Source organism: Mytilus californianus, unplaced genomic scaffold (assembly GCF_021869535.1).
Source record: "Mytilus californianus isolate M0D057914Y unplaced genomic scaffold, xbMytCali1.0.p SCAF_1, whole genome shotgun sequence".
Lineage (NCBI taxonomy): Eukaryota > Metazoa > Mollusca > Bivalvia > Mytilida > Mytilidae > Mytilus > Mytilus californianus.
This window is the reverse complement of record NW_026262581.1, coordinates 132114246-132258424: the sequence shown is the minus strand read 5'-3', so window position 1 is coordinate 132258424 and position 144179 is coordinate 132114246. Positions and strand designations below refer to the sequence as shown.

General features: G+C 32.8%; 3 protein-coding genes and 1 long non-coding RNA gene across 5 annotated transcripts; 3 read left to right on the top strand and 1 right to left on the bottom strand.

Annotated features, from left to right (window-relative positions):
- The first annotated feature begins 37047 nt into the window (after positions 1 to 37047).
- On the top strand, positions 37048 to 39704 carry LOC127734720 (uncharacterized protein DDB_G0283697-like). Its single transcript, XM_052244744.1, has 2 exons — positions 37048 to 37164; positions 38040 to 39704. The coding sequence occupies exons 1-2, from the start codon at positions 37085 to 37087 to the stop codon at positions 38626 to 38628; spliced, it is 669 nt and encodes a 222-aa protein (XP_052100704.1). The 5' UTR covers positions 37048 to 37084; the 3' UTR covers positions 38629 to 39704.
- A 26561-nt stretch (positions 39705 to 66265) lies between these two features.
- Positions 66266 to 128160, top strand: LOC127734712 (non-structural maintenance of chromosomes element 1 homolog). 2 transcript variants are annotated; one of them, XM_052244735.1, is made up of 8 exons: positions 66266 to 66322; positions 105318 to 105448; positions 107694 to 107833; positions 109993 to 110070; positions 110551 to 110703; positions 113164 to 113280; positions 127035 to 127173; positions 127775 to 128160. In XM_052244735.1, exons 2-8 carry the CDS (start codon positions 105337 to 105339, stop codon positions 127828 to 127830), a joined length of 795 nt encoding a protein of 264 aa, XP_052100695.1. In that variant the 5' UTR covers positions 66266 to 66322; positions 105318 to 105336; the 3' UTR covers positions 127831 to 128160. The 2 variants fall into 2 exon arrangements, with proteins under 2 accessions (XP_052100695.1, XP_052100686.1); XM_052244726.1 differs by lacking the exon at positions 66266 to 66322 and adding an exon at positions 94877 to 94985.
- On the bottom strand, positions 121185 to 121954 carry LOC127734732 (ATP-dependent helicase wrn-1-like). Its single transcript, XM_052244746.1, has one exon. It carries the CDS (start codon positions 121789 to 121791, stop codon positions 121204 to 121206), a length of 588 nt encoding a protein of 195 aa, XP_052100706.1. The 5' UTR covers positions 121792 to 121954; the 3' UTR covers positions 121185 to 121203.
- Positions 128161 to 129681: 1521 nt separating the features above from the next.
- LOC127734751 (uncharacterized) lies at positions 129682 to 131038 on the top strand. Its single transcript, XR_007997741.1, has 2 exons — positions 129682 to 129898; positions 130712 to 131038. It is a non-coding gene; the product is annotated as an uncharacterized LOC127734751 (long non-coding RNA).
- The last annotated feature ends 13141 nt before the right edge of the window (positions 131039 to 144179 follow it).

Genomic DNA, 144179 nt, shown 5'->3' with positions numbered 1-144179 from the left:
ACGTTATATAATAAAATACACGGACCGACGAGCGATACTGATAAAAGACTTTCATATGCTTTGGACGCATAAAATTTACAGAGTATTTTTTATAACACTCAGTCGATACCACTGCTGGTGGACTAATAGTCCCCGAGTTTATCATCAACTCAGTAGTCGGTGTCTGCTGGTGGACTAATAGTCCCCGAGGGTATCATCAGCTCAGTAGTCGGTGTCTGCTGGTGGACTTATAGTCCCCGAGGGTATCATCAACTCAGTAGTCAGTGTTGTGGTACTCACATCAGTTTTAACTAACATTCTTTTTTAATTGTCCGTTTTTAGATTTAAGATACATGGCATATTTTACAAATGTGAATATCACTCTATTGAAGACGATTGCCGTTCCATTAGTATACTACCGTCATATATTCTATATGTGAACACCTTAGTAATTTTGGAGAGGGATTGCCTTCCAATTAATTATCGTTATATATTCTATTTTTGAACATCTCTGTATGGACAAGGATTGCCGACCAATCAGTATGCTACCGTCATGGTTTTCGTATATATGTGAACATCTTTGTATGGACAATGATTGCCGTTCAATTAGTAAACTACCGTCATGTATTCTACATGCGAACATCACTATATGGAAAAGAATTGCCGTCCAATTCGTATGCTACCGTCATGTTTTAAGTATGCGAACATCACTGCATGAATAAGTATTGCCGTCCACTTAGTATACTAGCGTCATGTTTTACGTATGTGAACATCACTGCATGAATAAGTATTGCCGTCCACTTAGTATACTAGCGTCATGTTTTACGTATGTGAACATCACTGCATGAATAAGTATTGCCGTCCACTTAGTATACTAGCGTCATGTTTTACGTATGTGAACATCACTGCATGAATAAGTATTGCCGTCCACTTAGTATACTACCGTTATGTATTCTATATATAAACATCTCTGTATGGAAAAGGATTGCCGTCCGCTTATTATACTACCGTCATGTTTTATGCATGTGCACATCTATGTTCGCAGAACACCTCTGTATAGATGATCGGCGTCCAATCAGTATACTAGGCGTAACATTTCATACACTTGAAATATCTCTGTAAGAGAAACGTTTGTCACCCAATAATGTATAATAGAGCTACTTATCACCAGATACTATGCAAAGTCAGAGTTCATGTTTATCAAGCCTCTTATCTTAGCTTTATAATTTCAACATGGAATGTCTACAATGTCTACTGACTTCCTTGTATCTCTATTCACTTACCATTTTAATGACACGTGGTATATATTGTATAAGAGCAGAACAATATGGACAATCTCTGGAGAAAAGAGGACCAATGTCATACGTGGTTAACAGAGGCTGTCCTTTTTTAACTCAGTACGTACTGTCTGTCATTACAGCTAACAACTTAAAAAAAAGCGCTTTAAGGTAGACGAGGTCTAAACTTAAATAAAAATATAGAACTATTTTTTTAATATTTTGCCATCTAAGGTTAACTCATGATATTTACAATTAAAAAGGTATTGGTCACGGAGCTTTTTTTAAAGCTCGATGTTGTTAAAATTGTCAGATTTTGTACAAAATTATACATGGAAAAACCTATTTCGTGTGCATAGAAAAAACCTAAATGATATAACTTTCAAACAGAATATGAGAGATAGTTCTTATAATTTGCTTTCAGAAAATAAAAGAAAAAATGGGAGTCACGCAACACTATTTCTTTTAAAATAGGTAACTTTACTGTATAATCCTTTAAAAAATAAGACTATCTGATTTATCTAAATTGGAATTTAATCAAACAAAAAACATTCTCTTATTGTAAAAAACTGTCATAGTAATAAGATGAAATAAATATTTTTCGAAAAAAAAGTCTGACAAATGAATTGCATTTCATCTCAAAATTTGCATATCCATCGTAAGTTGAATCTATAGAAATTATAATCAATTATGTACAATTCATCAAAACCAATTTAGTATTATGAAGCTACTTTTACGTGTGTGAGTGTAATGACTATTAAAACAATGAATCATAATTATCAGGGCAGATCAAAGATTTTTGAAAGGTGGGGGCGTAATTACAGAAAATGAATTATATACAGCCGAGCGGAGCGAGTCGAAATAAAAATTTGGCGATTTATGGTACAAAATTATATATTTTTCAACCAAAGAGACGTACGCCCTCAACACTTCCTGCATCTGCAACTGATTATGTAAATGACTACATATAAGATGATGATAGATGTTAATGCGAAAGGAATACTAAACCCGCTTTGTACTAGACCGACACTCTTAGTCGAGCCGACCAGTCTTTGCCCTAACTCCTTAATGCCGCATGCTTAGCTGAGAAGCAGCAAATACAAATATCAAAATATTTGGTTCGAACCAACCGGGGTTCGAATCGCGCTCGAGACGAACACTCTACAAAAAGAAGACCGTTGCGGTGACAATAGTTTTTATAACTTCACAGTTAGAATTTATTTCATTTTCGATTCTCCCTTCAAATGTCCAGGAAAATATTCCAATTTTCAAATGCGTTTTATTAATACGGAAACATATAGCAGATACGTCGACAATACAGATTTCGTAAAACGTCACGTGTGTTATAACCAATGACCTATCTGGCTTGAATATTCAGTTTGTCGAACACTGCAATCTGTTTCCTATGCCTTAATGTGGTTAAATGCAGAAGATTTTGTGATTTTCGTCAGATCGAGCTCGAACCGCTGTCTTAACCATCGCGTGGACTGCCACTGCCTTAATTTTTCTGTGGCTCTGGTTGTCGCTAATTTTGTCCGACAACTAACAGCCAACTTAGAACTGGTACGGACCAGGGGAATCCGACTGTCTTATTAAAACTTCACCAACATTTCGTCTTTTTTCATTAATTTAGGATGTAAAAGTCAAGGCTCGACAAAAATAGTTATATCCAATTTCTCACACGGATATGCATAAACTAGAAACTCTTCTTAGAGAAAATATACTAAGTATTAGGAGACAGGGTGTTCACTTACCGCGCCTACTTTCTTTGTCCTTGAAAATTTAGTTAAATAAAGTCAACATGAATTATTTTGCTGTTACACATTTCTTTATACTTCATTCTTTTTACTGTACTGTACACACAACTGTATTCTATCATTTGTAAGTGTTTGATATATCTTTGTTACTTGATATCTTTGCAGATTTTTCTTTTGATTTTCTAATGATTTTATAGATTTAAAGACGTATGCTGACCAAAACAATAATAAACATGCATCATATCTCAATTTCTCTGGCATATTCAGGGTAAAGGGCAATGAATGAATCCGACAGAAGTTTTAACAGAAAATTATAATATAAGGGACAATAGTATTTTGTGAAATTTAGGAATTTTGAAAATCTGCTCGCCTTTACTGATTGAATTATTGTTGGATGATCAACGTCCAGTCGTCTTTACTGATTGTAAAAGACTATTTGTATCCCTAAATAATAATAAAAAGTTGATAATTAGTTTGAAAAATTGTCATTAATATAATATAAAGTTTTCTACTAAATTCATGAACACCGTTGTTCTGAAATAACTTTCATCAAATACGCTCAAAATTTTAAGTTAGATCCGAAACAGAACAACCATACTAAACTTAGATTGCGGGAGTTTAACCTTTTTTCAAATTACAATCACACGAATTTTAATTGAAAATTAAAAATTATAAAGAAGGTACCCTTGCGGAATGACAATCAATGTACAGATACATTGTAACATACATTTATGATACCGACTTCATGCTCAAGAAACGAATTTTAGTCTAGTGTGTGTTCCAGTGTGTTCTATTTTTAAAAGATTGACCACAAAGTACAGTGGACTTAAAAAAAGAAAGAAACTACATAACAAAGAATGAAAAATTATGAATTTCAAAAAAGCATAAACTGTAAGGTAACTCCAGCCTTGCCCTCAGTTACTTATTTTCAGCTTTGGTTGATTTCTGCTGTCACGTAGGCCAGTGATGGACTAACTTTAAGGTGTAAAAAGAAAGAATGAATATGTCATTACTAGTTTTTTGTCTAGAAATAATGAAAATATACTGCGCATAATCCGATTGATTGTCTCTTTAATATTTGTGTATTTACTAGTAGTTAGTTTGAAGTGTAAACAGTTTTCAAAACTTTACTTGTATCAACTGATTTAAGCTCAAACTCTCACTTCGGTAATGGGTTTTAAGCTCAAACTCTCGCTTCGGTAATGGGTTTTAAAGACTAGAAACACAATAAATCTCTATTTCAGTTATGTGCATGACAACTACTTTCGAGACGCGAAGACAATTAGCCCAACAGTCACAACCTATTCAAACTGGGTACAACTAGTGTACCAGACATTTATCGACAACTACGTACCTCTGGAATTATTCCATGGACTTGTCACCTGTGGTAAAGAGTTCTCTGTGTATGCTATCAATCCATCAGAGAAAATCGTCAATGTCTTGAAGACCAACTTTACAAACATTCCGGGCGTAGGAAAATAATATGAATGTATTTGCAATATTAAAAAAAAAATCATTTATCACATTGTGTTTTTTTTACAATAATAATGCCTCAGGTTTAATCACATAAGGACGACACAAATCATACTTCGTCAATATTCAAAGACACACATGTTGCAAAACACCTGTTTTCTCTCCACAACAAACATGCTGTTGTCTCGTAGAAAAGGTCACAAACATTCGTTATTGCTTTTGAACATATACATGAACTGTTTGGTCAGAGAAACTGGTATTGACAAATAACTTTGAAAGTGTTTAAGAATCCTGTTTCATTCTCCAAAAAGGAAACCCCGAACAATCATAGGTCTTCTTGTATGTCATGTTGAATTTCAACCAAAGATGAAGATCACTATTACCATCAGTGTCCTTACAAATAACGTATATACTGGATCCGAAAAGCTTCAACGAAACCCCTCTTCTATTTCTGAACTTCAATTAGATTATCAATAACACCTCGCTTCAGAGTTGATGTGAATGATCGTCTCCCACGTAAATCTTATTTGGAACCTAAAACATTCCAAAGACCAGTAAGATAATATACAACCGGAGTCCCTCTGTGCAAAATGAAAATACTTTTTTTTCGTCAGACGCGCTTTCCTAGATTTATCTTCTTCAAGAAATACTTAAACATGTTATCGCCAAGGATATAAGAGTATAAGACCTTCGACCTATATATTCTGACACTAGTATTCCTCTTTATAGCATTACTGATATATTAAAAGAATTAGTCAAACTTGATTTCTTAAAAGAGAATTGCAATATATGATACAAATGTCTTGTTTTAGTAATGGACAAATCATACTTTGTAATGAATCACTCTGAATTTAAAAAAAAAAGTATTCTGATAGTGATATCACCAAGATCATTGATTTCTTGATTAACATATGTGTCACGTTTGATATGTGCGTTTTTTTCAAAATGAAAATACAACTTTACAAAATTCGATGCGGCCAAAGCGATTTTCTGTATTTACATTCTTCAGGAACACTCAAAACAAAACAAAAAGAAAATACAAGACAAGGATGTATAAATACAAGGCAAGGATGTATAAATACAAGACAAGGATGTATAAATACTAGGCAAGGATGTATAAATACAAGCCAAGGATGTATAAATACAAGGCAAGGATGAATAAATACAAGGCAAGGATGTATAAATACAAGGAAAGGATGTATAAATACAAGGCAAGGATGTATAAATATAGGCAAGGATGTATAAATACAAGGCAAGGATGTATAAATCCTAGGCAAGGATGTATAAATACAAGGCAAGGATGTATAAATACAAAAAGAGCTATATGACCAAAATGAAACTTAAAACGAATAGTCAAAATTAACTTACAACAGCCATTTTTGCCTGATGTGTTAGAATCTTCATTTTTTAACAGATATTCGACATTCAAGTTAGAAATTGTACTTGTCATGGGCAACACAATTAACGGATACCACTAAAAGAAATGAGGTACCTTAGCTTTCTGTATGGTGTTCGTGAAATGCTTCTTGCCTTTTTGCGTTTTTTCTTTAGTTATTGGCTGGTTTTCTCAGACCTTTTGTTTTTTATATCATTCTTGGCGATCTCTCTCATTTTAATTTGACCTTTTGTTTTGCTCATAACCCATGAAATTAGACATTTGGTCAGAACTTAATTGTTGATTCACATGAAAACAAAAATTATGCAAATATTAATTATAGTCCACAAAGTCTCTTAATGACAACATTTCCATGAAATGGTAATAGAGAGTTTTTTTTTTTACAATATCTACTTACCCTTCCTGGACAACTGAGATCAGTCAGATTCTGGTAGAGTTCGTGTTGCTCTGTCTTTAGTTTTGTATGTTGTGTATTGTAGACTGCTGTATCTGTTTTGCTTCTTGCCGTGACGTTTGGAGTTTTTCTTTGACTTATGAGTTTTTATTTCTCCGCCTCTTTTTTCAAAAATGGATGATAAGCAGTGGGGAACATTATAGTACGACGTGGAAATTTTATTCAAGTTTTTTTATGTAAGCAAAATGCGATGTTCATATATATTTATCGTTAAAGAAATAATGGGTTGCAAAATTGATCAATGATACGTGAGTGAGTGCATATATATTGCGATGTTGGAGATTAATAAGAAATAAAGAAATAATATCGTTTTATTTCTACATCTGTAATAATTCCACGCCACTACATATGTCCTGTAGCAAGTCTGGAATATATGGCAAGCCGTTTTTATTTTTATTCACTTTCAAGATATCTTATTAAGTTAACTCAGATATCTTTATAATTAAATAAGATATCTTATAAATGAATTGAGATATCTTGATAATTAAATAAGATATCTTATTAAACTGGTTATAAAGATATCTTATTTAGTTAATAAGATATCTTATTTAGTTTAAAAGAAATCTTATTAAGTTTATAAGATATCTTATAAAGTTTATAAGATATCTTATAAACTATATAAGATATCTTTTATATAGTTTCTTATAAAGATATCTTATAAACTTAATAAGATATATTTTAAACTAAATAAGATATCTTATTAACTAAATAAGATATCTTCCTTTCTTTTTTAGACTTGAAATAAAGTATCCCTTTATGTTCGAAAAAAGATTGACCAATCATAAAATCAATAGCAAATTCAGATCGAGATTGCTAATTTGTATCTGTATCTGAATTATAGATTCTGCCAGTGTAGGCCCACCTCAAATGGAGTAGAATAAAAAATTAAGTGTCCTCCACCACTCACTAGACAATAATATATCAATAAAAATGACTTCTGTTTCCACCGTTATGTAAAATTAATATTTAATTTCACAATAAAAAGAGAGAATTATCTATCATTTTAATTCGCATGCACCCATATAATATAGTATGTGCATTTCCACGGAGGTTGTAAATGATCATTTAACGATAAAGGAATTCCTTGCTCCCTATCAATATGAGTGAAATTTGTTTAATGTGCTTCAAGCAGGAAAAATTGCAATGATATGAAAATAACAGTTTACTAACAGCAAAGAAAATATCAAAAAGAGTTAATTATAATTGTTTATTGTTTTGTAGATTCTTATTTAATATATGAAATATATATAAGATATCTTATTTAGTTTATCAGATATCTTATTTAATATATAAGATATCTTATTTAATATATAAAATATCTTATTTGATATATTAGATATCTTATTTGTTAAATAAGATATCTTATTTAATATATTAGATATCTTATTTAATAATTAAGATATCTTATTTAATAATTAAGATATCTAGATATCTTATTTAATAAATGAAATATCTTATTTAATATATAAGATACCTTATTTAATATATAAGATATCTTATTTAATAATTAAGATATCTTATTTAAAAATTAAGATATCTTATTTAATATATAATATATCTTATTTAATAATTAAGATATCATATTTAATAATTAAGATATCTTATCTAATAAATGAGATATCTTATTTAATAATTAAGAAATCTTATTTAATGAATGAGATATCTTATTTAATATATAAGATATCTTAATTATTGCAAAAGATATTTTATTTAAAATGAAATATATCTATATTAGTCTTACTTAAAATGTATTGCCAATCTCATTTCAATCTGTTTTCTGTTTATCTAGAAATAAGAATTTACGAAATTATTATCAAGAATTAAAATATTTTTTGGGGGGGGGGGGGATTTCTTTGTTAAATTCAAAATGTTCTTCCTTTCAGAATTCGGCAGCCAGAAATAGTAACAGGAATGAGACTTAGTTCACAAACTGACATGATACAAAAACTACGGGATGTTTCAAATTCTTTAAAGCAGTCACTTGTGCTGGCATAGTCCAATTTGATCTATATTTTTTATGAACATACTTTATACACTTTTAACCATACCTCTCTTTTATTCTATCCAAATATGACAAAAACGTTTTGTAAGCTTACGGTTATTATATTTTGATGGTGTTTTTCATCACGATCTTTCCTTGATTATCACTTGCATCAAAGTCAACAGATTTTATATACAGTAACTGGTTTTTTTTTTAGATAATATGTCATATTTCAAATAGCTTGAAAAAAAAAACAAATCACAAAAATACCGAACTCCGAGGAAAATTCAAAACGGAAAGTCCCTAATCAAATGGCAAAATCAAAAGCTCAAACACATCAAACATAAACTATACAAGAGAGCTCAAGAACCATACTTTAGGACGCCAAAAAAATCGTTTTTATTCTGATTGCAAAAGTTAATATACACATTTTGAAACAGCTAACGTGTCTGTAGCGCGATTAATCTCAAGACCAAGAATTTATTCAGGTCGCAGTTTGTCATTTCTAATACACCCATATGCTTTCTGGATATTAACATCTCGAATATCTATTAATAACCGACTCTTCTCAACTGCCATTTTGAAAGTGCGATCACATGATCTATTTACTGCCTCATTGTTCAAGAGGGAGCGTTTATTGTTGAATTTATTTAATAATGCTATTTTAAATAAGATATCTTATATAGTTAATAAGATATCTGATAAACTAAATAAGATATCTTTTAACTAAAAAGATATCTGATAAATCAATCATATAAGATATCTTGTATAACTAATAAGATATCTTATATAGTTAATAAGATATCTTATAAAGTAAATAAGATATCTTATATACCTTTAAAGATATCTTATATACTTTTAAAGATATCTTATAAACTATACAAGATATCTCATTAAGTATTTGTTTAAAAGATATCTTATAAACTATACAAGATATCTGTAAAAGTTAATAAGATATCTTATAGAATAAATAAGATATCTTATTAGATTCAAATTAAATAAGATATGTTATAAACATTAGAAGATATCTTATAAAATAAATAAAATATCTTATTAGATTCAAATTAAATAATATATCTTATAAACATTAGAAGATATCTTATATACTTTATAAGATATCTTATTTACTTTATAAGATATCTTGAAATTGAATAAATATAAAAACGGCTTGCCATAGGAATATGTCAGTTGTTATCTACAGTCCGTTTCTATGTATTTTGGCGTTTGCTTTTGTTGTAGTTCAGTGTTTCTGTTGTTCCGTTGTTTTCCTCTTATAGGTGATGTGTTTCCCTCGTTTTAAGTTTGTTACCCGGATTTGTTTTTTTGCTTAATCGAATTATGACTATTGAACAGCGGTATACTACTGTTGCCTTTATCTATTTCAATTTCTACATTTTAGTTATATTGCGGTTCAATATTAGGATGTAGTAATAGTGAATTTACACTGTAAAGAATACGTTCATGGTGGGGATGGTACTTTGTGCTTAGATCTCCGTCCTCTGTCATCATAACGGGAACTTAATTACATCGCTATTCCATTTGGCTTTAAAATTTTGCACAATACGAATTGTTATATACATGTTAAATCATTGTTTGATACCGCTGGATCAGAGTAGATCACCGGTTTAGTAGTAAGCGTGACGGTACTTGCATGATTTATAGCAAAGCTTTATTTAATTCTCCGTTGATAAGTTTTCGAAATTATTAAGTAACACATGATCCAACATCTCCAGGTACGTTGACATTAGATTTAGCTATTTTAAAGATTCTTTGTAGATACCAAAATAGTCGTCTAATCTAATCTGTAATTTAATCAACTGTGTTATAATTCCAATTGTGACAATTGGACTGAGTTTGGGTTCGCATGGCGGGTGATGCATGTATAGAAAGACACGCTCACCCTGTCGACGCACCTGGTCGGGCTTTGTTCGTGTTTATGCGATTCCCTCAGTCTTTGTTTGTTGTCTTGCTTTGTCTTCTTAATCAAGATCTTATGAAAAAAAGGTATAATAAAAATACCGAACTCCGAGGCAAATACAAAAACGGGAAGTCCATAAAAACTGACAAAATTAAACGCTATCAATCAACGGAACAATTGAAAAACAATTGCCATATTCCTAGCTTGGTGAAGCAAAATGAACATAACAACTGTTTTAATATGAAAAAGGTAAAACAGAAATGTTGTTTAAATTGTTTTACATTATATCTGTTTGTTTTCAATCGTTTGTGTTTCCGTACTCTCCTGTGATTCCAAAAAGAAGAAATGTATATTAGGGACCATAACTCCATTTCTAGCTAATGAAACACAACCTTGAGAAATATTGTAAGAAAATATATAGTTTATTGTTTAAAGCACAAATTGTGGCAGATATATTTAGATAACGTTATTTATATGCAGTTAACTGTTTGGGATTGTTTTGGGTTTTTTTTTTTGGAAGGGGTGGTTCATCTTTAGAAATTATAATCAACAATCTGGCATATGAATCTGGTTCTAAAAATTTTCTGAACGTTGCAATTGTTACTGGATATACTCATTTCTGTCACCTGGTCTTTTGGGGATCATGATATTTATGTAAAAAATAATTGCTGATGTCGAAAGATTAACAAAAGGCTGGATCAAACCCTTGGGGACAAATGAATGGTCATCAAGTACTTACTGCATTTATCGAAAAATAATGAAGCCCACACTTTTATACAAAATTTCAATCCTGGTATCTATGATGAGTTTATTTAGTATATATTCAACATAAATGATTGAAACAAATTTTCAACTTTGTTTCAACATTCTAAAAATATGAAATTGTTAATTCGTCGATAAAATCTGGGTATTTTGAAAGTATTGTAATTGTTGATTAAAACAAAAACAAAAGGAAAAACAATACATTTAATTGAGATAATACAATTTATTTATAGTAAATGAAATTTTCCCATCTAAATTTAAAAGTGTTATCATACTAGTAATACAATGTCGACTAGTGGAACATCGGAGCTCGAGTTTGTGATAAATACAAATAACAAAACTGACCCTTAGAAATAAAAATGATCTTTGAAAATAAAACTTTTATAAATATCTTTTAAAACATAAAATTTATAATTATTACCATATCAATGATGATTATAAAATTGAAATTATAAAGCTTTACAAACAAATCTGGAAACAGAAAATATAAAAAAAAAGTTACTTATGGCCCATTCGCCTGTAGTTATTTCTATAATAGCTACTCTTTTCTTGATATAGAGTCAATACTTCAAAATTTGGAAGACAATTCTAAGGAAATAGGAGTCTAGATTCACCTTAAATTCCAAACTTAGAGACAACTTGAGAGACAACTTGAAAGAGTTTGTCCTGCTTTGTTTCTTGCAAAAAAATGGCCAACGTAGACACTAGTATCTTGTCTTAGGAATGGATAAATCGTACCTTCGAAAAATCACTCTTATTCAAACAAGAAATTTCTCCATTTTTGTTATCAATTAAGCCTTAAATTTTATTGGCAAACATTTATTCACGGCTGTATTAAATGGAAGTGCTTGTTGTTGACATACAAATTACTAAAAATAAATGGGGGGAGGGGTATGTGCATTTCCACGGAGGTTGTAAATGATCATTTCACGATAAACGAAAGAAAACAAAGCAATTCCTTGCTCCCTATCAATATGAATGAATTTTGTTTAATGTGCTTCAAGCAGGAAAAATTGCAATGATATGAAAATAACAGTTTACTACCAGCAAAGAAAATTTTAATATCAAAAAGAGTTAATTATAATTGTTTATTGTTTTGTAGATTCTTATTTAATATATGAAATATATATAAGATATCTTATTTGATATATTAGATATCTTATTTGTTAAATAAGATATCTTATTTAATAATTAAGATATCTTATTTAATAATTAAGACATCTTTATTTAATAAATGAAATATCTTATTTGATATATAAGGTACCTTATTTAATATATAAGATATCTTATTTAATAATTAAGATATCTTATTTAAAAAATAAGATATCTTATTTAATATATAATATATCTTATTTAATAATTAAGATATCTTATTTGATAAATGAGATATCTTATTTAATAATTAAGATATCTTATTTAAAGAATGAGATATCTTATTTAATATACAAGATATCTTAATTATTGCAAAAGATATTTTATTTAAAATGAAATATATCTATATAAGTCTTACTTAAAATGAATTGCCAATCTCATTTCAATCTGTTTTCTGTTTATCTAGAAATAAGAATTTACGAAAATATTATCTAGAATTAAAATATTTTATGAAATTCCAGTTGTTTTTTTTTGTTTTTTTATGGGGGGGGATTTCATTGATAAATTCAAAATGTTCTTCCTTTCAGAATTCGGCAGCCAGAAATAGTAACAGGAATGAGACTTAGTTCATTAACTGACATGAAACAAAAACTACGGGATGTTTCAAATTCTTTAAAGCAGTCACTTGTGCTGGCATGGTCATATTTGATCTACATTTTTTCTGAACATACTTTATATACTTTTAACCATACCTCCCTTTTATTCTATCCAAATATGACAAAAACGTTTTGTAAGCTTATGGTTATTATTTTGATGGTGTTTTTCATCACGATCGTTCCTTGATGATCACTTGCATCAAAGTCAATAGATTTTATATACAGTAACTGGTTTTTTTTTAGATAATATGTCATATTTCAAATAGCTTGAAAAAAAAACAAATCACAAAAATACCGAACTCCGAGGAAAATTCAAAACGGAAAGTCCCTAATCAAATGGCAAAATCAAAAGCTTAAACACATCAAACACAAACTATACAAGAGAGCCCAAGAACCATACTTTAGGACTCCAAAAAATCGTTTTTATTCTAATTGCAAAAGTTAATATACACATTTTGAAACAGCTAACGTGTCTGTAGCGCGATTAATCTCAAGACCAAGAATTAATTCAGGTCGCAGTTTGTCATTTCTAATACACCCATATGCTTTCTGGATATTAACATCTCGAATATCTATTAATAACCGACTCTTCTCAACTGCCGTTTTGAAAGTGCGATCACGTGATCTATTTACTACCTCATTGTTCAAGAGGGAGCGTTCATTGTTGAATTTATTTAATAATGCTATTTTAAATAAGATATCTTGTATAGTTAATAAGATATCTTATATAGTTAATAAGATATCTGTTAAACTAAATAAGATATCTTATTCACTAAAAAAGATATCTGATAAATCAATCATATAAGATATCTTGTATAACTAATAAGATATCTTATATAGTTAATAAGATATCTTATAAAGTAAATAAGATATCTTATATACTTTTAAAGATATCTTATAAACTATACAAGATATATTATAAAGTATTTGTTTAAAAGATATCTTAAAAAAGATATAAGATATCTTATAAACTATACAAGATATCTTATAAACTATACAAGATATCTTTAAAAGTTAATAAGATATCTTATAAGATAAATAAGATATCTTATTAGATTCAAATTAAATAAGATATCTTATAAACATTAGAATATATCTTATATACTTTATAAGATATCTTATTTACTTATTAAGATATCTTGAAATTGAATAAATATAAAAACGGCTTGCCATAGGAATATGTTAGTTGTTATCTACAGTCCGTTTCTATGTATGTTGGCGTTTGCTTTTGTTGTAGTTTAGTGTTTCTGTTGTTGCTTAATCGAATTATGACTATTGAACAGCGGTATACTACTGTTGCCTTTATCTATTTCAATTTCTACATTTTAGTTATATTACGGTTCAAGATTAGGATGTAGAAATAGTAAATTTACACTGTAAAGAATACGTTCATGGTGGGGATGGTACTTTGTGTTTAGATCTCCGTCCTCTGTCATCATAACGGGAACTTAATTACTTCGCTATTCCATTTGGCTTTACAATTTTGCACAATACGAATTGTTATATACATGTTAAATCATTGTTTGATACCGCTGGATCAGAGTAGATCACCGGTTTAGTAGTAAGCGTGACGGTACTTGCATGATTTATAGCAAAGCTTTATTTAATTCTCCGTTGATAAGTTTTCGAAATTATTAAGAAACACATGATCCAACATCTCCAGGTACGTTGACATTAGATTTAGCTATTTTTAAGATTCTTTGTAGATACCAAAATAGTCGTCTAATTTAATCTGTAATTTAATCAATTGTGTTATAATTCCAATTGTGACCATTGGACTGAGTGTGGGTTCGCATGGCGGGTGATGCATGTATAGAAAGACACGCTCACCCTGTCGACGCACCTGGTCGGGCTTTGTTCGTGTTTATGCGATTCCCTCAGTCTTTGTTTGTTGTCTTGCTTTGTCTTCTTAATCAAGATCTTATGAAAAAAAGGTATAATAAAAATAATGAAAATAATGAAGCCCACACTTTTATATAAAATGTCAATCCTGGTATCTATGATGAGTTTATTTAGTATATATTCATCATAAATGATTGAAACAAATTTTCAACTTTGTTTCAACATTCTAAAAATATGAAATTGTTAATTCGTCGATAAAATCTGGGTATTTTGAAAGTATTGTAATTGTTGATTAAAACAAAAACAAAAGGAAAAACAATACATTTAATTGAGATAATACAATTTATTTATAGTAAATGAAATTTTCCCATCTAAATTTAAAAGTGTTATCATACTAGTAATATAATGTCGACTAGTGGAACATCGGAGCTCGAGTTTGTGATAAATACAAATAACAAAACTGACCCTTAGAAATAAAAATGATCTTTGAAAATAAAACTTTTATAAATATCTTTTAAAACATATTATTTATAATTATTACCATATCAATGATGATTATAAAATTGAAATTATAAAGCTTTACAAACAAATCTGGAAACAGAAAATATAAAAAAAAAGTTACTTATGGCCCATTCGCCTGTAGTTATTTCTATAATAGCTACTCTTTTCTTGATATAGAGTCAATACTTCAAAATTTGGAAGACAATTCTAAGGAAATAGGAGTCTAGATTCACCTTAAATTCCAAACTTAGAGACAACTTGAGAGACAACTTGAAAGAGTTTGTCCTGCTTTGTTTCTTGCAAAAAAATGGCCAACGTAGACACTAGTATCTTGTCTTAGTAATGGATAAATCGTACCTTCGAAAAATCACTCTTATTCAAACAAGAAATTTCTCCATTTTTGTTATCAATTAAGCCTTAAATTTTATTGGCAAACATTTATTCACGCCTGTATTAAATGGAAGTGCTTGTTGTTGACATACAAATTACTAAAAATAAATGGGGGGAGGGGTATGTGCATTTCCACGGAGGTTGTAAATGATCATTTCACGATAAACGAAAGAAAACAAAGCAATTCCTTGCTCCCTATCAATATGAATGAATTTTGTTTAATGTGCTTCAAGCAGGAAAAATTGCAATGATATGAAAATAACAGTTTACTACCAGCAAAGAAAATTTTAATATCAAAAAGAGTTAATTATAATTGTTTATTGTTTTGTAGATTCTTATTTAATATATGAAATATATATAAGATATCTTATTTAGTTTATCAGATATCTTATTTGATATATTAGATATCTTATTTGTTAAATAAGATATCTTATTTAATAATTAAAATATCTTATTTAATAATTAAGATATCTTATTTAATAATTAAGACATCTTTATTTAATAAATGAAATATCTTATTTGATATATAAGGTACCTTATTTAATATATAAGATATCTTATTTAATAATTAAGATATCTTATTTAAAAAATAAGATATCTTATTTAATATATAATATATCTTATTTAATAATTAAGACATCTTATTTGATAAATGAGATATCTTATTTAATAATTAAGATATCTTATTTAAAGAATGAGATATCTTATTTAATATACAAGATATCTTAATTATTGTAAAAGATATTTTATTTAAAATGAAATATATCTATATAAGTCTTACTTAAAATGTATTGCCAATCTCATTTCAATCTGTTTTCTGTTTATCTAGAAATAAGAATTTACGAAATTATTATCTAGAATTAAAATATTTTATGAAATTGCAGTTGTTTTTTTTTGTTTTTTTTTGGGGGGGGGATTTCTTTGATAAATTCAAAATGTTCTTCCTTTCAGAATTCGGCAGCCAGAAATAGTAACAGGAATGAGACTTAGTTCATTAACTGACATGATACAAAAACTACGGGATGTTTCAAATTCTTTAAAGCAGTCACTTGTGCTGGCATGGTCATATTTGATCTACATTTTTTCTGAACATACTTTATATACTTTTAACCATACCTCCCTTTTATTCTATCCAAATATGACAAAAACGTTTTGTAAGCTTATGGTTATTATTTTGATGGTGTTTTTCATCACGATCGTTCCTTGATTATCACTTGCATCAAAGTCAATAGATTTTATATACAGTAACTGTTTTTTTTTTTAGATAATATGTCATATTTCAAATAGCTTGAAAAAAAAAACAAATCACAAAAATACCAAACTCCGAGGAAAATTCAAAACGGAAAGTCCCTAATCAAATGGCAAAATCAAAAGCTTAAACACATCAAACACAAACTATACAAGAGAGCCCAAGAACCATACTTTAGGACTCCAAAAAATCGTTTTTATTCTAATTGCAAAAGTTAATATACACATTTTGAAACAGCTAACGTGTCTGTAGCGCGATTAATCTCAAGACCAAGAATTAATTCAGGTCGCAGTTTGTCATTTCTAATACACCCATATGCTTTCTGGATATTAACATCTCGAATATCTATTAATAACCGACTCTTCTCAACTGCCGTTTTGAAAGTGCGATCACGTGATCTATTTACTACCTCATTGTTCAAGAGGGAGCGTTCATTGTTGAATTTATTTAATAATGCTATTTTAGATAAGATATCTTGTATAGTTAATAAGATATCTTATATAGTTAATAAGATATCTGTTAAACTAAATAAGATATCTTATTAACTAAAAAAGATATCTGATAAATCAATCATATAAGATATCTTGTATAACTAATAAGATATCTTATATAGTTAATAAGATATCTAAGATATCTTATATAGTTAATAAGATATCTTATAAAGTAAATAAGATATCTTATATACTTTTAAAGCTATCTTATAAACTATACAAGATATCTCATAAAGTATTTGTTTAAAAAATATCTTAAAAAAGATATAAGATATCTTATAAACTATACAAGATATCTTTAAAAGTTAATAAGATATCTTATAAAATAAATAAGATATCTTATTAGATTCAAATTAAATAAGATATCTTATAAACATTAGAATATATCTTATATACTTTATAAGATATCTTATTTACTTATTAAGATATCTTGAAATTGAATAAATATAAAAACAGCTTGCCATAGGAATATGTCAGTTGTTATCTACAGTCCGTTTCTTTGTATGTTGGCGTTTGCTTTTGTTGTAGTTTAGTGTTTCTGTTGTTGCTTAATCGAATTATGACTATTGAACAGCGGTATACTACTGTTGCCTTTATCTATTTCAATTTCTACATTTTAGTTATATTACGGTTCAAGATAAGGATGTAGAAATAGTAAATTTACACTGTAAAGAATACGTTCATGGTGGGGATGGTACTTTGTGTTTAGATCTCCGTCCTCTGTCATCATAACGGGAACTTAATTACTTCGCTATTCCATTTGGCTTTACAATTTTGCACAATACGAATTGTTATATACATGTTAAATCATTGTTTGATACCGCTGGATCAGAGTAGATCACCGGTTTAGTAGTAAGCGTGACGGTACTTGCATGATTTATAGCAAAGCTTTATTTAATTCTCCGTTGATAAGTTTTCGAAATTATTAAGAAACACATGATCCAACATCTCCAGGTACGTTGACATTAGATTTAGCTATTTTTAAGATTCTTTGTAGATACCAAAATAGTCGTCTAATTTAATCTGTAATTTAATCAATTGTGTTATAATTCCAATTGTGACCATTGGACTGAGTGTGGGTTCGCATGGCGGGTGATGCATGTATAGAAAGACACGCTCACCCTGTCGACGCTCCTGGTCGGGCTTTGTTCGTGTTTATGCGATTCCCTCAGTCTTTGTTTGTTGTCTTGCTTTGTCTTCTTAATCAAGATCTTATGAAAAAAAGGTATAATAAAAATACTGAAAATAATGAAGCCCAAACTTTTATATAAAATGTCAATCCTGGTATCTATGATGAGTTTATTTAGTATATATTCAACATAAATGATTGAAACAAATTTTCAACTTTGTTTCAACATTCTAAAAATATGAAATTGTTAATTCGTCGATAAAATCTGGGTATTTTGAAAGTATTGTAATTGTTGATTAAAACAAAAACAAAAGGAAAAACAATACATTTAATTGAGATAATACAATTTATTTATAGTAAATGAAATTTTCCCATCTAAATTTAAAAGTGTTATCATACTAGTAATACAATGTCGACTAGTGGAACATCGGAGCTCGAGTTTGTGATAAATACAAATAACAAAACTGACCCTTAGAAATAAAAATGATCTTTGAAAATAAAACTTTTATAAATATCTTTTAAAACATAAAATTTATAATTATTACCATATCAATGATGATTATAAAATTGAAATTATAAAGCTTTACAAACAAATCTGGAAACAGAAAATATAAAAAAAAAGTTACTTATGGCCCATTCGCCTGTAGTTATTTCTATAATAGCTACTCTTTTCTTGATATAGGTTCAATACTTCAAAATTTGGAAGACAATTCTAAGGAAATAGGAGTCTAGATTCACCTTAAATTCCAAACTTAGAGACAACTTGAGAGACAACTTGAAAAAGTTTGTCCTGCTTTGTTTCTTGAAAAATAATGGCCAACGTAGACACTAGTATCTTGTCTTAGGAAGGAATAAATCGTACCTTCGAAAAATCACTCTTATTCAAACAAGAAATTGATTGAAACTGACATTATCAAGATGCTTGATTTCTTGATTGAAAGCATATTTGTTACGTTTTGGGAGGTGTTTTTCAACAAACAATCATAATTCCAACTGAAACCAACTGCGCTCCTCTTCTTGCCGACTTGTTCCTTTATTCATATGAGGCTGACTTCATACAGGAGCTTCTTGTGCAGAATAAAAAAAGTTAGCATTATCCTTTAACTTCACCTTCCGCTATATAGATGATGTTCTCTCACTAAATAATTCAAAGTTTGATGACTATGTTGAACGCATCTATCCCATCGAACTTGAAATAACGGATACAACAGATACAGTTAAATCTAGCTCATATTTTGATTTACATCAAAAAATTGACAGTGAGGGTCGGTTGAAAACATTTCAGCAGCGCCTTCATAGGGAGTATATATCATTCAGTTGATACAGTATTCCAGTACTTTCTTTTCCGATCATGATTTTCTTGATAGAGGGCTGCTGCTCACTAGGAAGCTATTAAAACAAAAAGTTCCATATTGAAATCACACCTTTGGAAATGTTACGGATGCCATCACGAGTTGGTAGACCGCTATGGAATATCTGTTTCACAGATCACAACGGATATGTTCCAATCGTCGTAGCCACAATCCCAATCCTTCTTCCTTTTCCCCGAATGTGACCTACCGAATAAGACTTATCACCGGATTTGTAATTACACGAGCAACACGACGGGTGCCACATGTGGAGCAATATCTGCTTACCCTTCCGGAGCACCTGAGATCACCCCCGGTTTTTTGTGGCTTTCGTGTTGCTCAGTCTTTAGTTTTCTATATAGTGTTTTGTATATTGTTGTTTGTCTTTTGGTCTTTTTCTATTTTTTGCCATCTCGTTGTCAGTTTATTTTCGACTTTCGTTCCTTTTTTTAGACTAGTAAAATGCGTCCTTGTATATTCACTGTATTAATGATGTTACCAATTTGTTAAAATATCAAAGAAGAACTAAATTACAAAAATTCAAAAAACAAAATCAGAACGTTTAAATAAATTTATCAAATATTAAGCAGCTCGGCTACTTGGCGTTTTGGTAGATGTTTTGCGAAATTGTCTTTTGAAAACAATTTGTCTTAACGATAATAAAAATATGAATAAGTCCTAGCGAACCAGCGAAGTGTATTGCGAATTGTGTTCAGAAGATACAAAAAAGTCGGTGATTTAAAGAGCAATAATCTAGGAACTAATAGAGATAATTTTTTCATAAATATATTTAACTACGAGACATAATACACAATAAATACATTTTACAATAAAAAGTGTGATTCATTTGCAAAAAAGGGTCTCGGTGGCCGTGTGGTCTAAGTAGCCAAACTACTGTATAACTAGCCTGTCAACACTGAGGTTGTGAGTTCGAAATAAGCACGCTCGACTCGAATCTTAATCCACTAGGATTGTCAGTTTTCTACAATTTTCCGCAACGAAATTGCACAATAGTGCTGTGAAAGTGGCGTTAAACACAAATCAAACAATTAATCGTTTGCAAAAGGTAAGAAGAGTCGATACTTAAATCTATAACCCTTACTTTTGTTTAATGCAGATCAATCAAACTCACAAAATGTACTCGTGAAAGATAACCTATAATTACAAGATCATAGATTCTACAATATATATATTTTTATTTGTTTATATGTAAATATATATAGTAATATCTCACATCATCTCCTTTTATGCACACTTCTAATTAAATTTCATCGATTGAGTTCTGATTTTTTTTATTTTAAAAATTAAACAATCAAGCAATACTTTCCATGACTTCAAAGTCATTTTTATAAAACTAGATAAATATAAAGTATTCACTAAAGTATTTTTTAGATCTATGTAGTCTTATAATTCGATAAGCAGTTTTGAACAAGAATCTAAAAAAAAGTGATGTTGAATCTATTAGTTTGGTATAATCGATTAAAACAAAATATATTCTTTCAATATTTTACTTTCAGACAATAGCAATCAACGGATGCGTCATATTTAAATATCCCACCATTCATTGTGATTACTATATATAGCATGTAATCAAAACAAATATACAAAGGGTTATAAGTGTTTATTCAACTATTTTTAACAAGAAAATTTCCATTTTTTTTTATAAAAGGTTTGTTTAGATTTTTCGAGCAACGCCACATTTTTGACACGAGAAATATTGTGTATTCTATTCAAGAAGATAAAAAAGTATTCGTTGAGAATGTTCAAATTTACAATTTTTGTTTTGATGATCGCAGGACTTCAAACTAAAACATTTGCAGCTCCGTTTCTGTAAGTACACTATGAAATTTAAGGTCACGCCAATCTGAAACTCCTCTCTTGCCTATTATACTTACTGAAAAAAACATATGTGTGTAATTCTGAATCGTATTTCAAAGCCCCTAGACCCCTCACACCCATAAAGAAGAAAAGAAAAAAAGAAAAGTGTTTTATTAAGACACAATATCGCTTGATTGCCCAAAAATCAAAACTAGTTCAAAGGGATTTTGACAGAAGTATGAAAACAAATGATCTGATGAATAAGTCAATGAGATATAAAACAAGTTGCCATTTTGGAAATTCTTTGCATTGATATTTTTTACCAACATATTATCATAGTATGCTCATTTGTTTTCTTCGTTGCTTGTTCAAACATTGTTATATAACTTAATTTTTACATGCAGGCAATCCGATAAAAAAGTAGTAGAAAATAAAGAAAGATCCCAGCATATAATTGAATCCCAGAAAGATAATGATGAGTATGTACCTCAGACTAATATTCAAAATATTTCAACGGATTTTGAAGAACAAAGTAGTGTGCGAAAACCACATCGTGTTCATAAGAGGGATATGACACAACTGCAAACAATGATACAGTCAAATGACATACCGCTTTCACCGAAACAATCACACGTTTTAGATATCATACTGGACAAAACAAAATTTGTTAAAACTCTGAAAAGCAACATTATCAACTTCAAAAGTTTTGATATTCCGTTTTACAGAACTACCAAATTAAATGAATTCAAATTCTCATACAGTCTGCAATCAGATTAATGATACCAATGTAACTGCACCAAATGCGCATTTAGCCAAAGCTAAAAATCAGAGCTGTTCAAAAGTATTTGAAATTGTAATGCTAGCATAAGGTGTTACATGACTTTCCAAGTAAGAGTTAAATATCAAACTATAAAAATCTACAAGTGAATTTTATCATCAAAGTTTAAAATCTCTTGGAAACACATGAACACCAGTAAATTCAAGATATCACTCATATGAAGACTTTAAAACATTGAATATATCTACTTGTGAAAAGTGAGGATAAACCATGAATATATTCTGTGAAAAATGAGGATAAACCATGAATATATTCTGTGAAAAATGAGGATAAACCATGAATATATTCTGTGAAAAGTGAGGATAAACCATGAATATATTCTGTGAAAAAAGGAAAATAGTTGTTTAAGTTAAGAGTTATAACTTGTAAAACTTGAATACAAGTATCTGGGACATTCAAGATTCATGCTTTGAAACTTTTGGGATAACGCAAAACCAAAACATAGACTAAAAGTGTCAGGTTATGATGAACCAGTGTGGTATCATGATCTATTCAACAATCAAAATCAAGTATTAGTGGGGTATAATGAAAAGTCTAAATGTACTACTTGTGCGTCAAGCAGAAGTCAAAATTTACGGACATTAACATATGGCTTTATGGAGTGTATTCGATACAAAATCTGGACAGAATTAAGATGCCATGAGATTGAGAAGCATAAGTTAGTAATAAACTTCAAAGACGATCAAAGATTACTGAAATATATATGACAACAAAATTTGGGGAAATGATTTTATTAATACCGATCTGAGATAAGGACAAGACATTTTATGATGTAAAGAACTATTTGTTTGCCACATTTTTATGGAAACAGTAGCATACTTTTAAACATATCGTATATTTTAACAAATTCATGTGATTAGACGTTTTGTGCAATATTTTATCATATATTTATATTTGAAATATAGAGACAATTTGTCATATTGAATTTTCCATCAAATAAAATTGAGAATGGAAACGAGTAATGTGTCAAAGAGACAACAACTCGATCAAGAGCAGAAAACAGCCCAGGCCACAAATGGGTTTTCAACACAGCGAGAAAAATCCCGCACCTGGATTCGGGCTTTACCTGGCCCCTAAAAAATAATGTACACTAGTTCAGCGAAAATGGACGTCTTACTAAAATCCGAAACGTATTAATGAACCAAAATAAAAAAGCATACAAGACTAATAGGCCAGATATTTCTGACTTGGGACAGGCGCAAAAATAATTGCGGGGTTAAACATGTTTTGTGAGATCTCAACCCTCTCCTATACCTCTAGCCAATGTAAAATAAACAAACAGCAATAAGCACAGTAAAACTCAGTTTAAAAGAAGTCCAAGTCCGATGTTAGAATAGGTAACAGAAGAAAGTAAACCAAATGACAAAGATCAACATAAATTAGCAAAGGACTACTAGCAGTTACTGACATGCCAACTCTAGACCTCAATTAAATTGATCGAAATATTGTCTTCATCATATAAAATTTAAGCACTAATGTATGATGGAATAATTACATAAGAATAATTAAATCTAATAAAAAGTAAATTATTAATATTTTGTGAGTATATATGAAAAAAGTAAAATAACAAAAATACCGAACTCCAAGAAAAATTCAAAACGGAAAGTCCCTTATCAAATGGCAAAATCAAAGGCTCACACATCAAACGAATGGAAAACAACTGTCATATTCCTGACTTTGTAAATGCATTTCCTTATGTAGAAAATGCTGGATAAAACCTAGTTTTATAGCTAGGTTAACCTCTCATTTTTATTACAGCATAAAATTCCATTATATTGACAACAATGTGTGAACAACAGAGGTGCAGTTTTTACTTTATATATACACTGGTTATAATCTTTGCGTATCGGTAGGGTGTTAAATTGACTGATTTCACCACTATGCATGTATTGCTGCTGGTGAACTGTCAGTCTTGGAGAGTTCCACTTGCCTCATAGCAAGCTTTTCGGTACTTGCATGATATAAAGAATATGTTTTGTTGTAAAATTTCAGTTTATCATTACTCATTATGTCTAAAATTTGACTTATTACCAGGTTTGTACTTACATTGGCAACACGATGGGTGTCACATTTCGAGCTGAATCTACTTACCCTTCCAAAGTATCTTCGATCACCCCGATGTTTGGTGGGATTAGTGTTGCTCAGTCTTTAGTTATATGTTGTTTTGTATACACTGTTGTTTGTCTTTTGATCTTTTTTTTTTATCCATGGCGTTGTCAATTTACTTTCAACTTTTGAATGTCCCTTGGGTATCTTTCGCCTCCCTTTTGAAATGGTTCAAAAATACGGTGGTAAACTCAAATAGTATTACAAAGCTTGGATCTGGTACTAATTTTTCAATATAATCATTCATGTCAGATTGACATATTGATGAATTAAGTAAAAAAAATATCAGAGGTCAAGGGCAAAAGTTTAGAGATTATTTTAAATTATGGAATGTATTTTCTTCAAACATAGTTCTGATACCTTGTCCTGGTTTGTTTTTACTTTTTGGCCTTTTTTATTTTATTAGCTCTTATGAGTTTTTCTAATTTTGTCTTAATGATAATAAAAGGATGAATGTTGTCTTAGCGAACCAGCGAAGTGTATTGCGAATTGTGTTCAGAGAATACAAAAAAGTCGGTGATTTAAAGAGAAATCATCTAGGAACCAATAGAGGTTGCACTTTGTAAATACAGCTGTTTCACAAGCCACGCCTCTTTTGGGGAGATATATAATATTCATAGATATTCAATTTTGTTTACGTACTGGTTTCCAGATACGATCTCTATGTTTCATCTCATAGAGAAATAACTTGGGAATGTTACCAGTATAAAAACAGATGGTAGCGGCGATAATTGAATTCTGAGGGACACCCAAAGTGGAGGTACGGATAGTACAGAATTTTAGTATAAGTTTAAACTCTTAGAAGTTCGGGGCATATACATGTTAAAAATATGCCTAACATCATATGTATTTGACCTTTGAATAAAAAAGTAGTGCATATCAACTTTCCGTTCTAGGATATAATTTTTTACGAAACTTCATAGTAAAAGTGGCACAGCTTTAGCCGCAAAGGGAGTTCCTATGGGAAATTGCATTGTCTATATTTACAGAAGTGCAACCTATATTGGGTGAAAAAAGAGAACCTATAGAAATTCACCAAATCTGGTTTATCTCAGAGATTTTAATGATATTAACTCAAATATTAAGTTTTATAAATATTTCATGAAGATTGAGAAAATCCTGGGCCTCAATTATGATGACTCAGCATAACTTCACAGTTTACAGTATGCATAATGTACTTAAAGCCCTGAATGCAAAATAAATTCATGATATATGCATATTTGTAATTCAAATTGTTTAGAAGTGCTTATATTTACTCTTCGCAGTCATTGAAACTCATAGATCCTTGGTGAATATTGTTGTTGAGGTGTTTTTGTCCAGTCGATAACCAAAAAGTAAGCCTTAACACCTGAATTTGCTTTTTTGTGACCGCAGCAAAAAAAAATACAGCTAGAAATACAAAAATACCTCAATAAAACTAACAATAGTGTGTTCTATCCTAAATATGTACTAAATATTCCATATTCACAGCAACAGCAGAATAATTTAGCAAATTTGAGGCCCCAGTGGCAAAAAACAGAGAAAAATGCCTACCCCTGGGCCATAAAACAGATAATTTAACCTGTAAATGCTATGATTTTATTATTTTAAAGGTTTTTTTGTATAGAAAATAATAACTGTGCTTGGAAGTTATGCAAAAAACAGATGTTAGCAGTCAGTTCTAAAACGTTTAGTGAATTCATACATCAGACTGGTAACTTCATACATATAACTTTTGCAAATATAGCTTTGTTTAAACACTTCTAGTTCATATATTAGCTAAGTTATGTTAGATATATGGTTGGATATGATATTGTTGTGACAAGATTTCTAGACTGACCATTTGAGGCAGAAATTGTGATTTTTATTGACAAATAGGCATACAGTAAGATGTGGACTGGACACAGAGGCAGGATTGGATACTTTATATAATCTTGAATGTTGGAATGATAAACTACGAAACTTTACATTTATAGTATTCTAAAATACTTTTAATTTGTTATCAGAATAATTTCAAACAGCTTCTAGTTTCATGTCAGCAAACATGCACATAGGGTAAGCTGACAATAATTAAAGTCTTGTTTTCAAATTCTTTAAAAATTGAAACAATGGTGGAGTTATAAAATGTACTGTTAAAGAAAAGTTAGAGTATATGCAGTGATTTCTTTTAGGCTATACTTCTGATAAATAAGTATTGTTGTGAGAAAAAGTGTTTTTCAAGAGTTTGTATAGGTTGCACTTTGTAAATACAGCTGTTTCACAAGCCACGCATCTTTTGGGGAGATATATAATATTCATAGATATTTAATTTTGTTTACGTACTGGTTCCCAGATATGATCTCTATGTTTCATCTCATAGAGAAATAACTTGGAAATGTTACCAGTACAAAAACAGATGTTAGTGGCGATAATTGAATTCTGAGGGACACCCAAAGTTGAGGTAGCGATAGTACATAATTTTAAACTCTTAGAAGTTCGGGGCATATAAATGTTGAAAATATGCCGCACAGCCCTATGTTTTGACTTTGAATAAAAAAGTAGTGCATATCAACTTTCCGTTCTAGGATATAATTTTTTACGAAACTTCATAGTAAAAGTGGCACAGCTTTAGCCGCAAAGGGAGTTACTATGGGAAATTGCATTGTCTATATTTACAGAAGTGCAACCATTATAGAGATAAGTTTCCATAAATATCTTTAACTGTGAGAAATAATATACAGTAATTACATTTAACAATTAAAAGCGTGACTCATTTGCAAACAAGGGTCTCGGTGGCCGAGTGGTCTAAGTAGTCGAACAACTGTATAACTAGCCTGTCAACACTAAGGTTGTGAGTTCGAATTCCTCTCGATCGTTTCCAATCTTAATTGACTAGGATTGTCAGTTTTCCTACAATTTTCCGCCACTAAATTGCACAATAATGCTAAAAGTGGCGTTTTACACTAATCAACCAAGCAATCAATTAATCATTTGCAAAAAGTACAAAGAGTCGATACTTAAATCTATAACCCTTACTTTTGTTTAATGCAGATCAATTAAACTCACAAAATGTACCCATGAAAGATAACCTATAATTACAAGATCATAGATTCTACAATTTATATATTTATTTGTTACTATATATATATAAAAATATTAATTTTCGCGAACCATTTAGGTTACGGAAATTCCATTTTTTGCCATCAGTAAGGAGAGTTGTACAAATAATGTGAATACACAGAACCCCGATCCAATTCATCTTTTGCTAAAAATATTTTTCATTTTCGGTTTTATATCTCCTAACATCATTCCATTTTTCTCTAATTTCGATTAAAATATGCCAAAACCTGCAGTAAAAATAGATGTATGCCCCAAATAAACATTCCCCGATTGGTTGAACTACTATGGCGTCGATGTAAAGCAACGAAAGCCTCGATGTAAAGCAACGCAAGCCTCGATGTAAAGCACACGCTTCCCAAGAGTAAGGAGAGTTGTACAAATAATGTGAATTCACAGACCCCCGATCCAATTTATCTTTTGCTAAAAGTGTTCATCATTTTCTGTTCTGTATCTACCAACAACATTCCATTTTTCTATAATCCCGATTTAAACATGTCGAAATCTGCAGTAAAAATAGATGTATGCCCCAAGTAAACATTCCCCGATTGGTTGAAAAGCTGTGGCCTCGATCTAAAGCAACGCAAGCACACGCAAAAAAAGATTTGTCTATGTTAGATGCCGATTTGTCTAGGTGCCGATTTGTCTGGGTGCCGAAGTGTCTTTCTCGGGTGCCGATTTGTCCGGATGCCGATTTGTCTGGGTACCGAACTGTCTAGTTTATATATAAATATATATAGTAATATCTCACATCATCTCCTTTTATTCACAATTCGAACAAAATTACATCGATTGAGTTTTGATTCTTTACATTTTGAAAATTAATCAATCAAGCAATGCTTTCCATGGTGAAAACATGACTTCAAAGTCTTTGTTATAAAACTATATCAATATAAAGTATTCACTAAATTTTTTTTTAGATCTATGTAACCTTATAATTCGAAAAGCAGTTTTAAACAAAAATCTCAGAAAAAGTGAGATCGAATCAATTAATTTGATATAATCGATTAAAACAAACCTTTTTTTTATTATTTTATTATCAGACAATAGCAATCAACGGTTGCGTCATTTTTAAATATCCCACCATTTATTGTGATTACTGTAGCGTGTTATCATTACAAATATACAAAGGGTTACCAATTTTAATTTAACTATTTTTAACAAGAAAATTTCCATTTTTTTTATAAAGGTATGTTTTGATTTTACGAACAACGCAAAATTTTTGACACGAGAAGTATTGTATTCAAGAAGATGAAAAGGTGGTCTTTGAGAGTGTTCAAATTTACAACTTTTATTTTGATTGTCGCAGGATTTCAAACTAAAACATTTGCAGCTCCGTTTCTGTAAGTACACTATGAAAGGAGTAAGTTCACCAATGTTAACATTGTCCCTAAGAATCTGATATTTTTTTAATCTGGCCAAAATTTTACAAATTTAACATACAAATAGTTGTGATATAACTGTTAATATAAAACAACTTCTTTTTGGCACATCACATTAAAAATGACAAAGAAATGACCACTCAAGTGTACAGTATTTGTGTTGTAACGTCAGTTTTGGTCAAATTTTCAATAATTCTTAACAGTTTTTAACATAATTTACTTTGGCCATCACCCCTTATCCAGAAAGTTTTGTGTCTAGGGCTTCAATATCATCATTAGCAACTTTTGGCTACAGAAGATTTTGGATCCTTTGTTGTAGCCAAGGGGTTCCTCAAGCTTTCATGTCAGAAAAAAGGCACAAAATTGTCTTTTTTGACAATATATGAGCCGAATTTTAAGGCAAGATTGTACTCAAATGAAGAAATTTGTTTAACCTAGAAGTAAGGATTTTGAAAAAAATCCATTTAAGATCCAAATTATGGCCATTTTGATATTTTAAAGTTGTGTTTCAATGCCATATTTGACCTGAAGTGAACCTTGTCCTTTAAGGTCACGCCAATCTGAAAGCACCTCTCTTGCCTATTGGACTTACTAGAAAAAACATATGTGTGTAATTCTAAATTGCATTTTCCCCATTCCAATGCCCCCTAAACCTCTCGCACCCTAAAAAAAAAAGAAAAAAAGAAAAGTGTTTCATTAGCAAACAATATCACTTGATTGCCCAAAAATCAAAACTAGTTTTGAGGGATTTTGACAGAAGTAAGAAAACAAATGATCTGATGTTTAAGTCAAGGAGATATAAAACAAGTTGCCATTTTGGAAGTTCTTTGCATTGATATTTTTTCCCAATTTATTGTCATAGCATGCTGATTTGTTTTCTCTATTGATTGTTCAAAAATTGTAATAAAACTTAATCTTTACTTGCAGGCAACCTGATAAAAAAAAGTATTGGAAAGCAAATGATTGAATCTCAGAAAGAAAATGAGTATGTTCCTCAGTCTTATATTCAAAATATTTTTACGGATTTTGAAGATCAAAGTAGTCAAGAAAATCACATCTTGTTCATAAGAGGGATATGACACAACTGCAAACGATGTTACAGTCAAATGATATACCGCTTTCACAGAAAAAATCGCGCACTGCTTGTAGACGTTTCGTCCCCGAGGGTATCACCAGCCCAGTAGTCAGCACTTCGGTGTTGACATGAATATCAATTATGTGGTCATTATCATAAATTTACTGTTTGCAAAAGTATAAATTATTCGAAATACTAAGGATTTTCCTATCCCAGGCATTGATTACCTTAGCCGTGTTTGGCACAACTTTTTGGAATTTTGGGTCCTCAGTGCTCTTCAACTTTGTACTTGTTTTGGGTTTCTTACTATTTTGATATAAGCGTCACTGATGAGTCTTATAGTAGACAAAACGCGCGTCTGGCGTATCAAATTATAAGCCTGGTACCTTTGATAACTAATTAGATATCATACTGGACAAAATAATGAAATTTTGGAAACTTGTTAATACTCTGAAAAGCAACATTATCAACTCTTAAGTTTTGATATTCCGTTTTACAGAACTACCAAATGAAATGAATTCGAATTATCATACAGTCTGTAATAAGATTAATGGTACCAATGTAACTGCACCAAATGCGCATTTAGACAACTATAAAATGTCTCTTCAGTGATGCTTCAAGCCAAATCATTTGAAATTGTTTTAAAACATTATTCAAAATTGAAGAGCTGATAAGATTAAAAATGGACAAAAAGTATAGCCAAAGCCAGGCAATGAATCAAAACTGTTCAAAAGTATTTGATATCGTAATGCTAGTATTAGGTGTTACAGGGGTTAATTCAGTAAATAAATGGGGGTCAGTATAGGAATTAAGTGCGAATCTACAGTGTTTGTAAACAAGGCCATGTAAATGCCCAAAAATGCCGCATGACCCTATGTTTTTATTGTTGCAAACGATGGGGCTACATTTGTACTTTAATGAATGATATATCAAAGCTTCTGATTTCTAAAGGTAAATCATGACTTTCCAAGTACATGTTGAGTATCAAAATATAAAAATCTACAAGTGATCTTATCATCAAAGTTTAAAATCTCTTGGAAACACTAGAAAACCAGAAATTTCAAGATATCACTCACATAAAGACTTTAAAACAGTGAATATATCGACTTGTGAAAAATGAGGATAAAACAATGAATATTACTGTGTAAGAAAAAAATGAAAGTAGATGTTTGAATCAAGAACTATAACTTGTAAAACTTGTGCACTTGTATCCAGGACATTCAAGACTCATGCTTTGAAACTTTTGGGATAACGCAAAACCAAAACATAGACTAAAAGTGTCAGGTTATGATGAACCAGTGTGGTATCATGATCTATTCAAAATCAAAATCAAGTATTAGTGGGGTATAATGAAAAGTCTAAAAGTACTACTTGTGCCTCCAGCAGAAGTCAAAATTTACGGACATCAACAGATGGCTCTATTAAGTGTATTCGATACAAAATCTGGACAGAATTAAGATGCCGTGAGATGGAGAAGCATAAGTTGGTAATACAATTCAAAGCCGATCAAAGACTACTTAACTATATTTGACAACAAAATTTGGGGATTATACGATTACTAATTACAAACTGAGCTAAGGACAAGACATTTTATGATGTAAAGAACTATTTGTGCACCATATATTTTTGGAAAACAGTACCTTGCCTACATTTAAACATATCGTATATTTCAAAAATTGCATGTTATTTGACGTTTCGTGCAATGTTTTGTTCTAAGTATATTTGAAGGTGACGATTTGTCATATTAGATTTTCCATCAAATGTATGGTGTAGTTATTTCTTACGATGAATTAAATTTAATAAAAAAGTAAAGTATGTTTTAGTCCTCTGTGAGTATATGTGAGTGGGCAGTTTTTACTTTACTATGCATACACTGGTTATAATCTTGGTGTATCGGTAGCGTGTTAAATTGACTGATTTTCACCACTACGTATGTAATCTGCTTGTAAACTATCAGTCTTGTTGATTCACCAGCCCAATCCATTTATACTAAAAACTTGTCCACTGATATACTTCAGTTGTTAGAAAAGGACATATTACATTTTAAATCTAAGGGAGATGTCGTACTTTGTGGGGATTTTAATGCACGTTGTGGAAATCTATTAGACTTTGTGTCCTCGGACGGTGCAGATCATCTTCCAATTAGTAATGACGATTGTCCAGTTGATTTCAGCTTGAATGTTAGAAACAGCAGGAATACAACAGTTGATACTAGAGGTAAAGAACTGATTGAATAATGCCTGAGTAACCAAATTCGTTTTTTAAACGGTAGAACTTTGGTTTATTCTTTAGGAAAATATACATGCTATAATCACATGGGTACCAGTGTCGTCGATTATTTCCTGGCTTCAGATAGTTTGTTGAAAAACATTTTGTATTTGAATGTTTTAACTTTTAATCCAACTTTAAGTGACTGTCACTGTAAATTATCATGGAAAATTCTTAACCATCATTTCCTTGACATAAATCCACAGCAGGATTCTAAAGTTATGAGTAGTAAATTCAAGTGGCAATAAGCAGGGTAAACGTACCAACGAAAAATTTACTCTACAGCAAGTTGAACTGGAATGTGTACAGGACTATTAAGTATTTAGGTCTTATTTTTTTTGCTTCAGGGGTCTTCTCTCATACAAGACGAATTGTACAAAAAGAGTCTAAAAGGCTATTATAAACTATGCAAAGATGTTATTCGTTCACATCCAAAAATTACAACCAGTCTACATCTATTTGATCATATGATCAAACCTATTTCTTTATACTCCTCTGAAATTTGGGGTACGTTTAACCCAAAGAGTAGTAAATTTAGAAATCGTATACACCTAGATAAAATTTATTGAGATCTTGAACCAGATAATTTACACATGAAAATAACAAAATTTATTTTGGGTGTTAATAGAAAGAGCAGCAATTTTGCTGTTCTATCTGACCTGGGTAGATTTCCTATTTATATAAGTCTTATGAAAAACTTATTGAATTATCATTTTAGAATTGAAAATACGCCTGAGGACTCTTTATTGTATAAAACCTTACAGACCTCAAAATATTTAGATAATAATAATCACAATAATTGGTATAGCAGTGTCAGACACCTATGTAAAATTATTGATCTGCCTTGTAACTTTATTAATTTTAGTAAATACAAATTCAGAAAAGTTTACTTAGTTGTTTAAAAGTATCCTATGTTAAATCTTGGGAGAATGCTTATAACCTAAATAGCCAAGGAAAAATAAGAACATATTGTCAATTTAAAACATCATTTTATAAAGAAAATTATTCAAATATCTTGAATAATTTTGATCTGAGAAAAGCTATTACAATGTTCAGGATTTCATCTCATCGACTCAAAATTGAAACTGGGAGATACTCCAAATTAGAAGTACATCAAAGAATTTGTACTAAATGCGATTTCAATAAAATGGAAGATGAACTTCATTTTCTTATAGAATGTCCTGCATACTCTAAGGATAGAGATTAGTTATTTGATCTGATCTTCAAAGAATGTAAAAACTTTCACTCCTTAGATATGGTTAATAAATTTATCTGGTTATTAAACTGCGAGTCTATTAATATTTTGAAACAATTTGGCTATTTCTTATCAAAACACCTGCCTTGAGTAAACATGTATTTTGTAACACTGTGACACTTTTAGCAATATTTATAATATCTAACTTTAGTATACTGTTTTGCTGTTCTCCTTTATTGTATTTGTAATTGTAACTATATAATGTCATATATGTATATGCACTTTGCCCCTTGAGGAAATTTATTCTATTCTATTCTATTCTATTCTATTCTATTCTATTCTATTCTAGTCTAGTCTAGTCTAGTCTATTCTAGTCTAGTCTAGTCTAGTCTAGTCTAGTCTATTCTATTCTATTCTATTCTAGTCTATTCTATTCTAGTCTATTCTAGTCTATTCTAGTCTATTCTAGTCTATTCTAGTCTAGTCTATTCTATTCTATTCTAGTCTAGTCTAGTCTAGTCTAGTTACTTGGTTCTTGCATGATATAGAAAAAAATATGTTTTACTGTAAATTTTCATCTAAATGATAATGTACTTTAGCACATTATGAGACTCCCTTTTAGCAAAATTGACCTGAAACGATTTTTACGTTTAAGTTTTTGCTCATTCAACGTGTGATCCCCGAAGAAGAATACTATAATATATATTCAGTATGAAATTTTTATACCCGATGTTTTTATTACCCTTGACCGCCTTAATATGTAACTCTAGACATTCCGGGTGATGATAAAATTGCTTGAAATGCAGTTTGCTTCAGTTCTTGGAATGGTTAAAAGAAACGGTGGTAAAGATAGTCAGTGTAAATATGCTACAATTCTGAGAATAAATTCCAACAATATATTTTAACGAGAAATTGACGATTTAAAGTATTAAAGAGCTTGCATTGGAAATTCGATATTTCAATGCATGCCATAGTGATATATTGATGAATTAAGTAAACAAAACATTAGAGGTCAGAGGCAAAAAATTGGAGATTATTTTAATTTATGGAATTAATTTCCTTCAAGCATAGTTCCGATTCATTGTCCGAGTTTGTTTTTACTTTTGGGCCTTTTTTATTGTATTACCTCTTCAAAGTTTTGTTAAGGTTTATTTATAAGATTTCAGTTTGGGTCAACTAAACTTACACTATGTATTTGGTTTTCAGTTTGATTTAGAAGAAATACCGACATAGCTAGATAATACAATTAATTATCTAATTACTAACACAATCTTATTTTAATAAGTATTGTAATTTTCATTGTTATTAAATACATGTTATATCAGTATTACAAACCTAATCTTGAATTCTATCCTATTTTTTGGAATTCTTTCGAAATTTACCTGTGTCGTCACTTTTGTGCGTCGATCAATTCGGCTGACATACAATGCGTTGTTCGGCTTTGCTGTTTTTATGTGCTGAACTAGGTTGTTTTACGTATTCTTTTTTATTCTGTATTAGTCACCACTTCGGTGTTAACATGTATATCTATTATATGGTAATTTTTATAAATTTACCGTTTACAAAAACATGAATTATTCTAAATACTAAGGGTTTTCTTATCCCAGGCAGATAACCTTAGCCATGTTTGGCACAACTTTTTGGAATTTTGGGTCATTAATGCTCTTCATCTTTGTTTGGCTTTGTTTGCTATTTTGACCTGAGCGTCACTGGTGAGTCTTGTGTAGACGAAACACGCGTCTGGCGTATTTAATTAGAAGCCTGGTACCTTTAATAACTAATAGCTTGTCGTAATGTTCTATTGTATTGTTTATTTGTGTGTATCTCTGTTCTGTATGTTCTTCCATTTATTTGAATTGTAGTCATGTCATGTCATGTTGTCATTTTAGTGTTATATTTAACATTGCCATTAAAGCGGGAGGTTTGGCTAGCCACAAAACCAGGTTCAACCCACCATTTTTTCTTAAAATGTCCTGTACCAAGTCAGGAAAATGGCTATTGTTATCTTATAGTTCGTTTCTGTTGTGTCCTTGTTCTCCTCTTATAGTTAATGTGTTTACCTCAGTTTTAGTTTGTAACCCGGATTTGTTTTTTCTCTCAATCGATTTATGAATTTCGAACAGCGGTATACTACTGTTGCCTTTATTTGAGCATCACTGAACTAACATTTATTGTCGAAATCCGCATCTGGTGCAATGAGTTTAGTAATGTTAATGTTATTGCAGCCGAATTCATACAAAACTGTCTCATTTGGTTCTCAATGCTTTTCAACTTCGTAATTTCTTTGGCTCTTAACTTTTTTGATTCGAGCGTCAATAATGAGACTTTTGTGGACAAAACGCAAAGACAAAAAGAAACACACATCTTATTAAATTCTTTAATTTCACTATCAGATATATTGATGATTTCCTGTCACTCAATAACCCACATTCCAGTTAGTGCTTGCATCTCATATCCCCTAGCTTACTTGAGATCGAGGATACTAACGTAATTAAAAGATATGCTTCATATCATAATATTTTCCTCGATATCAGCTCAGATGGACGACTTCAAGCCACGAAATATGCTCAACATGATAATTTCCAATTGTCAACTTACCATTTCTCAACATAACATACCCTCTGTCCTATCGTATGGCGTTTACATACACATCTCTATTTGTTATGTTACGTTCGTGCATGTTCACATAATATTGGTTTCATTAGCAGTACTGTGGTATTCACATTATACAAAAACTGTTTCAACAAAGATTTGGGGGTGAACGAGTAAAACCGACACTACACAAGTTCTACGGTCACCATGTCGATTTGGTTGACCGATATGATATGTCTAAGTCTCAACTCACTAGCAACATGTTTTCGTAATCTTAGATCTTAAGATAATGGAATAGTCGTCTTTTTTGTACTTTTACCGATTATGTCCTATTCTCGATTTAGATATTTTGAGTGTCGATTCTCGTGGCCTGTGATTCATGCATAATATGAAACGCTTATCCTGTCAATCATCCGGTTTAGCTCCTTTGGAGTTCATGCAATCCCCTCAGTTTTGGTTTGTTACCTTGATTTGTCTTATTAACATATTTAGAGATTAAAACATCGGTCAACTAATGTTGTCTTTATGTAGATGAGAAAACGTTATACAAATTATGCTATTCGTTTTAGCTATTTAGTCTTTTTACAGACATGGCTATCCTCTATTTACAAAATTTACCTTATTCTATAATCAATAGGTCACCTGAAAAGACTTTGTCAATTTACGTTTTCTGAAAATTAAACCTTTTATTCGTATTGAATATGGTATAAACTAAAATATATTATTATGACACACTGCCATTTGAATTACATGTGGCAATCTTATTTAAGAACATCAAAATTCCGATGTTTGTATTTAGTTTATTGTGAATAAAATTTAAAAATAATAAAGTCATCGATAAATATTCGCACTATCTGTTTTCCGAAATTGTCTTTAATCATTCGTATGCGATACGTATAATCTAATTATAGAACTACCCTATCAAACTTTATGAATCTAATTTTAGACAGAAAAATCCCTGCGTTTTTTTTATTAGTATAAATACCGTTTCAGAAAGATTGAACTTAATTCATATAGATATTTATGTTTTAAGCTGAAAATGAATACGTCAATCATCATGTTTACAATTTCAATTATAGTAATTATAGAATTACCTGGAATATTTGCAGCTCCTGCTCAGTAAGTATATATTTTATAAATTCATATCAAATTTGATTTTATTTTATTGTACAGTTTAAATATAAAATATATAATCACAATTTAGATTCAGTAGGATCTAGGGTTTCGTTCTCTTGTCAATTGTCCTTCAATTGGTCTTTATTCAATTATGCATTCGTCTATCATTTCTTCCATCCTACCATGAAAGCTCCTTTTTAGAAAACATATCACTGGGTCTGGAACTCGGGGATTGGAAGCACATTAATCCTTTTGAGATAGGGACGAGCGGCTGAAACATCAAGTACCTCACCCTTTGCATGTATTTGGAATAACAAAAATACAAAACGAATCATATATTTTTTGACAAAAGATAGCTATCATGCTTGCGCTATAAAGTAGAGATATATCTACTTGATGCATTTACGACTGTTTAAATCGCATCCATCCATCGCAATATTATTAGTTTCAGATACTGTTGATTCAATCAAGTATATCTAGTCCAAACTTCTCGCCCTTATCATAAATAAGATTTAAATAGTATATTCCAGCAGCTCATCCATACCACTCATTACATAATAATTGCCCCATCCCCCCCAACCCCCTCCCCGAGGATTGACAAGTTGTGAAAGTTGCATACCGTAAAAGTATGACGGATTTATTGATTTATTCACCTTTGTTTTAACGTCCAAAGGCTCACATTTCATGCATTCTCAGTAGGACATAAGCTTGGAATTGCGTTATCATTCTTTTCTTTTAAATTTCATTTACACTTGTGAAATGCCAAGTTTTGAAATATATTCTTTTTGAAAACAAGGAGATTTGTAATTATTGCCAATGAGACGATTTATATACCAAAGATCAATGGACAAGGAAAATTTATTTTTTTTATTTTTCAGATCTTCACAGCTTAATGTGGTCGAATATAACCAAAGAAGTCAACAAAATGTAACTCAGAACAGCAAAGGACTGATGTCTAACGTGGACACCCATCTTACTACTACACAAAATGATACTGACATTTTTCACCATGACTCCAGAAACAAACATCAAACGGACAAAAATGTAAGAAAAGTATCAAAAAGAAATCATCATATATCAAAGAGAGATATGGACAGAAAACATCATATATCAAAGAGAGATATGGACAGAAAGCATCATATATCAAAAAGAGATATGGACAGAAATCGTCATATATCAAAGAGAGATATGGACAGAAAACATCATATACCAAAGAGAGATATGGACATAAGTCATCATATATCAAAGAGAGATATGGACAGAAAACATCATATATCAAAGAGAGATATGGACAGAAAGCATCATACATCAAAAAGAGATATGGACAGATATCATCATATATCAAAGAGAGATATGGACAGAAAGCATCATATATCAAAGAGAGATATGGACAGAAAGCATCATATATCAAAGAGAGATATGGATAGAAATCATCATATATCAAAGAAAGATATGGACACAACTTGAAACCAAGTTACAGTCATTATTTCCGTTTCCTCTATGTTTTTACATAAACTCAATATTTTCATAAGAATTTGAGAAATGATGATCATTCAACTGACAAAATGCTATTTAGGGATCAAAAAGAAATTATCGTGTGTCATGAGATATGACAAAACTAGAAGCAATCCTTCAGTCATAATTGCCGTTTTTATTCTAGAACTTTACAGAAACTGGACATGCAATTGATAGGAAACAAAGGCAAATTACAAAACAATTACATATCTAACTTTTATTGCTATGAGTAAGGAAAGAAGTGACTCATTGCTGCATGTTTAAAGCTAGAATAACTGTGGAATTAAATGGGTTCCGTGAAATGACCCGAAGTAAAGGCAAGTTTCGAGCAAAATATCTTATTCGGTGAACGAAAGAACATTTCGCATGATAAGCAATAACATTCACAGTTATGAAATTCAATGCGGACGATACGGAATCATGTTTAAAAGTAGACCCGACGCAAACACTCATAAATATGCCGAAAAGTCAAAAGAAATTGGGCATAAATTAGATGATTGAATAATGGAAGGACAACTCCACTTGAGTTAGATAAATATAAATGTCTACTTTTGAACAGAAATAGTTTTGCAAGAGTAACTAATAAATCAAGGTAGTACCAGAAATCTCTTTCCGTGATGGAAGATTATGTTTTCTTTTGAAAACTGAATAAAATACTACAAACATATGGACTGTTGGGTTGATAGTCCTAGTTTGTATAAGAAGTTGATTAGAGCTACATTTCCTGCATGGAGATTAAGAAGCTGCTGTCGAAGTTTTTAATATAAGATTAACAGTGTTTAAATGGAAAATGTATGGTGAAATAAGAACAATATGTGTCTATGTGTTTTGATAATTCATTAATGGAGATTTAGATAATTTGGAAAATAGAGAGAGGAGTGAACAACGTAAGAATGGTATATTTTTTCAAGTTTCTATGTATAAATGCAAAGATGTATAATCATTATTATTTCAGTTCACATAAATCAGTTTGTAATTTATAGTTTGATAAGCGAACATTCTTGTCTAATAAATCATTGTGTGTTTTATTTGGGGTTTGTTTTTTTTTATATTTTGTTTTGCCTTGTTTTATTTTGAAAATTACTTGCCTTATATTATGGTGATCTCTAAAGGTTGCACTTTGTAAATACAGCTGATTAACAAACCACGCCTCTTTTGGAGAGATATTTAATATTGATAGATATTTAGGTTTTTTTACCTACTGGTTCTCAGGTGTGATCTCCATGTTTCATCTCACAGAGACACAACTTGGGAAGTTTACCAGTATAAATACTGATAGATAGCAGACACATTGAATTGTCAGGAAGAATCAAAGTAAAGGGAGGGGTAGTACAGAGTTTTAGTATACGTTTAAACACTTAGAAGTTCAAGGCATTTAAATTTTGAAAATATGCCTCACAACCCTATGTTTTGACCTTTGCAAAAAATAGTAGTGCATATGAACTTTTCATTCCGGGATATGATTTTTTTACGAAACTTCATAGTAAAAGTGTCACAGTTTTAGCCGTAAAAGGAGTTCCTATGGGAAAAAGTAAAATAACAAAAATACCGAACTCCAAGGAAAATTCAAAACGAAAAGTCCATTATCAAATAGCAAAATCAAAAGTTCAAATACATCAAACGAATGGAAAACAACTATCAATTTCCTGACTTGGTACAGGCATTTCTTAATGTAGAAAATGGTGGATTAAACCTAGTTTTATAGCTAGCTAAACCTCAAACTTGTATGACAGTCGCATAAAATTCCATTATATTGACAACAATGTGTGAACAAAACAAACAGACATAATAGGTAAAAATGTCAAAAATTTGGTGACTATGTTGAACGCATCTATCCCATCGAACTTGAGATAAGATATACAACAGATACAGTCAGGTCTGCCTCATATCTCGACTTACATCTAGAAATTTACAATGATTTTTGATGAAAACAAAACTTTACGACAAAAGAGATGATTTCAGCTTCCCAATTTTGAACTTTCCATTTCTATGTAGCAACATTCCAGCAGAGCCTGCATACAGAATATATATCTCCCAGTTGATACGATATTCCAGGGCTTGTATTTCCTATCATGATTTCCTTGATAGAGGGTTGTTGCTTACAAGCAAGCTATTAAACCAAGAGTTCCAAGTGGTGAAGTTGAAATCATTCCTTCGTAAATTTTACGGGCGCCATCAAGAGTTGGTTGACCGTTATGGAACATCCGTTTCACAGATGATAGCGGATATGTTCCAATTGTCGTAACTACAATACCGTCCCCTTTTCACTGAATGTGACCTATTGGGTTAGACTTATTACCGGAATAGTACTAACATGAGCAACACGACGGGTGCCACATGTGGATCAGGATCTGCTTACCCTTCAGAAGCACCTGAGATCACTCCCAGTTTTTGGTGGGGTTCGTGTTGCTCAGTCTTTAGTTTTCTATGTTGTGTTTTGTTTACTGTTGTTTGTTTGTCTTTTTCTTTTTTAGCCATGGCGTTGTCAGTTTATTTTCGACTTATGAGTTTGAATGTCCCTTTGGTATATTTCGACTCTCTTGTACAGCAGTCAACATTGTGTTCTAATCTTAATCACTATAAAAAGAAACAAATATGTCAACAAAGAAAAACAAAATTGCATATAGACAAAGCACATTAGCAAAAATGTAAGACAGGAATGCAAAAAATTACCATAGCACAATAACACAATGGCGGGATGTGTAAGTACCGAGACACGCCAAAAGGATATTACAAAAAATGGACTAAAAAGTAAGGGTTAATAATTTACAAAGACAAATAAAAGAACACTTTAACACGTATTTAAGATGATAAACAACGTCAGTACCTAGAATCTATAATTTAAGACCATCATGTATTATTTGTGAAGTTGATACGGAATATTTATCAGCAAGGTGGTGGTATCTTCCGATGAACTTTTTTTAGAAAAAGGACGATACGTTCTTTAATACAACCCTGGTTCATCAATTTTCTGCTCAGACACTGGTGACGTTTTATAAAGTCTGAGTAGCATTACCTATATTTACAGAAATGCAACCTAATTTTCATCCAAAAGAAGCTTATTTTGATCCGAGCGTCACCGATAAATGTTTTCATTAATAATTAATATCGTCAGTTGATGCGCAAGACCAAAATATTTGAAAATTCAAAACTTTATACAATCGTTTTTGGGCTGATCTTTAATCCTGGTATCTATGATGAGTTCATTTGCTTGACATTTTGTGTGGTATTGTTAATTCTCGGTAAAAGTATTGTAATAAGGATCGAAATATAAAACCCAAGAAATATAACAGAATGTATCGCCTGTGAGAATTGATCTGAGTCCTACCTCTTTCTTTGTTAAATATTTGAACTTTTGGCGATGATTTTTTAAGGATCTGAAACGTCAGGATGTTGCTCATACTCATCATACAAAGAGAAATACAAAGCTTAGGTTCAGTAAAAGGCAAAGAAAAATCATAGATTAAAATATGGTTAATTATCAATTGATTTATTTGTTCGTTGATATATTATATTTTCATTATCGTAGTTTGAAAGCCTAGTGATAGTTACTATACGCAAAAAAGAAACAATAGAATTTATTTAAAGTTAATGAAATTTTCCTATATTATTTGGAAACAATAATCTGAAATTCTGTTGCCTTGATTGATTATTATGTGATCACGATATCGTGATTAATTCGATGATGGTGATAATATTCATAATAATACAAATAGTACTTGTAGTACTAGAAGAAGTAGCAAAGCAAGATGAGGTCAATGGACGATATTTAAGACAATGCACTGTTCATCAAATCTGTCATAAAACAGTAGGCTGATGATACTCTGCACACCAGTACATATACACAAAAAGGTTGATGTGATATCAGTTAAATGCCAATAAGCAAACGAAAACATTGAAACATGATTTATTTATCAATCAATTAACATAGTTTGAAATATTGTTTCATTCATCTATATATATACATTTACTTTGTCTCAAGTTCAGCCCAACAATCCTGCCTTATCCCTGATTATCAGGATTTGATCCTTTTTGACTTGATGGCAACACCTCCATTGCATTAATAAAGAATGAACAAGAGCCAAGCACTTGTTTACGATATTTCAGTTTTCGATTTTTCAAACATGATGTGAGGAGGGATTCATCAAATATACCAGATCCCAGAACATGATTGAATTGTATAACATTAATTAGTGATACTACGAGATTTTTGGGATACAAATCATAACAGAAGATGGCTTGAGTTGTAGAAAAAATAATGTTGTCCGGGTTAGGCCCTACTTTAGATCTAATTGGTTTTATCAGCCCAAAAACGATTGTATAAAGTTTTGAATTTTCAAATATTTTGGTCTTGCGCATCAACTGACGATATTAATTATTAATGAAATGCGCATCAGGTGTGGTAAAAGTGATACCATTAATATCATTTCACTCGTTCATTAACTTCATAGATAGTTAGACACTATAAACAATTAGTTGAAGATGATGTCTTCAATATAAAAAAAAAATTCTACAATTGAGCATGTATACCAAAATGAGTTAAAGACAATGAATATAATGATGTTCTGATGAACATATTCAAATATGTACATATATATAAGATGTGGTATGAGTGCCAATGAGACAACTCTCCATCCGAGTCACAAATTGTAAAAGTAAACCATCAAAGTACGGCCTTCAACACGGAGCCTTGGATCACACCGAACAGCAAGCTATAAAGGGCCCCAAAAAATTACTAGTGTAAAACTATTCAAACAGGAAAACCAACGTCCCAATCTATATAAAAAACGAAAAACGAGAAACACATATGAACCACATGAACAAACGACAACCACTGAACATCAGGTTCCTGACTTAGGACAGGTGCAAACAAATGCAGCGGGTTTAAACGTTTTAATAGGCGCCAACCTTCATCCTACGTAAAACAATAGCGTAACATCACAACATAGAAAGACACACTCTAAAATATCAATTGAAATGGCTTAACTCAATCAAAATACATATTAACAAAAACAAGTGAACATACACTGAACAAATAAATTTGATCTATGACAATGTAAATATAAAATTAATAAAACAAGGGGGTTAGATGTAGAACAATAGCAAAAAGACAACCATAACCTTGGACAAAATGCCGCCAAATAAAATAACCTACACAGGTAAATAAAATAAATTTGTTGTAAGGTATACATGGAGTACGGAAATATTGTTTACTTCTTCTTCTTCTTCTCTCAGTATAAGCTTCCTTTTCTGTGAGTTTGACTGTCCCTCTGGTATCTTTCGTCCCTCTTTTGTAAGGAACACCAAGGATAAAATCCAAGTATTGGTTATATTTACATATGTTTTTAAAAGTTAATGTCCAACTGTATTATACACGGTAAAACTTTTCTATTTACACATAAAATCCAACTGTCATTTATGAATAATAAAATTCAGATTATACAGACTGATAATTGCCTATTTTAGACCGTCAACCATCCATTGCCTCAAGCAACTTTAATTAAAAAGCGTTTTATATAGAGTTGATAGCACATCTCCCTAGTTTTGGCTTCTATCGTGTTCATGATATTTATATCTGCTAGTATTTGAGAAAAATGTCTACAGTCTACAATCAGCCTGATAATGTTTGGTTTAAGTTGAAATACACTGTGCCATACTTCTTCTGTTGTATGTTGAATAACATAGTCCTTGATAGATTCAAAATATGTAATTCTAGTTTTGGATAACAGTGGACAATCCAAGAGAAAATGAGAGATATTTTCCTCATAAAGATTACATAACTGACAAAGTGGACAAGGTGATTGATTAAATTTTGCTCTTTCAGAATTGAGTTTAAATGTTCCTGAAACTATTCTAGTTTTTCGAACTTCAGCTTTTGTCTTATCAATGATATTTCAGACTGTGTGATTTTTGCCAATAAGAAGGTGATTAGTTTCCATATATCTTAGAGTTGATTTAGATTATAAAAATAAATAATTTTGTTGTTCATAGTACGAGAACAGAAGTGAAAATTTATCGTCATACCAAACACTTATCAAAGGTGGTATATATTAAAAATAGTGAGACGAGATATAACACAAAATAAGTAAACATTAAATAACAAAAATGCATTACAAATTGTATCAAAAGGTAAAATTAAAACGAAAGTACGATTTGAGAGTACTCGCAGTTACTGAAAGCTAGTTAAAAGCCAAAAACAATTAATAATGAAAAATCATGCATCAGAGACTAAAATCAACTAAAACACATCCCAGGGATTTAGTGTTTTAACGTCATGGACAGTCAAAGAAGACATGACTTGTGCAATGCCAAAGTTAAAAGTATCGACAGGCAGTAGGATAGTTAGGAGTTAACCTTTTAATAAATATGTATAATGTTATATATAGATAGAGTAATCTCTATATAGAAAATGAACGTGGATGTGTATTAATACATCCCAAGAAACTGTTTGAAAAGAATACAAATTTAGTTATGTTTTAATTTGCCGATGACAAAATCGATATTGGCGCCAATGTAAACTATATTCAAAGATCTAATTACAACATTGGTAAGATAATCTATACTAACAAGTTTGTTCAAAGGTTACATATTTAAGAAAAAAGCTGTGATAATGATTTCGTGACATATAGAAGATCTTAAGACATTCATTTATTAGACGTTGAATGCAGATTTTGCATAATGATTGTTGAGTTTGCATTTCCTATCATGATTTCCTTAGTAGATGACGACAGATAAAATCCAATTATCGGAACCACAGCCACGTCCATTTTTTCCTCGAATGTGACATAACGAATTAGACTTATCATCGGGTTTGTATACGACGTGTCTCGGTATTTATACATCCAACATTCATGTATTTATTTATGATGTTTCTGTTGTGGTTCCTGTTAGATATTGTGTTATGTCTTATCGTTTGTGGTTTGAATTCTGTATTTTCGGTACATTTCACATATGTCTTATTTGTCAGTATAGACGAGTTAATTTCCATTTCAATGGATAAAGTATTGTGTTAGTCCAAATAATTATGACGTCGTCACAGCATTTATTTAAAATAGCATTTCAATACCGTCGTAGTCATGATAATTGTTTAGACTAGTATTGTGAAAATAATTGTATGAATTTCAAGATTATATATTCGTTACAAAAATACGTCACTGTTTGTGATGTCCTGTGCTGTCGTTAATGGAAGATGTTCGTTGTTATTCTGCGGTTTACATGTTGTAACGACTATTATATTATTTATTTGTGCGTTTCTCTGTGCTGCGTTTGTTTGTGCTGTATTTCTGTCACGTAGTGTTGTCATTTTAGCGATATTTTTTAGCATTGCCATATAAGCGGGAGGTTTGGCTAGCCATAAAACCAGGTTCAACCCACCATTTTTTCTTAAAATGTCCTGTACCAAGTCAGAAATATGGCAGTTGCTATCAAATAGTTCGTTTCTATGTATGTTGGCGTTTTTTTTTTGTTGCACATCAGTGTTTCTGTTGTTCCGTTGTTTTCCTCTTATAGTTGATGAGTTTACCTCGGTTTTAGTTTGTAACCCGGATTTGTTTTCTCTCAATCGATTTATGACTTTTGAACAGCGGTATTCTACTGTTGCCTTTATTCATTGTACTTAAATGAGTAACACGACGCGATCCACATGTGGATCAGAATCTGCTTACCCTTCCGGAGCAACTGGGACCACCCTGGTTTTGTGGTGGGCTTCGTGTTGCTCAGTCTTTAGTTTGCTATGGCCATAGCATTGTCAGTTTTCTTTTGACTTAGTTTGAAATGTCGCTTTGGTATCTTTCGCATCTCTTAATCATTGTCAAAAAGCGAATCAAAACTTATCACCCAAAACAAAAGACGCAGAAATTAAAGCAAAAGTATAATTATGACTTTTTTCAATTGGTTTTGGATAAAATAAAAAGGAAGACAGTATTTAAGGTACACTTTTAGAAACGAACTCGTCCTCTTCCAATGTGCATTTTCCGAAAAAAGCCCGCAAATCCTGATGAAATGTGTCTCCTTGCTATTGGTACATGTTGTTTGGTAAATTTTTATATTTTTTTCTGTTGCGTAATGCTTTAGTTTAAATACTGTTCATGTATCTTTTACATTGTTTGATATTCTAGAGGGCTAATGCACGTCATCCCTCCTATTCTGATTGGACACATCATAAGCGTTTACCAGCAATGCATGTTTGGAACTACAAAGACCAAAAAACAAGTGATTTCAAATCCCCATTTTGTTTCTTCGGATATCTAATAACGATCGCGTTCCCCTTCCTCTATTCTCAAAATAGAAGCAGATTTGAAAATTCAGTATTTGTTCTTTGTTGCAACGCAAACAATTTAAACTGATAATGTTTGACTAGAATACTTAATGGTTAAACAAACTTCTTACGTTTGCTCGGATTTTGGCGAGTCCATGTTGCTCAGTCATCATATTTCAGTGTAGTGTTCTTCTTTCTTTCTTCGGTGGGGGTGTTGTGTATCATCCATTACTATTTGGGTTTTTTTCCTTCCTAGATATCTTCTTACTTTGAATTTAACCAACATTAATAATGCATGCTTAACTAAATTTGGAATATTTGTTAGAAAACACTGAAGTAAATACAGAGTATCAGGTTCTATTACATAAAGATATTTTAAAATATCTTCCGGGAGACAAAATGTGAACCTTTTTTGTTCTTCAATTGTGCCTACTCCTATGGTAACTAGCGGTCGACATATATGATTTTAACGAAAGAAATTTCTGTATCACTGAAAAACTTTTACACCAGGGTTTTCGATATCACAAACTTGTTTAAACAATTACTAAATGTTATAATCGGTTACAAGGATATCATTCGTAAATATATATCAACGTGCAGACATCTTATACGTTCAGGTATTTCACATTCAATCTTTTTTGGTAATATTCTATACAATGCACAAAAATGTCGTCATTCACCTCAAAAGCTAACCAAACCTTTAAACAAAACTTATTTAGAAGTGATAACGGTACAGTTACGATACTGTTGTCAGGTCATTAAAGATGGCATTTTTTTTTGGAATTGATATTGATTCACTCATAGAGTCTTTGCATCGGAAATAAACACATTTATTCTAAAACCAGTTGTTGGCATGATACAGGTTATGTTCTTCTCGTATATTTTATGATGGTATGATACTTAACCCCTAATGGGATGGATTGTGCTTGGTGTTCATGTGATGAAGCCATCATTGTTCAATCAGTTTAATTGAGGTCTGGAGTTGTCATTTCTGTAACTGCTAGTAGTCCTTTGTTAATTTATGTTGATCATTGTCATTTTGCTTAGTTCCTTCTGTTACTTTTTCTAACATCGGACTCGGACTTCTTTTAAACTGAGTTTTACTGGGCGTATTACTGTGTTTTTTTTCTACATTAGCTAGAGGTTTGAGATCTCACAAAACATGTTTAACCCCGACGCATATTTACGCCTGTCCCAAGTCAGGAACCTCTGGCCTTTGTTAGTCTTGTATGTTTTTTTTTAAATGTTCATTTATATGTTTCAGAGTTAAGTGTGACGTCCATTTTCGCTGAACTAGTACACAATTTTGTGTAGGGGCCAGCTGTACCCAACCTCCGGATGCGGGATTTTCTCGCTGTGTTGAAGACCCATTGGTGGCCTTGGGATATTTTCTGCTCTTTGGTTGGGTTGTTGTCTCTTTGACTCATTCCTCGTTTCCATTCTCAATTTTATTATAGCAATATGCTAAATTCCTGAAAATATATACCTAGCATTAATGAAAACAATCCATATACCAACTTAAGCATTGTATGATAGTATGCATTTTAGATTATCACTCATTAGAAGATCAACTTTAATAATCTAGTATGATTTCCATGGCTACACATGGGAGAGCGGACATTCTATGTCTAATTATCCTAAAACACACACACACACACAGAAATGATAAGAAGAAACAAATCGTGGTTTAACCAAGGCTCATGTTGGAGATTTCAGACGTGACAACCGAGGACATGATGACAGATTATAAATGTATGATATTTCCGTGCCGACAACACGTGTTTTTGTTAAACCCTTCATTAGATGCCTAAAGAAATCCGAAGACCAAACACCTTATTTGTTTAAGAGCATAAAATCCAAAATTGCCTAAACAGAACAGCCAACTTTCGTTGCCTGAAACAGTTACAACCTTAGTTTTAGATTGTTGTTGTTGTTGGTGTTTTAACGCCACTTTTAAGCGCCACTTTTGGGCTATTTCGTGGCGGCCAGTTTTTATTGGTGGAGGAAGCCGGAGTGCCCGGAGAAAACCACCGACCTTCGATAGGAAAACTGACAATCCTAGTCAATTAAGATTGGAGTCGAGTGCACGCGCACGAGCGGGGTTCGAATTCACAACCTCAGTATTGACTGGCTAGTGGTTACAGTAGTAGAACTACTTAGACCACTTGGCCACCGAGGCCCCCTTAGTTTTAGAATAATTACATGATTTTATTTGAATTTAGAGACAAAAAGTATTATATGAGTTTTATTTTTACCGAGACAACGGCTACATGACGAATTATAAAATCGGGGACGGAAAAAAAACATCACCAACTTCACTGTCCTGTTGATACTATAAATATTACGTGCGCACAACAGGTGTTTCTTACATACTCTTAACTAAGATACATAAGTAACCAAAATTGTTGACCAAAAGAAACCTTAGGAGAGCGAAAAAACAATGGGTATATGTTAAATTTTTTTCGAAAAAATGCTTTGTCAAGGGCAAGTCTCATTTTGACTTTACTATCTTTTGTTATCAAATTTCATACTCCTTAAACAGCAAACAAGGTTCTTGTACAAAAAATAAAGTTTTCTAAAAATGCAATTCTTTATCGTTTTAAATACGTTATAAATTAAAAATCAAAATAACACGCTTTTACGTGTGACAATCTAATTTTAAACAGAAAAATTCCAGCTTTTTTTTTATTTGTTACAAATACGTTATAAGTTATGAATTAAATATAGAAACATCAGACTATAACGTCAAAGAGGGACGAAAGATACCAGAGGGACAGTCAAACTCATAGATCGAAAACAAACTGACAACGCCATGGCCAAAAACAAAAAGACAAACTGACAAACAATAGTACAGATGATACAACATAGAAAACCAAAGACTAAGCAACACGAACCCCACCAAAAACTGGGGGTGATCTCAGGTGCTCCGGAAGGGTAAGGAGATCCTGCTCCACATGTGGCACCCGTCGTGTTACTTATGTTATTACAAATCCGGTAAATAGTCTAATTCGGTAAGTCACATTCGTGAAAAGGGATAGATTCGTCAAGTGATAATCTACTTTTTGACAGAAATATTCAAACGATTTTAATTGTCTTTGATTTGAAATTAGAATCATAAGAAGGTATTTAAGTTGACAAATGAAAATGTATACTTCAATATTCTTTTAGAGTTTCTTGTATGGTTACAATTACATGGAACATTTGCAGCTCCAACTCAAATAAAGGAGCATGATGATTATAGTAATTAACCAATAGTTAATCAACAGAGCAGCAAAGACATCCAGACAACACACAAAATGCGGTACTACACAGAGTGAAGTATATATTTTCAACAAAGACTCCTGAATCGGTGAACACCAAACTCACAACAAAGCCATCACCTGAAAAATTACGATATATAGAATAAAAAACTCGACAAAGATACCTGTCTTATAATTGGGTTCTCCAAACGTGCGTTTTGTCTACATCCGACTCATCGGGTGCTCGAATCAAAACATTGAAAGCAAAATTAAATATGAAGTTGAAGAGCATTAGAAACCGAAAATTCTAAAAAGCTGTACAAATAAGTCTAAGGCAATCCATATCTGTGATCGAAAAAAACATTAGTGTTTCGAACAATTAAATATTTTGTGCCACAAAACCAGGTTCAACCAACCATTTTTCTCTTAAAATGTCCTGTACCAAGTCAGGAAAATGGCCATTGTTATATTATAGTTCGTTTCTGTGTGTGTTACATTTTAATGTTGTGTTTTTGTTGTGTCGTTGTTCTCCTCTTATATTTGATGCGTTTCCCTCAGTTTTAGTTTGTAACCCGGATTTGTTTTTATCTCTATCGATTTATGAGTTTCGAACAACGGTATACTACTGTTGCCTTTATTTATATACAGTAATTTTACAGAAAAAGATATGACACAACTTATAAACCCAGTTAAGCTTTGTTTAATCTGAATATTTTTCACAGGAATTCAAGAAAACCATGATCATCCTATTTAACTAAAGAAAGGTAGTGTGTAAAATATTTAATTGTGACCGAAAAGATTATTGTCCGTTGTTAAATTTTGAAATTATAAAGAAACTAAGGTTTGAACTCCCTCAGGCAAAGTTGACCTTAGATGAATTTGGCTATTTGTTTTAGGTATTTTTGTCATATAGCTCTTCAACTGTTTCGGTACTTATACATCCCTCGGATTTCAAATGTTTGGCTTTGAGCGTTCCTGATGAAGGTAAATCCAGAAAAGCGCTTCGGACGCATGAAATTATTAAACGTGTTGTTTTCAATTTTTTATTGCAATATTAAGCAATTAAAGTGCAGAATATAGATTGAATGCAGACAATCAAAGATTCTGAATTAGATATAACAGCAAAAGAATTAAGACATGTATATCTACTTAAAATTGTTTTATTCGTGACTTTTTTCAGTGATAATACATTGGTTGTGCAAAGTGATACGAATTTTAGACAATTGACATCTCTGTAATCACTATCCGTGAGGTGTTTCTATAAAAGAAGATGGTATGATAAGGCTTGAAAACCCCTTGAATTAGAATAATAAAAAATACCATAAATCTACAAAATAACACCCTTCAGTGGGTCATGAGACATAATTCTGCCAGACATCAGTATTTACATTTTTGGATTTTGTCCAACATATTTGCATTAGGGCTTCAAACTTCTTGAATAAATGCAAAACTGCATCAACTGCCCAACTAGCCTTATTTTGAGATCTTGTCATTACTATTTATATATATGAGCATTAGCTTAACCAAAAAATGTTTTGTGCTACAAGATTGGATTTTTCTTGTTTTTTTAATTTTTTGGGGTTTTTTTTGGGGGGGGGGGGGGGGGGGGGGGGTGGGCAGTTGGTAGTCAGTGTGGTTTGTTGTACGGTAATTTTGTAGCTTGATTTTGTTATACTTTTCATGTATCATCCAAAACTAGTAACGATTTCCTATGATTTCATTACATTTTGGGAAATTAAGGTGACAGTATCTTACCGATGTTCAAATTTTGTAAATATATTGAGAAGAAACAAACAAAACTACAATAGGAAAGAGATCAAGTGCGTTGACAGGGTAAGTGTCTCCTGCTATGCATGCATCGCCCGCCAAAATGGAAGATCAGATCAAGAACTAATCTATCTAGCACGATTTGTTCTGATAACAAAACGGAAAAATCGATTAAAATTAAAGTTGATATAATTAAATGAAAGAGATAAAGAATGATAATAATTCTTATATGAGAATAACACAAAAATTTGGTTCGTTCTACTTTACAATGAGTTTTATTACCAAATACCTTTTAGAAAAATATTTACGCCAAGATATTGCCACTATCCATTCTTATATTGTTGTCCGTTCTCCGCATTAGGAATTATTTTGACACTCAGGTAGAAGATGAAAAGAGTTGTTTGTGATTCTCTTATTTTATGTACCTGTAATAATTCTGCACAATTTCTCTCATTTCTAGACATATCAAAGAATTTGACTATAGCTGTCGTCTCAGAATCAAAATCCATGACAAACGAGACAATTTCAGTTTTGAAATTATTTTTTTTCTCAGCTTCGCCAGCGTATGGAGTATACATCTCTCAGTTCATACGGTATGAAAGAGCTTGCAGCTGCTACTCAAAAATCTAAATGAGCAAGGTTTTTTTATAAAAAGAAGAACTCGTTCTTTTTCACAAAAGAGTTCATCTAAAAGTACCAAGATCTTATAGATAAATATTCAGCGTCTACTTCACAAATAGGAAAAGGTAATCTTGAGTTATAGATTCTAGATGCTGACGTTGTGTATCATTTAATTTACTTTACAATTTTCCATGTACTATTATTTGTCTGTATGCTATTATGTTTATTTTGATCGTTTGACTCTTGACGTGGCTCCTTATTTGTGCATCTAATCGTTTTTGGCATTGGACCTTCCTGATGAAGGTTGGCCAAGAGGTAAGATTTGGATGCATGCGGTTTTTATAGTGTTGTTTTCATTATATATATACCCCTGAATTTATAGTTTACTTAATTTATATTTCAAGTAAATCTGATTCAAATACAGATTCTGTATTCAAGCTTTGCTTACAAGGATCTAAAACGCTCCGTCGCGTTCTTCTTTCTGTTTTAAATAACTTTCGGGATCCTCTTGTTTCGTCTGATAATACACACCTTCAAACATTTTAAGGCTGACATTTAATTGGCTGATGGTATTATTACTAGAACAGAAAGTTAAACGAAGTGTTGTCAGATCCTGGTAAAAGAGAGGCGAAATATAACCAAAGGACATGATCTGCATTTTAATCAGATTGTCGGGAAAGTTTATATTAAATTATTATTTACTATACTGTATGTACTTTCACCTACAAAAACTTTCTTTGTTGACGTCTTTGTCAGATTACACAATTTTGGCTGCTGCATCCCAATTATTGTCACGTCAACCAGCTATGTCTGTTTTGGTTAAACAACCAATCAGTCTATATAACGTAACTATAAACAACTTTCATATAAGAGGGAGGTTTAGCTAGCTATAAAAAATAAATATTAAAATCACAAAAATACTGAACTCCGAGGAAAATTCAAAAAGGAATGTCCCTAATCAAATGGCAAAATCAAAGCTCAAACACATCAAACGAATGGATAACAACTGTCATTTTCCTGACTTGGTACAGGCATTTTCTAATGTAGAAAATAGTGATTTGAACCTTGTTTTATAGCTAGCTAAACCTCTCACTTATATGACAGTCGCATCAAATTCCATTATATTGACAACGATGCGTGAACAAAACAAACAGACACAATAGGTAAAAATGTCAAAAATAGGGGTACAGCAGTCAACATTGTGTTATCATCTTAATCACTATAAAAACAAACAAATGTAACAAAGAAGCACAAGAAGGCATACATCAAATTTAACATCCTCATTTTGCTTTTTTATTATACGATTTTATTTATCTATGTAAAATCCACCCATAAAGAATGGAAGGCTTTAAGTACTGGCGTAGAATCACGCGTTTGACGTCACACAGGTAGATATAAAATAATTTTGTCGTTCAAAGTATGACGGGATACATAAGTACAGAGTCACGTCAAATGGATATCACAAAAAACAGACTTAACAGTAAAAGAAATATTAATAAAATAAAATAATTTTGTCGTTCAAAGTATGACGTGATACATAAGTACAGAGTCGCGTCAAATGGATATCACAAAAACAGACTTAACAGTAAAAGTAATATTAATAAAGACAAATAAAAGAATACTATAACAAGTTATTAAGATGATAAACAACGTCAGTACGCAGAATCTATACTTCAAGACCATCGTGTATTATTTGTGAAGTTGATACGGAATATTTATCAACATAGAATATTTATAAAACGAGGTTTCACCAACCATTTTCTTCAGAAAACGTCTGTTCTAAGTCAGGAATATGACATGTTTTTTTTTTCGTTTGTTTCGTTGGTTGATTAAGTCGAGCGTTTGATTCTGTTTTTACGGACACCTCCTTTTTTTAATTACCTTCGAGTTCCGTATTCAAAATTAATAACGATTGTGTGTTACTTCTGACATCACATTTTGATCAATTTCAGCAAGTGGATTTGTATTCACGTTGCAGGTTGAGATTTTGACCTTTTTCGGTATACTATGTAATTGTTATTTTTGTTTCTTTTAGTTTCACCTTTGATGAAACCTGAAAATTCTGTAATTTTATGAATAGAAGAGATATGTAATTATCAATGTGTATAATTGGTCTAAGTGGAATTCACTCACTAAAAGAATGCTCTTACTATTAGTATGGATTTGTTCAAATCCCAAAGTATCAACATTTATTCATCGAAAACATTTTGTATTGCATTCAAAGATTGGTCATAGAATGAAATTGATGGCTGGAGTGTTGCCAATAAATGATATAATAATTAATCATAGATTAGTTTGACTCATTTAAAAATGTACTGCGTATTAATAAAAAAAAAAAACGTGCACATATAGTTATATTTATAGAGAAGGAAAATTTTATTTCTAAAAATATTCGATAAAGTTTCAGATGATACGTAAAAAAATCGAAATGTTCTGCTTACTTTGAATTAAAGTACACTGTACAAAAAAAAAAATGTTTCACGAATGAAATCGATTGCTCGTCCTTATCTCAGCCAGGTGCGTCGATAGGATAGGAATCTGAAGTACTTACTCGTCTTTAGTTTAATAAAAAGTTATGACTTCTGTCAAGTACAACATGTACAAAGAAAGTATACCAGCGCCACAATATTAGATCATAATGAAAATAGACGAAATGTATAAATTTAAAACTGACAGAGAGCAGGTGCGTCAACATGCAGACATCGCGCGCCATGTGATTCTAAAGCCGTATCAATAGCACATTTACAGGCGTGGTAATAAATTCAGATAGACAAAAGTGGTCACGTGCCATCTTTGACAGGATAAACATATTTTAATTATAGTGAGATACTGGCGCACTGAACAAGTACCAAATCAGTTCGCGCTGATCAGGGAAATAACAACAATTACTAATATATAGAAGGTCGTGCAATATTAGGTGGAATCTGTAGAAAGAAAACACATGTCTATTTGGTCGTGCACGATGTATTGATAAAACCAATCTCTATATGGGCATGTTTTGAAATCTAATCAAATGCCTATCCCAAGATTATGACAATCAAGGGGCAATCAGTCAGGATTGTTTGAATATAAATAAGAAGATGTGGTATGAGTGCCAATGAGACAACTCTCCATCCAAGTCACAATGTATAAAAAGTTAACAATTAAAGGTCAAAGTACGGCCTAACTTGTTTTCCAAAGTAACCAGTAGATATCTACATTTGTATGGACATCGAAGTTCAAGCACATTTTTGAGTATGTTTCTTTTAAACAGAAGGATATTCTCTATCAATTATAGTCTTATATTCAGAAAATAACGAGTTTTAAACAGTAAGTATACTCGTTAAGCTTTATATAGATAATAATTCAAGAAAATATAAAAATTCAAGAAAATATAAAAATCGAAGAAAATAAACCATTTTAGAAACTCTTTAAAAAGTTAAGGCGACATTAGTTTTCTGATGTTCAAATTTCGTAAATCGATTCAGAGGAGACAAATTAAGGTAACAAACAAAAACTGAGGAGTCCCGTGAACTTCAAAAGGAACGAGACCAACTGCGTCGACAGGCTAAACGTCTCCTGTTTTGCATGTAAAAAAAACTTGCTCTGATAAGTGATTGTCAATGTATATTATCAAAACTGTGGAGACTGCATTCTTTATAATGTACTTTATTACCCGTGTAAAAAAGAGGCGAAGGATACCAAACGGACATTCAAACTCACAAGTAAAAATAAACTGACAACGCCATGGCCAAAAAGAAAAAGACAAACAAACAACAGTACACAAAACACATCAAATTAAACTGAAGACTGAGCAACACGAAGCCCACCAAAAACTTGTGGTGATCTCAGGTGCTCCTGAAGGGTAAGGATATCCTGCTCCACATGTGGCACCCATCGTGTTGATCATGTTAGTACAAACACGGTCTAATTCAAAAGGCAAAATTCAGTGAAAAGGGGACGGGATTGTAGTTACGACAATTGGAACATATCCGTTGTCATCTATAAAACGGATATTCCATAATGGTCAACCAACTCTTGATGGCGCCCGTACAATTTACGAAGGGATGATTTTAACTTCACCGTTTGAAACTCTTGGTTTTATAGCTTCCTTGTGAGCATCAACCCTCTATCAAGGAAATCATAATAGGGAATACAATCCCTGGAATATCGTATCAACTGGGAGATATATACTCCGTATGCAGGCTCTGCTGGAATATTGCTACATAGAAATGGGAATATAAAAAAGAAGATGTGGTATTATTGCCAATGAGACAACTCTCCACAAGAGACCAAATGACACAGAAATTAACAACTATAGGTCACCGTACGGCCTTCAACAATGTGCAAAGCCAATACCGCACAGTCAGCTATAAAAGGCCCCGAAATGACAATGTAAAACAATTCAAACGAGAAAACTAACGGCCTAATGTATGTACAAAAAATGAACGAAAAACAAATATGTAACACATAAACAAACGACAACCACTGAATTACAGGCTCCTGACTTTGGAATTTCACAATTGGGAAGCTGAAATCATCTCTTTTGTCTTTTGTTTTCAACTGACCATCATTGTCAATTACTAAATGTAAGTCAAGATATGAGGCCGATTTAACTGTGTCTGTTGTATATTTTATCTCAAGTTCGATGGGATAGATGCGTTCAACATAGTCACCAAATTTTTGACATTTTTACCTATTATGTCTGTTTGTTTTGTTCACACATTGTTGTCAATATAATGGAATTTTATGTGACAAAGCCTTTGAAAAGTTTGATGAAGCTGCAATTAATATGATATAATGTGATTAAAAGTTGAATAAATCATACAAAGATTTACTTACAACTTACTCAGACAGTATAGAATCTAAACCAACCAACTTTCATATTTATATATTTATAACAGAGCATGCCAGTTTTGATATTTATGTATTGTTCAATAAGTGTTTTATTTTTGTAATAGGAGACAGATTTGTTAAAGCACATTTGCTTGTTTCTGAATCCTAAATATTTATTTTAATTGTATTATATCGTCATGTGATGATTTATCTGAATAAATATTGTTTAAACTAAACCAACTAAGTAACGTTAATTCTACTAGTTGTATTCAACGAGACATTTCTGTACACAGAATCACCACGCTATAATGTGTCCTTCTTATCAAACATTGACGCAGATTTGTCCGTATGCATTGTTTAAGACAAATGCAGTTAATGTTAAATTCTTAAAGTCATATAACCAAATGATTTTAATACATGTTCTTGATTCTTTAAGCAATTATTCTACAGTGAACAACACAACGTAAAGTCGTTAAATTTCATATAAAACCCACGAAATCTGTATGATACAATATCAATAAACAGGAAACCTGTGAATATTTTCTTCTTATTACATGTAATCGTCAAAGGTACATTTAGAACTTCTTTTTTATTCAGGGTCTCTTTTTTTTCCTTTAAAATGTATTTATGTTTACGTTTCTTGGCAAAATATAGGAAGCATGTTGCGTCCAATGTTGCATGTCTATCTTTTTTCATCGGCAACAAACATCGTGTGTTTTTATTCTTTCGGCTTATTTTGATGAAATGCATTTGAAGCTGCTAAAACTTAATTTAACACTGGTCTGTTCGACACTAAGAAATCCTCTAAATCTTTATTAAAAAAAGACTTGTTTTCGTGTGATTCAAAAATGTTTTTTGACTGTTTAATCAATGGAAAATCCTTATACATTCATGTATATCTTTCAATTTAAAAACAATCATACGGTTCACTCACAAGTTTAATGTACAAAAGATGAAACCAATGGAAAATAAGCTCTTTGTATACAACAGTTATTGTAATAAATTTTATTTTACCATAGCATTAATAATGATTATTATGACACTTTATGATTCCTTAGATGATTGTATAGGACGTTGGTCTTAGCCATATTGTATCTTTAACATTTGTAGTCACTTTAAATGACTTCCGAATTTAGTAATGATATATATCCTTCGCGAAGTCATAATCATATTCCTGGTTAATCCATTGATTGAGAAGTTGTAAATAGTCTCTTATAGAGTATGTCTACTTACACAGACTAGCTTTTATTTCTTATAATCAGCTTGCATGAGTTCTTTTTATTTCTTGCTCACATTGCTCTCTAGAGTGTTATGATTAATTTATTAAGAAGATATCTGTACATACCTTTAGAGCATACTTTCATGACATGATTTTAGACACATCTATCATGCCCTTCGGTGTTTTAGTGTTGGCATCTAAAATTTAATAAACCTATCTGTAAATATCATTGTTTCAAGTAATATAAACTATTGTGTAGCTATTCTTTGCACAATTGTTTTAGATTTTCATTGCCAGTGGTTTTGTGTTAGGCCAATCGAATATTTAAAATAAGGTATGCTTTGGTATTGACATGAATAACATATACTTTAAAAAAAAATATTTAGTTGATAAGTCAGAAATGTATCGAAGGTTCCAACTGCCTCAGGCAAAGGTTATCTTAGACAAATTTGGACGTTCTTTTTATGTCCCTTTTGGTCATTTAGCTTCACACGTATTAAGGTATTTATGCATAATTGGTATTTAATTATTTTGGTAGGACCGTGATGGCGAAGGTAATTCGAAAAAAGCGTGTCGGACGCACGAAATTTTTAAAATTATTATTTTTATTCACTATAGGTGGTTTGATACCACTGCTGGTGCACAGTTAGTCCCCGGAGGTATTATCAGCTCAGTAAAATCAGTGCTTGGGTACTGAAATAATCAAATATAATTTTTAAATGTTCCGTTGATAAATTAAAAATCTATGAAGAAAAAAACCCTCAAAGTTGACCTAATCGACCTTATTTTTATTAACCTAACTTCGAATTAAACAGTAAAAGGGCATCATCTATGGGACGGATCATGAGAATAAAGGATAATGATAACTTATTTCATTTTTTCTGGAGAAGCCTTTGCCTGAAGTCTGCCTTATTTGAGTAAAGGAACAAGTCGTCAAGAAGAGTACGGCAGTTGATTCCCATAAAAATTTGCATGTAAAATGAAAGTCAACATATTCCCTATCGACACTTACCAAGGAGGAAATCCTGGATGATCATAGGCTTGTTCTATGTTCCTTTGGACTTTCAACCAAAGATGAAGTACTGGATCTTCCTTCACAGTATTGTATACCTAAAATTACATAAGTGTCTTTACAAACAACGTTATATTGCTGTGTCTTCCAAGTGCTCCACGGAACCTCTTTCTGAATTATTTTAACATCAATTTTATCAGGAATCGAAGCCGGGTTTAAAAGTAATTGTGAAACTACCTACTAGTATTCTAGAGTCGACGTGAACTAGATTTGGATACTACAATTTCCAAAGATCTGTTAGAGTACCTACAACCTAAGACTCTTTCCCTTCCAATAGTATTAAAACTTTCTACGCGTTACACAAGTGTTCCCCATTCCAAACATAAATACCAATTGGAAAAATTGGGCCAGTTTTGTTTCATAAAAGAAAGAATGGCCAACGTAGATACAATTATTTTGTTTTAGGGAAGGATAAATCTTACTTTATAAATAATCACTCTGAAGCGAACAAAAAATTATAATGTTCTCTCACTAAATAATTCAAAGATTGGTGACTACGTGGAACGTATCTATCCCATCAAACTTGAAATAAAGGATATAACAGATACAAATAAGACTGCTTCATAACTTGAATTACATTTAAAAATTGACATTGAGAGTCGGTTGAAAAACAAAACTTTACGACAAAAGAGCTACGTTCAGCTTCCCAATTGTGAAATTTCCATTTCTATGTAGCAAAATTCAAGCAGCGCCTGTATATGGAGTATATATCTCCCAGTTGATACGATATTCCAGGGCTTTTATTTCCTATCATGATTTCCTTCATAGTGGTTTGCTGCTCACAAGGAAATTATTAAACCAAGAGTTTCAAGTGGTAAATAGAAATCATCCCTTCGACAATTTTACGGACACCGTCGCGAGTTGGTTGACCGTTATGGAATATCTGTTTCACAGATGACGACAGATATGTTTCAGTTGTCGTAACACAATCCCCTCCTGAATAAGACTTATCACCGGGTTTGTACTTACAAAAGCAATACGACGGATGCCACATGTGGAGCAGGATCTGCTTTTCCTTCCGGTGAACCTGAGATCCCCTCGGTGTTTCGTTGGGTTCGTGTTGCTCAATCTTTAGTTTTCTATGTTGTGTTTTGTATGCTGTTGTTTGTCTTTTGGTCATTTTAGATTTTTGCCATGGTTTTGTCAGTTTATTTTCGACTTATGAGTTTGCGTTTCCCTGTTGGTATCTTTCGCCTCTCTTTCAGAAACATTCATAAACATAAAACGATACACAGAGAATCAAATATTGAACACTACAAATACAACAAAATCTATGATTTCCTTGATAGAAGGTTGCTGCTCATTAGAAAGCTATTAAACAAAGAGTTTCAAGTGGTGAATAGAAATCATCCCTTTGACAATTTTACGGAAATAAACTGACAAACACGTTTCAAGTTTATCTGGATCGATGCGATCAACGATATAAATGATATGAATTTTGTTCGGTGTTGAAGGCCTTTGCTGCTTACATCTATGGGCTCTTGTCTCATTGGCAACTATACTGAGCCTGTTTAAACGTTAAAACCCGCTGCATTTGTATGTACCTGTCCGAAGTCAGGAGCCTGTTGTTCAGTGGTTGTCGTTTGTTGGTGAGGTTCATAAGTGTTTCTCGTTTCTCGTTTTATATATAAATTATACAGTTGGTTTTCCTGTTTGAATTGTTTTACACTAGTCATTTTGTGGCCCTTTATAGCTTGCTGTTCGTTATGAAGGCTCCGTGTTGAAGGCCGTACTTTGACCTGTAATTGTTTACTTTTTACACATTGTGACTTGGATGGAGAGTTGTCTCATTAGCACTCATACCACGTTATTATTCTTATTTATATATACTATTTCCTTCTTTTAATTTCTCAAAACTTTGAATTATTCAGAGACATTGTCTTTATAGCGGAACGTTAATTTCAACAATAATGATAGCTCCTTTTCCGCCTTTTTAATAAACCCATGTATTAGGTCTATCTCATTGGGAAAAAAGAACAAGTAGATACGAAGAGGTTTTCCAAAAAGAAAACCGATTGCCAGTTGAAAAAGATATTCACTTAACTTACTAAATATGTTGTCAGTAAAATAAATCAAGCATCTTAATAATGCCATGTGAAGAGAACTTTGTAATGTATAATTGGTTCCTTCCTCAAACAACATATTTATATTTAGAGTTAAAAAAGCTTGTGTAAAGGGAAGATAAGTCATATTTCAAACTATTGTACCAGGAGAAAAAATAGATAGGATATTCTCTTACAGATCTGACAATTTTTTTGCACTCACTGCTCCTACAATACCTACAGTAGGTGCTTTGACACTAATTTTGATGCACGGTTTTGATACAACTGAAAAAGTTTATATTTGGATATTTCTTCGAGCCTATGCCAGACCCAACAGTATAATGTGTAAATATGGACGCTTATGTAAGTTATGTATCAAGTACAGAGGACGACCGAGATCCGGTTCAAATTATAGGTGAACACAAAAACATCCCGATTATTGTTCAGGATTTCATCTTAGTTAGTGTCGTTTGAGTATATGTTGAGCTTCCAAATGAATTAACAATACCTAATTCCCGTTTCAAGTAGTGTATATAATGTGAATAAACTCACCATAGATGTGATTTACTAAAAACTTGCTTAGTGCCTTGTCTGCGGAACAACAAAGCTGTCATGGGAGAAGCTATTTAGCAATACTCTTGTAATCAAAGATAGATGTAGTATGAGTGTTCATATAACCATTATTTCTTAATTCCGGTCTGCATAAATGACCGCACTGTGTTTACTCATTATGTAATAGTATCTACGTCTTACCATTTGATAAGTGTGCATTATCTGTCACTGCAACCAGTCTTGCTCCGTTTGAGTTTCAGGAGAAACCCTTTGAAATTTTTCCTTGGTTTGAATATGCAAATTGATTGTACAGGTTTATTTACATTCCTCGCCGACTGAATCCACAAATAATTTAAAGATATGTTTCCACTGTATTCAGACTCTGTCAGTCACTAATTTTAACAAGGGTTTCCAAATGTTTACAAAGAAAAAAGAAAACAAATGGATATTCAAACTCAGAAGTCGAAAACAAACTGACATGGCATGGAAAGAAAAAAAGATCAAAAAGTAAATAACAGTATCCAGTAACAAAACACAACAGAACATAGCAAACTAAAGAATGAGCAGCATGAACCCCGCCAAAAACCGAGAGGGATCTCGTGTGATCCGGAAGGGTAAGTAGATCCTGCTCCACATGTGGCACCCGAATAAAGTCCCGAAAGATTTATTGAGTATAGGTTGTGTGTATGTAATGTATACAAAACGGCTTCTTATATACATAGCCTAAATGGTAGAAGCTTCGATTTATAGGCACATCATGAAGAGAAGGTGTTATATTTAGAATTAAAAAAATAGTAATTATTAAACACTTCTGTTTGATGCAAGAGGATACAACACCAACTGCAGTTCACTGTTCCTAGTGATGATTTGTTTTCTTCTGTTTAAAACCCTTGGGATTTCACTTTATTCTGACTCTAAACTACATACCATCATCAAATCTCAGTTCACTATCTAAAGAGGACCAACACACTTTAGTTATTGATTTAACTTCTCCTAAGTACAGATTGCTTGCAATGGTTATGGATATTGATAATCAGAGGCTATTCACAGCTATGGCAATTGGAACATATCGGTCGTCAACTGTGAAACAAATATTCCGTAACGGTCAACCAACTTGTGATGGCGTCCGTAAAATTGTCGAAGGGATGACTTCAACTTCATAGGTTAATGTCAACATCGGTAAACTAATGTTGCCTTAATTTATATAATGACGATGGCCATGACTGTATCTACACCGTGGAGAGGAGTGTTGCCTTAATTTATATAATGACGATGACCATGACTGTATCTACGCCGTGGAGGAATACTGCCTTAATTTATATAATGACGATGACCATGACTCTATCTACACCGTGAAGGAGTGCTGCCTTAATTTATATAATGACGATGACCATGACTGTATGTACACCGTGGAGGATTTTTCTATTTCAAGGTGTTGTTAACTGTTATTTGAAATATATATAAACTGTTAACTGTTTTCAACCCACTGTTTGTTATCTGTTGTGTTAAAATTGGCAATGTTGTTAACTGTTTTATATGAAAATGGGATTCCTGTTATCTGTTACTTGACACTTAAAGTGTTCACTGTTTTTGACATAATTTATCTCTGTTAACTGTTATTTACAAGTATTTTAAAGATTCACACTAATCACATTAAATTTGCTGTTAATCTCTTTCTTTACGGTGCTCCCTCAAAGGAGTAACATAATCAGCATGTATGTAAAAATAGGTCCTTGTAGAAAAATTTGAAAATCTTGAAAATTCCATCCCGACCAGAACTGCAAACAAATAATATGTCGGGTACATAGTGGAGACCATCGGGTTGACAGCCGACCGCATTCACCCTGGTTGCGGCGTATATATGAATTCTTGGAATCATCAGGTGTCAAGTGCAACTTCATATCATGGGAGCAGTGAAGACCCGATCTTCACTGCTGGAATAGTAACGGAGGGTATGAGAATGCGGGCCCGCTGCTACCTGTCCGATCTCCCACGAAAAGTCAGTTGATAAAGGCTACATAGTGGCTGCACGATCCTACACCGCCGGCTACGGTCAGCCAAGACAGTCCGGGTACAAAACATTGGTCCAGAGACGCAGGCAAAAATCAGACGCACGGTACTAGCGTTGGTATCATCGCATCTGACACGTCTCGCAAAGATCGCCCCGGTCTCAACCGTGAAAGTGCCGATGCTCGGTAAAAAGAAAGGAGAGGCGTAAAAGAAAAAAAAGAAACAATAATACACGCCGCGCCCGCACGATGGAGGAGGGCGAGGATGGGGATAGAGCTTGGTTTATCCCTCCGAGTCATTACTCTCGTGGTGTGGGTTGCGTCGCACTTTTTGGCTTTCTTTATTCGTCCGAACGGTATGGTTGCAAAGCTGAAACTTAAAGGAATTGACTGAAGCGCACCACCAGGAGTGGAGCCTGCGGCTTACTTTGACTCAACACGGGAAAACTCACCCGGCCCAGACACTGTAAGAATTGACAGGTTGAGAGCTCTTTATTGATTCGGTAGGTGGTGGTGCATGGCCGTTCTTAGTTGGTGGAGCAATTTGTCTTGTTAATTCCGATAACGAACGAGACTCTAGCCTACTAAATAGTTCGCCGATCCCCATTTGCGTCGGCGCAACTTCTTAGAGGGACAAGTGGCCTTGCCCGGAAAGGTCGGGAAAGAACGAGGAATTCCCAGTAAGCGCGAGTCATAAGCTCGCGTTGATTACGTCGCTGCCCTTTGTACACACCGCCCGTCGCTACTACCGATTGGGCGTTTTAGTGAGCCCCTCGGATTGGATCAGGAAATGGTTGGCAACAAACGTACCGGTGTGCCGAAAAGACGCGCAAACTTAAACTCCTAGAGGAAGTAAAAGTCGTAACAAAGTTTCCGTAGGTGAACCTGCGGAAGGATCATTACCGCTATATAAAACGTAAAAATTATTTCGATGGTCCTCGTAGTCGTAGAACATTTCCAGGAGGTGAACATTTCTACCCTCGATGATTTTTTCCCCCTGGTGGATCGCAAAGACCCGCCGTCGCTCGCTAAAACATCTTGCGATGGTCCTCGTAGAAAAATTCTCGGACGCGAAAATTTCCCCCCTGCTCATCGTTAGACCCACGGTTGCCAGTTAAAACATCTTGCGATGATCAAGACTGGAGTGAACTCAGGTGCTTTGAAAGGGTGAGCATTTCCTGCTTTTTGCAGGACACCCGCCTTTTTGTTTTAAAAAATCCTCAAATTCGGATAGAACAATCAAATACCTTAACATTGTTCTATCAGCATTTTATATTTGCTGTTAACTATTTTTGCCTAACGGCTAACATGTTAACGGACCCCCTATTGCGCCCCCCCCCCCCCTCATTTAAGGATTTGTATAGTAATATGTATACAAATTCTTGATTAAATGGTGAATATTATTAAATTGGTATAAATATCAATGCCTAAACATTTGCCGGTCAATCTTTTCACATGATATTTTAGCTGATTATATATTTTAAAAAAACAGGATTCTTCCACCAAATCCGAGTTTTGCCCACGGTTTCCAACTGAAACTAGATTGGAACAGAATTAAAACAAATCAATTAAAACAGAACAACTCCCTGGGCATTAACCATTAAGGTCCACTAAACAAGGATTTGTCTAATTTATGTTTTCTACATAAAATTGCTTCCATTGTATGATAATAAAAATTATGGCTTTAGATACATGGGAAATCTATAAAATAATAACAAATACAGATACAAATATTTTATTGGCATAAACTCATTAACAATAAATGGTAACCGTTAAGACATATTGCATATATTACAATATTAACAAACATGATAGAATGAAAAGTTACATATTAGTATATCATATTATTAAACTATTCCTTATATTTAGACACTCTGATATGTTAATTTTTTGTAGAGATTATCAATTTTCACAAATTTTATCTTTCCGTTAGCTCATTTTAGATTCGAAGTTTAACGGTAACCAGTCAATTACTAGGATTTGGCGGGAACCAAGAACAAAAATAAACAGATATTGAAAATAAGAAAACAGACACGATTACTTGCTATTTATAGTGAGTCCCCGTTACATTTGATTTAATAGATGGACTTCAAAACTCACTGTTGCTAAATGTTGCACACGTGGTGTACACATACCCGTTTACCCGTTTAATACTTTTAAACTAGAAAAATACAATTATTTAATAAACAAAAGCGCTTATAAAGCTAGTAGCAATGGGTATATTATTTTCATTTTTTTTAAAGACAAGAAAGATAAAAAAAAATATATTTCAAGGTTAAAAGTTGTATTTTTAAATAATGTTGTATTAAAAACATCGTTTATAACAATTTTAGAGCCATAGTTTTCATTAAATTACTTTTACATCGCTTTTCATAATTACGGCTACATTGACGCGGGAAAAATTATGAACGGCGGGAAAGCGCTGTTCTACAGATAGGCACAAGTTTTGCAACGTCACAGATATGAAAAGTCAAGATGCTTTTGGCGCGACAAAGCAAGAAAAAAACTCGGCAGCAAGAGGGTTAATAAACAAATTAGTAATTACAAGAAAAAAATGTAACTTTATAACTTCTCTGTATGTCTCTTTTGACCATATAGCTCCAAAAAAGTTGTTTGTATTCAATGGGAAAATTAATTAAGTGCTTAAGATTAAAGGCAACAACTTTTGGTTAAATTAAATTTGGCATCACTACAGAAAATGTCTGACGACACATAGAAAAAGTGATTGATGTCAATAGTTCAAGTGTCACAGATTATCTGGTCAATTGTCGCAGATTCCCAAATAGCGATAAGGTCTATAGAAGTATTAACACTTTTGGTATTTGGCTGAATTTTGTCTCCGAATGACCATAGATCTATCTCCAAACAACCTTCTGACGTCAAGCAACAATCTCTTTTTAATTATGGCATCCAAATTTTCTAATTGTGATGCAAAATTTTGCAGGAACTTGCATAGCTGTCAACTGACCCGTATTCTGCGGGTTACACCCGAGAATTTCCCCCTTTACAAGGGATTTTTTAAATACCCGCCGGGTATTCAAATAACCCGGGATTTCAGGAAATGACCTGTTTTCACCCGTAATTCTGACCGGTATTGTTTCCGGTATTTAGAAGTCAAATATACTTTCAGTTTTCTCAGCGTTTTTCCTTTGAAAAGGTAAACAATTGAAATTAGAATTTGCTTATTTACCGTGCCAATGACAGCTATCAAAACATTACGTTTGATTAAAAAGTAACAATTTGAGGATTGTTTGTTAATTGTAACCCAGAAAGTTGAAGCCAGTCAAGCTTGACATACAAGTTCTGATTAATAGATTTGCCGTTTGCAAATATCAAATATCCTGTAAAAATCATTTTAAAACAATTTGAACCTTTAATACATTTCTGTTGTAGACTTAAATGTTCATGTTTGGAACTACAAGGACCTCCTTATAAACAATTTCAAAACACCCTTTTGTTTCTTCAAATATTTAATAATAATTGCGTTGCCCTACCTCTATTTTCAAAATATCAGCAAATTGGAAATTCCAGTGACAATGCAAAAGAGAGGAGAAAGATATCAAAGGGACATTCAAACTCATAAGTCGAAAATAAACTGACAACACAATGGCTAAAAAAGAAAAAGACTGAGCAACACGAACCCCACTAAAAACTGGGGGTGATTTCAGGTTCTCCTGAAGGGTAAGCAGATCCTGCTCCACATTTGGCACCCGTCGTGTTGCTCACTTAAGTACAAACCCGGTAATAAGTCTAAATATTTAGGTCACTGAAACATCATAGGAAACACAGAAATTCTGACAGTACTTTTAATAATGGCTGACTCAAATCAATATAAAATAATGCCGTAGCAACGAAACGTAATAGTCAAGAGTTGCGAATGTGTATAAGGTGAGTTCCCGGGAAAACCCTGGATATAACATTCCTCCTTAATTTCTAAAAAAAATAGAAGCTTGAATTTAAATAAATAAAAGTATTACACTATGTGTTTGTTGTTTGTGATAAACAGTCTCTAAAGTCTCTAGTGTTTCTCTTATGGAATTTTCGTCCCGAATATGCATGAAATATTTGCCACTGGACGTTAAGCAACCAACAATCAATCAATCTTATGGAATTTTCATATTATCATTAATAGACATTATCACATTACATAGTCATTGAAATGTTTAGGTACCCTATGTTCTCGTTGGGGTTTCTCATTTGATAATTATCTATTCTCACACGGATTTAAATTTTGTTCATTGTTAATATTGTTCTTGTATTCTGTTTTTCTGAGTAGTTCCTCTCTCCAATCTGCCCCCTCCCGCGCCTGTCTTGCGGGGGGAAGGGGGGCATATTCTTGTTTTGAATGTCAAGTAATGACAAACAACACGGAAATGTACCACTGAAGATGACAGAAATACCAGAGAATCCATGGGAAGTTGTTTCAGTAGATTTTGGAGGACCATATCCAGATGGACACTACAATCTGGTAGTAATTGACAAAAGAACAAGATATCTTGAAATGGAAAAGCTGAACACAACCGCTTGCAAACAAACAAAGGACAAACTAATGAGGATCTTCGCAACACATGGAATACCAAAAAGACTAGAAAGTGACAATGGACCACCTTTCAATGCTGAGGAGTTTGCCAACTTTGCCGCCGAACAAGGATTTGAACATCATAAAATTACACCCTTACATCTGAGAGCGAATGGATAAGCCGAAGCCTTCATAAAAGTATTGAATAAGACAGAACAAATAGCAAAATTACAAAACAGGGATGGTGCAATAGCTGTGCAGGAAATGCTTGTAGGATATCGCTCCACACCTCATCCAGATACAGGTGTATCACCATACGAAGCACTCATGAAAAGACGAGTGAGAACAAAATTAGGATATATTCCGAGAACGAACGATGATGAAGAAATAACTGATGACAAGAAGATGAACGAAAGAGACAAATGTTACAAAGATAAAATCAAACATCAAGCTGAGAATAGAAATACAAGGGAACACAATTTCAAGATTGGCGATTACGTCTTGTTGGAGCAAAACAAAAGAGACAAATGGTCAACAGCGTATGAACCAGCATTCTACATAGTATTTGTAGTAAAGGGCTCAACCGTAGGTGCTAAAAGGGGGACAGATGGAAGGGAGATTCGTAGAGATGCAAGCAAGTTCAGAATAGCCAACACACTTGTGAGGAAGATGAATATGGGCCCCCGCAAGACAGGCGCGGGAGGGGGCAGATTGGAGAGAGGAACTACTCAGAAAATAATAGCCAATCATTCCCAAGAAACTCCTTACTGCTTCTTTTGACTCTGGTGCTTTTGCTTCTTTCACAGTTCTTACTTTCTCGTGTGTTGGCTTTAATCCATCGTTGTAAATTCATATCTATAGAAATCTAGCTCATTAACTCCAAGTTCACATTTGTCTCTACTGAGTGTTATTCCAAAGTCTCTTGCTCTCTTTAACACTTCTCTCAATGCCTTGTTATGTTCCTCTGTATTGATACCACCGATAAGTATTTCATCTCTTTGATTCAAGCAATTTAGTATGTCTCCAAATATTCTGTACATTTGTTCATCAAATAAATCATGTGAACACTTTGCTCCAAATATTAGTCTTTTTGGTCTCATGTTGCCCCAAGGCGTACTGAAAGTTGAAACTTCTCTGGATTCTGGATCTAACATTAGCCGATGATACCCTTGTCTTAAGTCCATCTTCGAAAACACTTTGCATTTATGGAATTTGTATATAAAATCTTCTACAACTGGGCTCTGAATTATTCTGTTCCTTTCCATGAATATGTTTGGTATCCTCAAGTCGACACTAGCTCTTATTATCATATGCGGTTCTAATTTGTCCTGATCTGCTTTACTGAACTTGGGTTTTAGTACCACAACTAACGGAGAACACCATTGTACAGGTGTTCCTGACGGTACTTCTTCGAATATATCCGATTTCACCCCGCTTCTAACCATTGTTTCAGTGGTTTTTGCAAGTAATTTCTGAGCATTTGGTGCTACTCCTGGTTTCATATTGAACTTTACATGTAATTCACTGTCATTTCTATTGTCTCTTATTTTTCTGAAGCCTTCAAAAATACTATCAAATTCAGTCAATATTTTTGTCATTTCTGTTTTCTCATTTCCAGTTAAAAACATCACATCAACATCTACTTCATCTTTCTCGTTTTTTACTTTAAGATCATTCTGTACTGCAAATGACCCATCTTGTCATGTTTCCATCATCCATAATTCCTTAAGCGTTGCTCTACTAAGCAATAGTGGTGAATTTATTCTTCCTTGAATAACGATAAACTTGGTTTCCATTCCACATGTTGCATTCCTTACGTTAGTTTTGAATTCTCCTTTGACGGGAAGTGAATTCTGAAGAGTACTGAGTACTGTTTTACTTCTCTCTAATTTGAGTTTATTTCTAGATAACTTTCTTAGATTTAAAAAATGATGTTCATCCATGACATTCACATCTGCACCGCTATTTGGTTCTTCTTTCATCTCTACATCTCCTAAGTGAATCTTCACGGTTTTCTCATCGTCACTTTTTCTGCAAACTGACTTTATTTTTCCTATCTTTGCAACGTATTTTACAGATTCATCAAAATAGATATCTTCATCATACTGATCAGGATCCTCACTGAAATTGTTTTCAACAGTTTTTTCTCACATTTTTTCTGTTTCTATTCTGCATCATTCCTCCTCTACTTTGCTGATATTTACTGTCCTGTTTGTTCTGTAATCTACACATTGATTCAAAATGGTTCTTTTTTCCACACGATCTACAATCTTTTCCATAAACTGGACATCTTCTGCTTTCATGACGAAATCCACAATAGTTGCACAATCATGTGAATGTTGATTATTTGTTTCTATTGTCTGTCTTTGTCTATTATTGTCTTGTCTCCTATCGAATCTCCTTTCAAAAGTGTTCTGCACTTTGTATACAACACTATGTTCTTCTTTTCTCATTTCTTTTATCTGAAGATTTGTGTCTTCTACTTGCGCCGCTTCCTCAATGAATCTATCTAGGTCCCAACCTTTACTGATAGCCTTTCTAATTAATTCTTTGTTTTCAATACTTTGAATACAGTGTTCAAGTATTCTTTCTTCTGTTGTGTTCCCAAATTCACATTCATGTGCTTTTTCTCTGAGTCTATTAACATAACAACCTATAGTTTCTTCTCTCTCTGGCTTAATTTTTGACAATACGTATCTTGAATGATGTTTGTTCTTCTTTGGCAAAAGATATTATTTAGATTATTTTTCAATACATCATACTCATATGTTTCAGCTGTTATTTCATTCTTTAAACTTTTTTCCAATCTCACTGATTCCTTTCCTCCATAAATCAAAAGTGCATCCTTTTTATCCTCTGGCTGTGTAATTCTGAAGTATCTGAATTCTCTTTCAATTCCTTCTAACCAGTCTTCCCATTGTTTTCAAGACTGGTTAGAAGGAATTTTCGTCTTTTGGTATTTAGGTAAATTCGTTCCTGATTCGATTTCGGCTTTAAACGTCTTTTTCTTTATTTCTTATTTCCGATCTTCAAAATCGTCTGTTTTTTATCCTCGTCGCCAATGAAACATCGTAGGAAACACAGAAATTATGACAGCACTTTTAATAATGGTTGACTCAAATTAATATACAATAATGCCGTAGTAACGAAACGTAATAGTAAAGAGTTGTGAATGTGTATAAGGTGTGTTCCCGGGGAAACCCTGGATATTACAGTCACATTCGGGGAAAAGGGGACGGGATTGTAGTCACGACAATTGGAACGTATCCGCTATCATTTGTGAAACGGATATTCCATAACGGTCAACCAACTCGTGATGGCGTCCATAAAAATTTACGAAGGGATGCAAATGATTTAAACTGGTGATATAATGTTAGACTAGAATATTTAATGTGTAAACAAACTTTTGACCCTTCTCTGGCTTTCGGTGTGTCTGTGTAGCTCAGTCTTCAGATTTCTGTAGTGTTCTTCTTTCTTCGAGCCTGGTGTTTTCTCTCATTCTACGACCTTATTGTTTCGTTTTGTTTCCTCCTAGATATCTTTTTACCTTTAATTTAACCCGATGCTATCAAGGCATGCTTAAGAAAAATTGGAATATTTTTTACAAAATACTGAAGTAAATACAGAATATCAAGTTTTTTAACATAAAGATATTTCAAAATATCTGCCGGTGACAAAAAGTGGAATAACATAAATACCGAACACAAAATGTGAACCTTTTTTGTTCGTTAATCGTGCCTTCTCTCCAAAGCAGCTTCCTATGGTGATTCGCGTTCTATATTTTATGATAGTAATATGCAAAATTTCTGAACAACAAGTCAGATACCAAATTTAGCTTTGTATGAAACCATCATTTAAGAATATACCTCATTAGAAGAATTATTTAATAATCTTACATGATGTCGATGGCTTAACATGGGCAATCGGACATTTTTTTTACAAATTATCATAACACATACACAAACAAAAGATAACAAGGAAGAAATCTTGGTCCAACCTAGCGCATGTTGGAGATTTTAGACGTGATAACAAAGGACATGATGGCAGATTCGACAGATATACGGGAAAACAAAATTATATCATATTTCCGTGCCGACAACACATGTTTTTGTTAAATCTTTCATTAGATGCCCCAAAAAAGAATCCGAGGACCAAATATTTTACTCGTTGGAGAGCATTAAAATCAAAATGGCCTAGACACAACAACCAACTGTCGTTGCTTGAATCAGGTACAACCTTAGTTGCAGAACAAGTACATTGTTCTAACGACGAAATGTATCGTCTTTTGTAGACGAAACGCGCGTCTGGCCCAAATACAAAATTTCAATCCTGGTATCTATGATGAGTTTTTTTACAACCACTGGGCCGATGCCACTGCTGGTGGAGTTTTTATTCCCCGAGGGTATCACCAGCCCAGTAGTCAGCACTTCTGTGTTGACATGAATTATCATTGATATGGTCCTCGAAACAACATCTGATACACAAATTTAATAATACTTTTAGATATTTGGATGATATTTTGGCTCTCAATAATGACGACTTCAGTTAGTATACTAAAGAAATTTATCCTGTTGAACTTACTTTAAATAAAGCTAATACTAACAATGACCACTGCCCTTTCCTCGATCTTGATATCTATATCATTAACGGAAAGCTTAATACTAAAATATATGAAAAAAGAGATGATTTTTCATTTCCTATCGTTAATTATCCATTTTTAGATGGTGACGTTCCATTGTCACCATCTTACGGTGTTTATATATCTCAACTTGTACGATTCGCTCGTGTGTGTAACAATGTTTTGGATTTTAGCGAGAGAAATTTATGTATTACTGAAAAATTATTACACCAGGGTTTTCGATATCACAAACTAGTCAAAATATTTACTAAATTCTATCATCGGTATAAGGACATCATTCGTAAATATAGCTCAACATGCAGACTTCTTATACGTTCAGGTATTTCACATCCAATTTTTTATGGAAATATTCTTTATAAAGCACAAAAATGTCAGTATTCACCTCTGAAACTAACAAAACCTTTAAATAGACTTATTAAGAAGGGATATAGTTACGATACTGTTGTCAGGTCATTAAAGATTGCATATTTTGGCGTTAATATTGATTCACTTATAGGGTCTTTGCATCGGCACTAAACACATTTATTTAAAAACCAGTTGTTGGCATGACACGGGTTATGTTCTTCTCATATATGTTATGATGGTATGATACTAAACTCCTAACGGGAAGGATTGTGCCTGATATTCATATGATGAAGACATAATCTTTCAATCAGTTTAATTGAAGTCTGGAGCTGGCATGTCAGTTAACTGCTAGTAGTCTGTTGTTATTTATGTATTATTGTCATTTTGTTTATTTTCTTTGGTTACATCTTCTGACATCAGACTCGGACTTCTCTTGAACTGAATTTTAATGTGCGTATTGTTATGCGTTTACTTTTCTACATTGGCTAGAGGTATAGGGGGAGGGTTGAGATCTCATAAACATGTTTAACCCCGCCGCATTTTTGCGCCTGTCCCAAGTCAGGAGCCTCTAGCCTTTGTTAGTCTTGTATTATTTTTAATTTTAGTTTCTTGTGTACAATTTGGAGTTTAGTATCGCGTTCATTATCACTGAACTAGTATATATATTTGTTTAGGGGCCAGTTGAAGGACGCCTCCGGGTGCGGGAATTTCTCGCTGCATTGAAGACCTGTTGGTGGCCTTCTGCTGTTGTCTGTTCTGTGGTCGGGTTGTTGTCTCTTTGACACATTCCCCATTTCCATTCTCAATTTTATCATAATTATAAATTAACTGTTTACAAAACTTTTTATTTTTGGAATACTAAGGCTGTTCTACATCAGTAATAGATTACCTGAGCTGTATTTGGCAAAACTTTTAGGAATGTTTGGTCCTCAATGCTCTTCAACTTCCTACTTTATTTGGTCTTTTTAACTTTTTTTATTCGAGCGTCACTGATGAGTCTTTTGTAGACGAAACGCGCGTCTGGCGCAAATACAAAATTTCAATCCTGGTATCTATGATGAGTTTATATGAACTCTGTTATTACCGAGACACCGACTACATGACAAATTGTAGAATCAGAGACGGATATACCACCACAAAATTTACTGTCCTTTTAATATTTAACGAGAAGGATTTCCATTAGCACAGCAAGTGCTTCTTAAATAGTCTTCCTTTAGGTACATTAGAAACAAATACTTTTCACCAAAAGACACCTACGGAAAGAGCTAAAAATACAATGGGTGTTAATATGTTATACCAATTGTGAAAAAAAAAGCTTTGTCAATGACAAGTCTAATTTTACTTTAGTATCCTCTATTTACAAAACTTCATATTCCTTATACAGTAGACAATTAAGGTTCGTGAACGAAAATTCAGTTTTCTGAAAATGCAATTTTTTATCGCATTAAATACGTTATAAATTTAATATAGAAATAACACTTTTACATGTGACAATCTAATTTTAGTCAGAAAAATACCAGCGTTTTTATTCGTTACAAATAAATTTTCAAAACGTCAATCATACCTTTCATATTGAATACGTCATAAATTAAATAAAGACATATCAGACTATATAGGGATTATCTAATCTTAGATAGAAATATTCCAGCGATTTTAATAAGTACAAAGGAAGTTTCAAAATGTTGTCTTTGATTTTAAGAACATATTTATGTTGATAGATGAAAATGTATACTTCAAAATTCATCTAAATAGTTTCTTGTATGGTTATAATTACAGCGAACATTAAAAAATCCTTCTCAAATAAAGGAGCATGACGATTATAGTAATCAACCAATAGTAACTCTACAGAGCAGCAAAGACAACAAGACAAAACACAAAAGTCGATGCTACACAGAGCAAAGTATACATTTTCAACAATGACTCCAGATTCGGTGAACATCAAACTGACAACAAAGCCATCACTGGAAAATTACGATATATAGAATAAAAAAGCTCATCAAAGATACCTGGCTTATAATTGGGTACGCCAGACGTCCGTTTTGTCTACATCCGACTCATCGAGTGCTCGAATCAAAATATTGAAGGCAAAATCAAATATGAAGTTGAAGAGCATTAGAAACCGAAATTCTAAAAAGCCATGCCAAATAACACTAAGGCAATCCATATCTGGGATCGAAATAACATTAGTGTTTCGAATAATTAAACATTTTATATACAGTAATTTTACAGAAAAAGAGAGATATGACACAACTTAAAAACACAGCTACAGTCATTATGAACGTGTTCCTCCAAAGCTTTGCATAAACTGAATATTTTTCACAGGAATTAAAGAAAACCATGATCATCCTATTTAACTATTTAAAGTAGTGTGCAAAATATTGAATTGTGACTAAAAAGATTATTGCAATAATAAGCAATAGTGTGCAGAAAATAAATTGAATGTAGACAATTTAATATTCTGAATTAAATATAATAACAAAAGAATTAAGACATGTATATTTACTTAATTTTGTTTTATTCGTGACTTTTTTTCAGTGATAATACATTGGTTGTGCAAAGTGATACAAATTTAAGACAATTGACATCCCTGTTAGCACTATCCGTGAGCTGTTTCTATAAAAGAAGAAGGTATGATAAGGCTTTTATGTCCCTTTTGAATATAAAAAAATACCATAAATCTACCAAATAACATCCTTCAGATGATCATAAGACATAATTATGCCAGTCATCAGTATCTATATTTTTGAATTTTGTCCAACATATTTGCATTAGGGCTTCAAACTTCTTGAATTAAACGAAAACTGCATCAAACTAGCCTTATTTTGAGATCTTGTCATTACTATTTATATATGAGAAATACCTTTTTCAAAAAATATATTTTACTACAAGATTGGGTTTTTCTTGTTTTGCTGTTTTGTTGTTTTGTTGTTTTTTTATTGTTTTGTTGTTTTTTTGTTGTTGTTGTTTTTTGTTGTTTTGTTGTTTTTTGTTGTTTTGTATTTTTGTTGTTTTTTTTAGGGGAAGCTGTTGATGTTCAGTGTGGTCTGTTGTACCGTAATTTTGTAGCGTGCTTTTGTTATCCTTTTCATGTATCATCCAAAACGATTTCCTATAATTTTATTACATCTTGGGAAAATAAGGCGACAGTATCTTACCGATGATCAAATTTCATAAATATATTGAGAAGAAACAAACAGAACTGATGAAATCGCATGAACTCCAATAGGAACGAGATCGAGTGTGTTGACAGGGTTAGTGTTTTCTGCCAGCCAAAACAGAAGATAAGATCTATAAGACATAATTAAATCTTTCTAGCACGATTTGTTCTGATAACAAAACTGAAGAAATGATTAAAATCAAAGTTCATATAATTAAACGAAAGAGATACCAGATAAAGGAAGATTTATAATTCTAATATGAGAATAACACAAAAATTGTATTCGTTCTACTTTACAATGTGTTTTATTACGAAATACCTTTTTGAAAAATATTTCCGCCAAGAAAATGCCAATATTCGTTCTTATGATATAGTGTTTATATTGTTGTCCGTTCTCCGTATTAAGAATTGATTTGACACTCAGGTAAAAGATGAAAAGGGCTGTTTGTGATTCTCTTAATGTCGCATACGCTTTCGAAAAAAAAATGAAACTAGTTGTCATTTTATGTACCTGTAATAATTCTGCGTAATTGTTTTTTGGAAAATGAATACCAGTGTTAAGAGCTGCTTTGGTTGGCAAACCTAAAATGAAAAAGTTAAAAGACGCATAGTTAAGAAGGCAAAATTTAATACGACTTTTCGGCCAATAATGAAACAGCCCTAGAAAAAAGAATGATAATCGATCCAATAATGTTTGAATATGTATTCAATCAACGAGAAATGTTCATATTGTGGCTATCTAAGAAAAAAATAAGTATATTTATTTTCATGAAAAATAAATTTCATTTTTCTGCATGTTCAATCTGAATCAAAAGAAATAACATTGAATATTTAGAAAGGGCCGTTTGTAACAGATTAGGTCCTGGAAGGAAATAAAAAAATGTTTTAATGTTCAGATGGTTATTTGAATACAAATGAAAACAACCACGGGTACATTAATATCCTCATCACTATGAATATGGCCTTTTCGATGTATGTTTGTTTTTGTTCTACAAATTTATTGTTTGGGATACAATACGGCATTCCTATTGGAACCTACTGTGCGCCTCTCCTTGCCGACCTTTTCTTATTTTCATTTAAGTCGGAGTTCCTTCGGACACTAAATTATTAAATTTCACATACAGGTATATTGATAATGTTCTTTCCATTAACAATTCAAACTTTTCTAATTGGGTCCCATTAATATATCCTCCTGAACTAGAGATCAAAGAAACCACAGATGCAACTTATTCTGTCTCATTTCTAGACATGTACCTAGAATTTGACTATAGCTGTCGTCTCAGATCCAAAATCCATAACAAACGAGACAATTTCAGTTTTGAAATTATAAATTTTTCTCAGTTTCGCCAGCGTATGGAGTATACATCTCTCAGCTCATACGATATTAAAGAGCTTGAAGCTGCTACTCAAAAATCTAAATGAGCAATTTTTTTTTAAAGAAAGACTCGTTCTTTTTCACAAAAATAGTTCATCGAAAAGTATTAAGATCTTATAGATATATATTCAGCGTCTACTCCACAAATAATACAAGGTCATCTTGAGTTATAGATTTTAGGTGCTGATGTTGTGTATCATTTAATTCACTTTACAATTTTCCCTTTATTTGTCTTTGTGCTATTATGTTCATTTTGGTCGTTTGACTCTTGATGTGGCTTGTTATTTGTGCATCCAGTTATCGTTTTTGGCATTGGGCGTTCCTAATGAAAGTGGGCCAAGAGGTAAGATTTGGATGCATGCGGTTTTTATTGTGTTGTTTTCATTATGTATATCCCTGAATTTATATTTTACTTAATTTATACTTCAAGTCAATCTGATTCAAATACAGATCCTGCATTCAATCTTTGATTGCGAGGATCTGAAACGCTACGTCGTCGTCTTCTTTCCATTTTAAATAACTTTCGGGATCCTCTGGTTTCGTCCGATTAATACACACCTTCAAAATTTGAAGACTGACATTTCATTGGCTGATGTTATTATTAATAGAACTGAAGTAAAACGAAGTGTTGTCAGATTCTGGTAAAAGTGATGTGAAATATAACCAAAGGACATGATTTGCATTTTAATCAGATTGTCGGGAAAGTGTATATTAAATTATTATATACTACACTGTATGTGGAGAGTTGTCTCATTGGCAATTATACCACATCTTCTTATTTTCATACGTCTGTTTTTGTTGAACAACCAATTTGTCAATATAACGGAACTATAAACAACTGCCATATAAGTGGGAGGTTTAGCTAGCTATAAAACTAGGTTTCACTCACCATTTTCTTCAGAAAACGTATGTTCCAAGTCAGGAATATGACAGTTTTTTTTTGTCATTTGTTTCGTTGGTTGATAAAGTCGAGCGTTTGATTCTGTTTTTAAGGACTCCTCCTGTTTTTTAATTTACCTTCGAGTTCCGTATTCAAAATTAATAACGATTCTGTGTTTCTACTCACATCGCATTTTGATCAATTTCAGCCAGTGGATTTGTATTCACTTTGCAGGTTGTGATTTTAAACTTTTTCAGTATTGAATTACTATGTAATTGTTATTTTTGTTTCTTTTAGTTTTTCCTTTGATGAAACCTGCAGATTCTCTAATTTTGTGAATAGAAGAGATATGTAATTAGCAAAGCGTTTAATTGGTCTGAGTGGACTTTCCACACTAAAGGAATGCTTTTACTTTTAGAATGGATTTGTTCAAATACCAAATTATCAACATTTGTTCATCAAAGACATTTTGTATTGCATTCAAAGATTGGTCATAGAATGAAATTTATGGCTGGATTGTTGCCAATAAATTATTATAAAAATAGATTAGTTTGACTCAATAAAAAATGTACTGCGTATTAATAGAAATAAGCGTGCTCATATATTTATATTTATAGAGAAGGAAAATCTGATTTCTAAAAATATTCGATAAAGTTTCAGATGACACGTAAAAAAATCTAAATGTTCTGTTTACTTTGAATTAAAGTACACTGTACAAAAAAAATATTGCACGCATGAAATTGATTGTTCGTTCTAATCTAGACCAGGTGCGTCGATAGGATAAGAATCTGAAGTACTTACTCGTGTTTAGTTAAATAAAAGAAAAATATGACTTCTGTCAAGTACAAAGAAAGTATACCAGCACCACATTAGATCATAATGTATAAACTTAAAACTGACAGAGAGCAGGTGCTTCAACATGCAGACATCGCGCGCCATGTGAGTCTAAAGTCTTATCAAGTAGCACATGGTATTGCAAAGAAATTTTCGAGCGTGGTAATAAAGTCAGATAGAAAAAAGTGGTCACGTGCCATATTTGACAGGATAAACATATTTTTATTATAGTGAGATACTGGCGCACTGAACGAGTACCAAACCAGTTCGTCTTGATCAGGGGAAAAACGACAATTACTGATATATAGAAGGTCGTGTAATATTAGTTGCAATGTGTAGACTAAAACACCACGTCTATTTGGTCGTGCACGATCTCTTGATATACACCAATCTCGATATGGGCACGTTTTGAAATCCACTCAAATGCCTGTCCCAAGATTATGACAATCAATGGGCAATCAGTCAGTATTGTTTGAATAACTTGTTTTCCAAAGTAACAGAAGTATATTCTCTATCAATTATAGTCTTATATTCAGAAAATAACGATTTATAAAAACAGTAAATATACTCGTTAACCTTTCAATAGATAATAATTCAAGAAAATATAAAAATTCAAGAAAATATAAAAATCGAAGAAAATAAACCATTGTAAAAATTCATAGGTTAAGGTGACAGTAGTTTACTGATGTTAAAATTTCGTAAATCAATTCAGAAGAGACAAATCAATGTAACAAACAAAAACTGAGAAATCCCTGAATTACAAACGGAACGAGACCAGGTGCGTCGACAGGGTAAACGTCTCCTGTTCTGCATGTAAAAAAACCTTGCGTTGATAAGTGATTGTCAGTGTATATTATCAAAACTGTGGAGACTGCATTTCTGTACTCAAAACAAGTTTATATTCAAACTCACAAGTAAAAATAAACTGACAACGCCATGGCTAAAAAGAAAAAGACAAACAAACAACAGTACACAAAACACAACATAGAAAACTTAAGACTGAGCAACACGAACCCCACCAAAAATGGGGGTGATCTCAGGTTCTCCTGAAGGGTAAGCAGATCCTTCTCCTCATGTGGCACCCTTCGTTTTGCTCATGTTAGTACAAACCCAGTGATCAGTCTAATTCAAAAGGTTGCATTGCAGAAAAAGGGGACGGGATTGTAGTTACGACAATTGGAACATATCCGTTGTCATCTGTGAAACGGATATCCCATAACAGTCAACCAAATGGTGATGGCGTCCGTAAAATTTACGAATGGAAGATTTCAACTTTACCACTTGAAATTCTTGGTTTAATAGGTTCCTTGTGAGCATCAACCCTCTATCAAGGAAATCATGATAGGAAATATAAGCCCGGGAATATCGTATCAACAGGGAGAAATATACTCCGTATGCAGGTGCTGCTGAAATATTGCAACATAGAAATGGGAAGTTCACAATTGGGAAGCTGAAATCATCTCTGTTGTCATTTGTTTTCAACCGACCATCATTGTCAATTACTAGATGTAAGTCAAGATATGAGGCCGACTTGACTGTATCTGTTGTATCCTTTATCTCAAGTTCGATGGGATAGATGCGTTCAACAAAGTCACCAAATTTCTTAATTTATATAACGTTTAGAGATGATCATGTCAGTTTATGCCAATAATCGATACCTTTACCCTCGTTGAAGTTTCCATGGATTAAAAACAATACAACGTGTTTTTATATAAATCTTTTATTCTCATAACTATGTTTAATTGTGACAAAGCCTTTGAAAAGTTTGATGAAGCAGAAATTAATATGATATAATATGATTAAAAGTTGAATAAATCATACAAAGTTTTACTTACAACTTACTCAGACAGTATAGAATCTAAAATAACCAACTTTCAGATTTATATATTTATTACAGAGCATGCCAGTATTTATATTTCTGTATTGTTCAATAAGTGTATTATTTGTGTAATAGGAGACAGATTTGTAAAAGCACGTTTGCTTGTTTCAGAATCCTAAATATTTATTTCAGTTAATTGTATTATATCGTCATGTGATGATTTATCTGAATAAATATTGTTTAAACTAAACCTACTAAGTTACGTTAATTTTACTATCTGTATTCAACGAGACATTTCTTACACAGAATCACCACGCTATAATGTATCCGTCTTATGAAACATTGACGCAGATTTGTTCGTATTCAATGTTTATGACACATGCAGTTAATGTTAAACTCTCAAAGTCACATAACCAAATGATTATAATACATTTTCTTGATTCTTTAAGCAATTACTCTACAGTGAACACCACAACGTAAAGTCTTTATATTTCATATAAAACACACGTAATCCGTATGAATTTTATCATTGATACAATATCATTTAACAGGAAACCTGTGAATATTTTCCTCTTTTTGCATGTTATCGTCAAAGGTACATTTAGAACTTCTTTTTTGTGTAAATTTCTATTATTCAGGATCTTTTTTTTCCTTTAAAATGTATTTATGTTTACGTTTCTTGGCAAAATATTGGAAGCATGTTGCATCCAATGTTGCATGTCTACCTTTTTTTTCATCGGCAACAATCATCGTGTGTTTTTCTTCTTTCGGCTTATTTTGATGAAATGCAATTGAAGCTGCTAAAACTTTATTTTACACTGGTCTGTTCGAGACTAAGAAATCCTCTAAATCTTTATTCGAAAAAGACTTGTATTCGTGTGATTCAAAAAATGTTTCTGACTGTTTCATGGCTCTTTTGTAAATTTTTCCTTTTCTTGACATTTCATGTTTTGTAAATGGTTCTTCGTTTCCTGTGTCATCTTGTATAGCTGGCTGGCTCAGTTCCGGGCGTAACATTTCAGTATCCTTACGAGAAATGAAAACTGTATGGAGGTCCCTGTTCCTCCATGGAGACATTTGAATCTTATTTTCTGGTACAAAATGTCTACAAAATAATGAAGTTTGTTTAATTATGTTTTCGCTATTTTGATATTTTGCTGCACTAGTTATGCAGTACGAGATTGCTGGCAAATTCTAAAAAAAACATTACGTTTATAATAGCCAGTCTTTGACACTTCAGATCATCTTTTAATCCAATAACACCCTTTTACAGAATATATTAACCCTTTATTTCATTGAACGATTTAATTTATCTCACACTTTGCTCTTTAGATAATGGGAAAACAAGAAAGAAATATCAGTAAAACAATAATGATAAAAAAAAGTTTGTAATGAAAATAAATATGAAATTTTCTACCTACCCAAAAGATTTTGCAAATGTTGTATGAGTAAATAATTCTGAAATAGTTAAAGAATTTATTAGAACGTATGCGATCATAGAATACATTTCTCTTAATACACTGCTTTTAACTCAAATTGAATTGTAAAAAAACAATATTTTTCGGGTCGCTTTTGATAAGTTAAGGAAAATTTTCAAATTAAAAATAGGAAAGGGAAATTTCATGCCAAAATATAAATTCAATAACAAAGTGTTTGGTGTACTTTTCTAAAAGTATATCTTTCACGTGACGACGTAAGAATATAAAATACATTCTGATTTAAAGTATGGTTGTCAATAAACAAATCACTGGTTTCGATAATATTTTGTTTTGAACCTTGACATTTGAAATAATACATTCTTGATAACATGCACAACACTTAGCTTCACAAATACGTTATATCTACCAATTTTAAAACCGAATATGCATATTGAATTCAAGTAAGAATGTGAGGATGCACCAAACTTTTAATTCATTAGAAACTTTATCAATGGAAAATCCTTATACATTCATGCATATCTTTCAATTTCAAAAAATCATACGGTTCACTCACAAGTTAAATGAACAAAAGATGAAACCAATGGAAAATAAGCTCTTTGTATACAACAGTTATTGTAATAAATTTGATTTTATCATAGCATTAATAATGATTATTATGACACTTTATGATTCCTTAGATGATTGTATAGGACGTTGGTCTTAGCCATATTGTATCTTTAACATTTGTACTCCACTTTAAATGACTTCCGAATTGAGTAATGATATATATCCTTCGCGAAGTCATATTCATATTCCTGGTTAATCCATTGATTGAGAAGTTGCAAATAGTCTGTTTTAGAGTACGTCTACTTCCTCAGACTAGCTTTTTTCCCCTTATAATCAGCTTGCATGAGTTCTTTTTATTTCTTGCTCACATTGCTCTCTTGTACGTGATGATTAATTTAGTAAGAATATATCTGTACATACCTTTAGAGCATATTTTCATGACATGATTTTAGACATATCTATCATGCCCTTCGGTATTTTAGTGTTGGCATCTAAAATTTAATAAACATATCTGTAAATATCATTGTTTTAAGTAATATAAACTATTGTGTATAGCTATTCTTTGCACATTGGTTTAAGATTTTCATTGCCAGTGGTTTTATGTTAGGCCAGTCGAATATTTCAAATAAGGTGTGCTAAGATTAGTGACTTTCCGTTTTGAATTTTCCTCGGATTTCGGTATTTTTTGTTATTCTACTTTTTTCGATACTGACATGAATAACATATACTTTAAAAAAGAAATACTCAGTTGATAATTCAGAAATTTATCGAAGGTTCCAACTCCCTCAGGCAAAGTTCATCTTAGACGAATTTTGATGTTCTTTTTATGTCCCTTTTGGTCATTTAGCTTCACACGTATTAAGTTATTTATGCATAATTGGTATTTAATTATTTTGGTAGGAGCGTCATAGTGAAGGTAATTCGAAAAAAGCGTGTCGGACGCACGAAATTTGTTAAATGATTGTTTTTATTCACTATAGGTGGTTTGATACCACTGCTGGTGCACTGTTAGTCCCCGGAGGTATTATCAGCTCAGTAAAATCAGTGCTTCGGTACTGAAATAATCAAATATCATTTTTAAAAGATCCGTTGATAAATTAAAAATCTATGCAAAAACCCTTCAAAGTTGACCTAATTGACCTAAATTGTTATTTTTATTCACCAAACTTCGATTGAAACAGTAAAAGAGCATCATCTATGGGACGGAACATGAGAATAAAGGATAATGCTAACTTATTCAATTTTTTCTGCCGAAGCATGCCTGAAGTCTGCCTTATTTGAGTAAAAAAACAAGTCGTCAAGAACAGTAAGGCAGTTGATTTCCATAAAAATTTTCATGCAGAACCGAAGTCAACATATACCCTCACGACACTTACCAAGGATGAAATTCTGGATAATTTTAGGTTTGTTCTATGTTACTTTTGAATTTCAACCAAAGATGAAGTACTGGATCTTCCTTCACTGAATTGGACACCTAAATTACATACGTGTCTTTACAAACAACGTTATATTATCTTATATAAGTCTTCCAAGTGCTCCACGGAACCTCTTTCTGAATTATTAACATTAATCTTATCAGGAATCAAAGCCGGGTTTCAAAGTTATTGTGAAGTCTGCCTTATTTGGGTAAAAAACAAGTCGTCAAGAAGAGTAAGGCAGTTGATTCCCATAAAATTTTCATGCAGAACCAAAGTCAACATATACCCTAACGACACTTACCAAGGAGGAAATTTTGGATAATTATAGGTTTGTTCTATGTTGCTTTTGAATTTCAACCAAAGATGAAGTTCTGGATCTTCCTTCACTGTATTGGATACCTAAATTACATAAGTGTCTTTACAAACAACGTTATACTGTCTTAAATAAGTCTTCCAAGTGCTCCACGGAACCTCTTTCTGAATTATTAACATCAATCTTATCAGGAATCAAAGCCGGGTTTCAAAGTTATTGTGAAACTACTTACTAGTATTCTAAAGTCGACGTCAACTAGAATTGGATACTACAAATTCCAAAGAGTACCTACAACCTAAGATTCTTTCCCCTTGCAATAGTAATAAAACATTCTACGCGTTACACAAGTATTCCCCATTCCAAACTTAAAGACCAATTGAAAAAATTGGGCCTGTTTTGTTTCATAAAAAAAAGAATGGTCAACGTAGACACAATTATTTTGTTTTAGGGAAGGATAAATCTTACTTTGTAAATAGTCACTCTGATTCGAACAAAAAATTCTTTGAAACTAGCATTATTAAGATGCTTGCTTTCTTGATTGACAAAATGTTCGTTAAGTTTGGAGGAAGTGTTTTTCAAATAAACATTCGGTATCCTCATGGGAACCAACTCTGTCCCTCTTCTTGTCGACTTGTTCCTTTATTCATTTGAGACTTCATACAAAAGCTTCCATAGGAAGAATGAACATAAGCTAGAATTGACCTTGAACTTTCACTTTCCGCTTTATAGATGATGTCCTCTCACTAAATAATTCAAAGATTGGTGACTACGTGGAACGCATCTATCCCATCAAACTTGAAATAAAGGATACAACAGACACAGTTGAGACTGCTTCATAACTTGACTTGCATTTAAAAATTGACAATGAGAGTCGATTGAAAACAAAACTTTACGACAAAAGAGATGCGTTTAGCTTCCCAATTGTGAACTTTCCATTTTAATGTGGCAAAATTCAAGCAGGGCCTGTTTATGGAGTTTATATCTCCCATTTGGTACGATATTCCAGGGCTTTTATTTCCTATCATGATTTCCTTCATAGCGGTTTGCTACTCACAAGGAAGGTATTAAACCAAGAGTTTCAAGTGGTGAAAAGAAATCATCCCTTCGACAATCTTAGGGACACCGTCGCGAGTTGGTTGACAGTTATGGAATATCTGATTCACAGTTGACGACGGATATGTTTCAGTTGTCGTAACACAATCCCGTCCTGAATAAGACTTATCAAAGGGTTTGTACTTACATAAGCAACACGACAGTTGTGTTTTGTATGCTGTTGTTTGTCTTTTGGTCCTTTTAGATTTTTGTCATGGCTTTGTCAGCTTATTTTCGACACATGAGTTTGCATGTCCCTTTTGGTATCTTTCAGAAACATTTATAAACATAAAACAATATACAGAGAACCAAATATTGAACACTACAAATACAACAAAATCTCATGATTTCCGTGATAGAAGGTTGCTGCTCATAAGGAAGCTATGAAACTAAGAGTTTCAAGTGGTGAATAGAAATCATCCCTTCGACAATTTTACAGAAATAAACTGTCAAACCCGTTTCAAGTTTATCTGGATCGATGCGATCAACGATATAAATGATATGAATTTTGTTCGGTGTTGAAGGCCGCATAGCGGCCTATAGCTGCTTACCTCCATGGGCTCTTGTCTCATTGGCAACCATACTATACTATTTCCTTCTTTTAATTTCACGGAACTTTGAATTATTCAGAAAGAAGACATTGTCTCTATAGCGGAACGTGAAGTTAAATGATAATGATAACTTCTTCTCCACCTTCTTAATGAACCCATGTATTAGGTCTATCTCATTGGAAAAAAGGAGCAAAATGGTAAGAAGAGGTTTTCCAGAAAGAAAACCGATTGCCAGTTAAAAAAAATCCACTTAACGTAATAAATATGCTGTCAGTAAAATAAATCAAGCATCTTTATAATGCCACTTGAAGAGAACGTTTTAAAGTATAATTAATTGGGTCCTTCCTAAAACAAGATATTTATATTTAGAATTAAAAAAGCTTGTGTAAAGGGAAGATAAGTCATACTTCCAACTATTGTACCATTAGAAAAAATTAGATCGGATATTCTCTTACAGATCTGACAATTTTTTGCATCCAATTCACTCACCGCTCTTACAATATCTACAGTAGGTGGTTTGACACTAATAAAGGCAACAGTAGTATACCGGTGTTCAAAAGTCATAAATCGATTGAGGGAAAACAAATCCGGGTAACAAACTAAAACCGAGGGAAACACATCAACTAAAAGAGGAAAACAAAGGAACAACAGGAACACTGAAGTGCAACAAAAACAAACGCCAACATACATAGAAACGAACTATTTGATAACAACTGCCATATTCCTGACTTGGTACAGGACATTTTAAGAAAAAATGGTGGGTTGAACCTGGTTCAATGGCTAGCCAAACCTCCCGCTTCATGACAATGTTAAAAAAATATCGCTAAAATGACAACACTACGTGACAGAAATACAGCACAAACACATGCAAGAACATTCATCACAGAGAAACGCACAAACAAATAATATAATTATAGTCGACACAACACGTCATAACCTTGATGCACGGTTTTGATACAAAGAAGTTTATATTTGGATATTTCTTCGAGCATATGCCAGACCCAACAGTATTATGTTTATATATGGACGCTTATGTAAGTTATGTATCAAGTACAGATCAAGATCAAGATCCGGTTCAAATTATAGGTGAACACAAAAATACCCCGATTATTGTTCAGGATTTCATCTTAGTTAGTGTCGTTGGAGTATATGTTGAGCTTCCAAGTGAATTAACAATACCTAATTCCCGTTTTAAGTAGTGTACATAATGTGAATAAACTTACCATAAATGTGATTTACTAACAACTTGCTAAGTGCCTTATCTGCGAGACAACAAAGCTGTCATGGGAGTAGCTATTTAGCAAAACTCAAAACTCGGATAATCAAAGATAGATGTAGTATGAGTGTTCATATAACCATTATTTCTAATTTCTATCTGCATCAATGACCGCACTGTCTTTACTCATTGTGTAATAGTATCTACGTCTTAATTATCTTTCGATATTTGTGCATTGTCTGACAGTGCAACCTGTCTTGCTACGTTTGGGTTTCAGGAGAAACCCTTTTGGATTTTTCCTTGATTTGAATATGCAAATTGATTGTACAGGTTTATTTACATTCGCGATCGTCGCCGACTGAATCCACAAAAATTTATAGATGTGTTTCCATTGTATTCAGACTCTGGCAGTCACTAATTTTAACAAGGGTTTCCAAACATAATGTTTACAAAGAAAAAAGAAAACAAATGGATATTCAAACTAATAAGTTGAAAACAAACTGACAATGCCGTGGCATGGAAAGAAAAAAGAGCAAAAGGTAAATAACAGTATCCAGTAACAAAACACAACACAACATACATGTTGTGAACAAGTTATCATTTTGTACAAATTATGATTTGTACAAAAAAAATGTACAAATTTTAATGTGTATTTTGACTTTGTACAAATTGTAATTTGTACAAAAAATGCTTGTACAAATTATTATTTGTACAAAATTTGACTAAAATTCACTTATTACTTGTAAAATAATTTGTAGTCGGGATTTTGTTATAAAAAGGGCAATGATACACACTACAGAATTTGTATTCAATGACCACACAATAAACCTTCTTTACAAAATACAAAAAGACCCAGATGCAGACAGGAAATGTAATTGATACATGCATGTCAGTTAAATCTGAAAGTACAAATAAAAATAAAAATTGGCCCCTATGAAAATTCTGATAGGATCATAAATATTGGCCCCACTGAGAATTCTGATAGTATAATAGAAATTGGAACGAGTGACAACCGAGATGACACTGACGTTGAAACACCAATCATACGTACCAGGAAGCGTGCGTTGTCTGGCCAACAGATCCAAGCTTAAAATCTAACAATGAAAACGAAACGGAAATTATCAGAACTTGCTGTGGGTGTAATGGCATTGTACCAATTCCTCAGTATGATCGTGTCCCAACTGATCCTCGAAATATCTTAGGTGTAATTGTTGAATATATATGGACATTTTTTGTACTGCATTGAAATTTTAACAGAATATTTGTCGAGAAATCAAATTGAAGCTGTTAAAGACAGATCTTTATTCGCAGCAACGGTTCCTGAGCTTCAAATTTCGCTACGTAAATCAGTTAAAAAAACATTCAAAAACTGGTAGTCAGGGGTTTCTGTCAATGCAAAGTGGAGTGCAGCACATTTAAATGTAAATGTAAAAAGCAAAAGATGTTGTGCAATTCCCGATGCCATAATTGACTTACATGCGCAAACAAATGACACAGAACTATTTTTGTACTTTGTAAATAAGATTTATTGCGTGGTCATTGAATAAAAATTCTATAGTGTGTTTCATGCTTTTGTTATAACAAAATCCATACTATAAATTATTGTACAAGTTATAAGTGAATTTTAGTCAAATTTTGTGCAAATTGTAATTTGTACAAGCACTTTTTGTACAAATTACAATTTGTACAAAGTCAAAATACAAGTTATAATTTGTACAATTTTTTTGTACAAATTATGATTTGTACAAAATGATAACTTGTACACAACATATACAAAACGGCTTCTAATATACATAGCCTAAAGGTAGAAGCTTCGATTTATAGGCACATCATGAAGAGTAGGTGTTATATTATGATATCAACAAATAACAATTATTGAACACTTCTGTTCGACGCAAGAGGATACATGGTCATTGAAAATATACACCAGCTGCAGTTCACCGTTTCTATTGATGATTTGTTTTCTTCTGTTCAAAACCCTTGGGATTTCACTATATCCTTTCTCTAAACTATTCCATACCATCATCAAAGTTCAGTTCACCATTTAAAGAGGACCAAAACACTTAAGTTATTGGTTTAACTTCTCCTAAGTACAGATTGCTTGCAATGGTTATGGATATTGATAATCAGAGGCTATTCACAGCTATGACAATTGGAACATATCCGTCGTCATCTGTGAAACAGATATTCCGTAACGGTCAAAAACTTGTGATGGTGTCCGTAAAATTGTCGAAGGGATGACTTCAACTTCATAGATTAATGTCAATCTCGGTAATCTAATGTTGCCTTAATTTATATAATGACGATGACCATGACTGAATCTACACCGTGGAGGAGTGCTTCCTTAATTAATATAATGACGATGGCCATGACTGTATCTACACCGTGGAGGAGTGTTGCCTTAATTTATATAATGACGATGGCCATGACTGTATCTACACCGTGGAGGAGTGTTGCCCTAATTTATATAATGACGATGGCCATGGCTGTATCTACACCGTGGAGGAGTGCTGCCTTAATATATATAATGACGATGGCCATGACTGTATCTACACCGTGGAGGAGTGTTGCCTTAATTTATATAATGACGATGGCCATGACTGTATCTATACCGTGAAGGAGTGTTGCCTTAATTTATATAATGACGATGACCATGACTGTATCTACACCTTGGAGGAGTGTTGCCTTAAATTATATAATGACGATGTCCATGACTGTATCTACACCGTGGAGGAGTGTTTCCTTAATTTATATAATGACGATGGCCATGACTGTATCTACACCGTGGAGGAGTGTTGCCTTAATTTATATAATGACGATGGCCATGACTGTATCTACACCGTGGAGGAGTGTTGCCTTAATTTATATAATGACGATGGTCATGACTGTATCTACACCGTGGAGGAGTGTTGCCTTAATTTATATAATGACGATTGCCATGACTGTATCTACACCGTGGATGAGTGTTGCCTTAATTTATATAATGACGATGACCATGACTGTATCTACACCTTGGAGGAGTGTTGCCTTAATTTATATAATGACGATGTCCATGACTGTATCTACACCGTGGAGGAGTGTTTCCTTAATTTATATAATGACGATGGTCATGACTGTATCTACACCGTGGAGGAGTGTTGCCTTAATTTATATAATGACGATGGTCATGACTGTATCTACACCGTGGAGGAGTGTTGCCTTAATTTATATAATGACGATGGCCATGACTGTATCTACACCGTGGAGGAGTGTTGCCTTAATTTATATAATGACGATGACCATGACTGTATCTACACCGTGGAGGAGTGCTGCTAAAAAGTAAACTAACAAAAATACCGAACTCCAAGGAAATTTCAAACGGAAAGTCCCTTATCAAATGGCACAAATATTCACCCAGCAACAGAACGTACTAGATATAATAAATGTACTATCAATTGTCATTACAACGATAAGTGTTGTAGTATCCAGTTCAAGAATCTGGTTCTCACAGTTTCAATTTATTTATGAAGAGATGATGTTAAAACTTAATTAAAACATTTATGAATCACTGCAATTATGTATGGTCTTTTTAAGCAAAATTGCAACAGTCTTGTCGTCTATCCTTTTCCAAGACAAAGTTGCTTCAATTTCAAAATTTCACATTCAGTTAAGTTTTAGTATAAGAAAATTTACATGACCGATGGTGATGTCTGAGGGTTAGATAAGAGTCAACTACCAAACAGCTATTGCGTGATGCCTTATCCCTTGATATAACGTATCAACATATTTTATAGGAGTAACACGACGGGTGTGACATTTTGAGTAGTTCCAGAGCACCTGAGATCACCCCCGGTTTTGTTGTCGTTCGTGTTGCTCAGTTTTTAGTTTTCTATGTTGTGTTTTGTTACTCTATACTGTTGTTTTCGACTTATGATTTTGAATATCCCTTCTGTATCTTAATGCCGCCTCTCTTTAAAACATGATAAGCTTGGTATTAAAGAAAAAGCACAGAAAAGCTGATATAGCTAATCATACGAAAGACACTTTGTATTTAAAACTATGAATGAATCGATGATTTGATTGCTGGTATAAAAAGCATAGCAGAAAGAACCTTAAGATAGGTGGAATCTTAATTTGGTATAGCATTTACAAATAAATCAAGAATCTGCACTAACTGTGCGCTCACCGATGATCTCCATTCCGTGACTTATAATATTCTGAAACTAACTGATAATAGCATTTTTTTATTTTTGTTCTTATCGGTCATCAGGTAGATCATTTAATAAAACAGCAGCTGTATATTTATGAGAGTTCTTACCTTAGATTGATTTATCTTCAATGTTATAAAATCTAAAGTTATTTTTTTCAAGAGAGGCGAAAGATACTAAAGAGAAATTCAAATTTGTAAGTAGAAAACAAACTGACAAGGCCATGGCATAAAAGGAAAATTGACAAAGACAAACAACAAACGGTACACAAAACACAACACAGAAAACTATATATTGAACAACACGAACCCCATCAAAAACTGGGGTGATCTCAAGTGCTCCGGAAGGGTAAGCTGATCCTGCACCAAGAGTGGCACTCGTCGTGTTACCGCTATTTTAGGAAAACTCCGGTGATAAGTCTTATTCGGTAAGCTACATTCGAGGAAAAGAGGGCGGGATTGTGGTTACAACAATTGGAACATATCCGTCGTCATCTGTGAAATAGATATTCCCTAACGGTCAACCAACTCGTGATGGCGTCCGTAAAATTTTCGAAGGAATGATTTCAACTTCACCACTTTTGATTTTTTATAATATTCGAATACAACTAAGTGGTGGTGACAATCTATATAAAACTATGATCGTTCAGTTGCTATGTTACGCATTCGTCACATCTTAAAGGATGTAAGACTATTTTATATATTGATTCAAGCTCCGCTTACGAATACTGAAATGGTCTTAATATTTAAATCGTCAATCCTTCTCTTGGCTTTTGATTTCCTATTTAGATGTGTTTTTCATTATTTTTGTTGTAAAAATGCCACGTATGTCTGTTCTGTATCCTCCTCCTCCACGCATATGGAAATAGTATATCATTCAAGTTTGTAAAAAGCAGAACATTCAGTTTTTGAGAAGCTAAACGACAAATATTCTTCATTTAAGGATTTGTATAGTGATATGTATACAAATTCTTGATTAAATGGTGAATATTATTAAATTGGTATAAATATCAATGCCTAAAAGTTTGCCGGTCAACCTTTTCACATGGTATTTTACCTGATTATATATTTTAAAAAACAGGATTCTTCCACCAAATCCCAGTTTTGCCCACGGTTTCCAACTGAAACTAGATTGGAACTGAATTCAAACAAATCAATTAAAACAGAACAACTCCCTGGGCATTAACCATTAAGGTCCACTAAACAAGGATTTGTCTAATTCATGTTTTCTACATAAAATTGCTTCGATTGTATGATGATAAAAATTAATACGTTAGATAGATGGGAAATCTCTAAAACAAAATAATAACAAATATAGATACAAATATGTTATTGGCAAAAACTCATTAACAATAAATGGTAACCGTTAAGACATATTGCATATATTGCAATATTAACAGACATGATAGAATGAAAAGTTACATATTAGTATATCATATCATTAAACTATTCCTTATATTTAGACACTCTGATATGAAAGAGGAAGACAATCTAAGTAATAATGAGCTATTGTTTACCGTGCCAAGCCTGAGATATTTTTTCAACAGTGTTAATGTTGCGCTATATTTTAAATAAAATATTTATTTTATTTTCTAATATTTCTCGTTTTGAGGTAAATATATTGCATTGTAATAAGAAATGTTGTTCATCTTCAATTTCCCCATTATTACAGACAGAACAGTACCTTTCGCTTCTCATGGAATATTAAGAAGTCTTACCGCCCTTTCAATCATTAAAGAATGCGCACTTGTGTGTATTTTACATATTGCTGTTCTGTCATTTAAATTGTATAATAAATCAACATATGATGGTCTTTGACCCATTGTGTAAACTTTACGAAAGAAACCGTAAGTTCAGAAGATTCCTGTATGTTTGCATTTTGAATTCACCGCAAGCACTGATCATAAATTCTTTGTTTTTCTCGACTGAAAAGTGCTCTTTTGTTAATCAACTACTTATCCTCAAGATATGAATATCCTAAATTTTGTAAAATATTTTTATTAATCTAGGGGTTTGAAAAACTTGTAGCACAGAAATTTGATTTACAAGTATATAACCATTAGTGGTCCGATTTAACAGACTATATTTTAGGTCATCCCAAATTAATCTCTAAATTTAAACCAAATGTTATATATAGTTACACATCAACAAAAATTATGAGTCTAAATTTTTTTTAAAATCGTACAGAATTGATACAAAATCTTGTCAATTGTGTTATATTTTTGTAGAGATTATCAATTTTCACAGATTTTATCTTTCCGTTAGCTCATTTTAGATTCGAAGTTTAACGGTAACCAGTCAATTATTAGGATTTGGCGGGAACCAGGAACAAAAATATAAACAGATATTGAAAATAAGAAAAAAGACACGATTACTTGCTATTTATAGTGAGTCCCCGTTACATTTGATTTAATAGATGGACTTCAAAACTCACTGTTGATAAATGTTGCACACGTGGTGTACACATACCCGTTTACCCGTTTAATACTGTTAAACTGGGAAAATACAATTATTTAACCCTCTTGCTGCCAAAGGGACATTTATGGATTCTACACACAAATCTTGTTGATTGTGTAGAACGTCAAAGGTCCATGGTAACGTCACAATACTGAGGGGCACTGACAACGTCAAAAGACGGCGCCAAAAGGACGATTTTGGCGGGAATGAAGCAAACTGAATAACAGGTCAGGAATAACCACCAATTGGTGGATTATACCTCAATTGACGTATAATCCACCGATTGACATATAATGGTATAGACCAATTGACGTATAATTCTTTGTTTTTCAAAGCAAATTATTCAACCAAAATGGAGCATTGTTTTCTTAAAACCATATTATTGTATGAAAACATGTCAAACATTCCTAGTTTAGTATAGTGACATAACATATTGCATTTAATCAATAATTGTATTTGCAGTTTCTTCTATTGTTATCTTGTCAATTCTTGATTGGAAAATTTATCACTAATCACCTGTCAATGGACATCAATACTGTCTGCAGTCATGTGATTATGAGTACAACTCCACAGGTGAATGAAGCTCTTTGTTAATACTTGACTTTCATTATTAAAAGTCAATCATGGTCAATAGTACAGATGTTTCATCAAAAGAATTGTTGTACACATGCATTCTCAAGAGATGCAGCAGGCTTTGACAATACTGAAACTTTCGGAGGACTCAATAATGGTCATAAAATAGGTTGTAAGTTGCAAAATGATGCTCCTATCTCACACTAGCATTTTATAGCAAAAAAACTTGCATTATACGTCAATTGGTCTATACCAATATATGTCAATTGGTGGATTATACGTCAATTGAGGTATAATCCACCAATTGGTGTTTATTCCTGACCTGAATAATATACTTAAAACGGATGTCAAAAAATGATACAGGATCATAAGCTTGTTAGTGCTATAATACCAACTTATTTAAAGTGTTTACTAATTATCTAGTTCGTCATTTTCACGTAAAATGTTGCATGATTTCGAGAAATTTCTTAATTGTTTTTTTCATACATCTTTCAATCAGAATATCTCATATATTAATCGCATTCCTAATAAATAATCATAGAAAGGTAACTGTTACACTTGATTACGCGAAATATTAATATTCACAATACACGCTTTATTTAAGAGAACTTGGGGCTCAAATGCCGCGATTGAATTCTCAGTGAAGATTTTTTTTGTAAAAGTACACAAATGTTACCCGATATACTTGTATTGCCATACGATATTTCAATACATTTTATACCCGTTTCATCGTTGAAGCACTATTCTAAAAATATTTATTTTCATTCGAAATGGGGATGTCACAAGTTGAATTAGTACATGTAGTAGGTGACCCAATGATTTCTTTTCCTATCCTACACATCATCCTTTCCCAGTGGCAACCTCAATTTTCAGCCATTCATCACAGATCTTTTACTTTGTAGGACCCACTGAGCAACAGATTTATTGTACATTAGATTTCAGACTTCCTTAATATTGCATGAAATACTTGCCCCTGAACGTTGAGAAGAGAACAATTTATCAATCAACAGATTTTAAAAGATATTTCGTGTATGCCAATTACAGTGTGTACTTCATCATAGAAAATGAAAATGAATTATTATTGATTCAGGTTCACTTGTAGACAATAGAAATTAATTTTAGAGAATTTCTTCCCTCGTTTTTCTGGGTTTTTTTAAATTCGTATTTTCAAACATTTCTCTAAAATTTTGAGCAATAAGTGGTCAACAAAATAATAATAAACATGATTAAAAAATAAACAAAATGAATATGGATAATAATGCCTATAAAAATTATTTCCACGCCTACCGAAACAAGGCTTGGAATGAAAATTCTAATCTGACACGTTTGATACTTTACAACAAGAAGTATAGTTCATAGAATCGGCTGCTCAGAGTTTTTATTTATTTTTTTTGTACACGCATTGTTTTTATATTTTATTTTCATTGGGTGCCGTTGTTTTGTTTATATAATTATTTTAGAGATTTTTTTACGGTATTTATCAATTATAACAAGGTTTACTTAGCTAATCGGATAACAAGGATAAATATATTTTAGTATTTTAGAGGTGGTTAAGAATCAGTTATGCATTTCACTTGACAAAGATAAAACAAAAGCGCTTATAAAGCTAGTAGCAATGGGTATATTATTTTCATTTTTTTTAAAGACAAGAAAGATAAAAAAAAAATATATTTCAAGGTTAAAAGTTGTATTTTTAAATAATGTTGTATTAAAAACATCGTTTATAACAATTTTAGAGCCATAGTTTTCATTAAATTACTTTTACATCGCTTTTCATAATTACGGCTACATTGACGCGGGAAAAATTATGAACGGCGGGAAAGCGCTGTTCTACAGATAGGCACAAGTTTTGCAACGTCACAGATATGAAAAGTCAAGATGCTTTTGGCGCGACAAAGCAAGAAAAAAACTCGGCAGCAAGAGGGTTAATAAACAAATTAGTAATTGAAAGAAAAAAATGTAACTTTATAACTTCTCTGTATGTCTCTTTTGACCATATAGCTCCAAAAAAGTTGTTTGTATTCAATGGGAAAATTAACTAAGTGCTTTAGATTAAAGGCAACAACTTTTGGTAAGAAACTTCTAAATACACCTTATCGCTATTTGTCTGCCATAACTGGACAACTTAAGCGTTCCCTTAAATTTGGCATCACTATAGCAAATGTCAGACTACACAAAGAAAAAGTGTTCAAGTATCACAGATTCTCTGATCAATTGTCGCAGATTCCCAAATAGCAATAAGGTCTATAGTCTAGAAGTCTTTAGAAGTGTCAACTTGACACTATAATCTCTCTGTATTTTCGATCACTCTGGTAATTTTATGTCACTATTGTATAAAACTCATTAGTACATTTGTATTTATGATGTGGCACTGCAGAGAAAAATAAATAAATAAATAAATAAATAATTAAATAATTAATTAATTAATAAATTAAAAAAAAAAAGTGAATAAATAATTAACCCTTATAAAACCTTAACTATCTATTTTGTGAACCTTCCAGTATCTTTAATAAAGACCCCTAACAAATGTTGAATATCTTCTATGTGATGTTTGTAATTTTCATTTTCTGTTGTTGCTAATAATACATCTGATTCAAGTGTTAGTTTTGATGTTATGAAGTAGAGTGCAGAGAGGAGTTTCTCTCTAGCTTCCTCATAATTTTCACAATACAATAGATAATGGTCAACTGTTTCTATTTGTCCACAGCTGCATTTGTCGATGAGTGCTGGGCATATCATTGATTTGTAAGAGTTTAAATTACAATATCCTGTTCTTAAACTAGTAGTTATCCGATATATTTCAGTTGACGGTTTGTCTTTTGGAATTGTATTTTTTACATTTTGTTGAAAGGAATAATATCTTCCTCCTTTATCACTGGTGTCCCATCGGTTTTGCCATTTTAACATTACACTGTCTTTTGCTCCTTTCTGTATATCTTGTTTTGTAAATATTGGAATGCCTTGTATTTTTTCTGCCTCCTGTGCTGCTTTTTTAGCTAGTTGGTCTGCTAGTTCATTACCTTGTATATCAGCGTGTCCAGGGGTCCATTCAATGGAAACAATGATTCCTTCAGATTTTAGTGCCAATATACCGATTTTAATATCATGAATAGTTTTGCCGTAATTATCTGATTTCCAATTTAAAGTGAAAATTCCAATTGCTGATTGGCTGTCTGAAAAAATTTTGATGGATTCATTGTTTTTTCTGTTGTTTGGAATTATAAGAAAATCTATTACCAGCTTGATAGCTACTAATTCCCCTAATAAAATAGATCCTCTATTGGAAACTGGCTGTGTTAACTCCACATGTTCTGTGCTGTTTGATATTAAAATAGCTGCCCCAGCCCCGCATGGACCTGGGTTTCCTTTGCAGGAGCCATCAGTGAAAGCTAATGTTGTATTCTTTTTTAGTTGATGTATTTTTTCCAAAATAATAGTCTTTCCCTGAAATGCTTGTTCCCCTGATCTAGACTTTGAACTTCCGAGATTTTTCCAATACTCTGGTGGTGATTTTGAGGCTGCTAACCCTCGGAATTCAAATTAATACTCTATACAATCAGAATCAATCTCTGTTGACCTCTTCATGTCTTCAGACTGTAATACCATTCTTCCAATTGGTGAGATTATTTTTTCAGGTTCATTTATATTTTTCCAATCTTCAAAAATTTGTTTAATAGGGATAGTGATTTTATATGATTTTATTTTTGCAATTTGTCTTATACCGGCTTCTTCTCTTTTGAGGTCCAGTGGAAGTATTCCTGCTACTACTACTAAGGCTTCTATACTAGCTGTTGTTGGTTGGTTGAGACATAAGGCTAGTCCTTTTCTTTGAATAGCATTTAATTTATTTATATGAGTGTTGTTGTTGATTTGCCATACACTGCTAGCATTTAACACTTTTGGTATTTGGCTGAATTTTGTGTCCGAATGACCCTAGATCTATCTACAAACAACCTTCTGACGTCAAGCAACAATCACTTTTTAATAATGGCATCCAATTTTTCAAATTGTGATGCAAAATTTGCAAGAACTTATGAGATTTTAAGTATTGGTAAACAAATTTACATACTACAAGTGTAAATATATTTATACCTGGTTGATTATGTGTTTAATCCCTTGGAAGATGCTGTTTTTCAGAGGTATCAATAGACAATTTTAAATTTGTGAATAAACTGCCCTGGTTATGGGGTCATTTCTGGTAAAAACGCATCATGGAACATTAATTTGTGACATCAACAATTTTTGGGAAAAGCACCAGTTGAAAGACCATGTATAGGAGAGCTACGTGCAGGGTTTTTCATTCATTTTGGCCTAACAGTAATTTTTTAAATCTAGACTCAAAATCATGGCAACTGGTGAATTCTAAGACAATATTTCATGCTTGTCAAATGGACATACTATTACAGTCTTCACGATAGCAGTACATTTTTTCTAAAAATTATGTCTGCACTTTTAAGTTTTAAGTTTTCAGGCCTTGGTGGGTCTATTCTAACCGTCAGGCCAATCAATTATCAAGCCATTGATTCATTCACGAATTAAACTAAACACAACAGAACAAATTGAAAAACAAACTCGTGCATGCAAACATTATCAATATATTATCGTAAAAATGCACACCTTTGTGTCTCTTAGCGTGGAAAAAATCTGTAATTGAACGTTTCATCATTCATCATGGCACGACTTTGTATATATACTCGATATCTCTTGGGATTTTCCTAAGAAATCTCGTTCCATGGATAACGGCTGAGTGTTCCGATAGAAATACTAACCGGCACTCTCAAATGTAAATATAAATTAAGAACAATAATAATAATTGCAACGCTCAAAATAATCCAATAAGTTAAATAAGCACCCATATTTGTTTTTGCTGATGACGATTGAACAGGCCATAAAACTGAAACGGTCAATTTGGCCGGCGGCCGGTTCTTATGGAAAACACTGTACATATGTCAGCTTTTTTTTTTTTTTCTTTTAATTTCAGTCAACATATTGGCATAAACAGCTTTGTAATTCTGTAGGATTTACTTCATTTTTTCGGGTGTTTGACTGTTATCTGATGAAATTATAGCGTTTATAAAATTTGGACCACCACAGAAACTTCTCTAAATGGGAGACTACTGAAATTTACTTCAAATTTGTTTTGAGTCCAGCAATAGTGAAATCCTTGGTGTATGGGAGACAACTCTTAATATTCAACTCATTATAGACATATGAAAAACATTGTTTATAAAGAAAAACAACTGTTGCATAGGAACACACAAAAGGAAAAATTTAAGATAATTTGTATGTTTTCACAACATTTTCCCTAAACATTTAAGCTACAAAATGTATGTTTGAGCAAGTTACTGTGTGTGTAAAAAAAAAATTTGATGTCCCTGGTTAATGCATGTGAACTTTAAAGATTAATTTTAGAGGCAAACCTTAACTTGATGATATGTTTTAAATACATTTTCATTGACTTTGAATATTCCTGTTTCCATTTCATGATTAGTCCTTGTCACAACAGCATGTCCATACTGAAAGACATTGATAAACCAACTAGTGCTGAGAAAGCATGACAATCCGGAATAATTCCTTCACTAGTTACAAAAAATTCCAAAATATAATTTTTCCCCTTTTGTCGCCAAGCTATAACTGTTACAAATTAGTCAGAATTACTTTTGTAATTTCGAAAATCGTTTCGTAAATGGCGAAAAGGATGAGCGCTGGCAAAATCACTGGTCAATAGCCTGTCAACACTGAGGTTGTGAGTTCAAAGTCAGCTCGTGGCTGTTGCTTTTGACTCCAATCTTAATTGACTAGGATTAGTCCGTGGCGATCTGAGCACTTTTACTACCAAATTGGTGGACACAATTTAGCCAAGACTGCTGAAAGTGGTGTTAAAACACAAACAATCAAACAATCATTTTAATGATAAAATCAAAATTTTAAAAAGTTGTTGAAACATAATTTTTTTTTTTTGGCACATAATTATTGTGCAATTCTCACATTAGATCAACTCTTGAAGTTATTTTTAACAATTTATTTCTAATGATTGAAAAGAAAACACCATATTAAAGTTAATATACCAGAAAAATATACAATGTGAATTCTGGAAGAAATCTTGCTGAATCTGGAAACCGTTTTGTATATTTTGGTATTCAAATATAACATCAAATAGTTCAAATGATATAGAAATAAATGATGATATGATTAAATTTTTAGTAATTTAATTTATTTTATTGTTTTATCAATTGTGTAAAATTACAGTTTTTCTCAGGGGTTGGTGGTTACTTTGGTAAATTAATAATTTTGTTTTTCTTCTCCATGTTCTCAGAGCAATTAAGCATTTTTATTCTATCTCCTCTTTATGTATAAGAGGATTTATCACATTGAGGGTGCAAATATATAAATGCTGTTAGAAAGGTAATATAATGGGGAATAACTCATACCGCGAAAATTTCCCAGTTTACAGTAGTTAAAACTCTGCAATTTTGATAGTTGTCTAAAGAAAAGAACTGATAATTATCACCTATTGAATTATGGATTTATTACAGATCAATTTACATGTATACAAAGCGCTCACTGATTTTGTAAGTAAAGTAGATGCCATTTGCATTGATATTTCTTTTTCTTGGTTTTCCTATCAAAATATTACTTTTGGGGTTTAGTATTCTGGAGCATATGTTTTGTTTTTGGGTAAATGTATGGACCTTATATCTTTTTGATTATTATTGTAATGAAATATGAAAAATGCTTAATTACCATTTTAACAAGCAGGTTTCTATCTGTAGACCCCTGGCACGCACAGTACGTTAGCACTATTCCAAATGAGCTAAATTATTAGCTTGATGACACAATTATTGCCCTTTGCTTTACGTTGTCAACCAATATAGTCCGTCGTGTGGACACTGTATAATACTTGCAAATATTTTTTGCTGCGTCGCCATATGTTGGAGCAGGTCTTGTAACTGCTCAACTCTATCCGTCTGTCTGAAAGAAATCTTTCATGAAAGTTTTCTTGGCTTCAATGAAAGAAATGATTTAATATGTGGTGTGCAGCTTTAAAATATTGAGTTGTAGTGAGGAAGTAATTTTTACATCTCACATGTATCCACTTCCTGTAAATTCAATAGTTTGAATTTCTACAACACTCATTGTACAAGGAAGATTTTCATCAAAGTTTTCTCATCATCAATACAAGGGAATGATTTAATATTTCTTCTGCAACTTTATAATGTTGAGTTGTAGCTAGTAAGCAACTTTTTTTACTTTTGGTGTATCGCGACTACCTGTTTGCCAATAGTTTTTAATTTAAAAAAACTCATTGTACAAGGAAAATTTTCGTCAAAGTTTTCTCATCTTCAAGAAAAGGGAATGATTTTATATTTGGTTTGCAGCTTTATAATGTTGAGTTGTAGCCAGTAAGCTATTTTTAAATCCTTCAAACTATTTTAACCCCGCCACATTCTGTATACGCCTGTCCCAAGTCAGGAGCCTGTAATTCAGTGGTTGTCATTTGTTGCTGTATATCATTTTTATTTTTCATTATTTTGTACATAAAAAAGGCTGTTAGTTTTCTAGTTTGATTTGTTTTACATTTGTCATTTTGGGGCCTGTTGTAGCTGACTAAAAGGTATGGGTTTAACTCATTGTTGAAGGCCGTACGGTGACCTATAGTTGTTAATTTCTGTGTCATTTGGTCTCTTGTAAATAGTTGTCTCATTGGCAATCATGCCACATCTTCTCATTTTTAGCTCACCTGGCCTGAATGGCCAAGTGAGCTTTTCTCATCACTTGGCGTCCGTCGTCCGTCATCGTTAGCTTTTTACAAAAATCTTCTCCTCTGAAACCACAGGGCCAAATTTAACCAAACTTGGCCACAATCATCATTAGGGTATCTAGTTTTAAAAAATGTGTCCAATGACCCTGCCAACCAACCAAGATGGCCGCCATGGCTAAAAATAGAACATAGGGGTAAAATGTAGATTTTGGCTTGTATCTCTGAAACCAAAGCATTAAGAGTAAATCTGACATGGGTAAAACTGATTATCAGGTCAAGATCTATCTGCCCTGAAATTTTCAGACAAATCTGACAAACTGTTGTTGGGTTGCTGCCCCTGAATTGGTAATTTTAAGGAAATTTTGCAGTTTTTGGTTATTATCTTGAATATTATTATAGATAGAGATAAACTGTAAACAGCGATAATGTTCAGCAAAGTAAGATCTACTAATAAGTTGTCATGACCAAAATTGTCAGTCGACCCCTTTAGGAGTTATTGCCCTTAATAGTCAATTTTTAACAATTTTTTGTAAATTTTTGTAATCTTTTACAAAAATCTTCTCTGAAACTACTCAGACAAATTTAACCATACTTGGCCATAATCATTATTAGGGTATCTAGTTTAAAAAATTTGTCCGATGACCCCGCCTTCTAACCATCATGGCCGACTTGGTTAAAAATAGAACATAGGGGTAAAATGCAGTTTTTGGTATATATCTCTGAAACTAAAGCATTCAGAGCAAATCTGACAGGTGCCAAAAATGTTCATCAGATTTAGATTTATCTGCCCTGAAATTTTCAGACGAATCCGACAACCCGTTGTTGGGTTACTGCCCCTGAGTTAGTAATTTTACAAAAATTTTGCAGTTTTTTGTTATTATCTTAGATATCATTATAATATCTAATGTCTAATACTATTAATTATGATTTTAACCTTATTTTACATGATTTCCAAAGCATCAGTAAATACAGGTGAGCAGCACAGGCTCTTGAGAGCCTCTAGTTTTTTATTTATCCACTTCTTGTTTGCCCATATTTTAAAATTTTCCAACACTCATTGTACAAGGAAAATTCGTCAAATTTTCTTTGCTCTCATTGAAGGGAATGATTTAATATTTGGTCTGCAGCTAAGTTATGTTGAGTTGTAGCAAGTAGGAAATTTTTACATCTGCTGTGTAGCTTCTTCCTACTTGCTGATACATGTAGTTTGAAATTTACAACACACATATTTTAATTGTACAAGGAAAATTTTTGTTAAAGTTTTCTCGGCTCCTTTTGAATAAAGGAAATGATTTCATATTTGGTCTGCACCTTAATAATGTCAAGTTGCAGCCAGTAAGCAATTTTTAAATCTGCCATGTAGCCACTTCCTGTTTGCCAATATTTTGAAATTTTACTACATTCATTGTATAACCAAAGTTTTTGTCAAAGTTTTCTTGGCTTCAGCACAAGTGCTCCAGTATACATGCTACATCAATCAATTACATGCAGCCAAGCAGGTCCAGACCTGGTATTGGTATTGTTCATACACCCTCCAAATTTATTTCTTCCATGTTTGATGCCTCAAATAGCAAGTAGGGTGATGAAATTTCACTCTAAAAAGGGTTATGAATTTAAGGTGAATAGTGATCCAGTTGAAAAAAGGTCAAAGTTAGTATTTTGAGTCAAAGCTGATGAAGTTTCTATAATATGTCTTGACTCAAAAGTAGTACACTATAAAAATATTTTCGAGAAAGCGCAGGTGCATTTTAGTATTGCTTTAGACTATGAATTAGCAAATTGATTTTTATCCAATGTACATGCTTTAATAAAAGTTCATTCTTTAGGATGAACAAAAAAAAATCTAAAGAGAATCTTTGGATGTATGGTACAAAAGTGAACTTCTGACTGTATTTCTTTGAAAATAAATCTTGCTAAATTTTAACAGGAGTAGAGACCAGTAAACCATGTCAATGAAAGATAGTCATAAACTGTTCCTACAGTCTTTCATGTCGAGAGGACTACTAGATGCTAAGGAGGTGCGACAATTGTACAGAACTTGTTGTCTTAAATTCAATGGTAAGTACAAGTATATAATTAAAGTAGGTATTGGTAATTATAAGTAAATGTAAGTCAATTGATTTTACTTGTTTTTTTAAGTTGTTTAATTACAAAATGAAAAATGACAAATTATTTTAAGATGTTACTACAGCTGACGAGCTATCTGACATGTACAATGTGTGTAAAAGAACCACTCCTTGAAAACTATATTGTATAATGGTTAGAGAGAAACAAGAGCAATAATGATTAGTAAAAAGGAAAATCAAATCAACACAACTGATATTGCCAACCAGTCCTTATGGGATTTATATCCCTAAAATGATTAGTTTTATCCATTTTGTGTTTTAATGCTGTAATAGATGGAAAGAAACAGTCTCCTGCAAAAATGATTGATGTTGATTAAGATCTTCAAAAATGTCTAGCATACATGTATGTAACTGACATAGTGTATCTACTCTGTATGGTCATGATGGTAGGTATCGCAGTTTACTGACCATTTTTGTCGAGCCTGCGACTTCTGTCGCAGAAAGCACGACATAGGGATAGTGATCCGGCGGCAGCGGCGTTAATGAACTTCTTAAAAGCTTTATATTTTAAAAGGTGGAAGACCTGGATGCTTCATACTTTGTATACATATGCCTTATGTTATGAAGTTTCCGTCTGTCATATGTCATTTGTCCTTGACCTCATTTTCATGGTTCAGTGACTACTTGAAAAAAAGTTATTTTTTGTAATGTAAATTTCTCTCTTGTAATGAGTAATAGGATAAATATATGTAGTATGTGCGTACCTTGCAAGGTCCTCATGCCTGTCATGCAGTTTTCATCTGACCTTGACCTCATTTTCATGGTTCAGCAGTTAAAGTTCAGTGTTTGTGCTTTGGTCTTTTTTTCTGATACTATATGCAATAGGTCAACTATATTTGGTGTGTGGAAATATTTTACAATGTACATATCAGTCTGGCAGGTTTTATTTGACTTTGACCTCATTTTCACGGTTCATTGCTCAGTGTTAAGTGTTTGTGTTTTGGTCTATTTTTTGTCTCGACTGCTTGAAAAAAAAATTGAGTTTTTTTGTCAAGTGAATTTCTCACTTATTATGAATAATAGGATATCTATATTTGGTATATGCAATGTCTACATGTCTGTCAGACAGAGTTCACCTGACCTTGACCTCATTTCATAGATCAGTGATCATTCTCAAATACTATAAGCAGTAGGTCAACTGTATTTGGTGTATGGAATGATTGTAATGGGTACATGTCAGTCTAGCAGGTTTCATCAGACCTTGACCTCATTTTCATGGTTCATTGGTCAATGTTAAGTTTTTGTCTGTTTTTCAAGTACTATAAGCAATAGGTTAATTATATTTGGTGTATGGAATGATTGAAAGGTGTACATGTCTGCCTGGCAGGTGTCTGTCTGACACGATTTATCTCACCTTGACCTCATTGTCATAGATCTTTAAAAATGTTAAGTTTCTGTAATGCTTTTAGTAAAACCTTTATCTTTAAGACTTTCAACATAAAATCAATGGTCAGTAAAGCAGGTGAGACATTTCAGCCTGTGCACTTTTGTCTTAAACTACAAGCAATAGGTCAGCTATTTGGTGTATGGAATGATTGTAAGGTGTATATGTCTGTCTGGCAGGTATCATCTGACCTGACCTCATTTTCATGGTTCATTGGTCAATGTGAAGTTTTCATGGTTAAGTTTGTTTCTTAGGTACTATCTATAAGTAATAGGTCAACTATATTAAATGAATAGATTGATGGTAAGGTGTACATACCTGTTTGGCATGGTTCATCTGACCTTGACCTCATTTTCATGGTTCATTGGTCAATGTTAAATTTTCCTGGTTAAGTTTGTTTCTTAGAAACTATAAGCAATAGCTCAACTATATTTGGTGTATGGAATGATTGTAAGATTTTGTTTGCCCAGTGACAGTGTGGAGGTGTGGGGTATGTGAGCGTGCTCACAAAGGTTCTTTAATTCTTATACTGTGAACAGCTTAAATGATCAGCAAGATAAGATCTACAAATAGTTAAACATATATAACTGAGTGGGTCTGGCTCAAATATGATAGTGTGTTAAGATACACTGTTGCTAATTATAATGATTATAGTGTTGCATATTTTACCATGTGAGTGATTTGGGGTCCTGTGAGCCTCTAGTTCTTTGTTTAATTTTTGCTAGCATCCAAATTTAATTTAATTTGAAGTGTTTATTATGTTTAAATTTGAAGTGTTTATTATGTTTTAAAGAGAAATATGCAGAAAAGGAAGAAGATCAGAAAGCACATTTGTTGGAATTTGTGAGATCTATAAATAGAAATATTCAACCGTTTCACATGGAAATTAAAAAAGGTGTTAGTGAGGAAGAAGGAAAAAGTTTTTACTGTTTGGTAAGTACGGGATATTGATTTACTGTTTGGTAAGTACATGATATTGATTTACTGTTTGGTAAGTACATGATATTGACTTACTGTTTGGTAAGTACGGGATATTGATTTACTGTTTGGTAAGTACAGGATATTGACTTACTGTTTGGTAAGTATGTGATATTGATTTACTGTTTGGTAAGTACATGATATTGACTTACTGTTTGGTAAGTACGGGATATTGATTTACTGTTTGGTAAGTACAGGATATTGACTTACTGTTTGGTAAGTATGTGATATTGATTTACTGTTTGGTAAGTACAGGATATTGATTTAATGTTTGGTAAGTACATGATATTGATTTACTGTTTGGTAAGTACATGATATTGATTTACTGTTTGGTAAGTACATGATATTGATTTACTGTTTGGTAAATACGTGATATTGATTTACTGTTTGGTAAGTACGGGATATTGATTTACTGTTTGGTAAATACGTGATATTGACTTACTGTTTGGTAAGTACATGATATTGATTTACTGTTTGGTAAGTACAGGATATTGATTTACTGTTTGGTAAGTACGGGATATTGATTTACTGTTTGGTAAGTACAGGATATTGACTTACTGTTTGGTAAATACGTGATATTGACTTACTGTTTGGTAAGTACGGGATATTGATTTACTGTTTGGTAAGTACAGGATATTGATTTACTGTTTGGTAAGTACGGGATATTGATTTACTGTTTGGTAAGTACAGGATATTGATTTACTGTTTGGTAAATACGTGATATTGACTTACTGTTTGGTAAGTACGGGATATTGATTTACTGTTTGGTAAGTACAGGATATTGATTTACTGTTTGGTAAGTACGGGATATTGATTTACTGTTTGGTAAGTACAGGATATTGACTTACTGTTTGGTAAGTATGTGATATTGATTTACTGTTTGGTAAGTACGGGATATTGATTTACTGTTTGGTAAGTACAGGATATTGATTTACTGTTTGGTAAGTACGGGATATTGATTTACTGTTTGGTAAGTACGGGATATTGATTTACTGTTTGGTAAGTACAGGATATTGACTTACTGTTTGGTAAGTACAGGATATTGACTTACTGTTTGGTAAGTACGGGATATTGATTTACTGTTTGGTAAGTACAGGATATTGACTTACTGTTTGGTAAGTATGTGATATTGATTTACTGTTTGGTAAGTACAGGATATTGACTTACTGTTTGGTAAGTACGTGATATTGACTCAGCAGATTTAGTACCAAAGCACTTAGTACTGAAGTGTAGGTCTTAAAACCTTAGTGATATGAGAAAATTGAGATGACTTTTTATGATTTGACATATTTTTATTTTTCATTAGTGATGTTAGTATATGCATGAAATGGCTTGATATGCTTACACCCAATCTTCTATTGGAAGGACAAGCCTTTGTGTACAAGGTCATATGCTTAATCTTTTATCACCTTCTTTGAAACTGAATTATAAGCATTTCAGGTGTAATACCACCATTGATTTTCCCCTATTAGTCTTTGTTAAATTTGCACTTTTCAAAAAGAATTTATCTTTGTTTCAAATAAAGAAATACTTGGCCTGAGTAAAGTTTTATCCTGTCCAGTACTATAGAAAAAATTTCACATAACATTTCATTGCATGTAAGAAAATAACCATCACTGGAAGTTAACCAATCAAATTTTCCCCCTTTTTTAACCTGTCTACAAGCTTTAGTAACCATGTAACCTCAAGTTTCCAAAATATTCTATAGAAACCTCAAATAAAAATATAATGGTGCTTTGAAATACCCAAGATATATGTTTATGACCTAGAAATGTTTTACTCAATCTAATTAAAATTAAATCTCCGCACTTGCTCCTCGTTGTTTATATGTCGCGCGACATATAAACAACGAGGAGCAAGTGCGGAGATTTAATTTTAATTAGATTGTGTTTTACTGCAATGAAATGTAGGATCAATTACCTACAACTGTCAAATTCAAGGGAATATTTTTTTTTCAACCTATTTTCATTTGCAACTGGATGTGACGTACTATGATTTGGTGGTATTACACCTTCAATGTGAATTAATTGTAAAGAAATGCTATGGAAATTCCATTCCAAAGTTTGAACCATTGTACATGAATATTCAAACTCTTTTTGGAAATATCATTGTAGGTTTGTACCTCAGATACAAGTATAACTAAGTTAGCTTCAGACTATACACAACCAGAAATGGAATTCTTCAAAAGGCTGGTAAGTTGATGGTAATTGTCATATATAAAATACTACGGTTTATTTGATATTTCAGGACGAGGTATGAATTAAGCCTTTTCAAGTCTTTCTGAGAATTTCTTTTTATTTTCATAATTTTAACCTTGTTTACAAGATAAATGAGTCAAGCGAATTAACAACTCCTGGGGGAAACAGTTGGAAGAGTAATCAGGATGGATACCGAAGTAGGCTGCCGTTGTTTTAAAAATTCATAAATCCAATAGATATATATTTTCCTTGCCATAACCAGGATATTGTTGTATTTTTATAGTCTTATTTACAATTTCAATCTTATAATGTTGATTGACTGACACTGTTAATAAATTCAGTCTTATAATGTTGATTGACTGACACTGTTAATACAGATGTTGTAGTATTGAAGAACTTTCTTTTTTAAGTATGATTTATAGAAATCCATAAAGAAGACCGCTGAAAAACTACTTGTTTTTTTTTAATTTTCAGATTGAAAGCATTATAGATTCAGATAATGGTGAGATAGGTTCAACATCAGCTATAAACAGTGTAGATAAATTAGAGAAAGTAAACAAGAAATTGAGTAAACAAGATGCTCAGAATTTATTAGAGAGACTTGAAGCTCAGAAATGGATTAAAATTGTAATTATTGACCCTTACAATGTATATAGCTTTTCAGCATGCTTTACTCAGACTTTCACATAGAAAAATAGGCAATTTTCCAAAAAAATTATGTTCATTTCTTGCATGGAAGTACAAACTTTCAATTTTTTTACAGTTATCACAAATGTTGAAAACAGTATTGATATTAATATATAATTACATTCAGCATTGTTTGTCCTATCCATGCCGAGATTTAATAATGGCTGGAACATGTATATACATGTATTACTGACAACATTTCCATTTTGATCTGCTTAAGTTATTTTTTATGGAACTAGGGCCCTAAGGCACAGAATCAACAATGCTTATTATAAAAACAAGACTGAAAACTAAACATACAAACAATTAACTATAGAGATTTAACAATTAACTATAGAGATTAAGGACACTCAGTGTTCACCATTTTTGCACAGTCAATTTCAATTTCGCCACATTCAAACTTTACTACAGTGTGCTTTGGCTAACCAGGGCACTTTCAGATCATGCCTGATTGGTTTTGATTAAAATTAACCAAGTTTTTCTATCAGGTCGTGACGAAACTTAGTACAAAAAGTGGGTTGTCTTTTTAATATAAAAAGCATTAATAGGCACCAGGTAAATGAGAACAAAACCTAAATTAATGAGGTTTCTTGTGGCGAGGTATTATACGACCGCAAAAATTAAATTTTTTTTTATTTGGTTGTATATTGGTATGACGTCGTCGTCGTCCGAAGACACATTGGTTTTCGCACGCTAACTTTAGTTTAAGTGAATGGATCTGCATGAAACTTTACCATAAGGTTCAATACCACAAAAGGAAGGTTGGAATTGATTTTGGGGGTTATGTTACCAACAGTTAAGGAATTAGGGGCCAAAAATAAGCATTTTTGTAACTTCCAGACATTACTTGTGTGTTAGTGTATGGATCTCTCTGACATTGTACCACAAGGTTCCATATCACAAAGGGAATGCTGGGATTGATTTTGGGGGTAATTGCCTCAAAATTTTAGGAATTAGGGGCCAAAAAAGGGGCAAAAAACAAGCATTTTTCTAGTTTCATGATAATAACTTGTGTGTAAGTGTATGGATCTTTCTGAAATTGAACTACAAGGTTCCATATCACAAAGGGAAAGCTGGAATTGAGTTTGGGGGTAATTGCCCAAAACGTTTAGGAATAAGGGGCCTTAAAAGAGGCCAAAAAAAGTATTTTTCTAGTTTCCAGACAATTACTTGTGTTCAAATGTATGGATATGTATGGATCTCTCTGAAATTGTACTGCAAGGTACCATACCACAAAGGGAAGGCTGGGATTGATTTTGGGGGTAATTGCCTCAAAATTTTTGGAATTAGGGGCCAAAAAGGGAAAAAAAACAAGCATTTTTCTAGTTTCCATACAATAACTTGTGTGTAAGTGTATGGATCTTTATGAAATTGTACTGCAAGGTTCCATATCACAAGAGGAAAGCTGGGTTTGAGTTTTGGGGTAATTGCCCCAAACGTTTAGGAATTTAGGGCCAAAAAACAAGCATTTTTCTAGTTTCCAGACAATAACTTGTGTTCAAGTGTATGGATCTCTCTGAAATTGTACTGCAAGGTACCATACCACAAAGGGAAGGCTGGGATTGAGTTTGGGGGTGATGAATCATAAGGGGGTTCAAAAAATTTAGGGGAGAGATTTTTTTTTTCTTTAAAATTTTCCATTGTATAAATGGGTTATTTCTGATTTATATATAAAGGCAAATAATAATGATATGGTTTGAATAGGTAAATTAAAAAATTTTAAGTTCTTAGACCACATTCATTCTGTGTCAGAAACCTATGCTGTGTCAAATATTTAATCACAATCCAAATTCAGTGCTGTATCAAGCTTGAATGTTGTGTCCATACTTGCCCCAACTGTTCAGGGTTCGACCTCTGCTGTCGTATCAAGCTGCACCCAGCGGAGCATTTTATTATTATTTTATTTTTTATTTTTTTATTTTTATATTGTATATATCATAATGAGTGATATCCATATGAATATTCAGTTCTTGAACAAGGATATATGTGTGGTTTATGTTAATGAAACAGAAACTTAATAATCCAATTAAACTGAAAAGATATTCGGACAATTATGTTTTTAAAGGAGACAAAGCAAATATTTATAAATAAAGACAATAACTGATGATGTTCCTGATGGGAAGACAAACATGCGATCAGGCTTTTTGAGTAATATCACATTCACCTTTAATTTTTTTTTTTTTTTCATTTAAAGGTATTGCAACCAATAAGACAGTGAAATCTGCAATGTCGAAAAAATAGACAAACAAAAACAGATTGCATTTTTTACATGAAATGCATTGGAAGTCCTTGCTTACAATTTTTTTTGTGTACCCTACAACAACAAAATAGATGGAAATGGTACAGTTAGAAGAAATTCTTGTTAAATGTATTTCAAATATTTTTTTTGTACATTTATAGAGTAGAGGTCGTGTATCCCTAGCAACTAGAGCCTTATTAGAGTTAGAACAGTATATATTAGAAGTATACTCTAATATTACAGACAAATGTAATGTTTGTAAAAGATTATGTGTGAAGGTATGTATTTATTAAACAGACATACTTCACACTTTTTTTTCTGATTATGATACTAATTTTGTATTTCGGAGTTGCCTCTCTTGAATGGTCTCTTTGATTTTATCAGCTTCATTTTAGAACATTTGAATTACAGTTTGATTAAGCTTAAAAGTTTTTGAAAATAAATGAATAACATTAAGAAATTCAAATTTAATCTATATATTGTAACCCTATGATTAGTTAAAATACCGACGGTGTGAGACCCTCACGGGTGGTCTAGATTCCAACACCCCCTTATAGTAGTTAAACTACACTTGAATTTCGGCATCTTTACATTCCTAGATTTAACTTTAGGAGACTGTGTCCATAAAAGATATTTTTCATCTTTTTTATGTAAAAAAAAATTATAGATTTGTTTAATGAAATTGTTTGGTTACACAGTTTAGCATTCTTTTCTTTACATATCTTAACATATCTAAAGAAACAATTGCTATAAAACTGTATGATATATATATATATATAAATATATGGGTCCCCTAAAGTAAAGTAGAGCTATAATGCCTTCTTTTACTTTAGGGGAACCACAACCTATAAACAGTCTGATTTAAAGGAACAATTACTAATAAACTCTATGATATATTTGCTGTGGATTCATTATTATTAGTGGTTACCAATTTTCGTGGGTCACAGCAAACCACGAATTTAAGAATTCAACGAAAAATAATCCAGAAAAATGTTTATTCAGTGGGGTGTTTATTTCCGGTTATGTTGTGCAATTCTAGTATAGTGTTGACTTGCGATAGACATGGTAACATAAAACATGTTCTTGAAATAAGATATAAAAGTATTTTGATTAAATAAATAACAAAATCTGTAGAATATGAGTGAGAATTTACTTTTTTAAATTTGGTTAAAATAGTTAATGGTATATAACTGCAATTTGTTAATATGGGATATAACTGCAATTTGTTAATTACCGTGTCATAATTCAGTTTAAAGGTGATTTAAAATCAATAGGATTAAGTACAGGACATATATATATTGCCCTTAGGTAATATTGTTTTTGACAGGAACATTAAATTTCACACCTTTAAAGTGTATTCTAGACAGAAACGACATTTTATTAGAATAAATAACTTACTTGCACATGAACACATTGTGATGTACACTTGTAACCCAATTATTATAATCTTTTAAGACATAATTTCAAAATAGTTCATAAAAATTAAATGAAATAATTAGTTCCAACATACAACTTAAAATCTAGAAAAAGATATCCTTTTACATGTTCCCCAAAGTTTATATAAGAAAACCGTGTGATGAGTAAATATTGTAGCATGCTTTATTTTATGAAGTTAGGCTGCTAACATCGTGTGTTTTTTACTTTTGATCATTTTCTAATGACTCCTTATTATGTCGTAATTAGGGAAAATAACTTTCAATCAGTTGTACATCAAAGGACTGTGAAAAACTTTCGGCAAGAAGTTATAAATTGTTAAACAAACAAATAATTAGTTGCCTTTGTCCACGCTTGCAATCGAAGTTTTAAATAAACATTTTAACCCAGAATGACCAAGCAAGGATTTTAACAATTCAAAACGTTTTCTATGAAATTCTATCTTTTATTTTTTATTATTCATACAGATATCCACAAATTTACGTATCTGAAACATTTTTTATATTTTTTGAAACAGCGATCCAAGAATTTACATATCCCGCGAAATGTCTTTTTTTCTCTATCCACGAAAATAAATGAATTCACAGAATATATATATGAGTCCCCTAAAGTAAAGTAGTGCTTTAATGCATTCTTTTACTTTAAAAGACCCACAACCTCTATGTATAGCAATTATACTCATTTTTATACGCCCGTTTACGGGACGTATTATGGTATGCCGTTGTCTGTCCGTCGTCAACATGTCGGACATTAACTCAAAAACGCTTTAACCAATTTGCATAAAACTTTGGTGAATTGTTTATATCTATTGACGTGAGCTCCCTTTCGTTTTTTATAAATTTTAGATTTTACGTTTCCGAGTTATGGGGTTTTATTCATTAAAAAAAGGGGGATTTTCCAGTTTTCAGACAATAACTCAAAAATGCTTTCAGCAATTCTTATGAAACTTTGGTGAATTGATGATATCTATTGATGTAAGCTCCCTTTAGAATTTTATAAATTTTATTTGTTTATAGTCTGACAACAGATTTACTAAGTATTGCACAACAGCATAGTGTATTGCACAACAGCAAGAAATCTTTAATTGAATATAAATTCAATTCATTTAACCAATTTCAAGTTCTTTGACTACATTTATTCAGAAACCTATAATATGTCAAATATTTAATTACAATCCAAATTCAGACCTGTATCAAGCTTGAATATTGTGTCCATTTTTGCCCCAACTGTTCAGGGTTGGACCTCTGCGGGCATATCCAGCTGTGCTCAGCGAAGCAGTTTATTTTAACAATGTGTAAAGTCCCCTAAAGTAAAAGAAAGGCCTTGATTTTATCTTTGTCCTACATTACCTTACATGGCATGACTTTGCCCATTATAACTGTTTTGCATTGTGAATAAATGGGTTGAATTAATTAATTTTTTTTTTAAATCATTGATCTCCAGCAAAAAAGTTGAGAATGTCAAAATAACCTTCTGTTCATATTTATCAAAATTGTCAGACAAAACTCAATTTGGAGCTATTGCACTTAAAATACATCTTTAAGCAATCTTTGCATGTTTGCCTACTATCTTGAAACATATAATAGACAAAGAGAAACTTTAAACAGCAAAAATGATCAGAAAGACAAGATTTACAAATTTATATAAGTCTTGAATATTGTCCTTCAGTGACAATTTTTACTTATTTTATTGTATGTTTTTGGCTTTTATCTTGAACTATAAAAGATAAAGAGAAATTGTAAATAACAAAAATAATCTGCATGACAAGATCTACAAATACATCACCATGGCTAAAATTTCCAGTCGACTCCTTATAAGAGTTGTAGCCCTTAGAAGATTTTTATTCATTTTGTGCTATTTACATAAACTATAGTAGATAGAGAGAACCTATTAACATGATTAATAACAAAAATGATGAGCACTAAATCTGCAAATGAGTCAATATGGCATGAATCATCAATCCACCCCTATAGGAGAAATTGTCCAAAGATTTTTTCCCATTTTTGCAGAAGCTACACAAAATTTAGGTCTTGTTCATCTGAATTTCCAACTTTTTGGAAATTTTTTATTTTATATGGCTTGGAAATTTGTTTCCAGGCATGTTTCCAAATGTTAGTTTTACCAGAAGTTTTCAAAATAATGCAGAGGCAAACTGTATACTTTGTATGCAGACTACGTATACAATTAATGTGTTGTTTGATAAAGTCACCAGAAACAATGAGACATTGTTGATAGTTGAGGTTCAATGTTCAGTGTCAAACATTTTCCTAGCGAAAGTTTGGTGATTCTCTCCAGGCACTCGGCCTTCCTTGTGAAATCTGGCCACCAAGATATAGCCAATAGGGCTAAAAGTGGCATTAATGACCTAAATTCAATAATTCAATTCAGTGTCAAACAGGAAGTGGGGATACACTGTTGATTTTGGCATGCCAAATAATTGCTTGATTCAATAAAAGATTTAGTTCTATTTTGAACATGCTCACTGAATTGAAACTTTGAACAGCAAAAAATAATCAGCAATAAAAGATCTACAAATATGTTTATTTGAATGAAATAGTCAATGGACTGTACCCATATTTTTCATTTTTGCTTATTATCTTGAAAACAATAATGGATTTACAGAAACTTGTTCCATCAAAACTGGTCAACAAGACAAGATTTTGGCCCAAACAGTTTCCATTCAACACCAATAGTATTCTTTTGGAGCCTCTAATTCATATCCTCATTCTGAAGGAAAGAATATACTGGTAGGCCTCTATGTGTAACTTTAAAATGTAATGCATCCTTGTAAAACATCTGTCACATTGTCTCATTAACTACTGTACAAACTGTAACATCTTAATACTTGGTTTATATATATGTAAGCTGTACAGTGGAGCATTTTTAAATTATACATGTATCATGCTTCCTGATTAATATTTCAAACATCAATCTAATTAAAATTAAATCTCCGCACTTGCTCCTCGTTGTTTATATGTCGCGCGTGGGAGATTTAACAACAGCCACTTGAGGGTCATGTCTAGGGTCAAATTTGCTGTAGCCAATCAGCGAAGGTGCTACAAAGTGTTAGGGTATTGGACTGGCATAGGAGTCTTAGTAGCGTCTAGAGGTCTTCCGAATGTATATAAACAAAAATGGCAGCCCCCATGCGAAAAACGTTTCGTAACATACAACTGTAATAATAGTTTGTATTATTGCCTTCCGTGGTTAAAATGGCATCAAGTGAAGTATGCACCCCAAGGAAAATATCAGTATGAACAAACATTTGTGTTTTATGCGGTTTTTCTTTCATCCAGATAGAAATCTCCTCAACGGGAGAACGTGTTGAAAAAAAAACTGTTCAAACTGAAACTTCAGCAGAACTCAGAGAGAATCGCAATAATTTCTAGTGTTGTTACTGGTTTTGAAGTAAACGCCGAAGTAGACAATGACAATGGCGTCTGTATTAAATGTTTTAGAAAAGTCCAACAGTCAATCAAATTAAAGAAAGATGCATTAAAAATTCAAGAAGAACTAAGTGACTAACTTCGGGTGTCTTACCACCTGACCAATCAGAAAGATTAATTGCTAATAGATTTGTTAATCTGCAAGGTGGAACAAACAATAATATAAGCTTAGATGAATACTTGAGAGATGTTGAACAAGGATACAAAAGTAACATGTTCAGGACATCAGACAAAGGAAAGTATCCTTCAACACTCTAAAGAGTATCCTCACCTAGTTAATTTTGCAAGCCATTTTGATAACATTACCAATTTAACAGGAAAGAAGGGGTTCCACCATATACGGTCATACCAAGCTGATGTTCAGAAAATTGCAAAAGACCTACTACAAGAAAATGTACTACATGTAACATATAAAACTTCAAGAATAATAACAATTAAGTGCAAGGAGCTAAAAAAAGACAAAAACCCATTTGACAGTGCATTTATAGGACTTCGTACATTGATTCATCGCCGTGCCATCAACCAACAGTCCCCTTCCATCGCCTTCAAATCCACAAATTTGAAAAATATTGCTTGGAATTAAATTATTGTGAATAAAATGTGCAGGTTTAATTTTCTCTTAAGTCATAACCTTAATTAGCTGGTACTTTTTTAGTAGTTTGTTGCTGATATTAAAGTGTCATAAGTCAATGAGACATCAACCCAACAAACAAAGTAATGAAATACTTTCAGTTTAGTTGCAGAATATCATGGTCATTTTGATTAGGCAGCATAACTACCTACAAAAACATGTTTATAAAAATGTGGCATGATTTCTAATGAGACAACTATTCAAAAGGGACCAACTTATTTTTCTGTATTAAAGTTCACAGTTCCACCTCTGACTTTGAGTAAAACCTATAGCAAGCTGTACAAAGACCCGAAATGACTTTATGAAAACATCAAGCACGTTTGTACAAAACAACAATGAGATAAAAACCAAACTTTTACAGATTTGTTCACAAGGCGACCAGCATGCAGATATTTACCCTATATGTACATGTAAAGAGCTGTTGATAAAACTTATACAAGGTGGTGTTGGTTAAATGTGCTTTCCTGAGTGATGAAGTTATTAGTGCACATTATTTGGTTCAATTTCTATCTTAGTCAAATTAAACACAGTAACTTAATATAATAAAATGCTCTGCTGGGCCCAGCTTGATACGACTGCAGAGGTCGAACCCTGAACAGTTGGGGCAAGTATGGACACAACAGTCAAGCTTGATACAGCACTGAATTTGGATTGTGATTAAATATTTGACACAGCATAGGTTTCTGACACAGAATAAATGTGGTCTAAGAACTTATAAATTTTTAATTTACCTATTCAAACACAAGTTATTGACTGGAAACTAGAAAAATGCTTGTTTTTGGCCCCTTTTTGGTTCAAAATTCCTAAACATTTAGGGAAATTATCCCCAAACTCAAACCTAGCTTTCCCTTTGTGATATGGAACCTTGTAGTACAATTTCAGAAAGATCCATACACTTACCCACAAGTTATTGTCATGAAACTAGAAAAATACTTGTTTTTTTGGCCCTTAATTACTAAAATTTTGAGGCAATTACCCCCAAAATCAATCCCAGCCTTCCCTTTGTGATATGGAACCTTGTGGTACAATGTCAGAGAGATCCATACATTAACACACAAGTAATGTCTGGAAGTTACAAAAATGCTTATTTTTGGCCCCTAATTCCTGAACTGTTGGTACCATAACCCCCAAAATCAATCCCCACCTTACTTTTGTGGTATTGAACCTTATGGTAAAATTTCATGGAGATCCATTTACTTAAACTAAAGTAAGAGTGCGAAAACCAATGTGTCTTCGGACGACGACGCCAACGTCATACCAATATACAACCGCAAAATTATTTTGTGGTCGTATAAAAAAGAAGATGTGGTATTAAGTCTATATTTGACTGTTTTCTTGATGAACACATTGGTCTTGAACAAAGTTGTAAGTAAGATATAGTCCCACTTCGTGTTATTGTCTTGAATATGCATGAAATATTTGCCACTGAAACCCAAGTGAAGAAATCAATAATCAATCAACCTATCAATGTTCATTTTGAGCAAAAATAATCATCCTCTATATGTATACTGTTGGTTACACCAAGTTAAATACAATGAGTTTGCTATATAGAACAAATATAACATCATCAAGAACAATGAACAAAAAGGTCAAAGTCATACATGTCATATGAACCATGCCAAAACTTAGCACAAAAGGACATACATCAATAGCAATAATTCTATACACCAAAGATAGTTGACTTGTTGATCAATAAACCATGAAAAGTCAAGGTCAGAAACCAACCAGAGTGATTTTTATAGTTCGTTCCTGTGTTGTACTGTTACACCACTGTCCCAGGTTAGGATCCTGCTAACATGTTTAACCCCGCCACATTCTGTATGTATGCGCCTGTCCTAAATCAGGAGCCTTAGGTAATTCAGTGGTTGTCGTTTGTTTATGTGTTACATATTTGTTTTTCGTTCATTTTTTGTACATAAATTAGGCCGTTAGTTTTCTTGTTTGAATTGTTTTACATTTGTCATTTCAGGGCCTTTTATAGCTGACTATGCGGTATCAGCTTTGCTCATTGTTGAAGGCTGTACAGTGACCTATAGTTGTTACTTTCTGTGTCATTTGGTCCCTTGTGGAGAGTTGTCTAATCATGCTCAATGGCTATCATTCCACATCTTCTTTTTTATATAACATGTACATCTTACAATAATTCCACACCAAATATATTTTTCTGTTTGTTTATCATGTTTATAGTAATCGAGATACAGACTTGACCCCGAATATATGCTTGTTTCATGAAATGAGGTCAAGATTAGGCGAATCTACAACCATATCTGACAGACATGGCAGACATGGTTTTCTCTTTTGAATTTTTTCATATTTTTCTGGTCGGGGCCTTTTGTAGCTGACTAAAGGCATGGGTTTTTCTCGTTGTACTACAATTGCTTATATCAAGTTATTGAAAAGTCTGGAGGGTAGTTGTCTGATTGGCAATCATACCGCATCTCTTTATTTTTAAGATGAAAACAAGTAAATATCTTATGATGTGTGTCAATCAGTTACTGTCTCATTTGTTTTTATACGCTACATCTCTTTTTAGTCACATTGACAGCTGCAGGCATGACATGAACCCAGATCTAGAGTGGCAATACAGCATTTGTAAGGGGGTTAAAAGTCAAAAAAATTTGAAGAGTCTAAAGTTGAATAAGTTACAGAAACCAGATACTGCAAAATTAAATAAATAAATATCAACTGTTTTAATCATCTTGTATTTCTAATAAAGCCATATCAAGATCTTCGAAGTATTCATAGGCCGACAAATTGTAGTCTTCAGTATCGCTATCTGAAACAGCAGAATCTTCTTGCTCCTCGAGCTCCTCAACAACTTGTTCTGACAGAAATAACTTCTCAAGAGGTAACATATCACAGGATTCACAATTACAAGACTTAGTACACAAGTCACAGCATGAATGTTTCCTGCTTTCTTTCTTCATCAAATCATCCAAGTCTGAATTTCTGAGGAAATTACACATCAGATCCTTTCTCCTACAATCTTTAGCTTTAAGAATTGCCTTAACTTCCGGTTTCAACTTCTGCAAGTGGTATCCATTGTATAGGATAATGGCAACTGATGGATTTCCATCCCTCCCCACTCGCCCTATTTCTTGCAGCAAATCTACCAGATTATTTGGAGGTCCAAATAATACCACTCCACTACACTTTTTTACATCTAAACCCATTCCCAGGGCACTGGTTGACAAAATAAATCTCAAAACACTACTTTCCTCCTTCAATGCATTAATTATGATGTTTTTGTTAACATCTGGAGTTTCAGAATGGAACATCTCAATATACTTGGCACAATGTGGCAATTCTGTTACAATGTATTTATAAAGTTTGGAAGTGTCATTTATCGATGAACAATACAAAAGTGTACGTGGGAAATCCTGACTTTTTTTCCTCTAATGCATCTACTAACCATGTCATTCCCATTTCAATTTAATTTTTTAATTTTGGAAGATACATGTACTAGTTTAATATTAGACTTGTTTGGTGATAAATTAATTTCTGTTGTGTCCTCCGCTAGCTGCAATATTTTCATGACTTTTTTCCTAAAGCTTACAGTGCAAGTTGCACTTAAAGCCAATACTGTAGCATCGGAAAAGAGGGATCTTAGTTCACCTACATTTGAAAACCATTTTCGAAAAGCCTTTTTTCTGTCTCCTTCATATTGGCCCCTGAAAGAAAAATAGAAATAAGTACTTCTATAAAAACTTTTATAAAAGGTAAATATCAGCACCTCTTGCCTAGATTGTTTTAAAATTCTTATGGCAAAACAAAATTAAATACATGTATGTGCTTGTCCATATTGTTATGTAACAGCCTATCATTCAGTGGTTGTTGTTGGTTGCTGTCTATCACATTTGTTTAAGGTTTTATTTTTCATACATTCTTATAATTACATTGTAATGGTTCGTCATTTTGCAAGTAGTGGTCTTAAAAGAGCTTACTTTTTAGTATTAGGTTATCTCATTCTTGAAAGCTATACAGTTCTGTACCAGTGGTCTTAATTTTTTACTTCTATATTTTTGAAAATCTAAATTCATAAAAATGGGAAGGGAGTACACATCAATATATAGAAACAATTCATCAAAGTTTCATGCAAATTAGTTGAATAGTTTTTGAGTTACTGTCTGACAGGTTGACGATTGACAGACAGTCACAGGTTAGGGGAGGGTTGGGATCCCGCTTACATGTTTAATTAACCCTGCCACATTCTGTATAGTGCCTGTCCCAAGTCAGGAGCCTGTAATTCAGTAGTTGTCATTTGTTTATGTGTTACATACATTTGTATTTGTTTTTCGTTCATTTTTTATGCATAAATTAGGCCTTTTGTTTTCTCGTTTGAATTGTTTTACATTGTCATTTCGGGGCCTTTGATAGCTGACTATGCGGTATGGGCTTTGCTCATTGTTGAAGGCCGTACGGTGACCTATAGTTGTTTATTTCTGTGTCATTTGGTCACTTGTGGAGAATTGTCTCATTGGCAATCCTACAACTATTCTTTTTTATATAGACAACGGTATACCATAATACGTCCTGTAAATGTGCGAATAGAAATGAACATGGGGAATAAACATTGTATCCACTTACCAAATTGCTATTGTGTGAAACTCATCAATTACAACCAACTTAATGTTCAACTTCTTTAAACAAGTTCTCCAATAGGGATCACCAACCAATGTTCCTGGAGATGCAAAAATGACATCTATCAACCCCTCTTTGATTTGATCATCACTCTGGGGAAGATGATCCTAAAATGCAAAAAAAAAATGTAGGTGGGCAGTCTCCAAAAAGACATATTTCTATGATAACTTCTATAATTTAAATGTACACTGTACAAATACCCTTTCTCCATTTCACTGCGTTTGATTAAAGATTGAAATCCAATGAAATAATTCTTATTGTTGTAAAGTCCAATACAGAAATGAATATAGCTGAGATTTCAATGAATGCATGGCATATTTTCTCGATTTTGAGATGTTTCTGCCAATGTATCTGTTTGGCCATCCTACAAGGTCTTTTAGACTGCACTTTTTCATATTTTTTTTTTATTTTTTCATTGTTTAACACAAACATGACAAATAACAATCTAATTTAAAAATTAAGTTTCCTGCACGTTTCTGAGCCATGTAAAGCTGATTATGTTGTATGATTTTGCTCATTGTTGAAGGTCAGATGGTGACCTATAGTTGTAAACTTTGTCATTTGTTGTCTGGTGGAGAGTTGAGTTGGCAATTTTACTTCAAGTCTTGTACATGTACGACATCTTCTTATTCTTATATGCATGTATATTTGTTTTGAGATAGATTATTAGTACATTGTACATGTACATTTGTAATTAACAACATTTCCCTTGGACTCTGGTGCTTCTTTAATACAACATGTAGTATATATCTTTATACAAAGTATGAAGAACTACAATGTAGCATTATGGCCAAAACGACTATAAAATACTGGCAATATGACCGATACAATCTGTTCTCGGTGAAATGAGACAAATTTATGTGCTACCATGGCTATGTTCACTTGCTACTGCAGTTTTTTTTAACTTTGCTCATGTATATCTAAGTTTCATATTACTGCTTTGTTACTGTTAGTCATGTGTATGTGTTGATATACTGAAGTTTAAATGTATGTTCCTGCAAATAAATTTTATTTTATTTGATAAGGCATACATGTACATCTTTGCCTGGTCAGATGCAGATCCAGGACTATGGAAAAGGGGGCCCTGCATCTAGACACCATAAGGTGTGGGAATAACGTCTTAATACATTTTTGTAAGATAGAGGCATTGCATTAATTATATAAGTAGCTCCAACAGCATAGGCGGATCCAGGGGGGCCTGGGCCCCCCTTTTGTGGGAAAAATTTAGTTGATTATATAGGGAATCACTGAAGCATGACTGGAGCGGGCCCCCTCTTAGGTCAGTCAGTGGGCCCCCCTTACAAAAAGTTCTGGATCCGCCACTGTACAGGGGGATAACATGTCACCCCCTAACTGATTTCTCATGTGTTATAAACATCTTTATTATACAACACTGCCAACATAATAATTATAATATAAATTAGGTGTTTAATGGCATTAAATACTATAGTATAGACTATTCCATTTATTGAAGCCTTACTACCACTGCATGCTTAAAGTTATACTAACCTTTGTATGCAGCAGAAATATGTTTTCTATATTTATTAGTGTTTAACCATTTTTAAGGACATTGCCAAAAGTTTGGCAAAAATTTATCTGGTCCAGCACTCTTTGTTTTTTTTTTTAATTTAATTATCAAATTAGGAGCAAAAATCTGTAGACGTCCAGTAAAAGCACATTTGATTGATGGATTGCCCAATAAAAATTGTCATCTAGCTACACTAGAAATCAAGAAAAGATTTATCTAAATTTGCAGACTAATTTGTTAAAAGTATATGATTTCCAATGAGACAACTTTCCATCAAAGACCAGATTACAAGGATGTTAACAACTACAGGTCATCATAAAGCCTTTAACAATGAGCAGAGTTCATACTGTAACATATGAGAGGCCCAGGGATAAAAAAAATGAAAACTTTTTGGAAAGAAAAAATTTTTGGGCCTGATTGAAGCAAAAACTTTGCATGTTCACCCCTAACCTTTAACAGCACAACATAAGAACAAAGAGGTAAAAATCTGTTGAATAGGTCTTGACTCATCAGATCGGTACTAAGCACAAAAACAACAAAGATGTCTGTATTTATAATATACTGTTTGTTAAACTTGTGATTTATTAGCTTGTCTTCATAGTAAATCAACATTTAAATACAAATAAAATGTAAATAAGCCATTAAATATTCTTTTTTTATTGTTCAACTTTTGTATATGATTGAACAAATATGTAAGGTGAAAATAAATGTATAGTAAAAGTTAAAATAAATAAGAAATATTTGTAATTGTAGCAATAAGATCATGTAGTTTTATGAACCATGCTGACTGAGCAATAAAATACATTGTGCACACCGTGACACGTGCATCCTGCATTATGTTTTATCGTCCTGTTCCTCATACTTAAATCTCTAATATCAATTTAGGAAAAAAGCTGAGTTGGTATTTTGTTATAAAGAAGTATTTTAAGGTAGACTATTGTTATTTGATATGGTGTTGAATCAATTTAAAACAGATTATACGGCATCACTACTCTGTCATTCAATCACTTGGGAAGTTTGACATGCTCATGAAGATTGAATTATGTTAGATCATATGGAGCGCTCTTTTAAATAATGCATATATATATATCTTTTCAAAAAGAATGTTAAACCTAATTCTCTATTCATGTTGCAAGGATAGGAAGTAATTAAAATGTCTCTCATCACTTTTATTTTTAAAAGTTGGTGATAGCCATCTAGTATACATACAGTAATATAGCTGTCCATTAGAATACTGTTTTTGATTTTGCAGCAAATATTTGAAATAAAGAAGATGTTTTATGATTGCTGATAGGAAAACTCTCCATCAGATCCCAATTGATGTAGAAGTAAGCAACTACAGCTCACCGTATGGCCTTCAACAAGGAGCAAAACCCATACTGTATAGCAAGCAATTAAAGGCTCCGAAATGACAAATGTAAAACAATTCAAATGAGAAAACAAACAAATTGATTCATGTACAAAACAATAAACCAAAAACCAAATATAATATACAGTAACAATTGACAAACACTGAATTACAAGCTCCTGACTTGGGACAGGTACACATAGAATGTGGCAATGTTAAACAAGTTTGCCAGTGCCCAACCCTCCCTATAACAGCACAACATAAAAACAAACTATAAAAATCAGTTGAAAAGGGACTTTTTAAAACTCATCAGATCAATGCAAACCACAACAAATCACTAAAGACACAACAAACAGATCTGAGAGTATACTTATACTTATATCTGTGTTAAATGTCTTTCTATTCAACTATTTTAGAGCCAGTCATGTTTATTTATTTTAGGACCAGTCATGTGACAACTGTAGTAATTTACACTTCTGTGTATTTATTTCAGACCAGTCATGTGACAACTGTAATAATTTACACTTCTGTGTATTTATTTAGGACCAGTCATGTGACAACTGTAATAAGTTATACTTGTGTGTATTTATATAGGACCAGTCATGTGATAACTGTAATAAGTTACACTTCTGTGTATTTATTTAGGACCAGTCATGTGACAACTGTAATAATTTACACTTCTGTGTATTTATTTAGGACCAGTCATGTGACAACTGTAATAAGTTATACTTGTGTGTATTTATTTAGGACCAGTCATGTGATAACTGTAATAAGTTACACTTCTGTGTATTTATTTAGGACCAGTCATGTGACAACTGTAATAAGTTACACTTCTGTTGATTTATTTAGGACCAGTCATGTGACAACTGTAATAAGTTACACTTCTGTTTATTTATTTAGGACCAGTCATGTGACAACTGTAATAAGTTACACTTCTGTTTATTTATTTAAGGACCAGTCATGTGATAACTGTAATAAGTTACACTTCTGTTTATTTATTTTAGGGCCAGTCATGTGACAGCTGTAATACCAAGTTGCACTTCCACTGTGCAACCAGATTCTTCCAAAACAAAGAGAACCCACGATGTCCAAATAAAGAATGTGGTGTTAATTGGGCACATGAAATACCTAACAGATCTACAGGTAAAAGATTTTTAAATTCTTGCATCAATTGATTCACTTCCAAAATACCAAACAAAGCAAAAGTTAAAACAAATTAATTCCTCCTTATTAATTAACATTGATTTGTGTGACAGTAGAAATAACATTTGCGTAATGAGATCTCATCATTTTGCATAAATGTATAGTTGTTTTATAATTTATTTTATACTGTTTTAATTAATAAATATGATATTTTTTCTTTTATTGATTGACCTATTCAATTGATTAAAATTTAAATAGTTTTAGCAAGATAGCAATACATGAAAAATAACCCTAAGATTTATATATTTATTACATATTGAATTAAAAATCAATAATGTGATCACAGCACAAAATTAAAGAAAATAATATTAGATTCTTGAAAATATATTCAACAAAATCACTTTTAAACACAAACAGGAGAATTTTACCTAGTTACCATATTAATGGAAGTTGGGTATATCTAGGTTTTGAAAAACTTTACGTTTGAACAATACTGTGCACTTAAGTTCTAAATAGTGACATTAACTAATGTTAACATTTTAAAATCTGCTTACAAATGTCAAAGATATCTGAATTAATCAGGGAAATATGTTTATTTCAGATGTGGAAATGCCGTCAACACAACAAGAGAGTCGGAAGAGAAAAACCCGAACTTGATGTTTTATGTTTTACTGATTTCAATTACTAGTCAGATTGTTTTTAGATTTGATAAATGTGAAGTTGTTCTGTATATAATGGATTGTATATTAAGGTAGATTGGGGGTCTTTTTCTGAGCATCCCTTCTGATCATGTTGCAAAAATTCATTTTGGTTTAAAAATATTTTACCAAGTTTCATATAATATACAACAAAAACATCTAAAAGTTTAAGAACTTTTTTTCTAAAAACTTAAAGATTAAACTATAAAGAAATTAAGTGTTGTCAAGTGGATTTCAAATATTTTAAAAAAAAAATGCTTTTAATATCTAGAGCAGATAATTATATTGAATAGACTATTTTCATATTACGGACTTTTGACTATGGATTATATAATTTGTCGACTGGTTACCTTGGACATCATGGTACTCGGTCAAGTAAGAGCAGCCAAAATAAGTAAAATCAAACATATAATCGGTGTAATTTGGGGGGAAAGTTTACTGTTTTCCGATGATTTTGTAGTGAAAAAAAATATTAACCAGGTAATTTTCCCCCAAAATTGTACCGATTGAAAGCTTGGTTTTACTTCTTTAGCTTGCTCTTACCTGACTTGGTACCATGATGTCCAAGGTAACCAGTCGACAAATTATATAATCCGGAGTCAAAAGTCGGTAATATGAAAATAGTCTATTTGATAGTAAAATTTGTGTTTTTGTCTCGCCTGCGACGAAAGTCGCAGAAAGTGAGACATAGGTATTATATCCAGCGGCGGCGGCGTAAACTATTTGTATAAAGCTTTATATTTCAGAAGGTAGAAGACCTGGATGCTTCATACTTTGTATGCAGATACCTTATGTTACGAACTTTCCGTCTGTCATATGTCCAATGTCCTTGACCTTATTTTCATGGTTCAGCGACTGCTTGAAAAAAAAGTTTAGTTTTTTTGTTATGTAAATTTCTCACTTATTATGAGTAATAGGATAACTATATTTGGTATATGGGTTCCTTGCAACGTCTACATGTCCATCAGACAGGGTTCACCTGACCTCAGCCTCATTTCATGGATCAGTGATCAAGGTTAAAGTTACGTGATTAGGTCCGTTTCTCAGATACTACAAGCAGTAGGTCAGCTATATGTGGTGTATGGAATGATTATAAGGGATACATGTCAGTCTGGCAGGTTTCATCTGACCTTGACCTCATTTTCACGGTTCATTGGTCAATGTTAAGTTTTTGTGTTTTGGTCTGTTTTTCTAATACTATAAGCCATTGGTCAACTATATTTGGTGTATGGAATGATTGTAAGGTGTACATGTCTGTCTGGCAGGTGTCATTTGTCCTTGACCTATTTTCATGGTTCATTGGTCAATGTTAAGTTTTTGTGTTTGGTCTGTTTTTCTAATACTTTAAGCAATAGGTCAACTATATTTGGTGTATGGAATGATTGTAAGGTGTACATGTCTGACTGGCAGGTGTCATTTGTCCTTGACCTCATTTTCATGGTTCATTGGTCAATGTTAAGTTTTTGTGTTTGGTCTGTTTTTCTCATACTTTAAGCAATAGGTCAACTATATTTGGTGTATGGAATGATTGTAAGGTGTACATGTCTGTCTGGCAGGTGTCATTTGTCCTTGACCTCATTTTCATGGTTCATTGGTCAATGTTAAGTTGCTCTTGTTTGGTCCTCTTCTCAGATACTATAAGTTATAGGTCAACTATATGTGGTGTATGGAATGATTGTAAGGTGTGCACGTCTGTCTGACAGGTTTCATCTGACCTTGAGCTTATTTTCATGGTTCATTGGTCAATGTTAAGTTTCTGTTGTTTGGTCTTCTTCTCAGATGCTATAAGTCATAGGTCAACTATATTTGGTGTATGGAATGTATTTTATTATTTAACTGCTGATTACTTACATTGAAATAGATTATTTTATAAAAATCTTCAAATAACATTAATAATGATAATAAATAATAAAAACTTTTAAGGGATCATTACTAAACCGTGATTAACAAAAACATTGGAAGGTGTGAAAATGTTAAAATAAGGTCACTCATGCATGAATGTTTAACATAGAATACAGTTCACTCCAGTCCCTTCATAAAGATTAATTGGCTGAATATGTACAGATTGAAGAACTTTTGAAATTTTGTTTGCACAACAGAATCACATTTACTGATTTTTGATACATATGAAATAAGATAAGTATTGAGATAAATAAAAAATATTTTATCATAGCAACATAAATAGATAATATGAAAATATGACTTTTTTACAATATTTTGATCAAAGATTGAAGATAATTTTAGTTTTTTTTTTTTTTTTTGGGGGGGGGGGGGTGGGGGGGTCTTTCAGGTTCATCTCAAGGAATTAACAAATATTTATCCAGTTTCTGCAATGCCTTAAAACTTTTCCTTGTGCACAGGTTTGTCTGTACTCAAGAGGAAATAAAAAAAAATGGCCATATTTGTCAATCCCTTCTGATGAACCTTAAATCTAGATGAAAAATTATTTCATAAGAAATTTCAAAGTTTGCTTTTAGTAGTCATTTGACTTAATGTTTCAAAAAAAAAATTTGTATAATGCGATTTTATTTACTCAAATGTTGCTATATTTGCCTGTGATTTATTAGCCAAAAGTGTATCCCATGTGATTTTATGATGCTGTTTTTTCTAAAAACATGTTACTCAACATGAATGTAAAAGCATTACAGACCTATATTTAAGCCTAAGGTCAAGGTAACTAAAAAAGACTAAAATTTGAACTTTATTTGGCATGTGCGTACCTTGCATGGTTCACATATCTGTCAGACATATTTCATTTGACCTTGACATCATTTAATGGATCAGTAAACAAGATTTAGTTTTCATGATAAAGTCCATATCTCAAATTCTATCACCAATAGGTCTTCTATATTTGGTGTATAGAATGATCGTAAGGTTCACATTTCCAACTGGCAGATAAGTGATAAGTTCATAAAATTTTCTGTATGGAATGAATGTTATGTGTATATGTCTGTCTGACAGGTGTCATCTTACCTTGACCTCATTTTATGGTTCATTGGTCAAAGTTCAGTTTCCTCAATGAGGTTTGTTTCTAAGATACTTTAGGCAATATATGTTAAATAAATTTGGTGTATGGAATGATTGTACGGCCTACATGTTTGTCTGATAGGGTTTATCTCACCTTGACTTCATGTTCATTCATCATTAAAATGTTAATTTAATGTAAAGCTTATATAAACTTATTTTTTTTACTTTCAACATAAATTCAATTATGAACACTAAAACAGGCGAGACATTTCAGTGTGTCCACTCTTGTTTTTTTATTTTTCAAGAAAATAAGGCCAATTCTATTGTTATAACCCATATAAAATAACTGTGATTTTGCTAATTTCAATTTATTTTAATGAAAAAACTAGTTATGTGACCCCCAGTTTTTAGCTCACCTGGCACACAGGAAAACTAGTTATGTGACCCCCAGTTTTTAGCTCACCTGGCACACAGGGCCAAGTGAGCTTTTCTCATCACTTGGCGTCCGTCGTCATCTGTCGTCGTTAACTTTTACAAAAATCTTCTCTGAAACTACAGGGCCAAATTTGACCAAACTTGGCCACAATTATCATTGGGGTATCTAGTTTAAAAATGTGTCCGGTAAACTGGCCAACCAACCAAGATGGCCGCCATGGCTAAAAATAGAACATAGGGGTGAAATGTAGATTTTGGCTTATATCTCTGAAACCAAAGCATTTAGAGCAAATCTGACATGGGGTAAAATTGTTTATCAGGTCAAGATCTATCTGCCCTGAAATTTTCAGATGAATCGGACAACCCGTTGTTGGGTTGCTGCCCCTGAATTGGTAATTTTAAGGAAATTTTGCCGTTTTTGGTTATTATCTTGAATATTATTATAGATAGAGATAAACTGTAAACAGCAATAATGTTCAGCAAAGTAAGATCTACAAATAAGTCAACTTGACCAAAATGGTCAGTTGACCCCTTAAGGAGTTATTGCCCGTTATAGTCAATTTTTAACCATTTTTCGTAAATTTTTGTAATCTTTTACAAAAATCTCTTCCTCTGAAACTACTTTGACAAATTTAACCAAACTTGTCCACAATCATCATTAGGGTATCTAGTTTAAAAAATGTGTCCAATGACCCCGCCCGCGAACCAAGATGGCCGACATGGCTAAAAAATAGTACATAGGGTAAAATGCAGTTTTTGGCTCATATCTCTGAAACCAAAGCATTTAGAGCAAATCTGTTGAGGATAAAATTGTTCATTAGGTCAGGATCTATCTGCCCTGAAATTTTCAGACCAATCAGGCAACACGTTGTTGGGTTGCTGCCCCTGAATTGGTAATTTTAAGAAAATTTTGCAGCTTTTGGTTATTATCTTGAATATTATTATAGATAGAGATAAACTGTAAACAGCAATAATGTACAGCAAAGTTAGATCTACAAATAAGTCAACATGACCAAAATTGTCAATTGACCCCTTAAGGAGTTATTGCCCTTTATAGTCAATTTTTTACAATTTTCATAAATTTTGTAAATTTTTGTAAATTTTTACAAAATATTTTCCACTGTCACTACCGGGCCAAGTTCATTATAGATAGAGATAATAGTAAGGAGCAAGAATGTTCAGTAAAGTAAGATCTACAAACACATCACCATCACCAAAACACAATTTTGTCATGAATCCATCTGTGTCCTTTGTTTAATATGCACATAGACCAAGGTGAGCGACACAGGCTCTTTAGAGCCTCTAGTTATTTTCAAATTTGAAAGTACATTGACTCGGAAGTCTTTTACATTAGTTTAAGAAATATCTATCGTTGAACATTTAGACACCCCAGCTGCCTTAATGTCATTTCGAAGACAAGTTGAATAGAATAAATCATTTATTATGCATTGAAGAGTTGAACGTTAAAATCTTTATCAAGTATGATCAGTTTGATATGGATTGTGCAAGTAATTACTGATGTACGTAAAATGACTAAAATAAGCATTTTTCTGTTATGTGGAAAAGCGCCAATCCTGTTAACATATATATGTAGAATGATTTAAGTTTTGTTGGCGTTAGATTTCATGTTTCTTAAAGGTAATAAAGATTTCATGAATGAATAAAACAAATTCACAACACAAGTAGAGGATTTGTGTTTAAATTGTGACAGTACAGTAATTCAGTGTTCTTGGCTGTGTATTTAGCCTTGCACACAATTTAATAATAATATAGTTGTAAAACCTTAAAAAGATGGTAAAAGGTAAAGCTTTTTAATATTTTTTAATAAAAGAAAAGGTCAAGGCATTTCAACAATATATGAAAACATGCTATTTATTTTAATAGAATATGTAATTGTTGTTACTGCACATATTCTGAAAAAAAAAGCAAATAAAACCTGATAATGTTGATAAATAAAACCAAATGGAAATAGTTGAATTTTAGATATTGTCACTAATTTGACCTGAGGTGTGTTGTCAACAACAAGAAAATTTGAAATAAAATTTAATTTAAAGTATCATGTCTATTTGTTTGAAGTAACCCTACTGAAATTTCAAAAAAAGGAAAATATCAACTCTATAGAACACAGATGAGCAGAGTTACATAGATTTAGTCAGTCTACAGTAACTTTTTAATTGTCTAGATATCATGATATATACCATTGAATGTCTTTCCAATTTTCTATCATTTAGAATGGATTGAAATTTATAAAATAAGATAATTGATTGATTGTTGTTTACTTTACATCCAGTGGCAAATATTTCATGCATGTTCAGGACAAGAACAAATTAACAAATACAAAAGGTACGTCCTACAATAGGGGTCCATTGGAAATTTGAATGCCACTGGAAAATGAGGATAAGATAGGGCAGAAATGTAACCTTGCAGCAGGCCACCTTCAGACCCTCAAAAATGGTTTGCTAAGGTTCTAAACATGCAGAGAGCATGCAATTCCCTCTCTACACAAGACATAAGATTTAAACCCCCATTCTAACCAGATGTGGATTCAACTTTATACATCCTGCACAGCCAAACAGATGCTCCACTTTAGAAAGGCTTTTATGGCAGGTTGGAAGAAGACTAAGGTGGCAATATTTCTATACCCCCGTCACCCTTGGGGCAAAAATAAGATGAAAGAAAATTTTACATGCACAAAGAATACAGTGTCTACCATTGCTTATAGTAAGAATTGGGATTCTTATGTAATATGTGCCATTATGACAAGAAAAAATTAAATATATTAACAAGGAACATATAAAAAAAAATTGAAAAGGCATGTGGCTGTTGGATAAGGTGTGAGCCTTAGACAAGGGTAGATATGTACTTTTGGAAATGTGTGAGGCTGAGAAACGGGTAGAAATGTGCTGTTTGAAAAGGTGTAAGAAATTTAAAACTGAAAGATGTGCTGTTTTGAACGAAAGATATGAGGCTGGGAAACGGGTAGATATGTGCTGTTTGGAAAGAGACGAGCCTGAGATACTGGTAGATATGTGTGGTTTCGAAAGATGGGAGGCTTTAAAAGCGGGTAGACGTGCTTTTTGGAATGGTATGAGGCTGGGAAACTGGTAGATATGTGCTGTTTGGAAAGGTGGGAGGCTTAGAAACGGGTAGATATGTGCTGTGAGGGAAGGGGTTAGGTTGAGAAACCGGCAGATATATGATGTGTGGGAAGGGGAGGCTTAGAAACGGGTAGACATGTGCTGTTTGTAAAGGTGGGGAGGCTTATAAACAAGTAGACATGTGCTGTTTGGAAAGGTGGGAGGCTTATAAACGGGTGGGAAGGGGTTATGTTGAGAAACCGGTAGATATTTGCTGTGTGGGAAGGGGAGGCTTAGAAATGGCTTTCCAAATACCGTTTCGATTCTTACATCACTGAAGAGACATTAATTGTCGAAATCCGGATATGGTGTACAAAAACCTTTGCACCTTTTGTTTGCGGTATACCATCTTTTCCGCAAGTTTATTGTTTTCTGTTTAGTATTAAATTTATAATTAAGATCAATTTATTACATCGGTGATCCGTTTATTTGGCAATCGCCAATGGCAGTCAGCAGGGTTTAAGAACATTTGTTGTTCGACCTGTTAGTCAAATGCGTTTTGTTAAAATATACTTTTTCACTCTTTTGGTCTTTTGGAAAATGTTGTTTGTGCTGTATTTAGACCCCTCTAACAAGAAATTTGTTTTGCATGCACACGTATAAAAATTGCGGTTTTTATCCTGCGTTGGATAAAAACCGCAATTTTTATACGTGTGCATGCAAAACAAATTTCTTGGTAGAGGGGTCTAAATACAGCACAAACAACATTTTCCAAAAGACCAAAAAGTGGAAAAAGTATATTTATACAAAACGCATTATATATAAGATATCTTATAAATATTTTTTATATAAGATATCTCATATATTTTATAAGATGTATTCTATAGTTTATAAGATATCCTAAAAACAAAATTATATGAGATATCTTATAAACTATATAAGATATCTTTTAAACTATATGAGATATCTTATAAAGATTTTTAGATATCTTGAAGTTAGAATAAATAGTAAAACGGCTTGCCATATAAATTAGTGTTTTAAATCTCGACCTTTCCCCTCTTACTATCGACCAATAGAATAAAGAAAGGTACATAAAGGAATGAACAATAAACATCAGATTGAAAGAAAACATTAACTCTATATTACCGGTATAGCAAATTAACAACCCACAAGAACAGGCGTTACCGAATGCAAGATCAAAGTACTTCAGCTGGTTAGAAACCGAACCGTCCTCTTCACTAATATAGGTGGCTGTACTGACTTCAGGATTGATTTCTTAAGCCACGTATTAATGGTGGAGAAAGATATTTGCATTGCCCAGATTTTTGCACAGAATGTGAATGCAGAACTAACAAAAAAAATTGTCTTGTTTTAAACTATAACTCAGAAAATGGAGGTTGATTCCCAAAACACATCTGACACAATCAATGTTTGAACGTCAACAGAATAGTTATGACCTCTAACAATAAGTCTACTGGGCAAAAAAGAAAGATTTAGAGGACAGCTGGTTCATAAATAATTATAATTATAATATACTTAGAGCAAATAACTGATAATTTTTTACAGTATGATAATAGCATTAAATTTAAGTAAATTCCATATTTTCCATAATGGTGCTTCGCGGGCTGATATGAAAACTGTATCAACTACTTCCGGTTATTATCGCATGCCTATCCGTAACGTTATCGCATGGCATTTCGACGTCACTCGGCAAATTCCGGAAAATACAACTCAATTGTACGTTATCAGTGAAAAACATAAGAAAGTAAGATAGAAAAAAACAAATATTAAGAAACAGGAAAATCTATTTTGAAAAATGCAAAACAAATAATACAATAAAATGCATTTTTTCAAAGTTTAAAAAATAGTTCTTGTATGTATTTCTTCTGCTGAAGTATATGATAAAAAGACCATTACATGTGATTTTTTCATATCGGGATCTTCATCGGCCCTCGTTTTTAGCTCACCTGGCCCATATGGCCAAGTGAGCTTTTCTCATCACTTGGCGTCCGTCATCCGTCGTCGTCTGTCGTCGTCGTTAACTTTTTACATTTTGAACTTCTTCTAGAGAACCACTGAATGGAATGAAACAAAACATGGCATGAATGTTCCGTATGAGGTGCTGACCAAGTGTTGTTACTTTGTAGCCGATCTATCATCCAAGATGGCCGCCAGCGGGGGACTTAGTTTAACATAGGACTGTTGAGATTGTCGCGGGAACATAACGTCCGTACTATTGTACTTGTCCATTGTCCATTGTCGACGTCGTATTGTCAGTGACGTCGCCTTGGGCGGAAATACGTTAGTTGTATATAAAATGTAATGGCTGAACAGTTGTCTTTATACACATTGCCTTAACTATCATCTATATTTATGGTACCGCAGGTTAGATGAAGCAAAGGAGAATACGAATTTCGATGAAGAAGAAGTCTTTGCAACGCTCGGAAAACTTGTGCAAAAACAAACATTGTTTGAGGACTTAAATGAACAAATTCTTAAGTTAACAGAACCGGAAGATGTGGAAAATGAGATTATTGATTCAGATGAATATTCAGTGACTATGGAAACGAAGATTCGACACATACGTAAGTTCATACAAAATGTCCAAACCCCGCAGTCCCGTCATATTGAATCACATACTACAACTCACACGTTAAATCCAGAAACTATACCGTTTGTTCCAACGCACAACATAACCAACCCACACAACGCACAGTCGTTTGAAAACCCGTCTGTACAAGCCAGTCACACATTTAACACGCAACAAAGTACATTTTCGTCAACTAGTAATCAGAGTCACCGCCTACCAAAACTTTCGCTTCCAACCTTCTCAGGCAACATTTTAGAATGGCAAACTTTCTGGGACTCATATGAGTCGGCCGTACATCTTAATCTGTCACTTACAAATGTACAAAAATTTAATTACTTGAAAGCACAGCTAGAACATGAAGCACTAGGATCAATAGCAGATTTCGCACTAACAAATGTAAACTACGATGAAGCCGTAAATTTGTTAAAAGAGAGGTTCGGTCAACAAGATAAAATCATAAATGCATACATGCAGGCATTATTAGAAATTCCTTCGCCTAGAAATCAGTTAACAAGCTTACGAAGTTTTTACGATAAAATGGAAGGTTACGTCAGGGGACTAGAAGCTTTGGGTCAAACACAGGAAACATACGGCACGTTACTTGTTCCCATTATTATGAACAAATTACCCGGGGAAGTCAGAAAACATCTCGCGCGAGAACACAGAACAAAAACTTGGATATTACGGGACCTCCGTAAAAGCATATTAGACGAGATAGATATAATGGACGCAGGACAAGAGATAGAGTCAACACACAATTTGCCCACAACATCGTCTTTCTTTGCCGGAGCGAAATTGCCGAAGTCCAAATCTTACAAGAATATTGAGACTAGACCTTGCGTTTTCTGTCACGAAATACACGCACCTACCCATTGCAGTAAAATAACCGACACAGAATCCCGTATGAACATAGTAAAATGTGATAAGTTATGCTTTAATTGCCTTGGTAAACACAGACTAAACGAATGTAAATCTAAACACACATGTAGACATTGTAATAAGAAACACCATACAAGCTTGTGTAATGTACGTCCAACAAACAGCATAAAACCAGTCCATGAGGTAAGCCATAGAAACGGGGATAGTAACTCAGCACACACGAATTTCCGCGCGAAAGATAATCAGAGCAGCAACCCGCAAAACCCACCATCTTCAAATTCGACAAACGTTCACCTCGTAAATGATAGTCATACAACGGAACAAGATACTACCATTTTGTATTCACAATCGACAGAATCGCGATCAAATGTACTTTTGAAAACTGCCGTAGCACAAGTAGGGTCAAATCAGCTCTACACCGAGACAAACATTCTTTTTGACGAAGGAGCGCAAAGATCGTTTTTAACGCAGAACTTAGCGAATAAACTCAACTTACAGATAGAGGGAACAGAGATAATACATTTATCGGCATTTGGAGGTGAAGAGAAAAACGCGAGACACCTAGAAAAGACAACAATCTATCTGAAAACCGATGCAGGACACGTATTGCCAATCAAAGTACTGATAGTACCGATGATAGCCATGCCTCTACAGAATCACATACGTAATATTGATACACAAAATAGTTATTTGCGTGGTTTAAAGTTAGCGCACACAATGACACAGCAAGATTCATTCGAAATATCGTTGTTAGTAGGCGCAGATCACTATTGGGACATTGTAGAAGACCATATAGTACGGGGAAACGGTCCGACCGCCGTGAAATCCAAGATCGGATATTTGCTTTCGGGACCTACATACGGTAAGAAAACTAACACGTCGAAAACTAGCATGTTTAATGTTCTAATATCACACAAAGTTGAAGAATACAATCTAGAGAGATTTTGGAATTTAGAATCAATAGGAATAAATAGTAAGGAGGTAGACGAAGACGGTGATGCATATATTAAAGCCTATCAGGACAGATCAATTGAGTTCCGAGAAAATAAATATTTTGCTAGGTTACCATGGAAACAGGATCATGATGAATTGCCTACAAATTTAGCAGTCACGAAGAGAAGGACAGAAAACGTCATTAAAAGACTTACTCAAAACCCAGATATGTTAAAGAAGTACGGGAACATCATACAAGAACAGGAACGTAGGGGATTCATAGAGAAGGTGGACGAAACAGCAGAAACTTCAGAAAAACTACACTACATTCCTCATCATCCAGTACAGAAGGAATCAAGCACTACGCCTATCAGAATTGTTTACGACTGCAGTTGTCGCCAGTCGCCTAATTCGCAAAGCTTGAATGACTGCCTCTTGGATACACCGCCGAAGCTAAACGACCTGACAAAAATTCTGATGAGATTTAGAGCCAACCCTGTCGCCATAACAACGGATATTGAGAAAGCCTTTTTACATGTAGGATTAAACGAGGATGACCGAGACGCTACACGTTTCTTGTGGCTAAGTAACCCATCCGACCCAACAAGTTATTTACAGACTTACAGGTTCAAATCCGTCCTTTTTGGAGCGACTTGTTCACCGTTTATACTAAACGCCACAATACTGAAACATTTACAACGTTACAACAGTAAAACAGCTACATTGATGGAAAGAGACTTGTACGTGGACAACATTCTGACAAGTTTACAGAACGAGGATGAGGCTGATACGTATTATAAGGAAGCGAGAACAATGATGAAAGACGCCGGATTCAACCTACGATCGTGGACGTCAAACAGTGAGAATATACGCAAGCTAGCCAAGACGGAAAATGTACTAGATATGGACATAAACACAAAAGTACTTGGTATGTTATGGAATAGCAAATCCGATGATCTGATATACCAGAAATGTGATATTCCAATACGAGACATTGTAACTAAAAGGGAGATTTTGAAACATTCGTCGAAAATATACGATCCACTTGGAATAATCAGCCCGGTAACAATAAGAGCAAAGACACTAATACAGGATCTATGGAAAAGTGGACTGGATTGGGATGAACAAGTTCCGGAAAACTTTAAGGCTACTTGGATTAATGTAGCAAGCGACTTAGAGAAAGCGACACAAATCGTCTTTCCGAGATATTATTTCTCCGGTAATTCTACTTCGGAACAACTTGAACTACACGTATTTTGCGATGCTAGTCCAAAGGCGTATGGAGCGACCGCATATCTGAACAACGGGACCGAAACTGCGTTATGATGGCAAAAAGCAGAGTAGCGCCAGTGAAAAACCTAACATTACCGCAACTAGAACTTATGGCCGCGGTTATTGGAACTAGACTAGCGTCACATGTACAATCGACTTTCGAATGTAAAAACGTGGTTTTCTGGTCGGATAGCTGCATAGTATTGCACTGGTTAAAATCATCGAAACCGTTAAAACGATTTATTGCGAATCGAGTGAGAGAAGTAACGGAATCTACAAATCAACATGAATGGAGATATTGTCCAACAGAATGCAATCCAGCCGATCTCTTAACACGAGGAATTAACGCCGATCAATACATTGATAGTGTCATTTGGAAAAAAGGACCAAATTGGTTAACGGATCGCACAAAATGGCCAGAAATAACTCCCACAAGTAAAGTGGTAATGACAATTACAGGAGAAAACGACGAAGAGGAATTTCTAAACAATGAAGTTCATACTGATCACTATGGTATTAGTAACGTTATAGACATTTCGAAATATGGGACTTTCAGGAAATTGATTCGAGTAACTGCTTACGTTCAGCGGTTCATATCTAACTGCCTATATACCAAACATCGGAGAAAAGGTGGAATTTTGACGACATATGATATAAATACCGCGGTGCGTTCATGGATATTAGATTGCCAAGAATCTTCATATTCAGCCGAAATAAAAAGTTTAAAGGACACACGAAATAAAAACACAATGAAATTTCTAAGAATAAGACAATTAGGACTCTTCATAGATGACAATGGTCTTGTGAGATGCAATGGAAGAATTCACAATGCACCGATTTCAGAGAATACCAAATTTCCGTACCTTATACCTGCGAATCATCCACTTACCAAACTGATTGTGATAGACGCACACGAACGTTCACTCCATTCTGGACTTAATGCTACGCTAACTTTTGTACGACAATCGTATTGGGTACCGACACTTCGACAATTTATTAAGAAGTTATTGAATAAGTGTGTAACTTGCCGCAAAGTTATGGGAAAATCTTACAGCAAACCGGACCCGCCACCGCTTCCGAAAATAAGAGTACAGGAAGCCTCGCCATTTACCGTCACAGGGGTCGATTATACAGGCGCTTTATACGTAAGGGATCAAGAAGGAACTTTAAAGAAAGCGTATATATGCTTATTTACGTGCGCATCGACTAGAGCAGTTCATCTCGAAGTAGTTCCAAACATGAGCGAACATTCATTTATTCAGGCATTTCGACGCTTTGTTAGCCGTAAATCTCTGCCTAAAATTCTAGTATCTGACAATGCATCTACATTCATTGCAGGATCTGAGGAAATAAAAAGATTATGTGAATCGGATATAGTAAAAGATACTTTATCAACACACGGTGTAGAGTGGAGATTCATACCGAAACGTGCACCATGGTATGGTGGATTCTGGGAGCGCTTGATTGCTCTTACGAAGACAAGTTTGAAAAAAGTGCTTGGACGATCGCAAGTTAACATGGAAACATTACAAACAATTGTTGCGGAAATAGAAACTATCTTAAACGACAGACCGCTTACTTATCCATCGTCCGATATAAAAGACTGTGAAGCTTTAACACCGTCTCATCTACTATACGGAAGGCACATTTCAACATTACCGTACCCACAACCAGAAATCGATAACATCACCGACCCGACTTACATGGGACATAACGATCTTAATAAAAGTGTACACAGACAAACGCAATTAATTCAACATTTCTGGAAAAGATGGAAATCCGAATACCTTACGTCGTTACGTGAATTTCATAGGACTACCGGAAAAATGAACAATTAATAAATACAGGAGACATCGTGCAAATTCACAACAAATCTCCGCGTATAAACTGGAAAATTGGGATCGTAACCGAAATGGCGAGAGGTAACGACGGACTTGTAAGATCTGCACGAATAAGAACCAACAATGGGGAAACAACTAGACTGATCGCAAAATTATATCCATTAGAAGTTACACAAACGATGACAAACAATTCTAACGTTCCAATAGATGATCAGCAGGAAAATATTGAGAACAGACCGAGACGAAAAGCAAGTCTTAAAGCCCGTGAGACCATACGGAAGTGGATACACCAATGATGTTAAAGACGACCATTAGTGATGTAATTGATAGACAATTACGCGTTTTAGTGCAAAGTTGAATTTTATTCTTATTTCATGAGTGACATTAATTGATTTTAATTGCTAAATGTAATTTCCGTTTTAAATGATTTCATGTACTCAGTATTTCAAAAAAAAAAAAACACAACGCGAGAGACAATTTCAAAGTATTATTATTTATTGATGGACAGTAATTTATCAGTGAAACGATTGATCAATGGATAATTGAGATTATTTTAGAAAATTGTGATATTTTTTACTTTTCGCGGCCCCAGTATGTTGAGATTGTCGCGGGAACATAACGTCCGTACTATTGTACTTGTCCATTGTCGACGTCGTATTGTCAGTGACGTCGCCTTGGGCGGAAATACGTTAGTTGTTTATAAAATGTAATGGCTGAACAGTTGTCTCTATACACATTGCCTTAACTATCATCTATAAGGACCCTACAGGAAATACATACAAATGTCTTCTTTTAGAGAACCAGTGAATGGAATGAAACCAAACATGGCATGAATGTTCCTTATGAGGTGCTGACCAAGTTTTGTTTCTTTGCAGTCGGTCCATCATCCAAGATGGCCGCCAGCGGGGGACTTAGTTTAACATAGGACCCTATAGGAAATACATACAAATGTCTTCTTTTAGAGAACCACTGAATGGAATGAAACAAAAAATGGCATGAATGTTCCTTATGAGGTGCTGACCAAGTGTTGTTACTTTGCAGCTGATCCATCATCCAAGATGGCCGCCAGCGGGGGACTTAGTTTAACATAGGACCCTATGGGAAATACATACAAATGTCTTCTTTTAGAGAACCAGTGAATGGAATGAAACCAAACATGGCATGAATGTTCCTTATGAGGTGCTGGCCAAGTGTTGTTACTTTGCAGCGGATCCATCATCCAAGATGGCCGCCAGTGGGTGACATATTTGAACATAGGACCCTATGGGAAATCCATACAAATGTCTTCTTTTAGAGAACCCCTGAATGGAATGAAACAAAACATGGCATGAATGTTCCTTATGAGGTGCTGACCAAATGTTGTGACTTTGCAGTTGGTACATCATCCAAGATGGCCGCCAGCAGGGGACTTAGTTTAACATAGGACACTATGGGAAATACATACAAATGTCTTCTTTTAGAGAAACACTGAATGGAATGGAACCAAACATGGTATGAATGTTCCTTATGAGGTGTTGACCAAGTGTTGTTACTTTGCAGTCAATCCATCATCCAAGATGGCCGCCAGCAGGGGACTTAGTTTAACATAGGAGCCTATGGTAAATACATACAAATGTCTTCTTTTAGAGAACCACTGAATGGAATGAAACCAAACATAGCATGAATGTTCGTTATGAGGTGTTGACCAAGTGTTGTTTCTTTGCAGCTGATCCATCATCCAAGATGGCCGCTAGCGGGGGACTTAGTTTAACATAGGACCTTATGGGAAATACATACAAATGTCTTCTTTTAGAGAACCACTGAATTGAATGAAACCAAATATGGCATGAATGTTCCTTATGAGGTGCTGACGAAGTGTTGTTACTTTGCAGTCAGTCCATCATCCAAGATGGCAGCCAGGGGGACTTAGTTTAACATAGGACCCTATGGGAAATACATACAAATGTCTTCTTTTAGAGTACCACTGAATGGAATGAAACCAAACTTGGCATGAATGTTCCTTATGAGGTGCTGACCAAGTTTTGCTACTTTGTTGCTGATTTACTGTTCAAGATGGCCACCAGGATATTTTATTAAATAACGGGACCAATACTAAACCAAATTTGGCCTCAATCATTATTTGGGTATCTGTTATGATTTTTATCTATCTTTACATGATTTATAAAACCAAAGTAGAGTCAGGTGAGCGACACATGGCTTTTTTCATATCAGACCCCTTATCAGCCCTAGGTCATGATATCAGCCCGAGAGCCGACAGGCTCGAGGGATGATTTTGACCAAGGGCTGATAAGGAGTCTGATATGATAAATGACAT

Coding starts and splice junctions, on each gene's coding strand:
- LOC127734720 (XM_052244744.1), top strand. CDS start 37,085: ATGAATACGTCAATCATCATGTTTACAATTTCAATTATAGTAATTATA. Junction 37,165..38,039: donor ATATTTGCAGCTCCTGCTCA/GTAAGTATATAT, acceptor TTTATTTTTCAG/ATCTTCACAGCTTAATGTGG.
- LOC127734712 (XM_052244735.1), top strand. CDS start 105,337: ATGTCAATGAAAGATAGTCATAAACTGTTCCTACAGTCTTTCATGTCG. Junction 110,071..110,550: donor TGGAATTCTTCAAAAGGCTG/GTAAGTTGATGG, acceptor TTTAATTTTCAG/ATTGAAAGCATTATAGATTC. Junction 127,174..127,774: donor AATACCTAACAGATCTACAG/GTAAAAGATTTT, acceptor TGTTTATTTCAG/ATGTGGAAATGCCGTCAACA.
- LOC127734732 (XM_052244746.1), bottom strand. CDS start 121,791: ATGTTCCATTCTGAAACTCCAGATGTTAACAAAAACATCATAATTAAT.